This window comes from Gymnogyps californianus, chromosome 12, assembly GCF_018139145.2.
Source record: "Gymnogyps californianus isolate 813 chromosome 12, ASM1813914v2, whole genome shotgun sequence".
Lineage (NCBI taxonomy): Eukaryota > Metazoa > Chordata > Aves > Accipitriformes > Cathartidae > Gymnogyps > Gymnogyps californianus.
Window position 1 is genome coordinate 17,587,475 of NC_059482.1, and position 136,821 is coordinate 17,724,295.

The 136,821-nt window shown below is 38.8% G+C and overlaps 1 protein-coding gene and 1 long non-coding RNA gene across 2 annotated transcripts in view; both read right to left on the reverse strand.

Annotated features, from left to right (window-relative positions):
• Nucleotides 1-42,144: 42,144 nt before the first annotated feature.
• Nucleotides 42,145-121,037, reverse strand: TOX3 (TOX high mobility group box family member 3). The gene is given in 8 exon segments (XM_050904189.1): nt 42,145-43,990; nt 46,174-46,254; nt 47,615-47,842; nt 49,192-49,461; nt 64,439-64,521; nt 64,524-64,689; nt 68,630-68,695; nt 120,682-121,037. Coding segments are annotated over 8 exon segments (1,737 nt in total). The 5' UTR covers nt 120,784-121,037; the 3' UTR covers nt 42,145-43,249.
• A 15,093-nt stretch (nt 121,038-136,130) lies between these two features.
• LOC127021218 (uncharacterized) overlaps nt 136,131-136,821 on the reverse strand; it is an 8,357-nt gene continuing 7,666 nt past the window's right edge. The window contains exon 4 of the long non-coding RNA XR_007767179.1: nt 136,131-136,194. This is a non-coding gene — a long non-coding RNA (uncharacterized LOC127021218). The remainder of the gene's footprint in view (nt 136,195-136,821) is intronic.

Sequence of the window (136,821 nt, forward strand, 5' to 3'; positions counted from 1 at the left end):
AATTTGAAAACATTTTATGGACTGCAGTATGCTCACAGAAATCATTTCAAACAAACAAGCAAACCCATGCTGTCTGCTCATGGGCAAACACAGGATATATGAAGAAGGTAACTATCAAAATCTTAATTGTTAAGCCAGAGATAGCCTAAACTTTTTTTTTTTAAACTAAGATAATAATTAACTACTGAAATAATTTATCTGAGGTTCAGTGAATCATTCATAGCCTTTAAAACTAAAGATTAAGCCATCTAGGACAGTTTCAATAATATTCCCACTGTGTGTTTTGGGCTCTCTGTATCTCTCTCCTTTTTCCCAAGCCCCTAATATCAGCTGAGGTTTAGTACTTTGGCAAAGATGAGCGAGCACGGCCTCTGTTGTCCTGCAGACACTGTCACACTTGCTTCTGCAGAGTTTGCTTCATGCTTTTGCAGTTCATATTCAGCAGCCAGAGCCGCCGTACGGCTGTCCACGGTGGCTCCTCTGCTCGCCGCGGAGTCAGACAGAGCCGAAGTGACCAGCTCCACATCTCTGGCAGGCAGTCTGCATTAATCTGCCAGCTGTTTTCTAGAGAGCTGCTCTGGCACAGTCCACTTCAAAGGAAGCTGCAGAAGCAGCTGGAGGTTTTTGGACACAGCCACGGACTAAATGAATAAGACGATTAAAATGAAACAGATTTTTAAAAGACACAGCCTTGTATTTATAGACGGGGGTGACTGCTGTTGAAAAAGAGTCCATCACTGTTAGCAATGAGGGTTTTGTGCACAGCAAACACAGCGATGGTCAGCGGTGCCCAATATGTTCCACCAAAAGCAAGAGGAGGAGCCAATGGATCTATCGGTGAAGATGGAGAAGGCTGTTTTCTCCCTGGGGAAGGGACTTCATTCCAAATATAAAGTTTCTATTAGCTGCCAGTGAGAGTCTTGCTTCAGCCACTCATTAGCTACGTAGCATCTGCTGCGGTGACATGCCGAGGCCCTTACCAAGAAGGGGAGTGCAGATTGCTGAAGCATCAAAAAGAAAGCAGAGCATGATGGCAGCCGTGTGAGGGGAATCTGGTGGCAGCAAGAGGGAGAGGAGACTCGGAGTCTTCTGAAGGAAATACTTGGTGAACCTGTTGCATATAAATGTACTCCCTTAGGTCAGAATTATTTCAGGCTTCATGCACCTACCGCAGGCTGGATTTATGGCAGGGATGCTCCTGCTTCATGAGAGGCTTCCCACAGCAGAGGTGAACATATGAAAACGCTCACACAGAGGAGAAGGGAAGGTCCTCATCCAGGCCCCACTGCTTGAGGACTGTCTGGATGAGACCCAGCCCAACTGTTTTAACAGGGGGGCAATATGTGGAATAACTGAATATAAAGCACTACCAGGGACCCAATGCATAAAAGAAGGGTCTTATTGAACCACTGAATACTATGGCGCCAAGACCGTATTGATCTGAAAATTTACAATAATGGTACAGCAATTTTGCTTTAAATATACAGCACATACAGAACAGGAAGTCTTCCTTTTCAATACTGGTCCTTGATAATCTGTTTTTCTTGGTAGTTGCCATGTGGGTCATGTTGAAAGCCTAATGAGACTATCAAAAGGTATGTTGGACAGTTTAATAGAGAAGTCTAATAAACAGATGTTAGTAATGAACAGCCACCAAATATATTAACATATCTTCTTTCTAATGAAACATAACGTAAAGTAGATGGATTGTGATACTCAACAACCTCAGTAGTGGAGTTAAAATTGAATTATATGGAAGAAAAACCAGCTCTGTTCTGATTTCAAAATTATGATGATCTACTATTATGATCCATCACTAGCAGAGCAGTAGGTGAAAATAATAAATCACTGTTATTTATAATGCAGCAAATCATAAGAAGTATCAAGAGGAGTTATAATTCATTTTCACTTCAGGTCATAATTAGACATCTACTGCATTGTATTTTCGCATAGGTATATCAGTAGCATGGTAATTCATAATCCATCACACAGCATCAAAACAAATGCAAAGTGAGTAAAAAACTGTTTCTCTCCCCAGTGTATTTAATATATGCATTAAGTAACTGGAATAAGTACAGATATGCAGTACACACAAGTGATAGGCAGTATATTTTTTCTATTATGCTAATATATTTCAATAATTTGTGCAAAATTCCCTAACGGCTTTTGAATTTGAGGTCTTATTAAAAAACACTGCATGCTTCCAAACATACATTTACCAGGTTTTTGCCATACTTTTTGGATAATACGAGTGGTGATTTACCAGCCAGATAGCGGTTGCTGGTTTCCTTCTTAGTTTCTGAGTACACAGACGTTCAAGGGAGCTTAGTAGCAAACTGGTATGGATTTGCATTTGAGGGAGGAATTCAGTCATTTTACCTTCTCCCTTTCCTTGTTTTTCTCCCAGTGTGAGAAATTTTGCTCCGTAGATCATGCAGGAAGCGCTGTGCTGCTGAAAAGCAGCAACTGTGATGTACACCTGTTCAGATCAGTGGAGTTTATTATAACAGGGATTAGAAAGTCTTAGCTGTATTTACAAAGAATTTCTCTCCAAAGCAGAGCGAAGCCTATGCAGCTTATTCTTCATAAATAAATACTTTTTTTTTTTTTTTAAAGCAGCACAAGATTAGTTTGGACATAGAGACATTGAATTTTTCTTTGCGATACTGTAAAAGAAGCCTTGCTGGAGGGAAGGTGCTATGTTTCCTAGATGCCAGATCCAAGCATCTAAGGTCCAGGACCAGCATACTTGTTTTTTTATATATATCCAGGTTTGTACATGCAGGGGTTTCTGATGCACAGGAACTGTTCATTAAAGATGAAAATAAGACACTGCACTGTACATCTCTTAATGGCACAGCTCAGGGGGACAGGCAGCCTAGGTGGCTCCAAGGCAAATGGATACCCTGCAAAAACCCAGCCAACACAAGACAAAATCAGAGATATCTGGAGAAAGTTAGAGCAAACTGCTTAAACTTCCTATAGGTTGTGGTATTAGTAATACCCTGTGTTACTCAACTTGTCACCTCTCCATCCTCTCCTGCTACAACCTTTCACTCAAGCTCTGCCCCTTCACTCAAGCTCCTGACACCCTGACCTATTCCCGGCAGTAACAAACAGCACATTTCAGTTACAATTTACAGCTGGCCAAGGTCAGACTTTAACACCTCTAAGCATTATTCTACAATGCTGTTGATTATAGAATTATTTTAAGAACATCTGTCTTCCACTTAAAATGTATCCTCACGTTATTTTTTCACTCCTAAGGCCACAGCTGGAGAAAGAAGCCACTCAATATCAAAACAAAGCAACTTTTGAAGAACATTGTAGGAAACCTGAAGGTGAGCGATACATCAGAATAGTTACTCGTGCTTCACAAGACTTTATGCAAGAAAAAGTTACTAGCGTTATATCTCCTGTGGTGGAAAGGGCATTCTTCGGCAGAGCCCATTCACCCCACACAGCTTTCGGAGCCAGCAGGGTTAAACGCATCCCCTCCCCGGCAGGTTGTCGCAAATAAAGCACCATTACCCTGTAGCAGGAGGGATCTGGCCCTCCATATCTATGTACTCCAGGTTCGGTAGAGACATCTGTCTGATAAATAGCTCATTTTGCAATCACTATCATATAATTTAGTATTTTGACAGGTGCATAAACTTAACATGAGCTTTATATAAATATTAAACAGTCTTTCTAAAAATGAAAGCTCTGAAATGAACACAGTTCCCTAGGCCTGCCTTAATAATTATTCTGAGGGAAGGTTTTTCTGAAGAAGAAAGGGGAAAAGATTTCTCTAGTGGAAGAGTATTGGAGTAATTTGCTTATATTGTATCTGGGTTTTGTGACAATCAGTTTCAGATGCTATCAGACAGTACCAGTGATGATAGCTTTGCACCAAGCTTTCCTTTCCTCCCTTCGTTGGTTTGGGTTTTTTTTTTTGGGGGGGTGTTGGGTTGTTTTTTTTTTTTTCTGTTACAGTTCAAGCTTATCTCTTTTTCACTGTCCTGAAGGGAGGTGTTTACTATAAATCTGCAAGGATATCACAGAATGGGATCAAGGTTGAGCGAACGCACAAGAAAGTCTAGGAAAGTAAATACATGATAAAATTAATGAAGATGTTCCCTCCTGATGCTCTTCCTGTTGCGTCACCCCTTTCACCCTGCGATAACCTTTCTATTGTCCAACTCCTTCCTCCTGGTCTCTGCTCCTGCCCTTGCTGGGCATGGCTTTGTTCCCAGAGAGGCACTTAAAGGATAAATCCGAAGTCTTTGTGCTGCTTTTTTTTTCCTTTCTTCCCCCCCCATCCCCTCACAGACATTTATTTCACACAGAATGCACTCTACTCTCAGCACTTATTGCAATCAACATGAAAATAGTGTGGTACCACTTCTGAGAGTACCTTTCTTGTTTTGTATCCTGTTATAAAAGATCATTTAAAGAGAATGATACAGCTGAAACCTGCTGTTTAACTTCTTGTAAAAATGTTCCCTTCTTTTTTGTCCTTAAATACAGTATTTAAAGTAACCTTTTAGGAGGCCTTCCTTTTATCATAATGAAACATCTAAAAAATAGTAGTCTAAATATTCTCTTGCTCTGTCTTAATAATGACAATTAAAAGTTACATGAAATGCATGCCTTATTTTAAAGATGTTTAATGGTCATCAGTTAAATAATACCATCCAATCTCTTTAAAGATAATTAAATAACCTATTACCAACTTCACACTTACAACAAGGCAAATGCCTCTGAGCCATTATAAGTTGTCCAACACAACTGAAGGAGCCAGTCTTGGGACTGAAAATTAAGAGCCAGGAGCTCCTGGCTCCTAATTCAGCTCTGTGGTTAAATCTAATGGCTCTTCTTGGCCGAACATTGTGTGCGTGCCTCGAAACCCTGACAAGGACACACTGTCCAAGACACCAAAATCTCAGTGAGAGCCCCAATGTAAATCACACAATCCCTGACACTTCTGCCTTTGTTACTTTCCTGTACGCCATTTTTTAAAACACCATCACATTTACCTGTTTATAACCTATTTGCTTACTCATTACAGCTTTGCGAAATTCTATATATTCCACGCTTCACTAGATTTTTTGCTCATTTGTTATTTTTGTACTATAAGGAAACACTTTTAGAGTGAATTTAGCTTTGTGATGAGGATTTTCTTCCCCCCCCCCCCCCCCCCATCAGCTGTATTTCAGTCTTTTATGTCTCTGTTGAAATCCCTTGCTAATATGCAGATACAAAGAGAAAAGAAATATTCATGCATCATTTCTATTAAGGACTAAGTTCTGCTGGGTATGGCACTGAAGGTAAAGTTTTCAAAAGATAAACTTTCCCACAGGAGTGAATAACATAATTCTAAAAAGGCTTTCTTAAAATGGCAATTTATTAGTAATGGCCTTATGCATACAGTTACTGTGGAGCTTATTTTTGTGACACATCAGAAGTAAAGCAAGCCCATAAAATCCAGAATGTTCTTTTAATTTATTCTTTAGTATTCAGGCACTGAATATGTTTTATTGTCTTTTTTTTATTTTAGACCAGTGAGTTGATCAGATAAGCTCTGATTCATGATATTGGGCTATAGCAGTCATCTTCCTTTAACATGCAGAGCCCTGCTTTGTGTATCAACTGGATACCTGATTCTGCAGCTCGGTGTCATCGTGATGCTAACAAAGTAGATGAGGAAAGCCGGGCTGAACTGTGCTTTCGAAGTCTAGTCAAATAAATCTGATATTTAATCAATTTAGTTTATTATTTAAAGGAAGGTGCTAGTAACTGCTCACCTCAGGTTTGGGTCTTGTGTGTGCTATTTTTATGCACATGAGTGATCTTATCTATGAGAAAGGGTGAATTAACTGTAAATACATTTCACTGAAATAAGTTAATATGCATAACTGCTCCTAGCATCACATGTAATATTCTAACACCAGAAAATACAGCCATGGGCACGAGTTGAAAATCTAGACCAACTATAAATATCAGATACTTTGGATTCAAAATGAAGTTGATTAAATGCAAATTCCAAGAACATTTACCAGAAGTTTTCAGGAAAACTATATCCAATTCTTGTGACTACTATATCAAATCAATTCTAATTCCTACAAACCTCTATTTGAATATTTCTATACCATGTTAGCTTGCCTTCTTCCTTACATGAATAAATCCCCTCAAGTCCCTCATTATTATTTTACCAGAATGACTCCAACTAAATAGAGTATTTGCATGTGTTGAAGAACTGACTTTTAAGGACAGATTTTTCCAGTTAAATAATATGGACCTCAATAAAGTAAGAGAGCTCCCAAAATATTTAGCAGTGGTTATTTTTAAGATCAGTCTGAATTTTCTGAACAGGTTTTATCATGTGTGATTTCCATTCCATTTTCTTCATCTCTGTTATAGCATAAAATTTCATCAAGTGTAAATGTCAGATCTTTTCTTTATTATTTGCTAATGTCATAAAAAGCTGAATTGTTTGCTTTGTTAAAGGGCTTACTGAGCATTGACTTTTCTTTATTTGTATTTTACTACCAAAAATGTTTTAAAAAATAAAATAATAAAAGAAAATCCCATCTGAAATGGGATTTAAATAACAGAGCAAGGTTTGCTATTATCATAAATGTATAAAGTGCTTTGTGAGTAATAAAATGGATCATGGATTCTGGATAATTCAAACTGAAATGTTATGTTCAGTATCAAGATTAGATTACATTAATGTAGTTCATTTTAAATGGTTTAAAGGCCATCAGATGCATGTGAAAAGAATCTGTATCATAACTTAGAATAAATAGACTGAGACATTTGTTTATAATGTCAGTGCTAAACAAATCTATTACTACATTTCTGCATGTAACATTATGTTACCACTGTTATTAAACAAGCAGAGCATGAAGATAAATTATAGCTTTAATTATAAACATTACCTTTGCATATTTATTAATTTAAAATGAAACAATGTTCACTAACCTTGGATTATTTATATTTGCTAACATTTTAATTAACTTTAGTTTATTTATGTAACTTCTTTGCTGCTGGTGGTCATACATAGCCACTTAACTTGTGTAATCTAATTTATCATACTACATATTATCCAGGAAAGCATACAATGCTGTTATGGGTAGTTTTGCTATAAGATACATATAAAAAACCAAGAGTTAATGACTGATGGGAACCCCCTTTAAGCTCACTCTTAGATATAAACTCCAGCCTTGCTTTTTTTTCAAATTACACCCATCTATCCAAGATGCCAGCCATAATTCAAAAAAACCTCTACTTACCCTGAAATGGTTCCATTTGACAATATGCCCTTGATTCAATATTGCTAGCATTCATTCTTGAAGTGATTTGGGGAGAAAAAAGTCCTTGAAGGACTCCATGTTTATTATAGCTCAATAATGAGCAGATAATGGGTTATATGGAGGAATTAAGGTCATAATACAGCCTGAAAATTTTCTTTGCCTGGTTGAAGTATATCAGAGGAAGAGAAACTGCTGAAGTTTCAAATCCCTGGATGAGTTTCAAATCCTTCCAACTTCCAGCTAGAAAATGGGAAAACAAGCTTAACAGTGAAATTCTTACTGCTGCTTTGCAATAACCTTTTTATAACATCCCATCAGCCAAACTTAGCTGAAGTCAAAATAAGACTCAGCTGACTTCAATAGCAACTCTATTGGGCCCACCTGCAAAAATCCGAGGGGCAGCCTCCCACAGCAGCTCTCACAGCGTGGGCTTTGTCTATCTCTAATCCTGATGACCCGATAAAAGGCAGTTATACCAGCGTTTGTCTTAGGATAGAGTTTTATGTATGGCTGGTGAAGTAGATAAGAGGCAAAGGCATTCCCACACAAATGCTTTTAAAATTCATGTTAAATTCTGCTATTAAATATTGGCTTATACTTATATGGATTCTCTTTGTCCCACATGTCTGGGAGAAAATTTGTTTAATGTTGTCTCTAGTTTAAATATAAAAAAAAAGTATTCAGACTTTATCATATTTTGTATAATTAAAGTTTTATAAAATAAATTTTATAATGAAAATGCGTTAAGTATCTTTAATATTACAAAAATCTTTGAATAAGAAATTCCTTTAATGCCTTTAAGTTTAAGTAAATAACAAATATTTTTATTGTATTCCTCCCTCCAATGCCAGAGTTCCCTTAGTAACCATGAGTCAGAGACACTAAAGGGAACCAGCTAAACAGGCCTTAGAGTGGAATGAAATACTAATACATTTTTAATATTAAGTGAGAAGGCTTAAATTAAGTTTTATAAAGGATTTACACTCTGTGGTCCTTTATTATGCTACAGCATCATATATTCTGAGTAACTGGGAAGCTCAATATACCCCGTTTTCTACGTGTTACCACATTCGGACCCAATTCTGCCAATTTTTACCTGCAAAAGTGCTGAAGATGACTTGCAGTCAGCATGACCTGTGTTGGGATTTAGCCAACATTCAAAGAGAAGCTACTGGTGTCCTCCCCATCACAACCAGGTGCACGTTATCAGCAAAACAGTGGCTTTTAGGACTCTGGTCAAGATCTATCACATCTGAAATGAAATAAATAGAAGGAAGTCCAGATCACTCCATCCCTTTTAATATTAGAGTATCGGAATAAAATATGGATTATTTTTTGAAGTCTTTCTAAGTGGCACAAAAGAGTTGGCCTTTGTGGACAGTTCCCCAAAATTTCAGTTCCCCAGCCATAACGTAGCTAACTGACCATATGGCCAAGATTTTCCTGTTCTTTTAGGAAATTAACTTTTTTTCTTTTACTATGACCCCAAAAAAAGGATTATGCTGTTTTAATAGGTGTCTTAATTACAAATAAATGAGCCCAAATGTTGTCATTTTCCTACTTTCTGTATCCAAAGCCAAAACTCTACCTCAGTCTTTATCTAGGACCATCTAAACTTCTGTGTCCTTAAATAATATATACCATACTGAGTTGCAGTCCTAGCAATGACAAAAAATACCCTTATTAATTATAAGCTGCCCCTTTTCAAAACCTTATCAGTAATCCCATCTAAGAGCAGTTGAAACTCTTTAGTGAGATCACATGTTAATTTCTGATAATCATCACTAAAACTGTCTAATTATTCCAACTCATTATTCATTATGATGACTGAAACCTCCTTTATCAGCTCTTTTGACCTCTATAGTTTTATTATTCTTTAAATCATTTACAGCATGTCTCTTGCCATAGCTGAAATTGTAATTAACCTTAGCGATATCATCAAATATTTTATCAAGTTCTTCATCCAAAACTTTGGAAAAGGTTGAGAGTAGTAGGCAGAACTAAAAATAAAATGTCCTCAGTGGTGGACCTTGTTCATCCAAAATTTGTTGTGAAATAATGATGTAAAATTAAGGTTATATACAAATGATGATAATGTAAGAATCATCATTCTTCCTTTAGAAGAATATTGTCTTGGTTCCTGCATAAGAAGACAGTATTTTTAATGATATCCAATTAAACTCAATAAACCAATTACATCTCTGGGCTTGACAAAGATCATACTTCAACCAACATGCTAGCAGACCTCAGAGACTAAATAAACGTGTGGTTTACCTCGCAAGGTCATCTTCCTGATGTTATTATCCCCGACAAAGAAGTCAGCACTGCAAGAGCAGAGCAAGATGGTAAATGTGCACACTTGTCTGATCGTGCTTGTGCCCAATTTTGTTGATAGGCAAGAAACATCTCCTGGCAAAGCTTAGCAAAACTCTGCACCATTCCAGCCCTTCTTAACAAAAATGGAGGAGAAAAGCAATCTAGCCATGCAGAAATTAAAATAGGAAGTGCCAAGATAATGCAGTTTTACTTTGTATATGCTGGAAAGGCTGGCAGAGCAGAAACAAAAGCCATCCATGCGTGGTGTACCTGGGGAGATACTGCAACTGTGAGACTCTTGTATCTGCTTTAGAAATGGTGAGTTATGCAATTCTTGGGCTGTATATCCTAGCAATTCTATTCCTGTGGAAATATCTTACAGAAGAGCAAAAGACCAAATCAAAATCTTTTGCGTTCATTCAAAAACCAATTCTGCAAAGTTTGTAATACTGTCCTGGCATTATAACAGGTCTTATAACAGGTCTTAAAACATCTCAGAAAATGCTTGAAGATTGAACTGTTGAGTTCACTGAGTCTAGTTACAATTTCAAACACAAGCATTTTCTTTAGATTTTATTTAGTTTAGATTTTGCACAATCAGTCTCCTACTAATTCAAATATGCAAAATTTTATTAGGAAAAGACAAGGAAAAAGAACGATCTTATTTTGATCCATTTTTGGGGGTGGATGGAAACCCCACAAGAATGATTTACTACACAGCGTTATAACTCTTCCTGCTGATGCTAACAGATGTCTCAAAATGCAAAACTGAAAAAGGTGGTAAACATTTATTATTACAATGTATACAATAAATTTATTTCTGATTTGGTTCTAAATTGATCCCCAATTTAGTTACATTTTCTTAACTAGTTCACTTTTTCCTAATACCTTCACTTGTTCACATCAAGAAACCTTAGGAAAAGAATTTGAGAAGAGACAATACTCATTCTGCTGTGACACATTTAATATTGTGCCAGATTTGACAGTTGGAAAAAAATGTATTTCCAGCATGAATCTTTCCATTGAATCTTAACTACAGGATTTGATTAAAGATTTTAAAAGTTACACTTGAACTTCAATAGCGAGCACTTCCTATTTGGGAAAATAGAGAAGAGATGAAGAGGTGCTGATGCTTGTGAACCCCTGAACGTCCAGGGCTAAATCCTGCTCTGAAATGCGGCAAGCACCGATTTCAAAGGCTTTTCCCCTGACTCCAGTGAGAGCCTCCCGAGGGGCACAACCTTTTGATGAGGAAAGAGGGATAACTGCACCTAGGCACCCTCCACAGGGTATCCTGCTGTTTCCTTCAGTGGCAGCTGATACAAATAAATACGAGAAGATGCAGATCGCCTTTGTAGGTAGGTGGGATGGCTTGCAGGACTCGCTCAGATCAGACAGTCCGAAGGTTCAGGGTTTGCATCCAACACATGGGAGCCACGTCTGAGTGGCTGGGACTCCAGCAAACTTCTTTTTCAATTTCACAGCACATACCTGAGATGTTGTTCCACAGATGTTGTGTATATAATCTTAATAACATACCAATTTAATCAGGTCTGCCACAGTACCATAGCTATCATTTAATTGACTGTGGTTTATATCTTGCATATTTAATAGTTATGTGATTTATCCACTTAACCAAAAAAAGACAAATATTAACAAATGTTATACTGTGAACTCAAATTAAATATGATGGGTTTATTTCTCCGGATTTTTTATTGTACTAAATAAAGCTCACAAGCTGAATCTGTAGAGGAAAAAAAAAATGTTCCTAATTATACCTTTCCAGTCTCTTACAAGGAAATCGAAGCATCATTGCTGATACAGCTAAAAAAGATCTCATTATGTCCCACTCATCCTTAGCACCAGGTCTTTTTCTAGTAGCAGGTGATCTTTTGATCTCCCCCTTTTTCCTCCAGGTTAACTGCATTCAGCATTTGTCCGAAAGGCTGCAGCACGTCTCATGACATTTCATAAGCTTTATAAATTCCATTTTTCCCTGTACTTGTTTCCTCTGGTAGTTTTAAATCAGTTTATCTCTCCCACAGAGCAGAGGTCCTGACCTGACATGGACCTTTGACCGTCACAGTGCTAACACAAGAGCTCACTTATCAGATCCGAGTGCCTTGGAAACCCAAAGACAGCTGGCACTTACTGAGAATGGGAGGTTAGTAAAATTAATGATGTTGTACTGAAATGCACAAGGTAAATATTTTGATATGTTAGAAGCGCATATATACCCATAAACCTCATCCATATGGACACCACACATGAGTGGGGGCTGAGCCGGAAAGGGGGAAGCCATACTGACTGCCAAAAAGTGGTTGCTTCCTCTCCAAAAAAAGTCTGATTTTTTCCTCCCACATTTTTATTTTCTATAATTGAGTTTTAAAATAAAAGGGAGGTCACGCTACTTGTCCTTGGGCTTCCTGGAAAATTATTGAAAGTCAGACATATGTGGAAGATATCATGACCTCTGCTGCACACCCTATGAAGGGGCAGCCAGGTGAAATTCTTAACTCAATTTGTCATCTAACTTATGACAAACACTTGACTAAATAAAATATTTTGGGAATAATATCTCTAAAATGAAATTTTGATATCAAATGCTAAGCAGAGGTAGGTGCTATTTTAGCTAACATATCAATTTGCTCATTTTCAAGAAAATCAGTTAGGAAACAGCTGCATTTTTTGCATAGAAAATAAAAGCAACCTTCAGGAATTTAGAGTTTATTTAAGGTCTTATAAAAGCAAGGAATACATAGCATGAATGATGTTGTCCTCAGAAATTCACTCAATTTTCACCACTGGAGAAAAAAGAACTGGAATACCCACGGAACAATCCCTATTTTAATTATAGCTCTATATGGGTTCAACTTTGCTGTTGCTGCCACAATGTTCATGTTTGCTGAAATGTTTTCTGGGTATCTGAAGGAAATTCCTGGATAATTATGTAATCTTGCGAAATTTAAGAGGGAGTATTCACTGCCTTCAAAATTAGATTGCTCTCAGGAAATCTATCTGGAATGACAAAAGATAATTCATTTGTAGTTTGGTGGAGTAAATTTCAAGGTATAAGTTAGGTAATCAGTCTTACTGCATTAGCTTGATTTGAAATTTCATGTTCCTGCCTTCCTCCACCATCTCGAGGTCTGTGCTCGGGGCAAGACAGGGAAACACCCTTTCAGGTTGGGATTTAGAGCTGGGGAAGTGCAGCTGTGGTCAGACTCTGCACAGCCCCATCCCAGCAAGGATGCACTGGAAACTGGAATATCCATTATTCGGCAGGGAAAATGGACCTTGGATGTAAGGGTCATGTTTCTTTTCATGTTCCTGGGGCTTCCTCACATACACATATATGAAGAGTGATGCAGTTACCTCAATAGCAAGTAAACTGCATCCTAAAAGTTGTGAAATATCTGTAGCTAATGTTTCCAAACAAGTTTTGTAATTGTGAGCAGAGCAGAAGCCACCGAATCTCAAGCAATAATCCATCCAAGTAGTTTGCATATGTACCAGCATATACGCTGTGATTTAAGGATGTTAAAGAATGGACAGATTACTGTATTCCTTGTTAATCATTTCTGCTGTTTAATTACCCTTATAATATCCTGCTGAGAAGTGGCACCTGAGCTGGGTTTGAATTCCACTCCCTTCAAGAAGAAAAATTAAGTTAAACTTGCACTGTTTAGCAGAAAGGGGGGGAGAGAACACTGAGGGGAGATCAGCAGGAGTCTTCAAAAGTTTGTAGAAGATGTTGGCACAGAGGAAAGGAATCATGTGTGATGGTTATGGTGGGGAGCATTGGACAGCCCCTTGAGGAGGGGAAGATGCAACAGCTCTCCCTGCTGAGGTTTTTGAGGACAGATTCAAAACATCTGTCAAAAAACCCCCACCTTGTCATAGTGGGTCTGCCCTCAGGAACTGGAGTAGGTGACCACTTGAGGACTCTTCCCAACATAAACTTACGCCATTCTTTATTTTGAATCTTGATGTTCATTTTCCACCTATTGCATTATGACTTGGGTTTGTTCGCTGGATTCAGGAGCACCATAGTGTCAGGTCTCTGTTTCTAATACATACCCATACCCACATTTTATTTTAAGGTTTTTACGCATCATATAGATGCAGCATGTCTTACCTTAGGCTAGTCTTACCAAAAATGCAATCTTCACTTTCACGAACACTCCTAGTAATGTCAATGGGAAAATGTATATGAGTAGGAATATGCAAACAGGTTCTTTGTTCTTAAATCTTGATTATTCTAGTGAAAACTAGCTTGGCACATAATAAAAGTGGTGCTATTAACATGTTAACGGGAATATTAATATTACTGGTGCAGTTGTTAAGATCCCAAAGGTTTCAATAGTTTTTTAACAATGGATTTTTTTTTTCGACAAAAAGGATATAATTCAACACAATCGCTTGCCATTTACAAACAAGTTGTGCATGTACTTTAGTGAGAATTTTCTTTTTCTCTAAGCACAGAAAAAAATCAGGCCCTGATGTTAATAGCCAGGTTACCCCGGCTTTATTAAATATAATGGCAGTTTTGCCATGGGCTTCAGTAAAAATAAATAATCAGGATTTCAGTTCAGTCCTTACATGTCCATTCTACTTTTCCTTCTTGCTTTTGTAATTAAGCATGCTCTAGCTTGCTCAATGCAGTTCGTATTATTTTACAAATAAATCTTTCATTGGCACTGTTCTACAGAAATGGACTAATCGCAATTTAGAACATAAATTATGGGAGCATAAATAAGAGAGCGTCTCTTTGCCCCCCACTCATTCCATCTTCAGGTTTGACTTTGATTGGAGTGGGATTGCCAGTAGTGTTGGACAGTTTACAAGCTGTCCCCAAATCCTGAATGATGTGTATCTTGCTGAGTCTATGCCCCACAGGATCCGCCAAGCAGGCATCACGCTAATCCAGTATTGAACTATTCAAGCATGTGGGAGTTCGAGCTGTCAAGAACTGTAAGAATCATATGCGAGAAACTCAGCTTTTCTCTCTTTTTCTTGCCTGTTTCATATATGTAACTACATTTATCAATATGTTATATGTTCATCTCACCACTAGTCTATTTTGATTTCTTGCTTTGAAGAAGCCGCTATAATCAATCTAAACCAATCTAAACAATTCAAGGAGTCTCATATGTTCATTTCAGAAAGAGCTTCTGTGAAGAAAAGGCTTTTACAATTCACGCAAAATATGAATGCAGGGGTAGGTAGCTGAAACGGGACAAATCTCTAAGTAGTCACAGACTTCCACTGAACCCTGAACAACTATCTGAGCCTCTTTTTCCCCTTATCTGCAACCATTCTCAATATGGCCTCAGAAATCAGCGGATAGTTTGACAATCAAGAATTTATGCAGACCATTAACAACCCCAATTCCCGCCCCCCAAGTTTAAAGACAGAGGGGAAGAAATGGGTCATCCAGTGGAGTGGGCTTGCTTGGCTGCATGGTGCTCCTGCTCAGGCTCCCTCTGTTGCTCAATGGTTTGCAAATGAAACAGCACGATTTGGTTTAAATACAGGGTTTGGCTTAGCTTTAAGGATACTATATAAAATTCTGAGCCACTCTTCAGAAATGCCTTCACACAGATTTACTCCTAGGTTACACAGTGTAATTGACCCTGCATTTCTGAGAAAGGTCTTCAAGAAGGAAGAAAAAAGCCCTAAATTTTTGGTCATGCTCAGTGTGGAGATCCACTGTTGTGTACGACCCAACAAAGGTAAAGAAAAGCAGATCAAGAAGGCAGACATTCCTCAGAGTTGTTATGTGACCCCGTGAATGGAAAAGATCCCAGCTTGAGCTCTCTGTAGCAAAGTGGGCAATATCCATTTCAAGAAAATGTTTTTATCATTTATTATGTCATAAGCAAAAGAGTAAAATAAACTGTTTATTATCATGTATAAAATGCTTTTGACCAGCCAACTGAAAAACTAATTTCATTTTCTCATTACACTGCCTCGGGCATCCTTTAACGTCAATTTTTATTACAAAGAAGGGAAATTAAAATGATCAGTTACAGTGGAAGAAAAAACATTTGTTTCAGAATTTTAAAAAGTAAGACTAATAAGCACTGAACCTGCTAATCATTCTTGGTAATTACCATTAATTTTGCAAGAAATGGAAGAGAGGTCCTAGGGATCTGTATTTTAATGCCCCAGAAGGAACTCTCCTGTGTGGAAATATTAAGGTTTCCAACAAAACTTGAAACAGTAAAACCAGGAGTCTCTGCAGAGACTGCTAGGTCTCATTGCACTGAAATAGGAAAGTTAGTTATATAGATGCTCCCTAAAGGAGAATTAGAGGCATTTTTCTTGCTTCTAGGTGGAATTTATTGTTCTCCTTTGGGTGCAATTAAACCAGCTTCACCAGCACAGTCATATGCCTTAACATCTTTTATACTTCTGATTGCAACAGTTCTATGGACTTACCAAACAAGACAAGAAAATGCCCACAAGGGAGGTCGCTCAGAGTCCCCCCTGCCCCCCAATGGGTCATCTCAGCCCTTTTCCTCCACAAAGGAGCCACACTAGAGCAATCCCAGACTGAAAGTAGGCCCCATGGTGATCCCTGAAAGAGACGTAGGAAAAAATAAAAAAATAAATCTGCGCTTACCAGTGGCCCAGTAACTCATTTTGTACTGTGGCTTTTCACCAGGTGTGAAGGCCTTTTGGAGATACGTGGCCAGGAAATCGATAAGCAGCAAGACTGAAGCAGTTGACATAAGATAAGTATTTACCATTTCGTGATTTTTTTATTATTATTATTATTTTCGTTTCCTTGAAAGATTCAAAGAGTGCTGTTGAGCTCATCGTCATGCAGTGCCTGGCAGAGCCTATAGCAAAACACTTAAACATCCGGTTCTTGCAAGACCTTCCACGTGCTTCAGCTGCTGGGGGTCTGGCAGCAGAGAGGACCTTCACGGATGTAACATCAACTGTGCAATGATACCAAAAGTGATGTGCTTCCTACAAGGAGCTTCTGCTATAAACTCTACCAAAGCACCATGTTCCAACAAGACAATAACACAGTAAGACATTTCATAAGAAAAGAGAATGTCACATCTTTTTGTGTAACAATTTCATAGGCATTTCCAATCCAATTCCCAAGCTACTCACAGATGTAGGAATTCAGGCTATTCATTTTCTAGGCACAGGTTTAGGAGCCATCCTGTTTTCTTTCCTTCCTTTTCCTTTTTTTCCTTTCCTTTTCCATCATTTTCTTCCTTTTCACAAAACAGCTTGGACTTGAATGGGAATGATGAGTTCCAAATGACAGAATACTACCTTAAATGACTATCACTGTCTTCCATGGAAAAGACTCCACGGAAGTAAATGTATAAATATATGAAGTTTTAATTCACCTGCATATTGAACAATCATGTTAAGATAATGGAGTTGGTGATGGATGGGGGAACAAAGGCAGAACTGTGCACTATGAATGCAGTCAGCTTGGTCATTTTCTGGAGTCAAACTATAGAGAATCGATCCTTACCCATCTGCAAAAATCAAATTAGAAACCTCTTAAACTCTGCTAAAATGCTGATTCTTAGGGGGCATTTACTTTCAAAGCATCCTCCAGAACAGTCCTTCCTCGGACCCAGGTGAGATGGATTGCTATAGCCGGTTCAGGCCTGATCCTCAGCTGTTGTGTTTTGGTGGAGTTACTCTACTTTGTTCAGTAATTAGGCCAGTTGATATCAGCTCAGAATATAGTTTGTACATGCCTGTTTGCAATGATATATGCAGTGTCAAACATGAGACAAAAATGTCCTCATTTAGATCTAAGCCCTAGACAGGTGTTTTTCTCTTTTGTTTCCTGAAAATTGTTTAAATATTTCAGGCAGGTGCTTGAATTAAAAGCTAACTTACCATCTATCTCCTTTCTAAATGACATGTTGATTTAGGACTGCATGGCACATTGGTTATAACATGACTAAGCCCGTCTTAATTATTCTTTTATTTAAGTCTACATATTATCTTTAGGTGTTTCTCTGCCAGGCTAACACCGAGATTGTGGCAAGTACCCTTTACTTTAAAGTTCTTCTGGCTTGTATCAGGCAAAATTAATGTTATTATTAAGCTGTTGAATCCTGATGTAACTCATCTTAAAGACAGGCAGCAGCAAACAGTTAATGCATAAGGATGATGAGCAAAGCTTGTTCTTAATATGCTTGCAGGAACCTGCCACTAGCTAACGGCATGCAATACAGTTTGCTTGGATCTGTAAAACAATCTAGTCTTTCAGGACATAAAAGTAATATAACATTGGATTAAGGGTACAAGAGGTGCTAGAATAATATTTCCAGAAAGCAGGAAAGACAGTTAAAACAGAATGCACTCACTATACAGAAGTAAATACAGTATTTTGAGAATACCTTCTATTATTCTTGTGAATATTCTCAGGAGGATAAGGAGGCTTTATATCACAGATAATTAAATGCAGGCTCTTTACTATTATATCTGTTGTATTCCAGAGAGCAGTAGGTTATAGGGCAATAGACTGAAATTAGATTTTAGCAGAACATGTGTCCTGACCTTTCTTTAAAGCAGATCTATTTACTTTATAATGCAGTTCATCTTGTAGGAACTGATGTACTCATAGCCAGTGTAAAGGTTAAGACATATGTGACTCTTAAACCTTCTTGCTTCTAACTCTGCCATAATTGTCTTTGTTTATATTGTACAAAGAGATATTTTAAATAGCCAGCGTTGAAAATCATCTTTTTTGTGGTGATGTTAATTTCAGCTATCCTAACGTTTATACATGCAGTGGAGCAAACGCATTTCTAAATTGCAAATCTAATGGGCCTGATGATCTCAGCGTAAATCAGGAGTAGCTCCACTGAATCAAATACTGAAGCCAACGAACATTTCACTGATTTATATCTAGGTACCTAACTTGGAGCTTAAATGGATTAAAGCCAGATTTACATGATTGTAAGTGATAAGATCTTGGCCTCATGTATTTTGATACATTATGGGCCAGATTGTGAAACCCTTATGTCAGTGGCACAACTTGCATGAGTAAGTGCTCACTGATGTGACTGTGGGCTGCACAATCTGGCTCTGTGTTACACAGATGTAAACAAGTAACCAAGAGAAAGTTATTAAGTGGCTTTGATGATCTCATAAATAAACACGTCATGACACTTAAGTAGCTTTAATAGTATCAGAACCACAAGAAATATGTACAGTCCTATATTACAGATGCCCTGTGTTGTGGTCTTTAAACATAATGGATGAGAGCTGATTCAACTATATCATGCCATGATTCTGGATACCATTTGATTTGCAGAGAAAAAATAGCATAAAATAGGACAATGTTGCACTATGCAATGCAAACAGGAAGTTTTGCACATTCCTCACTACTCTTACTGTTGTCTATTGATCACCCAAAGTCTTTTTCCTTTGGCTTGTGATCTTGGTTCTTTCCTCTTGTTCTTATTTTCTCCTCCTTCATGTAATTTATTTTCCTAGCAAGACTTTCACATTTTGAGCACTACCTTTTTTTGCAGTAGGTAAATTTATCTATTAATATTGCTAGTAATTGAACACTAATACATATAATAGACATTATACGTGTGTGTGCTTGTGTGCGCATATTTCACAGACATTAATACACATATACATATATTAACAAATTTTGATTCTGTGTACATCACGTCGGCTAATTCACAAGAAACACAGTCATAAACTTAAGTGGTGACAGCATCCAAAGTCTTGAGGCAGTTACTACATAGCGGATCTCTCAAAATGCATGCCCACTCCTGGAGCTGCTGCTGTGTCCTAGCAGAACAACGCTTCGTGACGTTCTGCAGCCATTTAGGACCTGTACAAACACGTTCCCATAACACATCACTTACTCAGCAGAAGGTGAGAGATTATTGAATTAGCTCATTGACCATGTCCGTAGCTCTTACCCACTAAACTCTACGTAAATTATCACAGCCAAATGCATGGGTCTTTCTCTACTAACAGTACCATGAACAATAAGTACCAAAGAAATGGAAGAAAATAACATTTTACTTTCAGACAAATGGTGGTTGATTGTAGGGAAGTTTCCTTTAAACCTAGTCTATTTGACCATTTGGATAATGATCAAAATTTGCAACATGCAGGGATAATACTTGAACCTTTAATTGGGTTGGGAGGGGGAAGTGAAGAACAGCATCTCAGCAACTTCTCAAACATTGCAGGAAGCAGAACAACAGAAGACTTTTACAAAAGAAGCATCTAGAAACAAAAGAGCAATGAAGAGATTAGCTAACAGAGCCTCCTGGAGATGCTGTGGGCTTCAAACTCATGCCACCCCAAAGCTGCTTGCTTTTTCCAATGTGTTTTTTGTCATGGACCAGGAATCACTCACTTACCAAGGGGCAGTACTCAGCTCATAGCACATTCACCAACAGTGGCACCTCGTGGGGCTGGAAATACAGTTCCCAAGGAGCATTCTGTCTATCTCAACATTTATTCTGAAAAATGTGTTTCCATTTGGGCCAAAGGACATTCCCAATAAAGTTAAAGTAATCTGAACAAACAAAATAGAAAGGTAGAAGTGTAAAATATGTTGTGCACCTACGCAGCAACACAGAATTCTACCTTAATCTTCTTGAGAAATATAAAAAAATTATATGCCTTAGAGAAAAAATTAATTTCTTTTTTTTTTTAAATAATTTTCCACGTGTTAGCTTTTATAGTCCTTACTATTGCCATTCCTCTCATTCATTGTATGGAATTCATATGAATTACAAATTCCAGTTTTATAAACCGTAGTAAAAAGAGCAATAAGTAGTAAAACTAGGAGGTTTCAAGGGGACAGTCTGGACCAATAGCTCTGTTCTGACATGATATGATAAATATTGATTCACCTGGCTGTTAGGCCTTTCTACTGGATTATCCCAAGTCTGTTTTTATTACTGTGCGCAGAGACATGTAGAGCTATACCGTAGGTTTTAGCACAATTAGCAAATAGTAGCAATGTGGAGTCCCAGGCCTGCAAGAGGTGCACCAGCAGCAACGGACCCGGGAGCCTTCTGCGCAACCTGGCTCCTCCCAGCAAAGCTCACCTTGCAGTTTTGCTACTAAAGGCTTAAGACACGACCAGAAGATTCTTCTTTTAGAAAATACATAGGAGCTGGGATCATCTAATTTGCTGATATCAAGTCATACGTGTAGGGTATACAGAGAAAAGAAGGGCCAGGGAAGAGTGTTTGGCAGCAATATTTGCTCACTGGACTTTTTCTCTAAGGGCCAGAGGGAGTAAAAGATGATTTTAAAGGATGACCCAGGGTAGGAGTTGCATTACTGCCTGCTCAGCTCTATGGGCAACTGGGCTCTCAGCAGGCGCCCCAGTTCCTCTGATACTCCTCTCCTTCATCACACCTTCCTCTGTTTTATGGCTACCCAAGTGAAGAAGTGCGTCTTGCTAATGGCATTCAGGGAAGAGGAAAAAAAATTCCAGGTTTCTATGTGAGAACCAGACTTCAGGGAAGCCCTTATATATTTTGATGGAGCAGCACTTTCTACCAGCAACAGTACCAGGAAAAAAAAAGGTTATGATGGCTAATAAATACAGCTGCAGCCTAACCACTATCGCATCTGCTGTAGAAATGGAATTTGGAGGGTTGCAACCACTAATGTTGCTGTTGGTACCAGGAAGAGCTGAAGAGAGGGGCCCTCACAGTGACGCAGCAGCACAGGGGGTTTCCCTGCAGCATCCTCTGTTGGTACCCAGAGACTCCAAGGTCTCTGGTAAGACCATAAACTCTGCCCCTGCCACAAGCAATGGGAGGCAAGACGGCAGAGAAGCTCCCTCTCTTTCCCCTCAAAGCGAAGCTTTCCTGCGAGAGGGATGATCTGTCCTGGAGTGAAAAAAACAGCTTTGAAAGGAGACGGCCTGTATGATGGTTGCTATATGCAGTCCACTTAGAGGAGTGAGAAGTAGCTGAGAGGCTGTAACAGAACATATGGCACACCGTGGTCTGTGCTTCCCAGCGCTGCCACGGCACTGCTTCAGAGGCAGCCATGAGATTTTCCCCGTGAGCACTAACGTATGCACAAACTGGCTGCGGGGAAGTTCTTGCAGCCCCTGGCACGGCTGCCTCTCCCCTCCTTTCCCTGCTCTCCCCCTTTCTCTCGTTTTGTGACATTTCCCTTAAGTTTCTAAACTCTCACTCATTCTCCTTTCTTAGACAAATGCATATAAGGGCTGCATTATGCACAGGGAGATAAGGGAAATGGTGAATCGTGAAAAACAGTAATTAATGCTGAAATGCCATGTGTGGTGTGTTTTTGAATACATTACATGAGATTAGTGTTTCAGATGGATATTTTTTTCTGATAAAAGACTACGCTTCCTCTTACAACTAAAATAAAAAACAAACTATGAAACAGCACCAAAACCACAAGCTTGGTAACCATCCTCAGTAATGTAATTTCAAGTCCCACAAAAATTTTACTTATTCTGGCAATCTCAAAATCTGTGGAGCAATTACCACTGGCATAATAAGGGATATCAGCACTGATTTTAATGTGAGCAAAATGGTTTCTGCAGTGTTCTTAGAGGAAGAGTAGATACATTATGGAAAAGGCCTTACATAATAACCTTTTTGTAAAGCTTGGATGGCAAGATGATTCTGTAAGACACTGAAGTCACATGTCATTAATCAGAAATGACAGTCTTTATTCATGTATATTTGACTGAAACTGCATAATTTTAGCCTCCAATAGCCCTGGATAAATGACCCTAAGTATAGCACTTTTTCAAATTGACAGTGATTGATGACAGACCAAAAAATTATGAACACAGAAGAAGTAAACATGAAAAGTAGACAAGCCCTTTAGTATCACACAGATTTCCTGTTTTCACTTTTCCAACTCTTTCCCTCTCATTTTTTATCTCTATAACCTTGCTTATCATGTTTTAATAATTTTTAAGCTACTGCATTTGTTACATTTTGCCTGCAGTGCCCCCACACTAAACCCTGAGCTTGCTGAAAGATTCATTCAGATAAATGGAATTGATTTCATATTTTTCCATTCATGAAAAGAGTCTTTAAAGTTAGAAACTCTTTATACAGTATGAAACTAAAGAAACTGATTACTTCTAGGAAGCATTTATCTACATCACTTGACAAAACTGCAGAGCACTTACTCACATGAGCAGCATCCCTTACACAATGAGTGGTTAACCAGCCTCACTGGGGCTGCAGCAGCAGCAGCCCTATAACTTCCAAGTCCCTTTTATAAACACAAAACACCTGACTGACCGTGGGATAAATAATGTAAATAATGTTCTCTAAGTAATTAAAACCCCACCCTATTGATCTTTTTACAAACCACTATGTGCTCTCACTAATTGATGAAATAGTAAAGAGAAACCAGCACCTAATTAAATTCATTGTGCATAAACTAGTCCTCATCTGTAACAGTAACCGGTGCTGGAATTAATTACTGACCCCTCCTCGGACCCAGCACAGCTCTGCACCGTGCCTCGACACCAGCTGATGCTCCCTACGTGGAGAGGACACAGGTCTGAGCCTGGAATTAAATACAGTTGATTTTATACCTTCCTCAGAGTGTCTGCTTGTATATGAGCTTGAGTTTATGGCAAGACATCTGTACTGGGGATAGCATGAAGCAGCACCCTGTGGCAGAGGGGGTTCACCTATTTGCTGACAGGGCTGGTCTGTCTCGCTGTGACCCACCAAGACGGGACCAGCTGGGAGATGGGAGAAGGGCAAGCGCTGCCCTGCACCTATTCCCTCCGCCCCCTGCAATCAGTCATATGGCGAGACATCGTTTCTGACTTCAGATGGGCTTTAGATGGTGTAGTCTACAAAACAGATTTCATACCATGAGCAACATGGCTGAGCAAGAGAAAAGCCAGGGGCTTGCAAAATGTATAAACATTTGGATGTATTTTGTAATTCATCTCCTTACAAAAAGCTTTAAGATCTCAAGATGAAATTAGAGATAGATGGTGGCCCTATTTTTTTCTCTTCAGATCAAGTATACACATAGTCCAGAAATCACCATAGCCCTGCTATTTTGCTGCCGAGGCCGATGGTTGAGCTGATCCATCACACACTGTTTGATTTCCCCATTGCAGTCAGCAGGGCTGAGTGTGTGGCAGTGATTAGTTGTCCTAGCAACTGAAACGCAGTTCTAGATGCTGCTTTTATCTGGAGCTGTACAACACCACAAATCTCTTCTGCCTGTCAGGCTTAAATGAAAAGTTTTTGGGGTTTTGTTTAGTTTTGTGGGTTTTTTAAAACCAAACGATTCTTGATTTGAGCAAGTACTGGCAGTTGTTATGAAGGTAAAAGTGAACCTTTAAAACCGTTTCCATTGGTATTAATTCACTGTAGTCCAAAGCTCTGAACTGATTGTGGGAGATTAAAATTCTGCATTGTTTCATTAGAACACACTGGTGCATGTGCTGTTAGCCTGTACAAAATGAAAGGCTTTTATTGGCACTTTTCTCTATCATGAGAGTGACTTTCATATTGGATTAATAAGGCTAATACTGCCACTGCATTACCACTTTATGAAAATTTGCTAATGAGATTTGAAATTGCTTAATGAAAATATCCCGGTTCTTCTAAACACCTACCCTGCCGATCACCTGCTGAAAGCTGGACTGCACGGCCGCTGCGGAAACGGGGAGCGAGCACTCGATGCCAGGAGAGACAAACTTTGATTTTCTCACACACTGCATCGTGTAATGTCATTCCACATCAAGGTCCCCTGAGTTACACCATGTCAGCCCAGCTTAGGGCTTCATGCAGTATAACAGAAGGCGACATGGTGTAATCCAAAGCAACAAGCTCTAAGGAGCCTGTTGCCTCATTAAAGCACTTGTGCAACAGGGCTGGGTGCTGCCGCGATCGATACTCCCGGTCTGCTGAGCCCTGCACCTTGCTTCAAGCAGGGTCAGCACAGGACCCCACACAGTCTCCAAACTGGGGTGGCCAGGCCATGCTGCAACCATCTGCCCCCAGCAGTCGTGGGCAGAGGGAGCGGCTGGAGTATGTGGGGATATACCCTAGCACAGACCTGCTGACAGTTCCCATAGTTCAGAATAAAAATTAAAAAAACAACCCAAAACCAACAGCAACAAAAGTTATTCCCTGCTGTTTACTTTGAACAGCTTCCACTTTGGGGTTGAAAATTAATGGTGCTTTTTTTGTAGTTTTAAGCTTAGCTTGTCCCACTTTGCTATTCCTTGCACTGAGGAGGCAGAGCGATGGTCTGGACACTTGCAGGAAGTAGCTGCAGTTGTGGATTTGCAAGTGGGAAGATCTTGGAGGCATTTACCATCCAGAGACCCCTGGGAGCACTTTGGAACTAGGAGAACAATTGCGATAGATATGCAGACCAAGTCCACAGATTTGCGACAGATCCATTAAGAGAACCAGTTCTTACTTCTTACAATAATTGCTGAAGACCATCTGACTAGTCTGGAAAGCAATAAAGCTCCATTTTTTCCTCACTTCCAGCTGTCACAATTTTCTAGTGGGCCAAGAAGACAATGAGAAGGAAAGCTGGAAAAGTCTTGGTCATAATTCTGCATTCCCTGGCACATTTCTCAGCCGTGGAATTATGCAACAGAGGAATCTGTCCTCGGGTGTCTGCTTTGCTCCTGCCATAAGTCATGGCTTGTAATGCTGCATTCAATACCCAATGAAACAAAAAGAGCCCCTCTCTGTAGGAGGCATTTGGGTCGACATTAGCTGTGCGAAGGGCTCCATGCAGGGAGCAGTGTGCTGTGCTCCAGGAAGCGCTGAATGCCAGTTGTTTATCCAGCAGGAATCTGGTTTTTTTTTCTTCTTTACTATCTTTTCATCCAAGTGAAAAGCTTACAGAGAAGAGCTGCTATGCAGTTTAAAAACAGATTAGTGAGCAGATGTTCATCTAATCCAAGAACCCACCATGAATTTTTGTTTATTATTAGATCATGTTTAGACCACAAGAAAGATGAGGCTGCTACTAGAGTGTGCACGCATGTGTTGCTCATCAGGGCCATCCTACTGCAGGTTTTAACGCAGAAAACCCCATCTTGGAGGCACAGCCACAATAACATTAATAAGTAGTCCTTAGGTCAAGTAGTTCTACTTTCACACTGAGCTCCTGGTGCCACCCAGATTTGCACCAGCTGAGATTCGCCAACACTACAGAGACATCTGATGTCCAGCTCTGGGCCATTAGGAGTCATTTCCAAGCTTATAGCCCAGACCATTTTAGATTTACCGTTTGGTTTCTTTTCACTTCTCCACAGGTTTGTATTATTTCACATCACATCTGGGAAATGTGTACACCTTGGTTTGAGCACTATGCCAAAGGCAGGTGGATCTATTGGTTATGTCACTAATTAGTCAATCCCCAGCACAAAAGGTGTAAGCAAAGTTACATGAATCAATGTTAATAAAATATTAAAACAAGGACTCCCAAACAGTCTACATGTATTGATCAGACAAGGAAAACCACAGAAATGAGCAAAACCCCAGCCCCTGAGCCAACTTCCAACATGGCAATTGAGGGACTCGGAGCTCCTCATCCTCATTCACACAAAGGTTACTGAGGCATCACTCTGGCAACATAAAGATACCTCAAAGGGGATATAAATATTCAAACCTTAAGGTCCATTTATATTGCTAGAGGAGGCTAAAATGGCCTTAGGGTAAATGAGAATTAAGATAATAGATTTTAAGGCCAGAAGGGATCACTGTGATTACCTAGTCTGACCATAGAGTTTTACTCAATAATTCATTTATCGAGCTGATGTCTTCTGGTAGCAAGAGTGCATCTGAGTACCACAGGTATTTACTGCACAGTGAGCCATAAGGATATTTTGCAATGAATATGCTGAGGCTACACAGTGCAGTGAAGCGCTCTCGTGGTATCCTGACATCCCAGTTGTAAGACCGAGGTCCCTTGCGTTTGGGCTAGATCCCACCAGGCTGGGAGTGCTCAGGCTAATAGTACTGCTTGAGCGTTTTGGCTGGGGTACAGCAACAGAAAGAGCGGTCAGGACAGCCATTCAGGGAAAGTACTTAAGAGGAACTCTTTCTTCGATGGTTAAGGCAACTGACTTTACACGTGTGCAGAAGTCACAGCCTGAAACCAGAGACTGCATTTATATTAATCCCATCGTTCTGCTGCTGGTGGTCACAGTCATTGGTGGAAAGAAACATGGTGCTGAGAAACATGGCTCTGGCAAAAAGTGAGGAGGTGGGAAGACTTCAGCTCCGAGGTGGATGCAATAGTTCCAGTGTGAAACATGAAAGGATGCAGTCCCTGACCTTGGGGCTCATCTCCCATCCTTCTGGGTACAGAAGTTCATATGCATGGTGCTGGATCAAGCTCTTTGTGCTCTAGATGACCTACTTGTAAAAAACTTGGGTTCAAAAGTAGGCCCTTGCAGAAAAACAGATGCTGCAAGTGAGCTGAACAATCTTGGGTAATTAAATTGTAATAAAAAAATTGCTTCATTCATTAACTATGGTAATTGACCAAAAAGCAATAGGACACCTGCTATTTTCATTATAACTGCCCCGATATAATTCAGGGTGCAACCTCCATGTGGAACAGGTCATTTAGATTTAACATGGCTTCAGATTATTGTATTAAACAGCTCATAAATATCCTCACTTTTTATTTCCAATCACTGCTTTCAACAGAGTTTGACCAAAGATGAATCCGTAGCCCAGGATTTATAACAAACAGCATTTCACCAGATTTCTAAGAGTATTCTCATCTTCTTTTGCCCATTCCTTTAGGCCCTATCTAGCATGAAATGTAGTCTTTATAGATCTCTCAAAGTTCAGTGGGTGTTGCCTCCTATTTTCTTTATTTGTTATTTAAATGTGATAATGTACTGTCTTATTGTTATTTTTATTTATTATTTACAATGTGCCAATACATGGAAGTGTCTCCCCTGCAGAGGACAGTCTGACAGACAAATGTACTGGAGATGCAAAAGAGGACTTTTATTTTTCAGTAGAGGGCTTTTTTTTTTTTTTTACATCCTGCACAAGAAGGATTTATTGTCTAACTGTATGGATGTCAATGCTGAGCCAATGCCGTGTCCCAGTCGGACAGGGTTCTTGCTGCAATAATGTAGTTACCCAAACAACAATCATTGTGGCAATTGGTTGCAAGGATCCCACCAAACACATTTCTCCCAGTTTTAATTTAAGTAGTAATGGCGTAGTAATAAGTAACAAGAAAAAGAAATAAGATTAATTCAGATAAAGTAACAATTGCAGTGGGTTTTGTACTGTCAAAACTACCCCAAAGCTCCTAAGTGTGTCTTGAGAATTTTAGCTAAGCTTCTTCTTGGCTGTGTTTTGTAAGGGCTCTGCTTATTTTCAGTTTCAGCTGTACAACTTGTACAGCACATTGAATGATTTAACCAAGCAGATTTAGAGTTCAGTAGACAGTGTTCTTTGTTAGATTTTAGTCACATACCAAATTCAATAGACTCTCTGCTGCAGGCGTACGACAAAATGCCAGGAAGGCATGAGACATTGTTGAATATGTTGGAGTTTATTGTTTAGAAAAAATTAAACTTGGTCTCTCATTCAATCTTTAATTAAATAGTCATACGCTAAAGCTCAAGGGACAAAGGAAAAGAGAGAATAAAGACAGTTGTTCTGTAAAACACAACAGATATTTCTTTATATCTGTATTGAACAAGTCAGTATATGTCATCTTCTCTGAAAATAAATACAAGTATTTTGGGTAAATGTGTTCCAAGCAATGAATTACCATCACTATTGCTAGCTATTACCTACATAAGATCATTAACAAACAGACAGCTTTTCTGCATAAATAGAGCTGTGTTTGTTTCCTAATAAGAACTGCCATCATATTCTCTGCTGGTGAGTTTTGGAAAACAAGTCTTAGATCTCTCTGTAAAGACCTCACACAAAAACTGAACAGCCATATGTGATAGCTAGCTAAAAAACAAGTGATTTCTCTGCTCCCTGTCTGCAAATTTGTCCTTAAATATGAACACTGAGCAGACTGTATGTTAGATCCTAGGTGTCAGGCATCAGCATTAAATTACTTAAGCCCGGAGAACAGCCAGGAGTCTGCCAAGCCTCCCATTTCAAGGAATCCTTTCAAAGGCCACTATTAGTGGTCTAACCACAAACCCGCCCAACTGGATTCAGAGTGGGAACACTTGAAAAGTGCCCAAAGTGTGGGCAACCACACCACGGAAAACCAGCAGCCCTTAACTATGTCACCCCTGCGATGCTGGAAGGATTTGCATTCTCCAAGGGTCACCGTGGGAAGCATGCTGCTCTCCAGCAGATTTCTTGCTTCATTTTGTTAAACCATGGAAGTAAGATTTTAATTTCATGCCATCCATGGGACATGGTCCTTACCGCTCTATGCCATGTTTGCCCAGACAGTAAAGCATGTCATCAACCTACATTAAAAATAACAATACTTTTGGCTGCTTTCTGGCATTGACTGTGTGATCGTCAAAATAACAACAGAAAAGCTGAATCTCTTTTACACTAGTAATTGCTAAATTGTGTGACAGAAGTGCTTTATTCCTGCAAACGTAATGAGAATGGGAAATGGTACAAATTCTAACCCATTGAATTACAATCTTTAAATTGTAATCCTGTTTTCCTCCTTGCAGACCTTCTTCACAGTAACTTGCAGCAAATCAATCAGTAGCTCTTAAAACTGAGCTTCTTAATATTCATATTCTTAATTATCTATTTAATGTGGGTAGTGAAAGTTCATTATTCCTCTTCACTCCAAATATTTTTAAATGCAAACTGAAGTTTTACAAGGTTATGACCAAAATATGCACTATTTTCTTATACCGAATTGTGAAGGTCAGTAAAGTCATCCGATTAGTGGTGATCAAACAGCAGCCACAGTCTTACAGGCAGGAGCCTCCATCTGTTCCCATTGGAACTGAGAGCTGCTCGGCCAGTTCAGCAGAGCAGGGTTAGGTCAAAGCTGTGTGTACTCAACTTAGTAGTATTTGAAAAATAAAATAAGGAAATACTCCTAATGTACTTACAGTTTGATAAAGAAAGAAAATTAGTAGTTACTTTTCAGTGCTCGACAATTAGGCTTAAGGCTTGGAAGAGACTAACTTGACTCAATATAGTAAATTTTCCCACTTACTTAGCCTCCCATTTTCACAGATTTTTGCCTACAGAGTTTGTTCATGAAACTCAGCTTCGTCTCCCCCATTCCGAAACTTCCCAAAGCCAGAGTAACCTTTCCAGTGGTTTTAAAATTAGTCCTTTAAACATAAGACCTAAAAATAGGCATAGCAAAGGTTTAGCCAGCCCATTCTCCAGTGTCCAAAACCAGCTGCTCTGGGATGAGGGTAAGCACAAGACACGCACAACATGGTATTGTCCCAGATTGCCTTCCAGTCCCCAACAAATTTTATTTAGGGGGCTTCCCGAATCAGAAAAGGTTTCTTTGTGTTGAATAAACCTGAATGGATTTTCCTTGGTGAGTTTGACCAGTCCATCCTTTGAACCCACATAAACTTTTAGCATCCTGTCAGGAGGAGTCCAACAGTTTGATTATCTGTTCTGCAGGAGCAATGGGATGGCCGGTACAGGTGCTTTACAGACAAGGAGTGCAGGATTTAACCTTTTGCATGAATATGTCAGAGCAGGTCTTTAGCTGAGAGTGCAGTAGCTGTGTGGGAGTTTTGTTCTTTTTTTTTTTTTTTTGAAGCGGAAGTTTTTTATTTAGTTGAACACGCTTGAAGTAAATTCTACCAACTTTCATTTTCAAACTACAATAGCCAATAATCACTTACAATCCAGGTGCCAGGAGGTGTGCAAGAACCTTTTAAAATGTAAAATAACATGATTCTGTGACAAATAGAAAGGAAATCATTTTCAATCTAAAAGCAGTTGGAAAATTCATGATGTGTACTCATTAAAAGTGCCTTCAAGATATCAAAACAGGCTTTCTCTATAAACACCAGATGAATAAGAATGGTAAGTAGCAGCTATGATGTACAAAACACTTCAGTGAACACAGTTGGTTTTGGTTTATGCTGCTGGGTTTTTTTTTTTTAAGCAAACCTGTAGTGCTTTAAAGAGCTGTATATGGTCCAAAGTAGGCAGAGGCATAGGGAAGAGAATCTAATCCCACCGCTATGTGAAGACAAAAAAACCAGCAGTATTGACTTTGCTTTGTGACCAAATATCAGGACGGTGGAGGCAGCATCTTTTTTTGTAATGACTAGCTGCTTAATTGCCTAGGTGTGGAAAGCAAGACGCTGCACTCACAAATATGTGAATCAAATCGTACTTCAAGGGGAAATAACATCAACTCTTTCAACACCAATTACATCCCGAAATTTTTCACAAGCTCAGTATTGCTCACAATCGTTCATGCAGGGCTGCACAGCTAAACAGGACTGCATTGGGCTCTGAGTCAAAACAGCCTTCACCTCGCTTACAGCAGGCATCTAAGCACAGCTCTGAGTTACAATAATTCTTTTACTTAATAAAAGTATTGAAGCTGCTCTGTCTGGATTTGGTCCAGTATCACCAAAACCATTGCGCGCTTTACAATTGATTTCAAGAGGTGATGGCTAAAACGCCACTGGCACTAAACTAAAACCATAGGATGGAAATGCTATATATGATACTGTAATGGGTTAATGAATCTTTACTCAAGTGCTGTTTAATTCACAGAGGAATCATCTATCTACTCTGCTCCAAGGACTCAGTTTATTTCAGTACCTGACCAGCAAATCTCAGTCGCAGCAATATTTACCTTGAGCTGCAGACAATCAGCCACTCACCCTGGGCTTTCCACATAGGAAACCAAGGAGGATGTTTTAAAGAAACAGGTGCCATTATCAGCACTTAAACATCCCAGACTTCAATTAATCACCAAGAATAATAGCGACCTCGTTCAGCTTTTCATGAAGTCACCTATTTAATCTGCTGCTTCAGTTTTAACAAAAACCTCAGTAACAAACTTTTCTTCTCACTTCACTTTTATGGAGTGAAATCCTTAACAGAACCAAAACCCAAAATAAAACTAAAACATAAATCCTTTGGGAATTCTCATTATTTCTATTTCTAAGGTCTGCAGAAAGATGAGATGGATTATGAGCAGTTACAGGCTTTTCTACTGTTCTTACATCTTAATTGTGTTTCCTACTCAGGAACATACTTCATAAGGAGCTTAACTTTAAGCATGTGCTTAAGAGTCATTGAATCCAAGAGGAACAAGGTAGAGTCAGGACGTTGGCAACTAGAAATGGTCTCTTGGCAGGCCACAGATATCATTAGCTTATCTCCAGGTTCAAAGGGCAACAGAGGCCATTGGTGCCTGTGGGAGACTTAGACTGGTTGGATTTGATCTGGGCTTTTATTAGTGTTTATAATTTTCCTATAATTAAAATCTATGAAATTTAAGCAGATTTTTACATCTAAACACATGCCGAATCAGCATCACCTGAATATCAGTAGGCTTGAACAGATACTTTTGCACTGCACAATAAGGGCTGAAATACAATTAGGCCAGCCTAGCAGGGGTTAGTGCCCCATACTCAATCCCAATCCCAACATCCGTCACAAAATCAGCCAGCTGAATGTCCATTTAGTAACGCTCTTCTTCTCACTCACCAAACTACGCCAAGAGGGAGGATGGCAGTGAACCCCCTGGAACTGCTTGCTTTTTGTAGGCGTTCCCAACCAATTACACCGAGTCCCACCTTTCTCCTCACTGCCTTGTTACCAATTATTTTTCAGTAGCGTACACAGGCCACTGGACAGATCAGTGCCACATTACGGTATTTACCATCCCAAGAGCAAACTATCCTTGACCCCAAGACATTGCAATTTACACAGCTAAAGCTTTGCAACAGAAACTGAAAAACATCAAACAGTCAAAAGTGCAGGATTACAGGCTGGAAATCATCTCTCTCCTGTCCCTCCTTCTCTTCTCCAGGCTTTTAATCTTACAGGGGACACATAACATTTTCTGCGTGTGCATTAAACTAGTCCTTTCCAATAAAGTCGCATTGACTGTAGCTCTGGATACTCTAGTAAAGGTGTTTGAAGGCAAAAAAAAAATCACTATCACTTGTTTCTTTCTGCTGCACAGTTCACAGCTTGCATGCTTCCTGGTGTTTTGCAAACAGCCTCCGTTGGGGCTGCCGGCAGTGCCTGTGGCCGAGCCGGTGCTGCAGCGCAGCTGCACGCAGAGCCCAGCTCCCAGCCAGCGTGGCGGTGACGGCTGAGCCCCTCCTCGCCAGCAGCTCCCTGGAGGCCAGCAGCACCTTCGAGCACCAGCGCGGCAGACGCAGCTTTCAATTCAGACAAGTTTTTCTTCCCTGTAATGCCCTGCTCAGGCAGCACCTACGGGAGCGCCTTCAATCAGCAGGACAGAGCGCTGGAAATGACCTCCCAGGTAAATGCTGAGAGGAGACCTGCAAAGTGGGTGCATCTCTAAGCACCTTCCTATTTCCCCACGCCTGATGCAGCCAGCAGTCAAAATGCCCTTAACCCACAGCAGGGCAAGCACGAGTCCGTGCACCCCGTTTCGCAGGGAAGTTTTCCTCGTGTCTTGGGGACTTCCTATGATGATCCTGAAAGTCACTTTACCATCGACGTTGCCTGGCTGGGACCGGCTGGCTGTTGAGAACAGGCATCAGAGACTAATGATACGGCCTCAAGTCTGCATAAAAATGAGAGTGCTCAACCAGTGGTAACAAACGGAAAGTAGCATTTGCCCTCAAGAACGTAGCTTGGATAGTGCCTACATGTGCGCTGCGCCCTGCAGGGACTCTGCATCCTGTCATGTCATTCCCAGTTGAATATTATGAGCAACAAATACAATTCTGGAGGAATTTTTGCTGCACGTAAAAGCTCATGCAGTCCATAATTTTGAGAGGGGTTTTTTTTTTTTTTCATTTTTTGGTACTCTCAAATAATCTGAAAGCTATTTTATTTCTTCTTTCTATGGTTTCTTGACTTATTCAACCTTTATTTGCCTGTGTTCTCTGCGGGGACAGTACCATGTGAAATGCTTCTGGTTAGCTGAACGAGATGATGCTGATACAGAGTGCTCATGTACCCTTGCATTTCCTTGGCTCCCAGATGTTGGCTGGAGATCTGTGTAATTAAAACCATGCTTCCCCATGCGAATGCCTATCTGGACTCTCTGCTCTGAGTAGGGCAGCAACTGCTCCTTGTTAGGGTTTCTTAAGGGTGCAAATTATCCCAGAATACACAGTATATGTAGTCTGTCCCAAGATATGTAGATGAGAAAATATCTAGTAATTTCCTTTTTCTAAGATTACTTCCATTTCATGCCTTTACCAGCAGAGGGGACGGCTTGTGCAGTCCCCACCCTCCCATCCGGCAGCACCCAAAATTACCCCACGTGAGAGCCATCGCCCTGCCACCGACAGGCTCCCACAAGAATTGTGTAACTCTCCAAAGAGGTGACCTTCCTCCACTGCTCGGGTTCGTGTTATCTCAGTCCATCTGTTTGTTTGGTCCTCTTGTGCTCCTGGCTCCCTTGGAATGGCCCTGGAGAACTCTGAGTTACAACCCGAGATAAAAAAGATAAGGCCAACAGTCTTGCCAACTGGGACGGAAAGGACTTGAAATCCACCTTTACTACATTTGTATGTTCGCCAAAACTCATGTTCAGTTAGGAATACTACAAGTATTTCGCATTTTTTACAAATAAGGCACCTCATACTGTTAGCAGCTATTACCAAGTATAATTGCACTGTAGCTGTATAAAATAAAATGTAATATAATACTTAGACTTTCCAATTACACAATAGTAATTGTGAATAATTATACAAAATCTCAGGCTTTTTTACGGCTATTTCTAATACTGAGTTTGTGTACACTATATAAACACCATCTGTAGAGAATGTAAGTCACAACTTCTGTTTGAGCACAGAAGTATAAAACTGTATCATCAGCTTTTCAGCGAGCATCCAGTTAAACAGCTATTGTCTGTGTCTTCCTCTAAACTACATTAATTCAGCAACTTACCCTTTTGGAGTCACACTCCCACCTCATTGCATCCAAGCGTACATACCTCCTGTACCTTCTGTTTATTGCAAGAACATTTATGAATATGCCCCGAATCCCCGACTCCACCTCCATCCAGTCCCCCCTGGGCTCCCTCCGGCGTGTGTACCACCACATCCTGCCCCAGCCCCTCCGCACGCGGCAACAATTACGCACCAGCGGCTGACACACAGCAGTGGTTTCCAAATTCTTGCCGTGAAAAGCTCTTGAGGTGTTTCAGTAGAAGGCTGCTAGTTGTGAATACCAAAGCAGGGGCTTTCCCCTCTGCAGAGGCCCCTTCTTAAGTATAAAGTACAAACAATGAAAATGAAAAGCAATAAAAAAAAAAGAGAGATCTGGGCTTTGAATCCTTCTTAGGGTCAAGCACTAAACCCTCTTTTGACAGCTACACAACTCACACTTGTTCTCCTCAAGAGAATTTGACCTCAAGTAAGGAATTGAACAAAGTGCATATTTTGTCTACAGTGGACAACTATGTTGTTCTAAAGCAACAAACAAACTTCAGATAAAATATACAGATAACGATAGGGGAAAAAAACCAACACACTCCCAGAAATGAAACCCCACTACAATTTATGCAAATTTTAAAAAAGAACAAAGTATTTTTGATTTCATTGACTTTGTGTTGTATGGCAGAAGGTTAATCAAACTAAAGTGTTAGATTTCTCCTCTGTTATTGATTAACCAAAGTCAAATAACATTATCATTTTGCTTAATGCATTTAAATCACGAATATTCTCCCAGATGCTCTGCACAGTTACTTTGCAGATTTCAGTGGAAATTGTTTACATGCTGAAGCACTGAGCCTGGATAGAAACACTTTGCTGTGATAGCAACACATACCCAACAGTTTTCATTTTCTCAGTTCAGGAGGAAAACTGCTGTTCCTCCCTCTCCTTCGAATTCTCTCTCTTCTGCAAGAATTATTCCTACATAATTTGAAAAAATTACAAGCATGCTCATAATGGCTGCATTTTTCTGCCCATCTTCAGCTACGCCTTGGCCCAAAGTCCCCTGAAATCACTGGGATTATTTCTACTGGCTTCACGACCTCTTATTTAGCCCCGAGTACACTGCCAAGTTGGTTTTAATTTTTAATAGGTCCGGTGCTCAGTGGAGTTGCTTATGCGGAGAATTTGGCCTAATGGCATAGAAGTGATCTCCTGCCCTGCTAAAGTGACTGCAGTTACACAACCGATCGCGACAGGGCCAAGAAGATGCAGTGGTCCACGACTGGCTGGTCTTGCTCCCTTTGAAATTATCAGTTATATCTTGCATTGACTTCTAACACTAAAATGACGTGAAATGAGATGAGAATGGAGCCCGCGCTGATGGCCTCACACCCACTGCCTGCCGTGTCCATCAGCTGTGCTGCGGGCACCGGGCCTGGCACAGATTCCCAGTGGGGATCTGCCTGTTGTGCAGCTGAACTGGCAGAGATGCAGAATCATGTATCAATTAATTTTTGCTGATCAACAGCTTTGAAAATGGAAAGAAATAATCAGAACTAACTCAGCCTTGGGTTTAAAGCCAAGTACAGCTTCAGCAGACTTCAACAGAAGTCAATGTGAGCATATTACATTTTTATTACTATTCTTGTTCAAAGATGTTTAATTTGTCCAAGCCTGCTAGCAAGCAAGCTCTGGCCGTTTTCTGAAGTGAGGGATAAGGATTTCATTTGCATTGGGATAAAAAAAAAAGGAAGAAAAAAAGAAAGGTTGCTCATTCCTTATAGAAACACAAGTATCTCTAAATTGACACTTGGAATTACGTGTATTCCACCAGGAGCTCAAGATCTGCCATAATACGCTATCTGCTGTAAATGACCAAAACACTTACAGATTTATCTGCCACAATATTATAAGGGAGAAAGTCTGTTTATACAAGGATGATGATTATCACTAGCTTCATCTATATTCTGCCAGTGCCACAGCATGCTAAGCAGTAACCAAATCCTTCAGCAGCCCATGCTGCAAAGCACCTAGAATATTACCCAAAAAATCCCCAAATGCATGCCTCATATTTACATATATGTTAGACATCTTCCACATAAAATTAAGTGCACACATCTGGACATCTCTTTTATTTAAACACATAGCTATCATGTATTTATTCACTTCCTTGTGATCATGAGGAATAGGAGGAACAAGAAGGGGGCCTGGAAGAGGAGAAGCTCTTCAGGAGGAGCTTTCCATAGGTGGTGAGCAGGTAGGAGCAGGGTGCAAGAGCTGGCGTGGCGCAAGTAAGCCCTGGCTGCTACTGTGATTAGCAAAGCGGAGAGAAATGTGGAAAGGGACAATAGGAAAAGTGAGAAGAAGCTGGGAGGAACAGGGAATATGATTTGGTTGATGCCACGGTGCAGCTCCACAGCTGTTTGGTCCCGTACCACTGAAGTCAACAGCAAAACACTCACTGCCCCGTGCTAAGGGCACACAGGGAAGGGCGCTTTCATATGAGGCTGGAACACATACATGGATTGCTCAGTACTATCAGGTTATACATATATATACACACATACATCGGTGCAGCAGTGAGAATCCTCTGATCAACAGCTGATACGGCAGAATTTTCAAAAGTGAGCTCTGATTCTCAGACACTGAATATTCAGCACTTCCAAAATTAGAAACAGGAAAGAAATTAGGCAATGGTACAGCTACTTCTTATTTTTTAAATATCCATTCTCATGGATATGGTCAATTCTCATGATTTGTGGAACACCAAAACCAATTCCAAAATTAAGCACCTACAACCACCAGTGAGAAAAGTATAACACATGGGATTTATTATTTATGTACTTTATGCTAATGCAATGTATACGCTTGTTATCAGTACACTATGGGATACAGCATTAAAAATAAACCAGCCTGCAGTAACTATACCCTTTAGGTTTCACAAATATTGCCAGTAGGTATAAAGGTGCTTTGTTTGCCCGCATTTACCTCTCCGTTTTGTAAATACAAATATTTGGTCACGGCATCTGCTCAGTCAAGAGCTCTGACTGCTGATCCAGGTACAGGTTTTCAGACCTGTGCACAGTAGAAACCCATCTAAATGACAGTATACAAATCACCAGTCAGGTGGTTAATTCTTTACACATTTATGACGATACACAGTCACTGAACCAGCACAAAGGTTAGATACCTGTACTTGAAAATCAAACCTGTGTCTTGTTTAGAATAGAACTGAAGAGAAGAAAATGCAGAAAATGTAAGTTAGGTTATGTTACTTTTAGGTTCTGATTATTCTTATTATTGCTACTCAGAATTGTCTGAAAAACAAATACTTTTTGCAATTAGACCCCTGATCTACGAAAGCACTTGAGCAACTGTATAACAGAGCATATGAGTAGTCACTTTAATGAAATTACTACTTATATACATGAATTATCCACTCATTTTAAGTGATTTGCTGGATCAAAGCCTTTCTCTTTCAATTAGAGCAGCAGAGTTAAAGTAATGTAACAACTCCAGTTTGGAGAAAATAACAGACCAAAGGTGGCTGTATCAGTAAAGACATTCCCAGAGGGGAAAGAGAATAAGTATACCTGTGGAAGTGCCCATATAACTACACCACATCAAGTATAATTATCCGTTCAACTGTTTTTACCTAGAAGATTAAAATAAATTTCATTTCAAACTTTGCAAGAAAACTCTGCACTACTTTGGTTTGTATAGGGGCTGAAGATGTTAATGCTTCAAGAACTTGACAAAAACCACTATTTAAAATACTTCTACTTTTTAACTGAGGTAAACAGAGTACATTATAAATCTCCAGCGTAGCCTACTGAATTGTCAGAACAGCTCATTCAAAGCAACACATTCTCTTCTGAAAGATTTTAGTATTATAATCGAAAATTCTCTCCCTCAGATGCACCTGAGAAGCATTAACTTCTTGGTGACTTTAAGAACCAAATCCTTTAATACAAACCTAGCTTTTCCCACAGGCACTTGAAAATATTTAGCATTTTTTCAGTTGAATGCAATTTTCATAATAAAGTAGCTCTCTCGGCTACCTGACACCACAGACAAAGACACCGAGTGAGCAGCTCCTGCCAACTTCGGCAGAGCATGATCGCAACCCCCAGTTACATATGTAAGCAGGCTTTTAAACATCCAATTGCTGTAACAATTCAAGTAATTTATGTATTATATGTTATTGTTATATATTTTATTCATTATTTGTGACATAGGTATTTTATTCCATAACGTCCAGACACAACTCTTGCATGCCCGATGTCTTTCAGTCAGCCTTAACGGAGGATACAACAGATCTTAAATTCTACCTCTGTGACCAGTTTTAGGGTACCAAAGCAGCCCTTTGCTACTCTAAACCCAATTTGGATGCCTAATTTTGTGTTTTAGGGGCTGGTCATCAGAATTTGCTTAATATAATATCCCTTCTGCTATGAAGTAGATTCCTCCACATAAACAGACGCCCCTTTCTGAAGGGCACCGGCTCATCACTACTGATGCCGCTCCCTACTTTTAGTCAACTGTTCATTTCAATTTCACTGGTAAACCTCTCAGAAAAGTACGGGAATGAGGTATATTTTGTTCTGTGCCAAAATACTCAGTCCAGTCTATCAAACCCGAAATGTTCATATTTAACTGCATCTCTGGCAGTTTCAAGGGTATCATTTTAAAACTACAGTGCATTTTGTTAAATCAAGCCCTACAACGATCCTGTTTTACTTCCATCCACTTAGCCTATTAATGCAGGCTAATACTGCATGTTCTTGTGGCAGCAAAACCTAAGTGTACCCGGAGACTCCAGTGATAGATTACACGTACATGCTGTGTCATATCCAATTAACTCAAATTGACTGTGTACTGCATTATGCTGTTAGTGCATGGAAGATCAATAAATATGGAGAAAATCCAACGAGGCTCTCTCCATTCCCATCCAATTCTAGGAGGTCTGAGACAGATCATGCTCCTATGATGTGTATGCTGCTGCTGAAGAGGGCAGGTGGTGCATAGACACCATTCAAACTTGGCCTATTCAATCTAAACTCCTCTAACTCGCCATTCATGCATAGCAAAACACCATCTGGTCCTATTTTGCCTCCAGCAATCACAGCTGACCAAAAACGATAATAACAGCTGTTGCAAAACAAAAGCCAAACAAAGGGGGGAGGGAAAGGTTAGAATGAAGTCCAGTGCTGCAAAATACTCCATGAAGTGAGAAATGGAAAAGGAGCCATTCAAATAGCCAATCCCCATTGAAAAGAGTCAGTGCAAGACTTCTGGTTAAACTTGAGATATTTAATCCATCTGTCCTGCAAACCACAATGGTCAGGTGATAACATAAGATTGAGATTATGTTGCATAGAGGTATTTAAAGGCTTTGTTCTCCAAGTTAGAAACTAATGACCCTGTGTCAGCTAAAAATTAAACCTCCTTATGTTCTTTCATCATGTGTCAACCTGGGTTAATGTGAAAGTAGAATGTGGTTAACCGAGGTGATAAAGCATCTGAAACCTTGGGAAAAGAAGGGAGCAGTTACGTGCTTGTAAATGATATGAAGGAAAACATTCTTTAAACCGTGCATGACACTGAAATCACACGGATACTGCATTTTTCCTGTAAAAAATGCATATGAAACGACTTAAATTAACAGTTTTATTTATGACCTATGATAGCAAAGTTATTCACTTAGACTTGGGGAATATGAACACCAACTTGCACAGTTTGAAACACAAGATGTTCTGCAATATGCTATTGTGGGTAATGTAACATATAATTTTGTAGCAAGCAGGGGGATGCTCCAGTTTTTCAAGATTCAAATTTTGATATTTAAAATGTACAGTCCTGCTTGATGATTAATTTTTTTTAGCTGCGGTAATTAAAACTATTTTTCCTGGAATTGACCATCAGTAGTTCAGCAGCTCTTAATCAAATGTGATAAACCCCAGGATTTATGAAACCATTTAATGAGTGTAATAACACCTGCTTCTCGCTGCAAATAGTTGAAAACAGACTTCAGTTGTAATTAACTCTTATCACTAGTGACATTTTTCCAACGATACTTCATAGGTCTTCAAAATGACAATTATAGAACTAATACACAATTACTGTCACATGCAGTTTAGCAATTATTGCTGAAGACATTTGTCTAAAGGTTTCAAAATGACTACAAAATGGTTCCCTTTGTTATGTAACATTGGTTAAAACTGACACACAGAAAAATCTCTCCCAACCAGCCTCTGCCGTGCCATTTCCAATGCAGGCAGGCTTCCTCGTGCTTGGAATAAACATCCTCCGTCCCAGACATTATTAGATATCATACCAAGGCTATTAGGAGCATGGGTAACTGTCAACTAACACCTATTATGAAAAGCTTCAATTTTTCCATGATTTTTTCTGCTCCAAGAAATCTATAAATTTGTAATTAGAATGTCTTGCTGTTCAATATTTGTACATAATAAACAGAGTACCTGAGGCTGATGAAATATTGAAAGCTGAATTCATTATTAATAAACTCACACAGTATAGTACCTCTTCCCTCAAGTCTGGCTGCAACTTTTGGGGGATCTATATTCCATTATTTTTTGGTTGTGGTCTGAGCGTGGTAGCCATGGACACCGCCTCAAACAGGATTAGGATTCAGCTCAGGTTTGACACTTGCTGTTTTTAATTTTCATTTTATCATAAGCAGTTTAAGATTGTTGCCAGTGGTAATTTGCAATTTTTATCAAGACCTCTTCATTATAGCTTCTGACAGGACAGATGCTGTAATTAATCATGCAAGACAACTGGGGATAGTGGTCAGACTGCACTTGCAGCACAGATATTGCAAGCAAAGAAGGGAAAGAAGAAAATAAAGGATTTCTCCTCTCTGTCCAGAGTAAAAATATATGAACAGCACTAATAACCTGACAACACATTGCATGTGAACGTTGCCAAATCCTTCGTATGAAATACCTGCCCTCTCCATCCCCCCTCTATCATGTCCTACTTTTATGATAAAATAACAATCAGACAACTCAGGATCAGCCCGAGTCAGAGTTGGGGGCTTATAGACGGGAAGCCCATGGCAGTAACTGCGTTTACATCTGAAACTCAAAGACACAAAGAAAACCACAATTTGTGCTTATTTGCATCTCTGAACACTACTGCTGAGAGACAGGTTCGCTATCCTGTTCCTGCAGATAAATGTAACACGGGGTACCACGAATGCTTTGTAACTCTACCACCTGCTTTCTCTCTCTGAAGTCGTAGAAACCTCAGAGAAGTCGTACGCGACTCTTCAGCAGTGCATCTTGATGGATACAAGAGCTGATCACACTCTCGGTTCCGATCAGTACCTGTTTACCCAGTATGTTTGACAAAAATCCAAAAAGTTTAATAAATTTTCCAAGAAAGTGTCTGCATAAGGAAACATTTCTGGTTTTTCTATCAAAGACTTATGGCTCATCAGTTTTACTGAAATGTGTTTATTCTATAGCAAGATAAAAGCATTTATTTTAGATAAGCAAAATACAAACAACTTAATTGCTGCTATCATAACTCATAAAAAAGTATAAAACAGCATAAAAACACAATAAGCAATGTAGCAATTAATAATTCATGTTACCAGTGTTTACATTAAAGCCTCATTTATGAAAACTTTACAACACATGATATGAAAACTTACAACTTTTAAAGAAAATATTTACATTGATTATTCGGTTGTGGAGTTTCATTTAAATATTCTACTGGTTTTACAGCGTATTAAAAACTCTTGCATTTTTCATCTTAGCTTTCTGTAATAAGTTTTAAGTGCATTTCCCTTTTAAAAATACAGTGTATTAAATCTGAAACTCATCACTTCGACACAGAATATAATATTCACCTTTGTTCTGTAATTGGAATTAACGTAAGAGGGTAAATGTCAATATATATTTTCTTACAAACTATGGTAGGTTTAGTTGGAGAAACGAAGTGAAAGGTTGGGTCAAACATTTAAGTTCAGTAACTTGCTTTTGTTTTTCTGAAGACGTTTAGGAGAGAAAAAATTAAGAGCTTTGGCAAAAATCTGTGATTTACTCTATTTTTTCATGACAAAAAATGCCATCAACTAACTCATGTCATACAAGTATGATTGTATGAAATCCAATCATCATTTTACAGGTAGTTAAAACTGTGCTTTAAGGGCTTCATGAGTTCATACTGCCTTGAAGTGCATTATTCACTTTTAGAGAAAGAAGGGTTATATCTTATAACTCTGAAAGGCCATTTTGCAGTCATAAGGTCCAGGTATTTATTAGGCCATTTGATTCACATATTGTAGGTAAAGCTTAAATAAATTAAAAAGGCATCACATGAAAAAGAGCACAGCTTTTTTTTTTTTTTTTTTAAAACAAAATGATTTATAGTCAGCTAAAAGATGATACACAGCTACATTGTAGTTCTTTATTGCCTATCTAATAGACACTTTAGAGGATCATTTGATCTGTTATGCATCCCTGCATAACTACCATCAACAATTTACAGTTTTCAGCCAAATATAGTTTACCCCTACCCCCTCCATCAACACAAAGCCATGCTGCAAGATGATTTATCTTCAGAAAATACTGACCTGCGATAATACTTGAGTCTGTGTCTGAGACTGTATTTGTGACTGGTGCTGCTGAGGTGCTGGCTGAGGGCTCCCAATGGCAGGGATGGGAGAGGTGATCTGAGAGGCTACCGGAGAATGCTGCTGAGGAGAAGGCTGTGACTGGTGTTGCATATGCTGCATTTGCTGCTGCTGCATTTGCTGAAGCTGTATGTGCTGCAGTTGCTGTTGCATTTGCTGTTGATTAATTTGCTGCTGAAGATGCTGCTGCTGCTGCTGCAAATGTTGTTGCATGTGGTGCTGAAAATGCTGCTGTTGCATTTGTTGTTGTATTTGCTGATGCATTTGATGCTGATGTAGTTGCTGCTGTTGCATCTGCTGCATCTGTTGCTGCTGGAGCTGCTGTATCTGGTGCTGCTGGCTTTGCATTGAGGGACTTACTTGAGATGAAGATGGCGTCGCCACCATATTTGTTCCCATAGCGCTTATCAATGGAGCTGCAATGTTTGTTGGCATGTTTGATGCAATGGTAACAGAAGCTACAATCTGATTCATCGGCAGTCTCATGGTTAAAGGTTTTGGAGCAATTGCTCTGGGAAGGGACTGTTGAAGAGTCTGAGGAGATGCCGATACTGTTGCGTGTTGAGAAAGAGAAGTATTCAGAATAAGGGAGGAAGACAAATTTGTGGATGCCAATGTTTGCTGAACAGAACGAATTGTCTGGGCCTCAGCAGATTCTGCAGCAGCCTGTGTTTGGAAAAGAAATTCATTGTATTTTTAACAGAAAAAACATTGTTACTGTTTACATGGAAATAAAAGTCACAGCTACTCAGGGAGACTTTCATCTTTTGTTTTCTATCAGAAAAGATCAATCAGCAGTCTGAAAAAGATCACTGATCCACCGATCCATTACATCACCTCTTCATCTGTCTCTGTATACAGTCCCTCCAGTTCTTTCTTGGACAAAAAACTAACTTGTGCCCTTGTTCAACACCAGAAAGTCACAGATGTCACGTACATTTTGTGGCTGAAAGAGCTAAAAAGGTCCCAACACTTTCTATATGTTTTCAAAATAACCCTGTTCTTTGGGAGACAAATCTGAGCAGAGGCGTATACCCCCGCACCAGTTATCATGGCACAAGAGTAGTGTACAAACAACAAGACTTCTCACACAGCTTTCTTAATTTGCTTGTTGTAGTTCTTCGCATCTAAGGCATCAAGACCTAGGTATCTACAACAGAGAAAAGTCTAACTGTCAAGGCATGCAACGGAATACACTGGAAGGGGTACAGCTGCATCAGCGGGGTGCCCTGCTTAGGGAATCCTGCCTGCTTCCAGTGTCCTGGAGGTTTCTGATGAGACACATCTGCGGCAAAACTACAGTCCAAAGAGGCCTACTGCAATAAATGAGGTGTTCTGGTACCTTTGAAGGCACAGTTTCACTAGGTATATTTAAAAATATTGTGTAAGCTTACATTAGATATATTTAAGCACCAAAGGTAGGATTCATCTTTCATAGTTTTACACATCTGCATTGTACACGACATGTAAAATAGTTGCCTAGAATCCCTATATAAAGACAATGGAGAGAAAAAGTCTCTTCCAGCATAATTAACTGATGTTTTAGACATTTACCTCAGAATGTGTCAAATTGTGCTGCAGAAGTGTCTATTCCATCCCTACTCTCAGCAACCATCTTGGATGAAAAAGCTACAGCAAGGATGTCTTAAGTTAGAGGAGATGAGATGAATACTGGACTTAGAGAGCAATTTCCACTCGCAGTCTTCCCACAAGTTACTTGCAGCCCAGGTCCCACGGATTTTGGGAGAAAATATGATTTCTGATGTTTTTGAAAAGGGAGCTTAGGACTGACAAAATAAATTCCCTCAAAGGTTTTTAGAATTCCAGCTGCCATTGAACTTAGCATTGTGATACTAAAGGCCTTGAGAATATTATCTAAGTCCTAGAGACAACAGAAAAATGCAGCTTCTCAACACAAGGAGAAGAAATCTTCCAGCTTTCCAGAATGCATGTGTATAATTTCTGCTGTTGTATTTTTAACCATTAATTAAAATACCCAGCAACTTTCTGTGTGATTTACTAATGTTCTGTAGTTGTATAATCAAATGAATATTCTCAGGAGTTAGATATCATCACTTTCTTCTGTTGCTTTCTTGTGATTGAAGATATTTTTGTGATTGATCTTTATGAAATGTTATTAGAAAAATAACCACCTTGATTAATTTTTACCCATATTTTAGATGGCCATAAGCATATTTCCATTTATGGTATTCAGATGCAACAGATCTACCACCAGTATAGCGCTGCCAGTTAGAAAGGTAAATTCTCAAATAAGACAGCAGAGCTTTGTTTTCTTCACGAGTTTTATTTTAACTCAGGATCTGCTAAAATACTCCATGTGGCTCACTGCCAGCTAGTCCATTTGTAAGTACTCTCCAAATTCAGAGCCACCACACATTTTTTTCCCCTCACCTGCAAGAAATACTTAAGCTTTGTCATACAATAACTGCTCTCCAGCTCCACGCAAAGCAAGTCTGTCTTTCGAGAAGTAGCACTTGAGGAAAAACAAAACTCTGCAAATAGCTTGCAAATATTAATGTCAAAAGGTCAGTACATTTTTCATGACTGAATTTTACTTTTGTAGTGAAGTGCGTTATTTTGCCTCCATAGATAAAGGAAGATGTACATTTACAAAGTTATTGTTTGGTAATCATTACTGTGCCATTAGAGGGATGAAATTTTTTTTGCAGAGACTAAGCAGGGTTCAAGCAGCAGCACATCATCTTCTAGAGCTGTATTACAGAAATCCTAGGATCCTACTTTTATTTTGCTTAACACCCCACCCCCAATATTTAAACACCATTGCCAAAAGCTAACTTGCATTACACTGAAGGCATTATTAGGCTTACCTTAGAAACAAGGCTCGCTCTATAGGCAGCAAGTGCCTTTAGGTATTCCTTTTTGGCAGCTTCCGTTTTTCTTTTATATACCTATTAAAAGAGACCACAATTTCACCAGCTTCAATTATTAAGACGTTTTTGCCAGAATCTTCTCAAAATCACTTGCAAAGAAACAAAAAACACAGACCAAAAAACCTGAAAACACTCTACTGTTAGATGTGCTTTTTCTTCCCTGAAAGATCTAAATCTTCTTGCAGGTGGTTACAGATTTTCAGGTCTACTCACTGGACTTGCACCACAATTTATATTGATTTATCATGAATAAAAAAAGCTGCCAGAGCAGCCAACTGTTTGACAAGACTACCTATGCACAGTTTACCTCCCCAGGAAATGATATTTTAATGACTCTAAGTAACAGGGATGTTAGAACACTGAGTATTTCAGATGCTAAAAAGCATCTGCAGTAGTATAAAATAGTAAAAAATGCCTATGCAATACTTTTTTTAAACAAATATTCAAACTATGTATTAAAAAAAAAATCTTTATAACTTTAGAAAAGGTGGCTCACTAAGCTTGGACAATTCACTTTCCCCAAAGCCAGTATGAGAGAATCCCATTGAGTTAAACAAGAACAGTTAGGCAAAAATGAATTAATCGGTATTTTTAATCATCAGTAAATTTAAAGTTCACCTTTAAATCATGTTCACCATCATCTGTTAGATCAGACTAAAAGTTTCCAAATGTATTTCACAAACAAGTATCATTCATATCTTGCCAGGAGGTGTCCTATACAGCAATCTACTGTTCCATCGCAGCTTCCATTAACTGTTACTGGGAGCTGCACACAGTATCAACAGGCAAACAGCCTCAAAGGATTTTTTTTTTTTCTCCTTCAACCCATGCGTAGGAGTTACATGTGTATAGAAAGAAGAATAACCCTCAAGGAAGAACAAAACTCATCATTCTGTACCAAGTTTGAGTTGGAGATAACATTTCACACATGACATTGTAATGAGGCACAGAGGATTGGCTTCAAAGGTTGGAAATCAACACGCTTTGTAACAAATTCATAAGGCAGATCAAAGGAAAAATGTGCTGTACCTTCCCTTTTTCTCTTCTACCTTCTGATTAACAGGAAACAAGAGCTTTGAAATAGGAATCATCAAAAGATGGTCTTAACAGGACTCTAGGACAATATCACCTGAGCTTTTTTACAAACTGCCCTTTAAAATTTAAAGACAAATACAGCTATTTAATACTGCATACTGGTTCTTATAACAAAATGCTTTTAGATGCCAGCTCTTTAGCAAGTTCAAAAATCAGCGTAGCTCTACAGAGTAAGAGGTTTGCTTCAGCAAGTAGTGTGGTCCACTCAGAGCAGAGGTAGCAGGATTTTTTTACAAGGATTACTATTTTACTTCTTGTGAGACAACCTGCATCAATTTTTTACCTGTTTTTGTTCTTCTCCTAAACTGTCCCACATAGATGCCACTATTTTTGAAACCTCTCCAAATGTAGCATTCGGGTTCTGCCCTTTAATTGCAGCTTGTGTATCCCTGAAGAAAAGGGCATATGCTGACACTGGCTTTTGTGGCTCATTGGGATCTTTCTTTTTCTTCTTCTTTGGAGTCTTGGGCTTCTTGCCAGAATCCGGGGCAGCTCTTTTTTCTCCAGTAGCCTAAGAAACAGTAATAACAAGAACAGCCAATATATGCATGAAATAAGTCAGATTAATTCCTAAAAACTATTGACAGTCTAGCTTAATAATATATGGATAAAGCTACTACGTAAGCAACATTTGGAGAGTTCGGTTGTGCAAGCCTTTCTCCCACCAAATAGTACTTAGTCCCAGCTTAATCTCATCAGATCTACTGGAACTAAACGCATGAATAGTTACTACTCATTGTAAGCATGGCTCAGAGAGTCAAATCCTACGAGCTTGACCTGAAAAAGTACACCCCAATGCTAATTTGCATTAAAAAAATTAAGATTTAATCTATGTATATTTTGAATAGGCGATCTATGTTTTTCCATGAAGATGTAATTTCAGCACTAGAGACTCAAAAGACACGAGCTTGGCGGCACCTCCTGAGTCCCAGAGTTAGCCTGTCAACGCAGGCACGGGTCAGGGGTTAAAAAGCCCACCCTTCAGGCAAAAAGCAGTAGCAACTCTGCAGTTTCTATCCACCTGCAGCGAACGCCCACTGCGTCCACCACCCACCTCCACCGCTCCTCGTGCAGGGTCAGGTGCCTGAGCAGCAGCGCTGGAGGCTCTGGGTGGCTGCCAGGCACCGGCCCCGCACCGACGTCTGCCTCTTGCCTCTGGGCTGGGGAACCCCCCGAGCAGCACGCCCAGGAGTGCAGGTAACCCCGGGCGCGCCCCCACCCTCTCTTGTTGAACTACGCACAGGTTATTGCAGCAAGGGCATAAAGCGGCTCTAAATATACCTCTATGATAGTCATTTTACTCTGATATTGTGAGGATCCCGTACAATGATCTTTCCATGTCTACAAGTTCCATTAATTTAATGAGAAAACTTTTCATGGAACAGTTTAAATTAGGCCCTTCAAATATACTGCTATAATAACATTTGTGCTTTATTTTGTTAAAATTTCCTTTTGTAACAGACTTATTTAAAGCAAAATGTGAATTAACTAAACTTTCAGTTAGAAGAAAGCCTATTTTATTTCTATCTAAATGCATCTGTTTTACATGACACCAGAGAATACCGAAATGACAAAACTGTCCAAAGCTGACGAGTACAGAGATTCACCAGATCTATAGAATCCGAAACAAATTATGAACATATTAGACTACATATATATGTATATTCTTATGTTATTATGGAGGTGTTAAGGAAACTTCTTAAGTAAAGAAGCTAAACAGCAAATGAATCATATACCACTATACTGGAACATTTCTATTTTATATGACCACATTGCAGCTGAGACGATACCACCACATTCATGAAAATATAGCATATAGACATGTAAAGCTTACTCACTACAGTGCATGGAATAACTTACTCGATTTGATTCATCTGCATCTTCTTCATTTATAGAGCTGGATGGGGAAGGAGTGGCTGATTTACTTGCAGGAGGGGAGGGAGAAGTGTGTGGCAAATTAGTGCCTCCTAAATTTAGCCCCAGCTGCGCACTTAGCTGAGACTGGTTAATGGTGGTTAGCTGAGAAGGAGGCATAATTCCCGAATGAGCAGCATCAGTCATATGGACAATAGATCTCATAATCAGAGAGTGATCCTGGCGATACTGGGAAACCTGTGTGTGACACTGATCCTAAAAGAGATTGAAACATTATTTAGTCATTAGCAGTTACCATATAGCATTATCAGGTAAAGTTATTTTCACAGGCTTACAGAACTGACACTGTCAACTTGCAGTCTGTTTCGTTTCTTTTTAATGAATCAAACGCATTTCTAATAAATTAAAGGCGGCAACAGTTACCACACTTGCCCCAGACTTCACTTCTCCTCCACTTGTGGGTGGGGTTTTTTTGTGGAATAAGAATTGCATTTCCCCATTTTTAAACATTTCTTCTCTTGATGCAGTGTGAAATACCCACATAAACAACAGGCAAACAGGCTGACTGATGATACAGGGAAAACATTGCAACTGAGAAGACACAAACTGCTGTCGAATGCAGAAAGTACACAAAACCAGGGCGGAGGGGGCACATAGAGAGAGAGAGAAAAGCATCTTAAAGCATCTTCCTTTACTGACATTCAATTATTCTTAGCTGTTACTAGTAGTACATAAACAATCCTGTCTGAGTGGGACTTTAAAGTTGTTTTAAACAAAGAACACTGCCCTGCCAGGTCTCCAGTGCAGACACTGCAGCACGCTGGAGAACCGTTCAAGTAATCCTAATCACTCCTAAAAATCCTTGTTCGCAAGTACCACACAAAACTACACATTTTTATCTTTAATCCAACAATCAAACACATGTGGAAGTAGCAAGCTATGTACCAATCACCGACATTATTTTTCTTGTACTTCATGTCTCGGAAACTCAAGTGCTTGCATGGTTTTGTTTCCACTGTTTCTTGAGGGCACAAACTATGTCTCCTTCTACATCTGCACAACACTTACCACATTTGTAAATAAAAAGAAGCAAGACCCTTAAGGTAAAGTCAACTGGAATCTGCCTATGAACAACTCAATTTTCTTATTTTTAACCACTCACGGATCAATACACAACGAAGGAACATTTAAACAGAAAAGAAGATTTTTTAAAACAGTTAATAAGTGAAGAGAATAAACAGCTCACAAATTGATTCAGCAACCTGATTAATCTATAGCCATTGTTTGAACAGACAGAAACATGAGAAATAAATTAGATTTTGAAAACTCTTTCATTATTAATAACCTACATCACAATTAGTAGCAGGTGCAATGATCCTTAATGAAATGAGACAGAACAAACCAGCAATGCTGGGAGCCCAGCGTACAGTCCACGGGACTTCCACAACGGAGTCTGACTTTCCCAGTGCTCTCTTATTAAGTGTGGATAAGCCCAAACCAGTTTTCAAAAATCTGTGTCAGCATGGAGGTAAGCTTAGGCCAAGTGACTTTCCTCTTGCTTTTTACAACTCTTCCCTCATCAGAAGCAGTGGTTCTGTGCTCCTGAAAGCCTTTTCTTGGATGGGACAAGTGCAGCCGTACAGAGAAGCAATACATGTGTTAGAGAAGATGCACACCCTGCCTCATCTATCTTATGTGCAAGTGCTGCAGCACACTGCTTCCCTAGAGCAAAAAATCATATTAATTCTGAATTTGCCATTCATGTGTCTTTCTGCTAAACCTATACGAAAAAAAGAAATCCTTCTTAGCATAAAAGTACATGTAGCGTTGCACCTGGATCCGGTATAGATGAAGTTAACCCCACAAGCTCATGATCCACATCCTACACGCTAGGTCTCACCCTCATTTTCCCCATGCTTGGTTCATCATCCATACCGCACCACGCTGCTTTTCCTACTTCTTAAATTCTTTTAATATTTTCAGTAAAGGAGTGTAGCTCCTTAGAGATGAATGCATGTGCCACAAGTGGAGCACTTGATACAGAAAGATCAAAACGTTAGACTTACTGGCTGAAATGCCCATTTGCTTTAGGGCACCTTTCTGTGAAAATTTACTACCGTTAACTATAGGGTCATTTTGATTGTGACTTTTATTGGCAGTGGCATCTGGAAGTCATTCAAAGTCTTTTGTAAAAGGATATCACTTTCTGCATATTACTCCATTCATTTTAGTTTACAGACATTACTTTATTGCATGCATGAAGAAAAACTCTGCTGGCAAAGCAAAGGTGGAGATCACCAGAATGATCTTCTCTCATAGAAATTAACTTTCTTCACTATTTTGCAGGCAGTACTTTCTTGGAGGTGTTCTACACCTAAAAGGCTAGCTTTTGTTCTCTCTTTATTGTTACACAATACAGGCCTTTCTGGCCTTTACACTGAGGCAACAAAATGTGATGACATGGGTTACAAACCATTTACTCCAAGTCTTGTCATTTCGGTTGCATCTATGATTTTATTGAGACTAAATTCTCTTGACTTGCACTGACCCAGAATCTAATTTTATACACAAGCCCATGAATTCTTAACTGTCCCTTTTTCTGACAGTTTGATGCTTGTGTGGTTTTTTTACATCCACTTATTTAATTCCAGTCTTTCTTCTTTGTATCTTCTCCTAATTTTTTTAAGCTTTTTTTTTTTTTTAAATCTTAAAAACTTCAGTAAAAGCTAGAAGTGGAAACAACAATATTTTGTAACTGGCTATCTAGCACCAAACAGATAAGACATGTTATATAAAAGAAAATATTTTGTATCATTTCCAATCTCTTCTCATTTACATCATATCTGCATATGATAACGACAAACAATATATTTTCTGCACTTCGAATTTAAGTTATATGGCTAATTGATATTAAAAAAATCACAAAGAAAGGAATGGGAATTTAATTTTTTACTTTGTGGTACAGTGTTGTGGGCATCAACAACCTATGGTTTCTATAGAATAGCTTTCAGACAGGGAACCATAAACCATTTTTTATGTTTGTACAGTGGTTTGGCAAGTAGCAAGAAGGTAGGGGAGCTAGTCAATAGCAACGTTAAAGTCCACAGCATTTGTATATAGCTCCTGAGCAAACAAAATCTTCTAAGGAGGAATCTATAATCAAGAAAACAAAATTTCATCTTAGCTCTTATTTTTTCCTTTATACTACAAAGCCCAATACTGAACCAAAAAGATCAGTAGCATTTCATTATGCATGAAATGTTTATCAAAGAAACGTTTAACAATGAAAATCATCTTATATCAGGAGCACGCATGGAAATACAAGTGCACTAAAACATCCACATGACATCCTAATTACATTACTACATGAAAACTGAGAAGCTCATGTATTCAAAATAATCCACTGAGAATACTGTGAAAATTTTAGAGACTATCACAAGCTCTTTTACATCAACTTAACTAGAAGTAAAAGTGATACACAAATATTATAAGCATTCAGGATTTTTGTAACATTATGCAAAAATGACAGATTAGTTCTGACAAAAATTCATTTAACTTCTCAAGCGGACAGAATCAAGTTTTTATTGAGCCTGATCTGCTTTACAGTCTTGGATTGAAGCTAGGCAAAATTTGGTGATTTTAACACAAGTCAGGCAAAACTCAACCACTGGTTTACTCAGCATGACAATCAAACAAGGACATAACGTGTGAAACGGAAAACCAAGGAAATAACTTGCGTGACTCCTCTGCAGACTGAAATGACTTTGTCTCAGATCTCTCTATTGCTATCCTACATGAGTGCTACAAAAAACCTAAGGTATAGAGACATTTACTGAGGGTAATGCCAGCCACCTCTCTGGTCTCTTCAATTACACACAAGGATAAAAAAAGCAAAATATAGTCCAAAATGTTTCCCCCTTCTCAAAACAACTGTATGGTGACTCTATCTGGGCATATTGGCTTTCTGTCACCACTCTCTTGCACAGCTCCTATAGCACACATTATAAAGACATCCAGCATTTGATGCATAGAAGGCCTCATCAAAGGAACCATAGGGGTATCCGTCCATCAAACCACCCTACTCTCGACTGTTCTAATCTATTTAGACAGTCATGCCAAAGAAGTCATATTTAGTCATATTGCCAAAGGACACACGTCTCACAGCATATGCCAAATATATAGCTTATTTTACTTTGATTTGTAATAGCGTAAGTTCTCAAAAACTGATAAAACACCAATTCCTCAACAGCCACTGGAAAGCAAACAACAGAGTAATGAGACTTAAACAAAAGGAATGTGTGAACTCCCACGCTTTAATTTATACAATATTATCAGAGGTGTTTTTCAACAATTACTGTACCTGAGCCAGCAAAAGCAAAACATACCATTGAGTACTAAGGGAAAAATTAAGGTAATAAAAAATAGTTCATTCTTCTGTTATCAACTCATTAAGCATCCAGTAGTTAGTACAGCTAGTAATACAGCTAGTATTTGACAGATAAATGCATCCAGCCAACTACATCGAGAGATGCCCTGATTTCCACTTACCCTGCATTTTAAGAATCATTTACATACAGTAGTTTTATCCTGGATTTCTACGCTGATATAATTTTAATCTCTAGGAACATTCAACATGATATTTAAATATATAACTAGGAAATTACTTTTTAGAACATTTTGAGTAATATTGAAGTCTCTATTAGAATCCAGTTCTACAGCCTTCAATCAGTTAAATAGGCAACATCTCCAGTAAGACTCTCTCTAGCCATGTGTCATGGTTTGACCCCAGCCAGCAACCAAGCACCACGCAGCCGCTTCCCCCTCCCCCTTCCCGGTGGGGTGAGGAAGAGGAAAGGAAAAAAAAAGTAAAACTTGTGGGTTGAGATAAGAGCAGTTTAATAACTGAAGTAAAAATAAAAATACACTACTAACTAATAATAATAATAATTATAATGAAAAAGAATACAACAACAACAACAACAACAAAAAAGAAGTAAGAGAAGACCAGTGATGCACAATGCAATTGCTCACCACCCGCTGACCGATGCCCCAGCAGCGATCCGCCCCTCCTGGCCAACTCCCCCCAGTTTATATACTGGGCATGACGTTCCATGGTATGGAATACCCTTTGGCTAGTTCGGGTCAGCTGCCCTGGCTCTGCTCCCCCCAGCTCCTTGCACACCTGCTTGCTGGCAGAGCATGGGAAACTGAAAAGTCCTTAACTTCGGATAAGCGCTACTTAGCAACAACTAAAACATCAGCGTGTTATCAACATCATTCTCACACTAAATCCAAACCCCAGCACTGTACCAGCTACTAAGAAGAGAGTTAACTCTGTCCCAGCTGAAACCAGGACACCACGTCAGGACTGAGCCCATGGAAGTGCCTACAGGAAGATGTAGGGCTGGGATCTGACCCTTATACTGCATGAGCTAGTTTTTTTACGGAAAGTGAGAAATCTGCCAACAAAAATAACTATGCAAAACCCAACATTTATGGTTATGCTCACTGTGCCCTGGTTTCAGAAGTTGACTTAAAACATTACATATTCTATTGCCTTGGGAATTTGTCACTGTCAATGTAACATAAGCTGATGTAATATTGTAAAAGATATATTTAAGTTGAAGCAAATGTACTGCGATGTAAAGAGTGAAATCCTCAGTTGTCCCTGTCTATAAATTACTCCCTTTACTTTTGGGCAAGTCAGCATATCTCTAGAAGAAATCCTCAGTACTCTTTTTCTCCACAAGTAAAGTATAGATAAAAGAACCCATTAATCTAAATTTTTACAAGATTGGAATTCACTGCCAATCAAAACAAATCAAACTAACAGGATGCTTTTCTCTGTCAGAGATTAAATCCTTACTTAATAGGATACAAAACAGTTGCACTTGGTACTGCCACCACTGAAGAAGTGTCCTTCCTCTCCCCTCCTCAGATACTGCCATCAGTAATAGATCTGTCAAACTGCAGTTATCAGAAGATCCACAACAAGCAGCAGCTTTTTTTCTCTGACAATGAGAAAACTCCCATGTTTTGCTTCATGTCTCTGTAGAAAAGTAAACCTTACCTAATTTAATTCCCAAATAAAGGCTACAACAAACAGTACATGTCGGTTCGGAAAAAAATTATGTCTGCAGCTGGATCTAAAAGATCAGCTGGTGACAGGAGGCTTATGCACATTCTGCTGCCTGAAGAACATGAAGAATACGCAATTTCTTGGTCTGTGTGCTCCCCCAGTCCCACTACATCAGAAATTACTCTTTTCTGTTCACACAGTGCACGTAAGCCACAGAAAGGACATGAAGAGAAAAAAAAAAAAAAATCCAAAAACAACAAACATGATGGCCCACTGATTTATTCCTCAAAACTGAGCAACTATCTCCTTTTGTTCTGGCAATCTTGGATGCCTCTAGAAATTAATCTCTTGCTATATGATAGAATTTCCCTATACGGCTGCAACCTCCAAGTTAGTTTAACATGTTTTATTGGAATCTTTCTGATTTACTGTCCCTTGCTTTTCTTTGGGGTCTGATCTGCAACCACATTTGCAGTAGCCCCTTGCATGGCTGGTGTTCCTCATACTCCCTCCCTGTGCAGCGCAGAGCTTCCTTCAGAGCAGACAGCTTGACCTGTTGCAGAGGGTGGTAAGAGTGCTGCGAGACCCCCAAATCACAAGTTAAAACCATTTCTTCTATGGTTTTAACAATGGGAACCACATTCGGGGATTAGGCAGTAGGAGCATACCAACACCAGGCAGCGCAGCACCACCTCAGAGATGCGATTCCAAGCAAGAAGGTGCCAAGGGACAGGGCCAACCAGCCTGGGCACCTGCCAGACCAACGCTGCTCCCGGTCCCAGGACTAGGCGCCTCTGCAACACTGCTCTGTGGCCTCGACTCCTACCAGCTCATTCACAGCATGCTCAGCTATCTCTAACAAAATGCTGCATTACATGGTGAAGAAATACTAAAAGCTCACAGCTAGGCCAAAATCACACAAATACCAAACTAAAAGACAAAGATTTTTCTCTGAAACACTTATATTTCTTACCCAAGATGCCCCACCACCCTGGCATGGCGCGTTTGCTGTTTGGGAACTTTGTTCTTACCCATTTACTTTCCTGTGACCCTGTAGGTTCCTCATGCAGTCCCCAAAGTGGGCTGAAGGTGTAATGCTTCTTGGTTGCCTTGGTGGCTATTGGGTCCTTCTGCTCTGGAAAAGCTTCTGGCTCTTGCAGACGGACGGCACCATAGGCTTGCTATAGCCCTCCACCCATCCACAGCGGCTGCTACTGATGCTTTAGCATCACCTAATTCACAACTTCTTTAGAATTTAATTTTTACACCATTTTGTAGAGGCATTTGAAAACAGATTCTCCGCTCTCTTCTCCCCAAACATCTACCATACTTTAAGGCATACTCAATCACACTCCTTTTGGACAAGGTACCCAACAGCACGATCACAATACATGTGTGACTCAGATCACAGATCTGGGCTCTGATCCGATGAGTCTGTTGGCATGAGGAGCTTCTCCCCGAATTAGCAGTACAAGCTTAGGTCTGCTGTATGCAAACAGCGAAGGCACACTGCAAACAAACCCTGGATAGTTAAAATTAAGTCCCAGAATGTCAGATAAATGCTGTTAGCAGTTTTGTTACAACCTCTGCAACTTCAGGTACTTCAGCTACCAAATCAAAGGTAGACTTCAAAGGTCCTTATTATGCAGCAAGCAACACGGGGAGAGACTGCAAGGAAGCATGACAACTAACAAACATTATCAAAGGTAACAAAAATTGCGCAAGGAATTGGGAGGGACAGACTTGGGGGTTACATGGCATTTGTTTGTTTAAAACTTGCTACAAGTGTTGGTAACTATGTTCTGGGGGGGCAGTATTTTTTCCTTGGGTTTTGGGAGGGGGGGGCGTGGGGTTTTTTGCTTGGGTTTTCTTTGTTTGTTGTTGGTTTTTAAAGCACATCAGAAAAGTAGGTCTCATTATCTTTGTATTACCAGAGCCAGGTTTGGGTTTTTTCCCCAGCCACCTGACAACATAGAATAATTTTAAAATGTACAGAGACTTAGCATTTCTTTATAGCTTGAGAACTTGAAGTGGAAGCTGAGTATTGGGTAAGCTGTCCAAGGGGAAACACAGGTGGTAACAGCAGAGAATAGCAGAAATTTCAAAGGAAGTTTTCAAATGACCCAAGAATGAGGGTGGCTGGACCCAACAAAGCTTTGGCCAGGTACAACAGATCCAGACCAGCTGCAGCATCTGCCTCATTTGGCTGGCTTAAGAAAGCAGCACCTGATTTTAGAGTTTAAACTCAGGAGGCAGAATAGTTTAAAGCCATGGCCCAGGCTTAATGGATAGCTAGTGTCCACGGTCATATATGTCCGTGTTCCTTCTGAGCTCAGTTCTTAGGAATATCAGAGATTCAGCTTCTGCTCCAATTCCTGACAGCTTTCCCAGTGGGGTGTATCATTTTCCACATATTCATATGGCACCTCACAATATTTTCTGGAGCTGATGGATCTTGATTTAGGCATTATTAATATAAAACAGTCACAGTCTTTTTTTCCCAGACTGTTCTGCCAATGTTACTGTGTTTCTCTTCTTTCGTGCAGAAGTCCCTCATGTATCTCAATAGGTAATAACATGCTTGCATAATTTTTTAATTTTTTTTTTTTTTTTTTAGCAATACCTGCTAATCAGATAGGTGACTTTGGCAACTGCTGCCACTTTCTTGTGGTTACTATGAGTTGCTATTTCTGAAAAGAACACCAGAATACGTTTCCTTCTCCAGCCATAACAGCTCATTAACAGATGGCCCATTGTGTCTGTATCGATGAGAAAGGAGGGAAGAGCATGTCTCTCAGAAAAGTGACTATATTATCCACACCGAGTATTATAATGTCACTGAGGACATGAAAATCTACACACTATTAAAACCCTATTATTTAGTACATGACCAGGCTAGCACCGTCTTCGTATCATGTTAAAGCCGTACCACGTAGCTTCCGTGCAGAAGCCACTGCTGACTGTTGCCTCCAGGGTTTTCAGCCCATTGTCCACCTTCCCCCGAGGCCCCACACACTGTGCACACACGCTCTCTGAAAGGTAACTAAAGATGCACGACGACATCGTTACACGTAAAATAAAATATTTAACCATACACCAATCAAAAAAAATGACTCTGTAAAGACTTGAAAGTTCATCAGCAAAGCACACAGCTCAGATCTGTGGGCAGAAACCAGACTGTCACCGCGCTGAGCTGATAGCGGGCACCAGAGCTGCAAAATCCAACTCATTCCTAAAGGTCTGATTTTACAAAGCGTCTGCCACCATTTGAAAGGTTCTGTATATGGCCAAATCTCACTGATCTGAGCCACCAGAGCATCATTTAATTTGCTATTACTTAATTTTGAGATTAATTTTTCTTGGTACCACAAATTATTAAAAACAATGGTGATAACAGCTACCATTTCTGCTGGGAAAGTCCAACACAAACCAGACTAACTGTTGATTTAAAACTTGAGTTTAGTAATCCACCATAGCAATCAAAGAAAAAATAGAAGTAAGAAAACTCTGAAGATAATCTCTTTCTAGTAAGAATAGTTGCTACTCCTATAAATGAGTAATTATAACCTTCCGGAATTAGTTGTATGTTTTGTATTAAAGATGACAATAAACATGTTCATAACAATAACAAGAGCTTGTTTTAATAGACCGTTCCAGGCGTTAAACACATTAATGACCCATGAAATAACTGTTTAATCTGCAACACATCAAACAATGTTGTTATAACATTGTATTAATTGAAAACCTACTCCATTCTCTCTAGATAGGAGATTACAGACTGGGTATTAAAAGAGAGATTTACAAATAAGTTTCTTTGTAAAGGAAAATTAAACATAAATTAGAGGCACGCAGTCAGGTGAATAGTGAAATAACTGTCTTTTGCCAATTTTAAAGCAACTTTTTTAGCTTTTATTCTTGCAATCTTCTGTTAATCTATTCATTTAAAGTTAATTAGTAATTTGGGAATTTAAATTACTAAAAAAGATTTACACCTTTAAGTAAAAGGCACCACTGTTCTGAAATGTTAATAATAATTCTGTTGTATGCAGCCTTTAATAAGCTCAAATTTGCAACTCAGCTCTTCAAAGCCACATCATTGAGCTGTTTATTTAAAAAGTGTCTTCTTGAAATAAAGCAACAGTCACCATCATGTCTTTGATTTGAGCACAGTGCCACTCCTAAGTAGTAATGTAATTAAAGATGAGCGTATTCCACCATGAATCAGCCTTATCTGAGCAGAATCCTGAATGCACTGACAGCACTGCAACAATTATAAAATATAAACAGGCTCAAATCTTCATCAAGTAGGAAACACATTTTCTCTAGCAGCATAACTAATATAGGGAGCAATATATGTAAAATTATCAGTTTGTTTTTGTAACATCTGTACTTTTTTGAATAAAAGAAAAAATCAGACTGAAAAAAGACAATTATTTTACTGTCTGTTTCTTAGATATCATAAAGAGAATTTTGAAATTCATCAAAGCTAACCTTCTGTTATGTACAACAGGCTAAGCTGAAAAGAATGTTAACAAGTTCAATTTTCATTCAATCAGCACTACTGCTCTCTGAAATGTTTCATTGCAGGAAAGAAATAAAAATAATCTATATGGTAATTATGAGGATGAATCCCCCAGTAACTTTCAGCTACATGAAAGGTCAGTTCTATTCAAGATATTTTATCAGTCCCCTGCACATACTCCTGTCCTGTCATTTTAAATCTGAACAGCATTTTATTTTCCCATTTACAGCTACCTGCAGAATTAAGTACTTAAGCCAAATAAGAAAAAAAAAAAAAAAAAAAAGAAATGTTGAATGCTGGCAAAGGCTATAATAGCATGGAGATAAATCGTTCAGCTGCTCTCTCTCAAGCCTCTGGGGCTGCAGATTTTTCTTCTCCTGGTGCACTGTGGGTATTCAAAACTTGTTCAACATGATTTCATTTCATTTCAGGCACTGCCTGAGAAAACTAAATTACAGAATCAATCATACAGAAGGTCAGAGTGAGACTTCATTACAAGTATTGCATGCTTGCATGAATATCTTTCATTTATGACTGACCCAATATGTCACAATAGCTGTCTAGTAAAAATAATCCACTTTCTGAAATTGATGTACTACTGATGTCAATGCTACTCAGCAGGCTGGGCAGATTATAGAGAGGTGTTAAAAAAAGGAACCCTCAGGAGCACAAGTTGTAGTTTTATAGAATTGCCACAGTTTGCAGATTAAAATAATTTTTCTATGGGCAGCTCAACAGAAAACAGAGCATTAATATAAAATATTGGGGGTTGATTTTTAATGAGGATATCACTGTTGACTTCTACTTATTTATATTCAAGTATTTATAGGGATAATATTTGCATCATGTAAATCCATGTGTTCTTTGAAGTCAAATGTACATCAACACTCCATTTTTCAGTGACTCATTTTTGAACATTGGGATTTTATTTGCATATTATTAAAATATTAAAATTAATCAAACTGCTTCCATTTTATCTCCTCTTTTTGTTGCTGTTGTCTGTTTTTAAATGTAGAAAAGTGCTGTTAAGTAAGATAAATGTGTTGTGTTTGTTGCCAATAATAATGAAGTTAATCAGCATTGTGACAAATTGTCACTCTTTCCATGGTATGTATATCTTAATAGTATGAACAATTGTTAACTCATCAACATGATCTTTTAATAACTGCTAGGCCACATTTATTCTGAGAATAAATATCTTTCTTGCACCGTGAATGTTTTTTTCAATATAATAATACACAAAGAATATGTTAAAAAGAGGGTTTTTTGGTTGTTTTTTTTTTTTTTGGTTGTTTTTTTTTTGGGGGGTCTTCCTGTGGGAAATATGTGAGATACTTGCAGAAGTATTACGAGGTAGCTAGCCAACTCCATACCCTAGGGGAGACACAGGAAAACCTTGACATAACCTATTTTTAACCGTGCCTCTGGCGATTCTGCATTCAAGTTTATAGGTGAACATGTCAGGTAGTACATAGAAAAAAGCCAAAGACACACAGTATTAATCATAATTCTGTCCAAGTCCATTTTATTTTTTCAACATTTGTGATTTAAAATCTCATGACATTTCTTCAAGGTGAAATTCTTCTACCGGACTTTTCAACAGGGTAGGACTACATTTATCTAAATTAAATATTGCTTACAGTAAAGCTCTCTAATGCTTCACAAGATAACCAATAAACTCAATGCAGTTCATATTAAAAGAATTTAAGTTTGTATTCAGCTAAAGAAGCTTTAGTGATTAGCAATACACTATTAATACAGCCTTTAAATAAGACTATCCTAGTATCGCTGGATAAGAACATTGTTCTGTAAGTGTATACGAACATCATAATTATTTTACAACCCCATCTTTAGTTCTTTCAGATATAGTAAATTCAATTGACCATGAAATGAAATTTCATAGTCAAAATGCCTCCTTTACATTTTTTTTATTGCCGCAATAAAGTTTTTATAGCTCCAAGGCATGGTAATTCATGAAATGTCTAATTTAAAGATGAATTCTAATATCATTAATAAATATTTACCAGTTTAATAAAGTGCACATTTTTCACATAAAATATGATATAATGTTTTCATTTTCTATTTTGAAATACAGATGAACTGCTGGAAAATTTCAGTACTGAAGAGACCTATGTGAGTTCAGGGGAAACCTATGCAAGGACCCTCTGTTAATGTTTTTAAACGTCCTGAAGCTACCCAGCATTTATGAGTAGAAGAGAAAAAGACTACTGACTAAAATACAATGGCAGGGACCACACCATCTCACAGGATAAAACAAATCAAGTGGTTGTGGGGAAGTGTCTGACACACGAACCTCCCTACGTGGCTCCTCCATATCAAATCACGCATCAATTCCTCATCAATTCCCTGCAGCAAAACTACACGCAAGCTCCCAACCCACAGCTCTGAACTGGCAACCGCCCTAGAAAATACCACTAGCCTACTGGGATAAGAAGGCATGAGCTTCTCTAGATCTTCTCTTTGACCTATACGGGAACAAATTCTTACCACTGAAGTCAATGTAAACTACGCCACTAATTTCTACATGGCACAGTCTAGAAAAAAAGGAAAAGATGTAAAGCCTCTCATCCAGTGCAAGAAGAGGTGAGAGAAGAGAGGCCTCTTCTGGTTGAAACTGTTAAGGTGACAGCATTTACTCATGGAAGAATCACATTCAGTGAAAGGATGCAAAATCAAAAGGCAAAACTGGGTCAGGTTACAAATGACTTCATAATATTGAGGGGATACCCATACACGTAAGACAACACTGATCCAGCCCATGATATTTAGTACGCGCTTCTGAGCAAGTTACATTGTATTCAGTGTACACATGCTCCACTACTTCAGTTTGCAGGCATAACATTCCCGACTCTCAGGTTTTATTAATCTGATCTCTCTTTAGTAGTCACCCAACATGTCCAGTGCATACAAAATCCCATGCAAAATAGGATCCGAAATGAAGTATCATATCCTTCAAGGCCTGTTTTAGGCAGTCCCTGCTTTGTATCCATGGAATCACTGAATTCTGTACCTCCTAAGTAGTGAGCAGTTTGTGCTTAATTCTGTATTAGTGCTAGCTACTCTTCATGACCTCCAAGGAAATATTAAAATTTGCAATGAAGCCAGCAGTCTGCATAATTCCAGAGAAATATTTACCGCATGTTGATTTGTAAATGAATTAATTTTTGCTTGCCAGAATAATAAAAAAGAAAAAAAGATTTACATGAAATCATAACATGACACCACGATGACCTTTATTACAGTCCAGCAGTAAATCTGTATTTTCACTAATCAAGTTTAGCAAAAGGTCCTATATAAAACAGCTAATCAGAAAAAATATAGTTGATGTAAAATATCTGTTCAAGCTAAACATTCACCCCGTCTTCAATACGCAATACAGAAACTCATTCTAATTGCAACCACTGAGTTTAAAATGCTAAGTATGATAAACTGACTCACAGCTGTGTCTCAGCACTGTGAGTACGACTGTTACTGCACAAAGCTCAGAGAAACGCAAGCAGGGAGATCCCCCAAAGCTGAAAGGGAAATGCAACAACAAAGTGGAAACTGCCCCCAATACCCTCCCGCTGAAATCACAGCCATACAGCGTGCGTAGATTCTGGAGAAGACTCCATACAGCTTTGGGTTTGATTGTTCTAATTAACAGGAATGATCACTGGAATTAGCCTAACAGTGCCCGTCACTCAGCCCTTCCCCACCCCCGGATTGTCCCTCCCCATTCCGGAGGGCTCGGAAACGGTCCAGGAACAGGAGAACAGGCCCAACCTGCCCCAGCCGCTATGGTCAACAAAAGCACTGGACAGAACAAAGTCTTTTTATGGCCCTGTATTTCTGAGTATGGTCAAGGTAATACATTCCTATCACTTCTATTACGAGTTAAAAAAAAAAAATAAATCAATTTCCATTTATAAAGATTTAACCCATGGAATATACAGAATATAGGGAAATACATGTTTTTTTACTGCTGGCATACTGTGTCTGGCTCCCTTTCTGAGCTACTCTCAATACTGCACTTTCAAAATATCCTGATGGCTGTCAGATGTGGGTCCTATACTTGAAATACAGACAAGCAATTCCTTCTAAATGCTGTAGTTCACCCTGGCCAACACAATGGTCTTTCAACTCTTGATGCCAGTGTCAACTGTATAACACATTTGTGAACTTTAGCAGCACTTGGGATGCACATGGTGCCAATGGATATGGCCTTCCAAGTCCGTTCCAAAATTAAAATTCTGCGTTTAGAAAGCCTGACTGCTTCTTCACAAGAGATCTGTTCACACACAGTATAGCATCACACTGTACATTAACAACCATGTTTATCTTCCTGAATCCACCAATATTAAACCCTTAACCATTTGCCAACTGCCTTAGGGAACTGAATAATAGTATATCATTGTTTGCTGTGTAACACTGACAACACGTCATCATTCATACAGAATACGCCTGCACATGATACAGAACATTGGCAAATGCTTGCTCAGGCTACAATACCAAGAAATCATACAGATCTTCTAAGAGGTCAATTAGAACTGATAGATGACACAAATCTACATCACTATGCTTTGACAGACAATATTAGGCAACAGAAACACACAAAGAACCGGACCTACCATATGCAATCCATTGCTGTGGATGACGCTGTCTTGCTCCACGAGATTCCGGGATATTGTAATAGAGGGAAGATCCAAGCTCTGGGGGGAAACTGAGGTGTAAATTCATTTCCTTGTGCAGGCAGCTGGTCATCAAGGCCCTGAAAGGGCAGCAGTATATCTGCCATCCCCAGTGCAGGGTCTGACTCGGGCGGGGGGGTAATGGGTGGGATTTCGAACTCCTCGTCCCCAAGGCTCGGCGTATGGAACGTCTGCTAGAAAAGGACAGGACAAGGCAAACCACGTTAGGGCACGCCGCTCCCTCAGCAACCGCCTCCGGACCTGCCGTCCAAATCTTGTTTTGTTCTCAAACGCAAACTCCACACGCAACAAAATTTTTAAGTTTCGTATACTGAAAGGGTTTGTGGATCATTCTGATTAAAGATTTAAGTCTCATTATCATATGGTTTTAATGGAGTATCAGTATTAACAGTTTTTTAATGTGTACTTAATTAGCAACATCTGTCTTTGTTGTTCATCTGCATATCAGCTACATTGGATTTGGCTGTATAACAAATTGCCACTTTATTGATATGTTAGTAAAATAGCACAAACAGCTTACATTACTCTCATGCTTCATAAAATACTGACAATTTTGTAGCACACACACAACATTAATTCAGTACTGACCATTTCACATCTTTTGTCTCCTTTTCATCCACTAATAAACATGAAATATTATAATTCTGGTCTTTATTTCTTTTCTTCTCCATCCCAAAAGTACAATGCACCCTTTTAAACAAGGGTTGTAATTTGGAGGAGAGACACATATAAAAGAGTAAGGGTGATTACAGCAGCTTCCAGTGCTTTCTGAAGCAAGCCAGCTTTGTTTGAACAGTAGGTTTGTTATGAACTAAACACCTGTTAAGATGCCTTGAGCAAAACATTTACTGCCAGTTATCTTCAGGGTTTGTGCGTGTTTGTACGTGTGCATGTGTCTGTCAAAGATAATCTTTATTCAAGTAGAGTCTGTATCTGGCTTCAGCATTGCTGACTTTTATTTGGGAAACAAATGAGCTATGCTTATTCAAATTTCTTGCAAGTTAAATGAACTTTCATATATTATTTCAGGTCCACTGCTACTTAATAATAGAAATTCAGTGCTTGAAATTAGGCCATTTTAAATGTACCCAAATCAGGACTGTCTTGATCAAATTGGGCAGTTGGCAATCCTAAAATAGGCACTCTTGTCTTGTTCTGGACATGCAAGGCTGCTCTGGGATTTGTTTGTTTGCATTAGTTCAGGATTCGAGTTGGGGGGGGAAATTGTTTTATGTATTATTTACATTGTTTGAAAAAGTGACTTAATGCCAGTTAATTTAAAAATGGTAAGTTCAGTGAAAGATCTCATTAACTGCTGCAAATTGTCATCCTTCAAACTGTTAATGATGATATAAATTAATAACCGCTTGAGAGAAGACGGAAACTGAAACACAAGAAAAACCTTTGCTTGCATATAGAACCTGTCAGCTGTCATTATTGGTCTCACACCAGAAATGATGAGGTCCCAGATTGCTGCAGTCTGCAGTACCGTCAGAGTCTGCTGAGACTCTACCCATCTCGCTCGAATTGCAAGACTGTAACTTAATTCTGGATGTGAAAGCTGGGCCTGGATTAGGGAGACGTTTGACTTCCCCGCTGCTGTATTACAAAAGGTGTGAATTTTTCTTCCTGTGGCCCCCGTAGTTCGCAAACACAAAGGATGGATTGGCCAGGAGAAGTGGTTGGCTAATGAACATAACCCTATGGCTGCATTTGCAGTTATTTTGGCACTAATGTGGTCTAGTAACAGATGCAACTGTAATTTGTGACTCATTTGCTACCCCATTACTGCTTAATGAAATCTAACATATCACATTAACAATACGGATAAACACTCATTCTTGATATGTGGCATTTGGCTGTTTTCATTACCACTGTAATTAACACTTGAAATATTATTTCAATAAATATTTAAGGTGCTTTAAAATGGGTCGTAGTAATCATGACATAGAGACAGAAAACATAAAGCAAATGCGTGGCTTCTAAGCCCGAATGTGCTCTAGGATTACACTCTTAAGGCATTATTTACAGGAATAAAATGGGCTTCTAGCTCAGCAGTGCTCAGGCCCAAAAATCACAGTGAGAAAGCTACATTCATGTTAATGTAAAAACACTATAATTAAATACATTGTAATGCAGTAATTGCAAAGTTAGGTTCACGCTTTAATGCGAACACTAACACTTAATCATATTTTTATTCCTTGTTCAAGCAAAAGGGTTCAGTGAAATCAGTATTATTATAGTATGTTTGAACCTCTCTTGACATATTTATGAGATACTAGTAATTATAAGAACTGGATCTTTTTTCCCCATCTAACAGAATAACTCTACGACAGCTGTATAAATACATAACACAGCGAGATAATACTACAATATTTCACTTAGAAAAGTAGCATTCATCTTAATACTTACAGCTTACTACAAAGAGTGAGAGAGTAAATTGATGAATACCTTAACGCTTTTTAAATGTGAATTTAATTCTCACAATATAACTTGCCCAAATATGTATATATCTTTTTTTAAAAACATATAACGGACCTAAGATTGAGGATAAAATGGATGTAATCGAAGAAGAAAGCAAGCTCCTTCGTGAAGTAGTCTTAAATCCAAATCACTGGGCTATTCAGTCTGTAAGAAGAGCCTGAATAGTATGCAATTTGGGACTGCAGAAAGGTGTTGTTATGACCAAAAGATGGTATAACATTTGTGGGATTTATCCTACCAATCACATTTTTTAAAGTTATTAACTTTTCAAATATTTATATCTTACACATTTAAAAAAAAAAAAAAAACTGTGTGCATGGTTAAATGCCATCTGTAGTGAAATGTTCAAAACATTTGTTCCTTTTGATAAAAATGCAAATCTGGAGAACTGTTGTATCAACATATAACAGCCAATGTCTGACACGGTGAATTATCACAGCTGGAATTAAATTGTCTCTGAACAGCTGCTGGCAGCAGAGCTTTCATCAATGTTTGATTCAAATGTAGGAAAGAAATTCTACAGAAAAAAAATCATGTTGTCATTACAGATGGGGTTTGTGTTCATTATCACAAATAACACTGGAGCTAGTGCCAAACAATATTCCCTTATCTAAGCAGTCTTGCTGGGTAAAAAGAGATGGTGACCATTGTATAAATGATTCATAAAATACGACTCTTAATTCTAACCTTCATATTTATCGTTACACCTTTCTGTTTATTTTCTCCAAGATCGCTTTTTTAAAAGTGCACAAGAATACCTGCGATTGAATCACCACTTACAGCATGTAAAATCAAGGCTGCCCAGTTTTCTAGCCTTTCCTCATGTTGGGAAGATCATTTATGGCATGCGCCCTATATAAATACTTAGTTCTTGTTCTCCATATTGCTGTTCACATTACTAGACAGTGCATCTTGCACTTTCCATCCTTCCCTTCGGAACAAGAGCTGTTGGTTTTTAGTGATGAGCAAAAGGTGTTTCTGTCTGGAGCTGGGGTCAGTTTTAGCATGTTGAGAATCTATTAACTGGCTGTAAGGCAGCACCACTGTAACAAATACATGGAGACTGTCGTTGCATACCTTCCTCCTGTTCCCCTTCTCAAAGGCAGTGATCAAATACACCACCTCCACAACCCAGCCAGCCTTCCCCAGCCCGGCCCCTGGGTCTGTTCTTGATCCTGGTCAGAAGTTTTCTTCACGCAGCACGTACACTTCAGGCAATACGGTTGCCTTTGGTTTTCTAACTTATATGAGTATTAAGAACCCAAATTAAAATGTTTGTATCTATAAGAGAAATTAGCACATTAGCTAGTAATGACTATTACTAAGCTTGCTTTCAAAGTGTACACCTACTGTGCTTTTTATTTGTTTCCTTCTGTTTATAATTTTTTTCATATATAAAGCAGATTTGTTTCTATTGACATGCTATGTAAGTAACAGCCTTATGGACAGCTAAATTGACTAGTAATGGAGAGCTGTCAGGTTATTTTCTTTCTCATTAAAGTCTTTATTTTGTGCTCCATAAAACACACAGAAATTCGGCACTTCACTCTTCATCCATTCAAAGTCTGTTAAATTATCACAGCAAACAGCAGAATATGAGCATAGATAAAAAAGAAAAACATCTACCTCATTTGCAGCAAGAAATGCATTATTTGCCTCTGCCATGTTCATGTAGTTGTTATTGTTTCCAAACTGAAAGAAAAATAAATATTTGGATTTTAATGCATGCCACGATAAACTTTTCTTTACCCCATCACTGGCATACAAAAAATTGAAAAAAAAACCGAACACAAAACAACAAACAGATAAGATGTAATTTTGCAGATGTTCTTTGAAGTCAGAACTAGGTTAGATTCAACATTATTATTATTACATACTCTGCATCCCCAGGTCTGTACATGGAAGATATCCAAGTGTATCTCTTCAACTTTCTTTGTCCATGTAGCAAAGCCACCCCACAGACCTAGAGGTGACTGTGGAAATTAAGTGTCCATTAGAAAGGGACTGTTCTCCAGAAATGACATTTCGACTCTACTACTTCTTTCCTGACACGCATTATAGTATTTCTGCAGACGATCCTGATCCGGAGGATTGCTGCAGCTAGAAGTAGCTGGTGTATTACTATTCCAGGTAGACCTGGTTTTAAAGAGATGAAGGTCAACAAGCGGAAAAATGAGAATCTGCAGTGTTGTTCCTAAAATCCCATTCTTTCCACAAAATTAAAAAGCCAAACAATCCCCCTTTGTCTATCCTTCATTCCAGTTGAGCTCCCACGCCCCCAGTGAACTAACACCAGAAGATCTTGCAAATCAGAGAAACTGTATCACACTGAGACCTTGAGATCTACCCGGGGTGGAGTGGGCCGAGTGCCCACTTGCTCCCACTGAGGTGCAATTCCTCTCACACGAGTGATCTGAAAGGATCCTCTCGGATGCCATAGAGTCATTTCCTCCAAATTCTCAAGTATGAACATTTGTTGAAGAAGATAAGTACTTTTTCTTTTACAGACCGAGCATAGAAAGAAAGAGATTATCAGCATTTGGTTAATTGGCACTTAGTGTGCCTTATTCCCTTAAATGGCACTTCCAAAAAGCAGGTAGTCCGGTAAATATTTCTGCATGTGTTCCCGGAGCAGGCAGACGTCTAGAGTCTTTGCGGCAAGGAACAGATACCACGCATGTCATCCAGCTACCACTAAAACACTAAATCACAAGCTTTCACATTTTCACATTTCTATTATCACGCACAGCGCACACTGCAACAAAGTAAGAGTATCAAATGAGAGAAAAGTCCCTGTGCTGTCCCTACAATGCCCTGCCATGTCACTGCTGCTAAAGCCACAGTAAGCATTCTTCCCTTAACTCCCATTTTTGAGTTCTATAAAGCAATTTTTTTCAGAAAGGCTTTGTTTTATCTTGCCAGATCTTGGTGGACCTGTCCCCCCCCCGCCCCCAACCACAACAGCAACCACCACCACCACCAGCATAAGCTCTGCAACAAGTGCATGAGGATAGGTAACCATGCACTAGCACAGATTGTTCTTTCCAAGCAAGAAACTCTGTTGTGCTTTCACAGCAGCTGAACCTGTCCTGAAAGGAAAACCACTTTGCTCCAGCTCAGTTCATTACTGCAGTACTTGGTGCCTGACTGTTTTTAGCAGGGAAGTGTTTCAGACCCTGACTCTCTTCAGTTCCTCCAGCATCCTAGAGCAGTGGAGGGGCCAGAGTGAGCCTTTCAAGAAAGACTCTTTCCCTGAAAACTCCAAAATCCATTTCTGAAAATATGACCAAAAGTTAAAAGGAGGGGGGGGAAAAAAAAAAAAAAGAAAGAAGGAGGAAACTATAGCGATAGAGGATGAAAAAAGGAAGATGGACACAAAGAACTGGAGCCTCATGTACCTGATGAATTGTCTGACTGACAAAACAGGAGATCAACAAAATCAGAACACAATCATGGGGAGGAAGGAATATGAGATGAGATTCCTCATTCTGAAGTAGAAATTCCATTTGTGTACTTAACATGCTGAATCTTTCAACCTATAACACATGTTAAGCAACAGAGGCCTTAACACAATATGTAGGCTGCCTCATTAAAACTCTGTTATCCCCAGCTATGCAGATACTCAAGTAATGTCATCCATTTTTTAAAAGCCCAGATGTCACCCATTTTTGGAGATTAAAAAATTCAAATAAAAATGCACATTCAAATTACTGTTTTGGCACATAAGGATGCGTGTGTGTGGATTTGTTGCACAAAGACATAGTACTTCAGCTCAACAGTGAGATCGACAGGATAGATTTTTTTTCATGTCAGTTAGTGGCAAACTAAGAAGGATTTACACGAAAAACTCAAATGGCTCCAACAGAGCTGTTCTTTCTACAGTAACAAAAAAAATGAAATCAAGTTTTCAAATTAAACCTAAATGCAAAGGTACAATAGGCAAGTATAGCTCTAACATTGGATAAATAAGTGGGAACAAACCCTATCCTTTTTTAATGAGCTTAGCATCCTAGGGGCTCCAGTGCCTCAAAATGGGAATGTAGCTGATTTTTACCTTGAAGAGTAAAATTCTACATTGTTTTGATCTACATGTATTCCTCACACCCCAGCTACTGCTGTTCTGATTCCCAAGTGGCTTTCTTCCTTTTTGTTTTATTAAAGTAAAACAAAGGGGAAAGTGACAACATAATTTTCCATTTTATTAAGACTGTGGAAGCAAATGACGTAACGAGGAATGTCAAAGCTAAGAGTTACAAGTACATATCCTTAGATTCATTGTGTTCTTGGGCTACAATATTTAAAACCCTATTGTGTATGACTCAGGCACTGATGTCAGAACCTGGCATATTTAGGCTTTTGTTAGTATGGATCATAAGTGATATTATTCAGATTTATTTTTTGTCTCTGAATTAGAAATGCATTGAAGGCACACAACAATTATCAGTGAGTATTTCTAAGATTAAACTTCCTTATTATCTAATGGTACCTATAACAACAAAAGAAAATAAAATGGTTATTATCTTAAGGACCTAAACAATTCAAAAAACAAATTAAGCTTAGAGTGAAATAAGAACTGGGTTAGAAATCCTCTTCTGAACAGTTAGTCTGCGAATGTAATTACTGAAGAAACTACAGCTAATCAGCTGTGAATTGTATCCATTAATTAGTATTTGCCCTGGAGAAATGAGAAAAATCAGTAACAATGTTAACACTGCAATGCACTGATGAGTACTGAAACACAGGGCCCTCAGCATTTAGTCAAGCAGGTGGCTCCAATGGTCCAAGTAATTTAAAAAGCTCTCACCTGAAGTGCAGAGCTGGAATTACAAAGCACTTCTTGCATATCTTTGTATCTATATAAGGCTATAATTAATGGCTTTTAATTTAGAAACACTTTGTGATCAGCTGGGAACAGTTATAAATCATTCTAAATAGAACAAGGGGTTCTTGTCTATTTTAGTAAAATAATTTGGGAAAGATGTTTTTTGTGAAGTGACTCTTGTTGCAGTCAACATTTTTCTCCATTTATTTTCTAAAGGATCCCTTGCTCAGACTCCTCATAAACATCTCGGAGCATTGCTATAGTTGACAGCAGGCATTCAAATTATAGGCAAGATCCAGCAATTTGGTCTGCCCATGTATACTCCTGGGGGGTCCCACCTGTTGGGTTTCCCCGGGACAGAGAGAGAGTAAGATGCAGCACCTAGTCCAGCTATCTTTTTGTTTCATGCTGGCACTGGGATGCTTTGCAAATTACTTAGCTATAGCAATTAGCAAGGTTTTGCATAAACTTTTGCATCTAAAGATCTCAGAGCACCCTCGCTCTGTAACTACAGAAGAATAACATCTTTCCAGCTTCCTTTGGCAACACATACCGTTGCATTACAAACTACTATTTGTTGCCTTTGATTTCAGGAGTTCAAACTCCATCTTAAGTTTTGATAAATATATTAAGCAGGAGTTCCACAACTTACTGCCACAGCAAACCAGTGGAAACCACACGCATATGTTGACTTCAGGAAATGGACTGCAAACAAGCAAAACCTCTTCTGAACTTGTTGTGAATCACAGCCTTCATTCTTCATGCAAATCACTGCATTAAAACTATGACAGTTCAGTCCTCTACTCTTTTTATGTTGCAAGGGCACTTGAATCTTGGCCCTACTGAAATCCGTAAGAACCAACGTGAAGACTGTAATGAGAGAGACTGGATGTTTGCTTACTAATACCTTGTATAAAGAATGTCAAGAAAATTATTTCTAAAATAGCCTGTTGAAGCTCTTCTCTTAGCTTTGACTACCAAACCCAAAGCCCAACATCTAGCCTTGTTCATCTTTTCTAGGAAGGGTGTATATTTGCAACGCTAAGGGAAAATTCATGCCCTCTATTCCTTCTCCAATGCATGCCCTAATGAAGACCAAATCAACTCTTGCCCAGGATTGGGGATATAAAAACTGTATCACTGCCCCATTTCTACAAACTGCACGTTTTCATAGACCATACCTCCTAGGCCAGATGTTATGATACCTGTTTGCAAATCAAGGGATTAGCCACTTTGAATCAGCACAGCACAATGCTACTTGGGGTTTCAAGCTACCCTTTGTACTCACCAGAGCTAAAAAATTCGTTGGTTATGAAAGCTGAGAGTAATGAACGGTTGTTTTAAGAAAGAAGTCTGATATGATGAATGTTACAGAAAACCTTGGCAGTTTGGGATAAAAATCAGTGATTAAAAGTCCACAGAGTCTGAATTCCTACTGAAAAAAATTTTCAGAAAATCTAAGAAGGTTAAATAGTGGCTACTGTCTGGGCTCTTCTTTTGCAACTGTGATGAGTCACAAGCCACAGCAAGAAATAAAACAAGCAAAAGAGAAGTTTACACCACAAACGCATAATATTAAAAAAAAAGCATAAAAAGGAAAGCCAATAACTAATGTTGAAGGTGTTATGGACACACAGAATAACATTTTGAACCTATAAAAGTTAATGAGAATTTTGCTACTGATTTTAATGGAGAAATTATTTTACTTACAACATTCAGTCATTAGTATTTATTACAGCTTTCTACATTTCTGTCTTTAAATCAACTCAATTGTGGTGCAACTCCAATCTGAAAAACATTAGAACTCACACCCACTATTCATTTCCTAAAAAGTGCAAATACAGAAATACGTAAGTAACTTAAAACCAGACATAGAGGAGCCCAGACTTTTATCTGAGCATCTCAATGGAACAAAAATGAATTTTAAAAATACTAGTATTTTTATGCTCAACAGTAAAATTAGATTCATCAAGCAAATACATTAGATTTTCTAAATAATTCTTTTTATAATATTGCTGCTTAATTTCATAGTGCAACCACAAGGAAGAAGAAACCATTGGAAGGGTTATTGTTCCAGCACAGAATACCACCAAAACCATGGAATGTGAATAAATGTCCCAAATGAAAAATTCAAACAAAATATATCCAGAACAGGAATGAAACACATTTTATCATCTTCTCATAACTAATTCGGAGACTTACATTTTGCTTAAAAGGAATGATCGCACTTCTGTACTCAAAGACTACATACCATATCTCTGAGAACAATAAAAAAAATTAATAGTTATTACAGAATCCACTCCTCCCCCCCCCCTTTTTTTTATTAAAGAAAGCCCTATCCCAACCCTTACTGCAAAACAGAATTCAGACTCAGTTATCATGACACTAACAGTCCTTCCATAATTATTAATTAATGTTTAGTCAAAATACACATTTAAAGTTTCTTGGGATAGCATCTCCAGACAAAATTCTCACTGGCTTGATGCTGAACTACTGCCTGCAGAACTAGCTCTAAACGAGTTCTGTCACAGCACTACATATCTGCTTGCATATGTATTTTAGATAGTTACACATCCAAATTCTATCATTTCTGATGCCAATTTATTGCTTATGGAAAATGGCAGCCTCAACTGATCACACTTCCAATATTTCTGCAATAAAATTAGAAGCCATATTTTTTAAAATATGGCCATTAATAAAATCATTCTTTTACAGTGTGAGCATGCTCATATTTCTTATCTAGAATAATATCTACTTGCACAAATACATATTATGGCAAGGATCTCAGTTCTATCTTCATATTTGGCAAATTAATTCCTCTGAGGTTACACTATCCTTATGAGTAAAAAGAAAGATAACGATCCCAAAAGATGTAATTACAGACCAAAACTAAATTACTTTGCAGGTCTAAGTACTGTATCTTAATAATTTCACCGGAGAACATCTTCACTGCATTTGGGCAGATTTGATTTTGCTGCCTGACCAATAATTACAGCTCTGGCAAATACAATGTCTGATAAGGACATCAATTAAGAATGAGCATTGTGTTATTTAAAAAAAAAAAAATTCATCATGTTCACAGCCTGTCTGATTGAATGAAATGCCAAATTAAATTAATGGAGATTGCTAAGTCTAGCTGGCTGGTGGGGAACCATGCAGAAAGTGGGACAGCATAGACAATAAACTGTCTGTAATTAAAAGATGAGAAGCTGGACTAATGCTACTTCAGCCTGATTACTCCAAACAAAACAATATACACTAAAATTATTCTGGCAACAGAAGTAGATGGAGTGGGAGGAGGGTTGGGAGAGGGGCTTTTTCTTTTTTTTTTTTTTTTTTTAAATAGTATCAACTATCAGCATCTATGAACAGCAGTGTCCTCACAGATATATTAAATTAAATATTGGTTTTTTCTCATCAGGAAACACAATTTATTTTCTCAATGAACGTAAAAATAACAGACAAGAATTCTCCAATTGTTTCTGTTCTAGATGGATATCCAGCTAATCTCTGTAGCGTCTTTACTTTTAAGTATGATGTGTTCATAGCAGGCGCAGAGTGTTCTTTTCTGGAAGAGCAAGTCCTTCATGACAGTTTCAATACTTCAGAAGCAGTAGGTGGTATTCATATTATTTTATAAAATACAAGTATTCTACTTTATTTTTGCTACTAGAAACAATGAGGCAGATTTTAGTAGCTGGTTGACGGATGCAATACCACTAAAGTTGTTAGGGATTTATATTGTTATAAGTGAATGAAGCATCTTTTAAAATCTGAATTTTAAAACCCTGTAAATAAAGAAGTAATTTTATCTCAGAATGAATGCAAAATGGTATCCTTGATTTTGACACTACATAGCTACCCACAGAAATTTCTGTACTCCTCTGGCAGGATGCTAACATTTTGGAAGAAACGGCACGCACTGCCAGACGCAAGAAGTATTATTTACCATAGACAACAGGTAGCTATTGGAGGTTAAGGACTGAGTCACTGAGTATAAAGGAGATGGAGAGTTGGACCAGATGCAGTCAAAAGGTTGTCCATTTGGGTCAGCCTTTGACCGAATGTCAGTAAGCAGATAATGTACCCTGCTTACATCAAAGATCAAACCGCTATATGCATGTGTGCACAAGGGTATGGATACATGCATAGAGCCAATGCTTTTGTCAGCAAAAGATACAATTTTTTAAGAACTTCATGAAGTACTGGACCCCGCGGTAACATGTATTATATATGCCAAGTTTATACTTGAGCCTTTCCATTCATATTCTTACAGCAACTTTACGATTAGTGATTATTATAGGATAGTACAATAGAAATTGGCTTTCTGAGACAGATTACAGTATTATTCTTATTTTCAGTAGATAGTATCTTCTGGAAGCGGGTTCATTTCCTGCTAGGTTCTGCCTACAAATTTTCTCGGAAAGATCTTCATGTACGTGTGAAAAACTACCCGGGAAGTGTTAGCCTTGGTGACTTTGGCCACCAGAACTTACTACACGACAGTTATTTCTCTCAGTTTCTTCCACATCAAGATTCTCTAACACACCATATCAGGATCCTGCAATAATCAGGAGGAAATGCAGGCCCCGTTGAAAACAAAAGGAGTTCCTATAGGGGATTTCACACCAGAAAGCTTAATTTGCTTAAGAACACATCGCTGATGAGAAACTAGCCAACAACAGACAGGAGCACAAAATATTAAAATAAATGTATCAAATAAATGTAACTGAGTACCCAGTTTTGCAGTCACATCCCCAATGCTGAATTTTAGGCAAATGAATAATCTCATTAGTGGTTCATTAATAATTGAATCTGTACATAAGTATCTGTACAATCATACATTTGACAGTCTTTTGATATTTAAAATCTTAAAAGCCTTTGATTCAGGGGACCATTTAGATTGCAATTTTTGAGTCTTAAACATCTGCCACACTAATTGTTATATACATGTTTATATACATGTGTCTATGCATGTATATATGTATACATACACATTCTCTCCTCTTTGCTTAGAGCCAAAAAAAATATCAGTGGGATAAAATACTTGAGCAAGATCCTAAAGAAAAATAGACATTTATATTTTATTCATATATCCTCAAATCTCCATTAGACACACTGTTTGCAGATAGTACAGATTTAAAAGTTTTAGGAAAGCAATTAGAATGAAAACATTTGAAGTTACTTTAGAAGCTTTCAGCCAGCAAATAAAACCTTCAACAATAACAATAAAAAGCACTGTCTTAATCTCTCTGATTCCAGCCAAACTCTTTAATATGAACTCCTTCAGTGAATTCCATGGCCAAAAGCAGTAACGGAATGATATTTTGCAAAGCGTGATACTGTGCGAATCTTAGGAACAGTAATGAAAGGAATATTTAATGGTTTCATGTTAAACATTTTCAGATCTCTTAAGAAGGATACAGTCTATAAAAGTTTTTATATGCAAGAAGTAACTTTGTATGAATATGCACAGTATTATTATTCTGTTGACTGACAGTCAAGGCAATTCAATATATGCCAGATTTTTAATGCTACTTATTCCATATTTAAATGCATAAATATTAAAAGGTGGTCCAAAGTACAGTCCTGATCCTAATATTTATACAAGACTAAGGTGTTATAAAATTAGTCTGAATCTTGAAAGTTCTCTCCAAGACAAACATACCAAATATTTTGCTGTCACATGTTCAAAGAGTTTGAATTTACCATTTTGGCTCTTTGTAGACAAGAATGGATTTTCCATTCTGCCCACATTGCCTTCAAAGGCGTAAAAGGGAGACTCAAACATGGATTCTGGGTATATCTCTGCATTCACCTATATATACTAAGACTACTTTTCCTCTGTACAAGGCTAATACAAATATCAAACTTAGACCAACCCACTAAGTTTCACATAAAAAAGACTCCACGAGATCTACAGATGTTACTTCAAAGAGTTCTGAAGTACATACACTAGCATCACATCCCGTTGTTGCCTGAAGCTTAAAATATGGGAAGAGACCAAATGTTAAGATAAACCATTCAGTAACAAAGCCAAGGAGAGGCCACTGTAGTTTAAAAATATATGAATATTTAAAGAACATGTTTTCTTTCTTTCCTTTCTAACCTAGAGATGTTTGCAGTGATGAACTACAAAATTATTTTTGTGATCACTCTCATGAGCACTTACTTGTTGCTGGAATAAACCAGATTAGACATAAATGTCATGAAAGGAATATATTGCTAAAATGCAAAAAGAACTCAATTATATGGCTAGGTCTCTTGTTTATATATATTTTTCTACAACTTTGTAGCAATTTGGATTCCACATGAGAAAGGTCTCAAATATGCAGTTTCACAGCATCTATTCAACGTATATATTTTACAAGTTATATTTCTCTAAACAGCTCAAATTATACATAAGATCTTACTTCTGATGACATCAGAGGACAGATGGCGGTTAAATTATGCTTTTTTTCCACAACTGCTCTAAAGAACTGAAGCAAGGGTAAAGCACAATTGCTCCCTTTCCACAGCCCTGTGAGAGGGTGGAAACGTCTCTGTTCTCCGTGACATTTACCAAATGGAAGAAGATCAACAGCCGCTCAGAACGGCCCCAACATGTACACGTGGTACTGCAAAATAACTTGCAAGAAAGACCCAAACCAAATCTGTGGACCCGATTCTGGGGCTGCCCCTCCAATCTACCTTCCCACGCCCCTCCGGCTGCAATAGGAGCACTGATGCCAGCACCTGGTGCCATGACCGCAGGCCGCTAGCTCATGCCCCGCTCGGGGACAGGAGTCCTCCACAGCACACATGGGACCTGAAAGCCAGCCAGGTCCTGAGGGAGAGCAACACCATGCCCCTTCTGCCCTAACACACCAAGGTCAGTACCAAGGGCCCTTCTTTAACTCCCCCTCAGCAGGGGTATAAGACAACTCTACACCTCTATTTGAGTATCCTTTTACCCCCAACAGTTGATTTTTAACTGCTGTAAAAGATATTTTTGTAGGTTTTCTGGGGGGAAAAATGCATAAATACAGAACTGTTTTCGCCATATGAACACTTCTGTTTCACCTTCCTCTTCGAGGCATTAAGTTCATACAACCAAGGTGTTAATCACGTCTACCCCCCCATTTATTTTATATAAACTGTCTAAGCATTGAGTCTAAGCATTTCTTAACATAATGACAGCATTTTATTCTTAGAATCCCAAGAAATAGTTTTATATCACTACATTCAAGATTACTGTAACATTTTCTCGCACGAATTTAAAGTGATGTGATTATACTGCAATTGGGCTGTAAGTAGCTTTTCTTAGAATCTTATATCAAATTTCACTCACTCCAGTGAAAATTGTAAATTCCATTCTAGACTGTGATTCAGCTCTACTACACCAGCAAATTATATCAAGTTTTAAATATAAAATTGATAGAGAAAGGGTGAAGCAGATGTAGACATTTTATAATAATCATAATGGAGGATCAGTCAAGACACTTTCAGGCTAAAATGAGTACATGCATAAAATCTTAACTATCTCAACTCTCAGTCATGTTGATACCATGGGTTCCTGTGTTTTTTTCTGAAATTAAATACTTTCCATTGCAGAAATACTAATCATAATCAAATAGAAAAATAGCAATTTTTAAAGTCTATATTAACTCTACTTCATTATATGCACGGCTGTATAAAGCAAGCCGTCTATTGCAAAGACAGCCTATAGGATGTAACTCTGCTCTTATTACACACAGATCTGAATGAGAAACACAGGAAAGCCACCCAAAAATACACCAACTCCAGCACTAGAGTCAGTGATGGTTACCCTCAACGAAAGCTCCAAGCTGCAGCATGCAATAAGCAATGTCCTTCTATGTGGGAAGAACAGGAAAGAACCGATGAGGCTCAAGGATTTCATATACTAACCTTGTAAGGACAAGGGTTGTACAAGAAAATGACTGACACGCACAAGATTTGGGAATTTTCCTCAGATGAAGATGTTTTCCAATTTGGAAAAATTATGTGTGTCAATATAATATAGATTATAGATGCATTTTGGAAACAGACACATAACACTTCACTTCCTCCTGTTTCTTTATCTTACATCAACCTTAAACCTGGAGGATTTCTCCACTATTTTTAGTTGGGCTTGGATTACAAATCCCACAGCAGGGAGGCCTCCAGAGAGTCTTCAGCAACAACTAACTTTATTTAAACATGGAAGATCGAATGGGATGCAATGCTCTGCAATAACAGTAGAGGAGAATTAAATTTGAGTGGAATAATCCCTCATGCTAGCTTGCATTCCTAATTTATGCCACTGAGACTCATCAGGCTTAATTTATCTATCTTTAGCTTCCCACTGTTTCATTCCAACCTAAAGGCAACATTTTGGGCAGCAGAAACTTTATTTTGTAGGTGAGTAACCTACTTTAATTGCATTTTCATCCACTACTACAGTCTAGCATTTTCTTCACTTAATTGGGTCACTGTATTTCTTCTTGTAAGTGGCCACAGAAATTACTTCTGATATTGATTGCAGCCCCTGAGGTTCTGCCGAGAGTTGAGGACACGTAAAGGTACACAGCAAATTCCATTTATGATGAGTGAAATGAATAAAGTTTCACTCAAAACCTTCACTCCCAGTAATAAAAAAATCCCATGAAAATCCTAATGTTAAAATATTGAAATCTTATATTAAGAAAATTAACGCCAGTTAAGAAAAACCAGGCTGATCTGTTTATAATCTTATTTCAAATGCAACCTGACCAAATGCAACCCTCACACATGCAGGGCTGGAAATGTCTAGCACCACATGAAAGCCAGGCCTCTCAAATCTTCAGGTGATCTTCAGCACTGCTATTTCAAAATACTAACAACTAATTAGTGTTAGAATTAAGTGCATATTAAAAAGCACACCAGGCATCTCAGTAATGTAATTTCTTCTCATAATTTTCAGATGCCGTAGAAAAACCGATGTTTTTTAATGTAAGACTAAAAATGGTAATAAAAGCTCTCCTGAACAGTCAAGTACTACCCTTCATGTCTTGATGTAACCAAGCTTGAGCTTTGATACACGCAAATTCTTGAGTTTCTTTTCCTGAAGTACAAGACACACCAGATCCTAGTGGCATTTCTGCTGCCAAGCTGTTCCAGAGCTCACAACTCAAGCTCTGAAAATATTCTCCTCATTTAGTGGACTGAGACAATTCAGTGTCTTATGCTATTCACACCGAAGACGTGCAAGAAGTTGAATACATCTTAGCTGAATTTAAAATAATCAGATTTAGCTTTAGTATGAATTCAAACTAGATGTATGAATTAGCTGTAATCTCTTCATGAACTTTCTTTGTCTGAATGTTCAGAAACTATGCAAGACATTCCCAGGAATACCTGTTAATTACAAGCTTATATTCATGTAGCACTCTTAAGTTTTCCTTATCAGCTGATGGCATGATGGTGGTCTGAGCTCTAGAGAAACATTTCTTCAGGTGTCTCTGAGACAGTATTTTTGATACAGAAACCATTCTGATGGAACCAAGTAATACTTTGTACCATAACCATGTGCTTCTGGCAGGCAGATGTCTGCTACAACTAGCTGCAAACTACTGGGAGTTCTCTCATTTTTATTTTGTATCTTGAACCTTATAATTCCATCCCACTTTTAGAATAGAAAATTTCCCAGAGATCAGAAATCTTTGCTAGTAGAAGTGAGACCTGGACTCAGCGCACTCAGAAAATCCTATACGTTCAGGGTTTTTTTCCCAAATACCCAGGGCTAAAGCTGTCTCATTACTATATCATATTTTGGATCACATAATAACTTTAGCCAAGTTTTACAACACAGACAGATTATGTTTCTGTGGTATCAAAGTTCCTAGGAGTTGAGAACTACTAATCCCACATCCAGTTCCTGTGAGCAAGTGAAATGATGCAAAACCATGCAAGGGAGCATGAAACATGAAAATTGCTTTATATGTTCACAGTAAGAACAAATCACAGGAAATCCACAATGTTGGTTGCTTCATTGTCTACAAAACTAGGGAGATTTTGCTCTACCATAAAATTTCTCAGTCATTTTTTCTACCTGAATTGGGAGACACTGCACACTGTTAATGTGAACACAACGAAGGTGGCAGGAACAGAGGAATAGCAGGTGATGTTCTCACAGCTCTCTTGCCACCAAAAGAGGAAAATACCAACCAAGGGTGGGGAAATAACTAACTGGTCACAGTAAAAACTAAATGGTATTATAAATCACGACTTTCTCTTCATTTGTATAAGCATCTAGGATAGTTTCTGATAATATTTTATTGTCCAGTGATTTTTAGACTTAAAAAACCCCAAACCCAAACCAAACCATCCTCAAGATAATGGTTTCGCCTGTAATTGCTTGCCTGATCTGCCCTGGAATTATTACAACAGTTCTCCAGTGAAAGAGATTTCCTCTGCTAATCAAAACAAGGTTGCTCAATGGTATTTTCAAAACTTGTTAAGGCCACAAAATATATATGTATTTTAATGGGAGAACTGAGTTATCAAATATGATCTATATAGTCTGATTTTGAGACGAATAAAATGATACACAAGTGCTATAAAATGATGTACAAGTGCTGGGTACTAGGATGCAGAGAAAGGGTGGAGTAAAGGCCTATAGAAAGGTAAGACAACCATCATCAGAGCAGGATAATAAAAATTAGCTTATCAGATAGATAAGGAAAAGATAAACTGAAAACTGGTAAGAGAAAAGGGTTGAAAATAACCTTTGAGGAAAGATTAATACATAGCAAGGGACAGGTATTCAAAATTAAAAGAAAAAAGATTCAGAGGTTTGTGATATCTTGTAAAACATGATTTTGAGAGCATCTAGAAGCAATTCAAAGCATATGTATTTACACACACTTTCATATGTCATTTTTTCATATTTTTAAAAAATGGACAGCTTGTAACAGTGAATATGAAATTTAAGTTAACCTCATCATTCCAGACCACTAATAGTTCTAGAGAAAAAGGTCTTTTTCCTTTGTCTCCCATACAATCTTATGTTTTTGCCTTCCTAACAGCATGGAACAGATGTCCATGTCCAAGCTCACATACATCCATGGGAAACTCTGGGTAACATGCCATGATGATCCTTCACACATCTCTGTGCGGGACCTTCCTTACCACCACTGAAACCACCGATGATAGATTACAAGTGACACAGGAATCTCTTCCAGAGCTGTGATCTCACCTTCATCCAACTGTATATACAAGCCACTGGTTACAAGAAACACCTCTGCTTCTCTATATATACACCAAAACCCACAACCGCCACATCTCTCAAAATCAAAATGCAAACAATACTTTGTGTAAGGGTTGGGTAGGAAAACGAGAAGTCTGCAGTGGTACTTACTAGGGAGAGAAACAGTGAAGGGTTATTTGCCAACATAAATCAGGCTGTACTGTTTGATTCAGATGGTGGTGGTGGTTGCATGCTATATTCCAGTAAGTGGAATATTGTCTGTAGCTAAACCAGCTACTATAAAAAAAAAAATAAAAGGGCTATCAATTTTCATGTCAACTTATAAATATATCATCTTTTGAGATAAGAAAAAAGTTTCTGCCATGTTGCAATACTTAACCATGCATGTGTGAAGAGGGGATAAGGAGTGAGTGAGGGTGCACGTAGTGATTACATTCATTAGAGATGTATATGCTAAATGCTTCATAAACGGAACACTAAATTGAAAGAATACCCAATCTCTGTAAATATGGCAAACGTCTATAAACCCTTCACCATTCTCAAATGCAAATTCTCTTTCTACTGTGTTCACTCCTCCTACGTTTTGCTCTGTAAACATAAATTTGGGGAAAGTCAGGCCCCTTTCCAGTCTCTTCATCCCCTCAGAAGCACAACCATGCTGGTGGCTCAGTAACCTTTGTCTCCTTCAGAGATATAGAATGGTGTTCAGCTTGTGAATATCACAGTGCTTCGACCTCATTAATAGATTTTTTTTTTTTTTATTATTATTATTATCAGAATCTGGAAGTGGCAATTTCACACACTCCCCTCACACCAGAAGTTCCTGGGCCATCTAAACAGAGTTGTCAACATTTAGAATGATCATCAACAACAATGATGGAGATTTACAGCATCTCCAGCTTCCATAAAATGGTTATACGCAGGATGCAATTTCAGCTATCAGCAGCAGTGGGAACCAAACTAAAGGACATTCCAGTGACTCAACGTCACGATGTCAGCACTGCCACCTGCAGCCATGGTGTTAAGTGACCTCAAGTTCTAGAGAAGACCTCATCGTGCATCATGCTTCAAACCTCCACCCACTTGTTTATTTAGTTATTTGCTCTGTAATTCAGTATCCCTTTACTGATGCAGTTGCCGATACAACTGTTTTTGAGGTCCCGCTGCAAAAATGGAACACTGAACTCGTTAGGATTTGGGGAGGTAAATGCAATTAAAGTTTCTTTTTCCTCTGGGGCAGGAACGAAGAGTGGAGGAAGGAACTCCTTAAGCTAGCTATAATGACAAACCTGGCATATTATGAAACTACACATTTATTTACCAATAGAAATGGTCAAATTTTCAGTAATCATCTTGCTGGCTACAGGGGACTTTTTTGAAAAAGTCAGCTGTTACACAGAAGCTGAATGATTAGAAAACTGGCCTGGAAGGGACATGCTGGACATTTCCAAATCTTATTTATTCATTGAAGTACGTCAGATATTCTGTACACAATTCACTCCTGACTAAGGAATAAAGTGCACATGACCTAATGGAAGCACTGATGATTAAGATTTATATAACCAGGAGATAAATTACGCTTTGCTGTCATGCACTACCAAGAAGCTTATGGGACAGAAGCAGGATTAGTTCAGGACAAGGGAAATTATACATGTAAGAGTTAAAGCTTAAGAAAAGAGATCTGGCTTATATCAAGTTGACGCTTCAGATAAGAGACTGCATTATAACAGGTTATAGTTGCAAAAATAATTTTGATTGGCATATCATTTATACTAACTACTGCTTGGAACCCACCCAGAATATGCAGTGTACTATAAACTGTTAGGAAATATATCTGTGTATTGTTCAATATTTACAATGTGCTTTATTTTGTAAATATAAGACCTGGCAGAAAAATGTAGAGTATTAAAAATAGTTCTGCTTAAAAAGAATCCCCTTTTGCCTATAAAAAGAAGTATTTCACTAACAGTAGTTTATAATTTTGTTCAAAAATGTTCACAGTGAAGCTAAATAAACTTTCAATGGGAAAAATTTGATTGCTTTGTTCAGCTGCTCAAACAGATTTCTATCTCTACTTATTTGCATATTTCTGAATATTCTCTTTCAGGCCCACACCATTTTTGTTAGCAAAATCAATTTTCTGTTGGACAAAAAGTGAGATTTGGTCTAATGATTTTAAGCTTTTAAATAAACATGAACCGAATGGTGTAAAGAGCTCTCCTTTTAAGAAAAGATCCTTGCTGTTTGGAAAGAAAAGAATTCTTTGCATTCACAGATATCAATTGACAGCAACAGATTTTAACATGAAGAGAGAAAAAAATATACAAGAGCAAAACAAAAAGAGCTGCAACCTAATTATGTAGCTACAACACAGACTGATGCTAAGTTTAATTTTTAAGGAACATTGTGTACACACGTCCATATACAAAACGTAAGAAACATTAAACTATGATATAAAAGCTTTATTATTGACTTTCCAAAGCTCAAACAATACTCTTGTTTATGAAATTGTTTCCTCTATACCTGAAGAGAAGGGTTGTTCTAAAATCCAACAGTTCTGCAGAAGCCTTAGCAAACACCAACCAAACGCAATTTTTCCTAGGTCTGTTCAGCTCTGCTAATAGTTACTGTTTGCACAACTGTAACTAAGTATATTACCAACTAGTTGTTCAATCTATAAAAATTTAAGAAACACACATTGCCAAGGAGTGACTCATATATCAGTCTATTATATGCTACAGAGCTGACTGTATTAAACAAATCACTTTCCCTACAGCTGAAGAATAGAAGCTATATACAGAGCAGAGGTTATTGTCTAATTTAAATCTTGGCTCCCTTCCCAGAGCTGTACAAGATTCCAATTTGTGGAAATGTTACTCTCTGCTACTGCCAGAAAGGCTACAGAAAATGGTATTGGGTGCCTTCCAGAAATATGTCTGCAAAATGCCAATCAACAAGTCACTAAAGATTAACAGTATGACTGTACCAAATTAATTTAAATTATAGAAACATATGGCTAGGATGTTTGCACTGCACTTAACACAACACCTGCTTCACAAATATCTAAGTTTCCTTCCACGGTATAAAATAATATATGTCAAACACCTTGAACCTGATTCCTATAAATGGGAAAAAATCAGTTAATAAACAGTAACCAGAGGTTACCACTATTAGCTACAAGCCACCATTTTGTAATGGTTAGATCCCTTATTTATTTAAAATTTTACATCAACCCAGATAAAGTGGTCTTTTCCCATCACAGGAAAAGTAATTAGCGATGACAGAAACGAAGAAAAAAAGATGACAGAATCAAACATCTTTATATTCCATTTTAGAAATCCAAAATTGTAAGTTGACTTTGCTAAAATACTTCCAGTCCTATAACAGTCCTTCAAATACAGTGTTATTGTGTCTTCCCTCTATATACAGTTGATATTCTTAAGCAAAAGCCACTCCTGAAAGGCACTATAAGCTCATGAAAAGTTAAAAGATTAACAATCACACACCAAAAGTCAAATATTTTATACTTCCTTGATGTGTTTTTCCATTATTTTTATAGAAGTCCTTAATATATATGATCATGTCATCAAATAAAAAAAAATTAACAAAAATCAGTGACAGTCTTAGAAATATTTACACATTAGTGTATGCCATATTTCAGCTGAAGAGGAAGGGAGCTGTTTTATGTTTCTCTCCACTGCTTTTCTATTATTGCTTAGCTAATGGAAATACATCAAACAAATGTTCTACAAGAGCAATAAATATTAAAGTTGACCTATCCATCTGGAAGAAATGAGAACAATACTGCTCACTTTTAGCCCAAATATGACACTGATAAATGAAGCCATGAGATTCCATCACACTTTCAGCAACCTGGGCTAAGCGCCCACCACGTGATTCTTGTACCAGCAATTTTCTCCATTCATCTTCATTAGGCAGTCACTTGACCTGCCTCCTAACATCCCTGTCAAATTTGAACCTTCAGGGGCCTTGTTGTACTTTCTAACAATGTACTCTAAAAGCTCTATTCCCTTTTGGAAAAAAGCTCAGATGTACATAAAAGAATATATGAGCCATTTCTTCTGGAGAAAGAACCATCAGATGCTAGTCAGGACTGAAAAAGGAGATCGCAGCGCTGTATGTGTGACAGTAGGAACACTAGCCTTCTTACAGTCCAGAACCAACAACACAGCCTGGCAGAAAGCACAAGTGGGCAAAGCAATCACCCTTTTGGCCATCAAAAGACAATTACAGATTTAAATGAGAATGTACGTAACCTCTTGCCACAAACGAAACGCCCCCCATTTCCTCCCTCAATCACTGCTTGAAGCAAGCTGGAACAAGCAGCCATAGCATTCTTAACCTAACATAATACAAGCGCTTCATCACATTAGCAGGTTTACATTACATCCCCATTATTTTCTTTTTCAACAGTATAACAACAGCAGCACTGATTTGATTATTCTGTAATAGTGAAAATGAATACCAATTCAATATGAATTTGCCAGTATAATAAAAAGCTCCTAACAGGATTCTTAGAGACCTCCTAGAAAGACTGTTTATAACTTTATGATCACTTAGGGAAATCAGGAAGGCTAAAAGCACCAAAAGGCGTTAAGCTTTTGACATTAAAACGATCTCAGACATTCATGTAATTGCAATACCTTCGTTAGGGTAGATCTACAATGTTTATCTGACAAACATCTGATGTATTGACTCTGTTTTTCTATTGCACACAAGCTGCTTATCTTTCTTTTTTCAAAGAAGTCTTTAGAATTATAAATATTGTAGACTGTCATGGTAATGTAGCAATTAAAATACACCCACACAGATTTCTTTTAGGCAGTAAGTTCTTCAACCCTTTTTCATGTTGATCAGGTCTTACATGAGTGGTTCCATACAGCTGCTAAGCACACCAGGGACTTACTCATCCAGGAAAACATTGCCGAATACAAGTAAAGACTGCAGAATCAAACAGAAAATACGTACGTATGATACAGAGGTAAGATGGATTTCACTGTGATTACCAGAAAATGACCAGAGACTTCTTTTATACAAACCAAATAGAGTCCTTTCATGAACAGATACTTCAGTCATGCTAAGTTGGATTTATACCACTAAAATTTTTACTTTTCTTTTTAAAAGCATTCAAACTGTATCTGACTTCAAAGGAAAACATAGAACATCTTATTTTCTGTCATTATTTTACAGGGTTCTACAAGTATCAGAAACTATACTGAAATACTGAAAACATTTCCAAAAGTGTGGACAAGAAAAATTATTAACAGATGTGCAATTTAAAATCAAGACCTGGCATAGGTGTATTTATGGTAGGTACATTAACTTCTTGACTACAGAACGCATTACAGGTAGTAACTAAGTAATCGCTGATAAGGTGGTGCACTTCCTTGCACAACATAAGGAATGCTTGTCTATGAGCTGGAATGCTGATCCGAGCTTCTTTTTAATCATAATTATATGTTCTTACATCAGCATTAGAGCAATCACACAACGATCCCTGGCAACATTTTCATCAGGCTTTTACAAGACAACGGACATTTCCCAAGAAAGCCGTCGGTGGCATTAGGTTTCACCTGAGCCAATCCAGTATTATGCTGTATTAGTATTATCTGCATTAGCATCTGTATATCTGCATTCGTATCTGTGACTGCTAATGCTTATACCAATACACACTGAGCCTCTCTTTGGAAGGAAAAAAATGGGTTCTCTCTTACTTGCTAGTCTGAGATGCTGAAGATTTCAAGCCCTCTGCATTGATTCCAAGTTCAAAGTTTGTCATGTTTCCTTCACTGACGACACAGGCCTTGGCTATTTTCTTTGTATGAACAGATTCTTCTCAAGAATTAACGAACATCTCTGCGATGACAGATTAAAAAACTTCACAAGTGGTTTTCACATGCGGTTCAGTCTACAGCTGCTGCAGACAGTTGATTCTCAACATAAAGCAACATGGAAAGATCAGCTTGTAGGTCTAGTGGTTCTGAAAATCAGCCACGTGTCCATTATCTACCAATTCTCTTTGTCTGAGGCGACTTCTTCCAAAAGATTCATATCAAGTTAATAATGAAACAAACTGCTCTAAACGGAGTCTCTGGTTACAAGATGACAATGACACTTCAATATTTTACTGAATTCAGTTCCTGAATGAAGCCTGATTCCAACAAGATTACAACAATTGTTTTGCCAAGGTTGGGAGCTAGAAAAATCAAAACACTAAACAATGAAAAAGAGAGGCCTGAGGCAGTTTTCAAGCAACTTGTTGGGGGGCGAGCGGGGGGAGATCTCAGCACAGCCCCAAAGATGATCCTATGTATACCAAGAGATATAATGTTACATGAAAGCCTAAGAAGGCGTGTCAGAGAAACTACCCTTAGGTCTCAGAAGACCTGAGTAAGGGAAAAAAAGCAATCATTTCATCTGCTTCCAAGAAGCCACACATATATATATAGGGAGAATCCCTACATGCTAGAGTTAAGAGGGGAAAAAAACCCAAGCAAACAACAGATATTCCAAGAAGTGGAGTCGAACAAGAAGCCAAGCAGATTTTAACCTCAGCTAGCTGATGTTTGCTGTGGAATGTTTCATCAAAAGTGATGATGATGTGTTATGATAATGTCAGCTTTACCATCACCATCATCTGTCATGCCAGAATTATTCTATGGCTCTTCATGATGAAGTGGCTCTTCAATTCTTCAAGAGTGACACTGAAGCAACCTGTAAAAGTATTTGCTAAACACCTTCAGAAAAAAAAAAAGAAGCAAAAGTATTCTATATTGCTTGGGTTAGGTTATGCATACATTAGTGCAATATTCTAGTTGGAATTAGCCTTTCTCTGAGTAGCAACTTCAGCAAGCAGTGGTACCTTGACCGCAGGCAACTCATCTTAAATTTCATTAACTTTTCTTCTACATCTCTTTCTTAACTTTACTCAGAATGCCCTTTCAAATGCAGTTCAGCCATGAACTCTATCATTTATAGTGCAGCATTGTTTGTATCGAGTCTCTGTAGCAGGGTTATCGCTACAGGTTAATGGATTTGTGTTCTGAGAAGCCATGATTAGAATAGGTTTACCAGTAGCGACCTGTGTTCTGCATTATACAGTGAAAAACATATCCAGCAGCATGATTGTTATCAACCGTCAAAAGAGATACTGAGAGCTGTGTGTATAGACAGTACGAAACTCAGATGTTTTTATTAACTCTATATAGGTACCGTGCAGCGGTTAAATTTGACATGTACAAATTGCTGAAGTGAAGATTTGCAAAACAACAGTATCTGTCAATGCTAATAGTTTAGTTTAGAAAATGATGTACAAGATTTCAAGCACAGCATGAACATGTATTTAAAATATTCATGGCACTTTAATGGACACTTTCATTAGCAGAAGTTATAACAATGGCAAAAATCTGACGTTTTATACAAGGTGTGATGTTATTACAATAATCCCACAAAATTCAAAGAGATACATTCTTACTGTTGGAGAAGACATTAAAAATTAAGACCCTTGAACTCCCCTCACGATACAGCTACTCCAGTAGAAAAATCAAGCACAAATAAAGGAATAAGTTTTCATAAAGGCTTTGTAAGCTTTCTTGTCCCTTCTGTAAAATTTTTTAAGCACTGTTCAATACAAAGTAGTAGAAAACTTAAGCTGTCATGGCTTTTCTCTTCCTCTTTTTCATTATGGTACACGAGCTGACATCAAGGAGAAAAACCACAGAAAACTCATATTTTAAGTGGACTATAGAGCTGCTTGCTATACTAGCAGGGCATCAGAAATAGTAATCAGGAGAGCGTTTAATAGTAACTATAACATTAAAAAGAATAAGTAGTACATTCAAGGTAGAAGGCCAACTAATCACCTAGTGAACAAGAAAGCTTGCTGTCAGAACAGACTGCACATACGATGCAGGCTTGGACTTTTAAACCATTATGTATACACAGCTACAAGCCTTCCCTTGTTCAAAATTGGACTTTTACACATTGATTCTTTTAACAAATACAGTGATACTGAGCCCATTCAGTTATGAAATGTGCATCAATAAAAAAAGCTTGCAAGGAAAGACTTCAATGCACAGGTTCAAAATGTAAGCACTTCATAGCATTGTGCCTAGAAAGTCATTGGCTTGCATGAGCGCTTTACCTAGCGTGTTTCCAGTTCCTGCAAAGGAAAGAATTGTTTCCAAGTTAAGTTCAGTATGCTTGGAACAACTTGGGCTATGGGGAAGAGTGATTTCAGATGGTCTGCATCAGTCTCATTCACACGTATGGCTTAGAGAAGCCCAGACTTTGACAACTGTTTGTCCACTATTTCAACTACTGTGTAGGCGGGCATTGCTGCACTCCCCAAGAGTAGCAATGACTATGTATTCCACACACACAGCTTCTGTGGTCTACACAGCTGAGTTCTAACTATAATACTTTAAAATTCAAGTTCCTTTTTTTTTTTTCTCCCCAATAATCAGCCCTGAATCGTCAAACCAGTTAGTTACGCCAACTGGTGTTTATTACACTTAAACAAAATTTTAAAAACCCCACACTGCTTTCCTTTAGAGGCAGTAATATATTCGCATCTGACACATGTTGTCCTCAGGATATAATTTCATTGAGTATCTCCTCCTCATTTAGTGTAGTAGCTTAATCTGCCTTAGTTCTTGTTACAGCTTGTTTAAACTGTTCTCAGATAGATTTTTTTTCTACCTAACACCTATTACGCTGGCTATAATACTTCTGACATAACATGCTGTGCTAGGAGTTGCTGATGATCATTTCCAGGACGGTGCCACTGACATATTGTTTTCAGTAATACTTGTAACAGCACTTCTCTTTAGAGGGAGGTAATCAAAAGGTGCTAGAAAAGGTCCTTTGTCCCTTGAATATTCTGTTAACATGGAATTTGACTGGTGTCTCCACATAGCACACTCACCAGCTTTGAACCAAAACATCTGTTTATGACTTGTCAAGACAGTAACTCCTTGAAGCACCAGCTTCCAGATTTTCTGATGTAAACCTCTGTTAAAATGAAATAATGATCTCTGGGATAATAATAATGACTCCAAAATAATGACCTCCATGAAATACTGAAAGACTGAGCTTTTAGATAACTGTGCTAACTTCTGCTGTTACCATAGTTAGATAAACTGCCCTAAAGGCTGTATTTTCAAAGCTTGAAAGTTGTCACCCCACTGGGCAATGTACTAATCATCACTTGCTCAATGTGACAGGACAATTCAGCCCATTCCACTCAAATAAGCGCTTTCAGGATTCTGTTCCGAAGAACATTAAACTCATTTCTGTAGTGAAGATGGTAAGTACTGTCTACAGAAGAGCACCTTCTTACATGGAACCATGCTATATTAAAAAAAATCATGAGTAATGGAGAATTCTGGCATTTGCTGAACTGAAGCACCAACCACACCAATCTTTTGTTACCCAAACATCTACAGGCTGAAAAGGCCTGAGATGTTACTGACCATGAAACGTGGATTCTTTATGTTCAAAAATCCAGATTCTACAAATAAGCTGCCTTGGAAAAAAGCAGTATTTTGAGTGCCAAGAAAAGAATTTAATGCAATGTGATGCTGAACGCACAGTTCAGTATTTTTCAGGAAAACATTCATAAACGTTACCTTTTTTATAGGGCTTAGTGTATTTTGAAGTCTACATAAGAAAAAAACATAAGCAGAAGATTTGATTTTCAAAGCATAATGTCTTTGTCTTTTACTGCTTAAGCAAATAGCTGGTAGTTCAGGTACCTTTTTATTTTGGAGAAAATTAATTTGTACCTTATTGGATGGTAAGGTCTGTTCTTGAAAGCAGAAGAGAAAAAGAAAATCAAGAGTACCTAAACAATGTCCAGTCCAAGTAAAAGCACTTTACTAAAAGTATAAATACCCTATGAAATACTCTACGTAACTTTGCCAACTTAAATCTGTATGTCTATGTATGCTCACTTTGAGCTTTTTTTAAACAATGGCATGTGTCATTTAAGTTAAAATCAAATCTGAAAGTGTCTCTATCCCTGAGCAATAACCAACAGGAACATATTCCTGTGAATTTTTTATTTTTCTGGCACAAGAAGTTATTCTCACATCTGTTAGGGCTGATTTGGAATCACTACTCTTGGAAGACAGATTCTTTTATTTATTTCTTGAACATGATCCCCTGAAGAGTAAGAGAGGCCTCAGACATACAAATGGGGTAACCCAGAAAAACCCAACCTGTGCCAAGGGGCAGGGGGAAATAGTTTTAATGCTACAGCACAATCTCCTGAGCCCAAGGAACTGTAATCAGCCTGGGAACTTTTACAGTCCAATGCAGCTTTTTCATTTCTTCCCTGGAAGCCACTGATACACATGTAACAGTCTCAAGGGAGTTACCTATAGGTTTCTGCATCTTACTAGGAAACACTCACTAGGAAAGGAAGGATGGAATTACAGCTAAGAAAAGATACGTACAATTCCTAATTTTGCCACCTGAGTCTGCATGACTTTGATCAAGTTACTCAACACCTCCGTAACTCTTGGCCCTGAGTGTCTAACAAAAATAATAAAACTTCTAATATCACAGGGTATAGATTTTAGGTAACACTAAAATGTAAGTAGGAAAACTTAAAGGACTGTTGTTCCAAACGCAAAGAGAATAAGCCAAAAACACTAAAATATATAAGGATAAAGGATAAATCAGCCTCCCAATTTAATCATGAGGTCATATGTTAATATCCAGTTGGGTATCAAATTAAGGAGGCAAAAAAAGCGGTAATATTCATACAGCCTCTATTTACAGAAAATTGCTGATTAGAAACTAATTCTTTATATTTGCTTCTACTTCTGTTATGTAATGATTGTTAGACAACCAAAAACAACAACAGAAAGCCACAAGCTCACACGTTGAGTTAAGATGTAGTAGTCTTTCTTTGGAGATACCCTGGTATTTGTTTGCTCCTTAAGTGTAACAGTGCCACATTTAAAACACAAAGTCCCCTTCCATTGGCTTAGGGCTAGACCTGCAAAACACTCTCCTTTGATTCTTGCCTGCACATAACTTGTACGCATCCAAGTTCCATAACAGAGGCTACAGCCCCAAACGAAAGCAGGATTCAGAATCGCAAAGTTTCTTTTTGATCTAGGTCTTATTAAGCTGTGGTCTTCTCTTTACCAGGCTTTCTGCAAAATGGTGGCATTGTTGGCTACCTGTAGAAATACAGGAACTTTTTCTAGGTATAAACACTTCTGAAAAAAATCGCAGGTTCCTATGGGCTTTAGGGAAAAGAACACTGAAGCAGAGATTTTTAAAGCTCATACTTTTGGATTTAGACACTTTCTGTCTAGATCTCAGCCCTACACACTAGGGTATAAACTTCTAAACCATTTAGATTTTTAAATGACAGAAATATTATTTGGTGAATTAGTTCTTGGCACTACAGAATCACAGAATGAAACAACCACCCGTAAGAAGTCACTGATCAATTTTATTCTGGTAACTCACCTGGCTGACTCAAATAATTAAAGACTTCTTTTTTTTGCCTTAGTGCAAGTATGACTGTACAATGCAGAATATTAGTGATATGAAGCTATTTCAGCTATACATGTAGTATTCATGTGCAACTCAATACCTCCCCCTACACATGCATATAACTGCACAGAGCAGCAACTGCTGCTGCTGCCTACAGTAGCACTGCAGAAAGCCAAGACCGAAGATTTATGTTCTTTAAATATTTGCTTAATTCTCTTGCACAGAGACTTTTTTCCATTATTCACCTTGATGATTTAAAATGTAAGTGATACTGCCTCTGCCCTTCGAGTTAGTGAATTTTATAAATGGTTTATAGAGCTTAAGAATGGCTACTCCCTCCGAGCCAACAAATAATGAATGTTCACACTGGTGTGAGATCACAGTCAATGTCCAGAGCCATTCCTTCATGCAGGTAAGAATTCAGAACCCGCTTCACTACCATTTAATCTAGTTTTATTCTGGTGTGAAGTTGTTGGTTTCCTTTTAATCTAGGAAGTACATAAAGGTGTATTTCCACTGCATAGCCCTGCATGGAGAATGCATAAAACGTCATGAACGTTCAATATGAGATAATCTTTGTATCTTAAACTATGACACTTGCATTATATATGCTATTTATTTATATTACTCATGGCACAAGTGGCAGACCGATCTCATTGAGCCTGAAGCCAGCGCTGACATGCAGCCTTCCTGTAGATGAAAGCCAGTGCTTTCCAGAGCTAGAAGCTTTTGCTTCACTCCTGTGAGCTAGATAAGGTGACACTGCAACTTCCAAAAGGTTGCCGAGGACAGAGGAAGGAATGGTAGAAACTGCTGTGCTGGAAAATTGCACTGCAATAGAATAAATCATAGGAGAGCCACTGGCGTTGCATTTTTCTCCTTTCCATTTTTGCTAAGAAAACGAGATGGAGGTTGGCCCAGGAGACAGACTCTGGATCGCCACATAAACTGCAGGCACTAATATTTAAGACTTTTATCAATTACCTTGCTTACACTGTGCATCATTCCTCTATCTAAAAATGAAGCATCTAACAGGTAAAAACAAATTCCTTGTTTTAAAGATGTGAGAGGTTTGCATTTTGTTTCTCTTCTAAACTGCGATTTTAAAATACATTTGTTTTGACACAATCTTTGCAACTGCATTTGGAACTAATACTCAACGCAGAACTATTTATACTGCTCTAAATCATTGGCTTACAATGACTGTTTTCTTATCGAACTACCGTCACTGCAAAAGGAATGTTGCACAAAAAAATTCTTCCCCAGAAAATCAGAAAGCACAAAAGATACTACCTTTGCAAAAAATACAGCATTCAGATACTAGATTATAATTAGGTTTCTATTCCAAGTATTTCAATGCACACTGTTAACCTTAGACAACTGTGATGAACCTTTTAATTAGCATGTTATCTTTGGTGCAATTAATATCTTGTACCTCATATGTTATCTTCAAATTAAAACTTTTACTATCTGAGCATTATTAATTAATGCGATTCTAAGAGGAAACAGACATCATTCAAGAGAAAGTCAGTGTTTTTAGAATGTCACAGCCACTGACATTTGAGAACAATTATTTGGCTGTCTTCAAATACTACAAGGCTATTACCTTTAGCTTATGCTGTCTTTGTAGAACATGCACAAACAAATTTTATTGTTGCATTATACAAAACATCCAACTATTGCAGTCAAGAGAAAATTTTAGTAAAAAAGAAAAAAATTTTTTTTTTTAAATCCTTAATAATCCCCTCAATACAGTCAGGAATCTTCTTCTCTATTAGGGTCTGTAGTAAAGCATATAGACAGTAGCACCAATGCAAAGTAAGAAGCGATGTGATTGTTTGACCCTGAAGATACTAATATAGATGATGATCTTTTATAAGCCACTATGCCAACTTGATTTACTGTGATGAATGAATAAATTCATAGCCTAATAGCTTGTCGCAATACGTTTGATTTGAGACATTAAAAGAGGAAATCATTTCAAAAGATGATTGTCCTTATAAAATACTTAAAAACCCTGGAAGATTTACAATTTTTCTATCACATATCAGATTTAGTAAAAGTAAAGACAAACCTGCATAATGTGGCTAGTCTCCATCAACAAATAAAGCTATCTTTTTTAACAATAAATTTCTTGTTTATAAGCAAAGGACTCCTTAATCTATATTGCACCAAAGGAAATCAGTATATTCCCAAGAAAACACAACAGGAAGCAGTTGCAAAACACTGTGTTTTCTTTAATTGGCTTAGAAAATGAAAAGCCTGACCTAGAAATATTTAACAGATGAGATGAAGATTTTCTTAGAACTGCAGCACATCAGACTCTCAGTTTTATTCCACAATTACTTGATTCCATACAGGCTTAAATATGAAAATTTAGGATAACTGGGCAGCTACCTACCATACAGCATTGCTATCTGCATAATGATGTAAGCAGACTGCTGTTCTAGTGATTTGACTTCGCAATTCCTCTTTTTAGCATAATTATTCAGTTTTTAAGCCCATATAAATTACAATCCATGTGTACATTGTTACAGCATACCTACTTTAAAAAGAAAATAATCCTGACAGCCACAGAAATAGACATTCTGAGTCAAAACACCTGTGGATTTAAAAAAAAGAATTTGCTCCTCCTTCTCACATCTTTATTCTACTATAATCATAAATGGAAACAAAAATGTCAGTAGTGGCACAAGATGACTCATTAACTATAATTATACAGGATGGTAGTCAAACATGCTGATACACATTATATATACATATATACTTCATATATAACAACATATATTACACAGTCATAATATGCATGAATGTATAGAAATGTCTGCAGTAGTGCCTAGGCAGGTCTCCCAGAGCCCTCCACGGATAGCAATGAATTAAGCTTCAGAGCACTACCACGAGGTCCCTATATATTATCATCTCTATTTTCATAGAGAAAGTCAGTGAGGGACAGGCACAATAAACAGCTTGCCCAAGGTCATGAAGCAATGCAATAACTGAAATGGGATTGGAACCCAAATGCCCTGACTTTTATTTTAACAAATACACAGTGTTTCTTCTCTTACAATAAAGGACAGAAACGGAACATATGGTATTTTAAGAGAATACACTTGGTAGCTTGAAGTAATCAGGTTTCATTAGTTTATTTAGAAAAATCTTGAACTATGTTTGGAACCACAGAATGAAAGAAGAATAATAGGACAAAAGACTAATAAAAGAACCACCACCAATATGATAAGGAACAAACTAGATTTGTATCACATCCACATGAATGTGAATCAGTGACTTTTTTAAAAAGGACACAATTGTTTAAGCATAAAGATTTTTACCAAAGTTAGTATCTTTTACATTTCTTACCAAGAAACGAGACAGCTTTCACCAGATGTTCACAATAAAATACAAAGGTATTCTGATGGTACCAGTTTTAAATCAAATACAATCTCTATCTAAAAGCATTTTCTTTAAAAAGTCACTTTCTTAATACAATAAGCCCTGAGAAATACATTTCCTGCTGAAATTACTCCATTCCTTTCATGCCACAGGGAGAAACGCAAGTAGAATAGTCCGAATGAAGCCCTACTCACTTAAACCATCTCTAGCAAAGCTCAGAGTCCAAAGGTCACATTAGTGCTGAATCACACTCACGTACATACATAACAGATAGTCTATTTGGATATTGCTAACTTGCAAACATCCCTAACCCATAAAAATCATGATAATGGCTTATTACAAATTACTACAGCACAAAATTTGCAGATTTTTAACTACTGCTTCAAAACCAAATCTATTTTAGATTGAAATAATCAGTAGAGAAGACTGATGGAAAACAAGGTAGCAAACTCCACATGTAACGGAAGGAACCAGAGTGGCGACTGAAGAGACCTCTTTTTTGGCCTTCCAAAGAAAATTTGTTTGGAAGATCCAAACCACGAAAGACCCAGAACCACCCAACTGTCTCTGCTATGTTCCCTGAGAGCACAGGACAACCGCCCCAAGGTCCACAAACTTGAATGCATTCCTCCAAATCCTCCTGTCTTAACATGTAACCATGAATCTTTTTGCCAGGAGCAGTGAAGACAGGGATAGGATATATGTTGTTGCCCTCCCACCTACCCACTGATGGTTTGTCTTTTTTTTCCATGTTTAGTGACAAAATTACCATTTTTACATGTCTCAAGCTTTGAAATTCCAAAGAATTGTACCACAAAATACAGAAGCTTCATCCACAGCACAACTATGCCAGAAGTTATTGCTTTTACTGACCCACCTATCAATTCTTTAATTCTTACGCTAGTGAAATTACCACATACAATAATTTAAAAGGTTAAATTATCTAATCTTAAAACAGACCATTGCTGAACTTTGGATGAATGACAGATGTTATATAATATATTTTTACCTTTAAAAAAATTCTTTGGTTAATCTACAACCATTATTTTGGATTTTCCTTTCCAAGGACACAATGATTCTGATTAGAGAAAAGAAATGTACAAAACTTTGCAACAAACATAGTTTTCAATTACATTTAAGAAATCTTTGGTATAAATGTGAATAGCTGCTTATGCTGATGAAGAGCACTAAACAATTAATTTAACGCTACTGAGCAAACGTCATTAACATCTTTTGAAGATTGGATGAATATTAGCTTTGTTGGTAAATGACATTTTGAATATTTAGGGTTTTTAAGGGTGGTTCATTTCTTTATACAGCAACAAATCTTCAGACAGTACTTCTGTCTGGTTGTAGAAAACTACAATTGATATCTTTTCCATATATACTTAACCTCCTACAGATTTATTTGATTCTCAATAATTACTATTCTCTGGTAAGAGGCATATGTTATTACAGCACACTGCACTCCCACAAGCTGTCCACTCAGTGTATTTTAATAAATCTCTGCCAAAGCTGTATAAATTTGATCCTGTTTAAATTTAATAAGGATCAGAATATATCAAAGCACAGATTCCCATGGGAGAAATAGATATTTTGCATAGTTATTGAGTGCCCTATTCATAAATACAATGTGTAAGACCTAGACCATCAACCTTGAATTAAAAAGAAAAAGAGATTAATGTGTGCAAAGCCAGCTACTTCTTAAATAACTAGTGAAATTAGTGTTTAATAAAACATTTTTCCCTATACTACTGTTAAAGACAGCAGCACTGCTACAGTTTTAATATTAGCATTCTAATATGTAACTATTGAATATATGCAGGACAGAAATACCTTTTCGGGTACCTTTTGCAATTCTTTCTTTAAAGATTTACCTGCATAAGGACACAGATGGCTAAACATGTCACCAAGTGTTTCTCTTTGGGTTATGCCTTATCCTTTTCTATTCAGTGGGACCACTGCCTTAAGCAGAACGCAGATCAGCAACCAAGAGCCATGACTATTGCAGAACCTGAACTAGTTTAGGACAGTGAACAGCATGAACATATATTTAACATCCATTTTCTTCCTTTTTCTGGAAGGATGTCTAGAAGAGGAAGAAATTCTTCAATGCTCTATTAATTCTAGATAAACTTTGGTGGTTTTACATAATACCCTACAAATTTTTATGTTCTATTAAGTAGATCATTTCAATGTTTGCTGTGGCAAAATACTAGGAGACATAACTATGCAAATAGATGCTGATCTAGCATCTTATGAAGAATTTTGAGGATCAGTATCATAAACACAAATACTGCATGTCTTCCAAATACGAATACATTTATATAATTAGTTCTTCAGACTCCAATGTTTTCTTTTTTGTTGTTGTTTTAAAGAAAAACTGTTTGCATATAAGGGGAAAAAACCCAAACATCTAAACTACATTTCCACCAACACACGTAGAGACCACACCTCATAGCTGCTAGTTACAGAAATGATTCGTTAGCCTTCTGTAGGAAAGCTGCATTCCTTATCATTGGTTTCTATTAGTAATTGCGTATATAACTGTGTATACAACCTACCACGTTCAAAATAGCTCCACTTTCTTCCATCATCTTTGATGTTTACATGATAATAGGTATGGGAAAGAAATCAGACTATATTTATCCTGAATTAAAATTCATATTTTCAGAGTAAGAGCATGAAAGTCAAAAGACAAATCATTTTACATGGCATAGAGATCTTTCCCAAGGGGGAAAAAAAAAATGTACTAAATCAATTTGCCATTGTTTTATAAGTCAACCACTGAGAATAAAATCACAGACGGCTGAAATTAATGGGAGTTTTGCCATTGACTTCAACGGGCCAAAGATGTCATCCTCAGTATTTTACTATACACAGAAGCCTGATGTCAGAATTAGTACAGCTTTATGAAGTGCAGTACAACATAATTCAATCCATCAAAGTGAAGCTGATCATATCACCACTCAATCATTGTTCCCACTCACCTCTATGGTAAGATTCATTCTTGTTTTCTTTTCCCTTTACCATCATATAGGTGTTGGAGCTGGGAAAAACCTCAGCCATGTTTGTCAGCAATATTCCTTTATCCACTGTCAATATTATGTTGGTATGGTGAAAGTGCAGATATAAAGATGAAGGTGAAAATTCAAATTATATCAATGGAAATGTGTGGAAGCCACAACACAGGCAACATAGCTTTGCCAGAATATTGCCATCAAAATCATAGCACTTAAAACACAATTACTTTGAATTAAGATCAAACAATATCATGATATAACTATTCATCCTGGGTAAACACATGGCTAGGTCTTTTATGTGCCACCTGTAGCACAAGGTTACAATCTGTCTTCGTTTTCAAGAATTTTAGAAAATATTGCACATCGAATGGTGATAATGTTGGATCCAGTCGTTTCAGAGATTCAGTGCTTAAGCACAAAGAGGCTGAGTTAAGAGTACAGTGACTTAATTTCCTTGCTTTTATGGGTTTGTGTCTTTCAACTTTAATGTTATTTCAACAAAGTGCTTTGTGTTTATTATGGAGATATTCTGCTGTATTTCCCTTTTCTCAGTTCATGAAATTTTCAATATAACAAGAAAAAAAACCAGCTCAAATTCCTATTTTGAAAACCATCTTGCCATTTTTATTCAGCTTGTATTTTAATATAGCATCAATATTTAACTACTTCATTAAATGAAGTGTGACTTTTATAGGAAAATGTCAGTCTTTGCAGTTCATTAAATTCATTTAAAGTGTAGCTGCTTGATTTTTTTTTTTCCTGAAGGAATAAAGGACTATTAACTGAAGGCATAAACTTAGCATTAGCATGTACTTTTTCCTTCAAATTAACATTCAAGATTTGTAACAGTCTTTACAAATTTAAGGGATTGTTTGTATCCTTTTGCATTATCCTTATTTTTATAATAGATGTCACTTTTATAGCATATACAACTGTTTATCACAGTTGGATATGACCAGTAGGATGTCACAGAGGATATTAACATGTCACGTGCTATTATGAATCTGTAGAATTCTACAAGTAGTATTAAAAATGCATTATTTTGAACTGTGGCATCTGGAAAAACAAACTGTATGTGATGTAAAATGTAATAAGTCTTGGAATCCAACAGGGTTTATGGGTACTGTTTTTCTGTTTCATAAAACATTCTTTGATGAGTATCCTTTTTCAAGGAGGGTTTCTATTAACCAATACAAAAGAACACAGGGAAAGCTCCGTACCCAGAAAGGTAGCACCATGTTTTTGCCAGATGTAAGAAATCCTGGTCCATATTCTCTACGACTTCTGTGACTAATGGCTCTAAAGCTGGAAAAGCTAATTATTTCTGATTAATAAATTGATGTGATTATAAAATACTTTAATAAGAATTAAAAAAGCTGCTTTGAAATGTACTAAGATATAAAAGTGGTGATACTTTCTTTTCAACCTACTACTCCTTTCAATGTTTGGAGTAGATCTCAATGACAGTGAAATCTTTGGTTTTGGAAGACAATCACGAGTTCTTTTCAATTTTAGTGTTTGGGTCATCCCCGTGTCGTCCCCTCCAACAAAGCAATTTGATTAGGCTACTCTGAATCACTACCATGATGATTCTCACACTTCCTGTTCTCAGACTGCACTAAACAGTGAATGCTTAATTTATTACAATACATATGGTGATTAGGGGGAGGGGTTTGGACATGGACATGTGACATTTTAAAGGGCTTCATTTTCATAACTATAATATCCATCCTCTGCAAATCAGATACTTTTCTAGTGTCTTAAACGTAGAATCCAAAATACCCTACCGCACGCAAACATTTTGGGTACCATTACATACCATGAAGATTTAGGTTAGAACTAGGACTTTAAGAAGTATCAAATTATTCAATCTATGATTTTAAAGTTCACCATATTCCCCATTCCTCTCACACATGGGCATTTAGCCTCCACGCAACCAGCAACTGGCATCAAACTAGAGAGAAAGAAGAAATAAAGCATGCAGTAATTAATGCCTACTTAAGTTAAAAGCTTCCTTCAAGAAACGTTCTTCCATGAAAGTTGTGCACAACGAAGTTTTATTTTCTAGAAAAACTACTTTACATCTCCAAATTTCTGCTAAACTACTGTGATTTGTTTTTCTGTGTGTCAAAAGTAACAGAGTTTATAGGAAATTCTGGTGCTTGAACCACCTTCCTCTGGATGAATTTTTCTGAAGAGTACTATAGAGAATAAAAATTGAATTATCATGCGACTATAATTCTGAAGAAAGAAAGAAGAAACTCTAAATCTTAATTACAGAAGCAACAGCCCAGTCAAATATATAACAGGTATCAGTGACACATATTCCAGATTGGAGTTTGAAAGAAACAGTCTTTATGCACTGTTATTTTCTACACTGTTACAACTGCTAAACCAAACTGATGGGCTCTAACTAGCAATCCCTTACAGCAAGATTACATGGAGCTAAACAAAAAACATTTCTTTTCAGATGTCATGAGTTAACATGCAACTACAAAGGGAGAGGTATCCAGCCGGCTGTATTAAATCCATATGCTCTGGACAGGTCACAATTATCAGCTCGCTCACACCAGTATGCACATGCACACCGTGCAGGACTGAGATTCTCATCCTAGTTCCTCAACTTGAAAGCAAACTCTTCACCAACAGAGTTAAGATAGCTATCCTGGATATGAAACCAAGTGCTTGGTTCTCCCACTGCATGCAACTTCCAGGCAAAGGGTGAAACAATGCCACTCTTCCAGATCCATGTTTTTCTAAAACAGTACGGGGTGGATCAAATTAATCTTTGCTACCTATTCACCTTGTGCAATCATAGGATCGTTCAGGTCGGAAGGGACATCAGGAGATCTCTAATCCAACCTCTGCTCAAAGCACTGAATTCAGGAACTGCTTGCTTGGGGCTTTTCTTCAGTCAGGTCTTAAAAACCATCAACGATAGACATAACCCTTTTGGGCAACCTCTTCCAATACCCTGTTATCCTCAAAGTGATTTTGTTCCCCCTTACATGCAGTCTGAACCTCTCATTTCAACTTGTGCCTGTTGCCTCTCATCCTCCTGCCGTGTACCCCTGTGAAGAGCCTGGCTCCATCTCCTCGCAGGCACTGGGGCTGCTGTCAAGTCCCCCGAAGTCTTCCCTTCTCCCAGCTGGACAAGTCCCGCTCCCTGAGGCTCTGCTCACACGGCAAGTGTGCCAGGGACTGACCATCTTGCTGGCCCTCCATGAATTCGCTCCAGGTTGTTGATTTATGGTACTGTCCACCAGGACCCGCTGGTCCGTTTCAACAGATCTCCTTCCCAGCCAGTCAGACCCCAGCCCATACCTCTCAAATCAGTACACCATAAAAAGGCCAAGGATAAATGCACCGACATTGAGCTTCAGGGTTCTGTGATGCTAGAAGAGCCTCACAGACCTCCCAGCCCCTTTTTTAAAGTCCACTTTACAAGAAGAAAAATTAATTTTTAATTTTTTCATCCAGATAAAATACTTAATTACCAATTTGATGCACAGGCATAAACAAACAAAATCCTATTGTTAGTATTAAGCAGCTGAAGTAGGAAGAATCATTACTTTGGATAAGTGAGGCTTTGAAGAAAACTTTTACATCAGCTACAGCCACCTGCTTCAAACAACAAATGAATCCACACTTCAAAAAAAGACAAAGCTAGAACCCTCTTTAAAAAACTGTATACTGGTTTTTAATCACACTTTAATTGCACAAAATTATGTACCTGGCCCAGGACATATTAAGAAATAGCAGCAATGAAACTTGACAATAAGATTTTCGCACTCAAACTGCCTTATAACCAAGCAGCAAATCTTCACAGTACATTTCAGAGTTCAGTAATTCCCAGGAAATCATGCTGCAAATGCAAATAATCAGACCTCTAAAAATGAGGCTACTGGTATCCAGAAAGAGCCATCCAATTCTTAAAACATCAGAACTAGCAGATACTTGCTACTTTTTAAATTTTTCTGGACTTCTGAAATTAGTCTACAGATTTCTTGAGTCCGAGACTCAAAACCAGTTCAACTGAATGATCGCTTCCAAAAACATCACCCTACCATGTTCAGTGCTACAGATGAGAGGCTTTCAAAAAGATCTATGATTCCCCAGGTCTTTGACTATTGTACCACACATTTGGGCCATCTCTTTTGTAAACATTAACTAAACTGATTCCACCCCAGTTGAAGAAGTCTCAAGATACTGTTTGTTGACATACAACTTCTGCTCAGTTTTACCCTTATTTAATGCAACTTTTCAAAGAAAATTAATTGGAGGAAGTTTCAATTTTATATACTCCAACCAGAGGACTGTCTCAGGAAGTCACTAGATAGTCTTTGTTTAAAATGAACAAACATGCCACCTACATTTTTCTATCATATAATAGGCCAGGAAAAGGAAATATACCAAAAAAAATCGTAAGAGCAATTAGAAAAAGATAATAATAATAATCATAGAGGACAGTAGAAATTTCCCTGTATGAGTAGGTGAGAAATTATGTTATTTTTATACACTGGACTAAAAACAGATACAAATGAACATCACAGGATAAAGCATATTTCCTGGGAATGCTGCATTCTCAAAAACTTGTCATTTGCTTACAGAAAATTGATACAAGAGCTGTTTTAGAACTGAATTAGTTTTAAATTAATTTACTGATCTAGTAAAGTTAAGCTAAGATAGAAGTATCCTTGCAACTCTAGCCAAAAATATGTATTTCATCACTATGTCTGCAAGCATAAATACTCTATGAAATGATATAAGGAGTTGTATAAAATGCACCAATTTGCTACCTAAATAGGATTATAAACTGGACTTTTCAAGGAAAGATTGAAAGAATGGAATTATGCTGTACTTATGTACCTTTGATATTACCTAGTAATCCATAATTTAACTCTAATCCTTCATTTACTCTACTGTAATTCCACTTTTAGCATAAATATAAAACCAACTGGTACTATCAACAGTTTTGCTTGAATTTAAAATGAAGAGGCTATGTTCTACAACGGCAGAAAATACCAACTGTATGAGGGAATCGGAGTTTTCCCTTTGCCACACAAACGAATCAGATCAGGCTATGAGTAATTAAGTGTCAAACTTGGGGTGTAGGAGTATATCTTCAAAGAACCGCATAGTTGTAGTAGCTGCTCCTTCCTAGGCTGGAATATTTACAGCAGTGCTGGCAGATGGAACTTTTTACACAAACAAGACTACATACTGTGTCTTCATGGATTAAAGGCAAAACAAAGATATCCACTATCATCATTTTCAATTTTTATGACCTCTAGAGAAGAGAAACAGACTTGCATTGCTCAAGAACACAAATGGATACTAAGATGGGCTGCAAATTTTTGCAAGTGTTTCATATACCTCTCTGAAAGGCTGCTGAGTTCCACTGTCCATACACTTTTTGAAAACGAAGTTCTCATTCAGATCTGTGAGACCAGAATATTTTAAAAACTTGGAACTGAGGCAGTTACCAGTTAGCAGAGCATGGAGGTAAGGAAGCAGATAATTATCTGATGTGCACTCTCAAAACACCCACATCAAGACAAACCATGTAATAATTTGATACCACACTTCTACAGACTGTCAAACTTCTAGATGTGGAATTTTCCATCACCTCTTTCAGACACTTAAAGGCCTTTCCCTCCCCACCACCAGCAAGGAAAAGCACGCCATTTCTGAAGGAAGAACTGAGCAATCTCTCCATGTTCACAGATACTAGGTAACTCCCCAGCATCTATAAATCTCATTTATAACAGTTTTCCACTATAAAATTAGACTTCAGACAAGAATTTTCTTTACTAGCTGTTATGCATAACTCTAAAATTGTTGTTGACTCTGTAAGTAACTATCACATCTGTGGTTGCCTTGTCCAAATCAGAGACTCACTTGGGATCACTGACTGCACAACACAACTTCAACATCCTATGTTTAGGAATGTAAACATGAAGCCTAAAAGAACCACGTTAAACAAGATTAAAGGTACAGTCAACCCCATGGTCCCTGTTTCAGCCAACCCCACTGTATGATATTTAGCATAAACTCAGAGCCTTAGAAGTGACTACTGCTCCTCTGTCCCCACTATTATGGGAAGGTTGCCTCAGCACCTTACTCCTCTGGAAGACAAAGGCTTTCTTCTCATTCCCAGTCTAAGCTCATAGCCAGTGTTTATACAGCCACGTTTGTAACAACACTGTATTCTCTCTCACCCTGCTGTTTCCAGTATTATTGTTAAACCATAGATACTTCAAGTCTCTTATGTCTTCTTTTCTTAAGAAGAATAAATTCTCCAACTGTAAGGTACTTATTTAAAAAGAAAAGAAAAAAACAAATCTTTGCTGCCAGACCTGCAATTTTATGTGTCAGTTCTTTCACACTTCAGAGATGAAGATTATCTAGACCTTCCCAACTTGAAGCAGCTGAATGTAGCATTTTGCTTCATTTTCATTTGGTATCTAAGCTGGAGAAAACATAATAATGATTGATTTATTTAGTAAAAGTGCAGACAAAACCAATTGGAGACCATTTTTATGTTTTCCAGTGAGGCAGGCGTGTTGCTTCTGGTAAGGATGAGAGGCCAGATAGAACTGGTGCTTTTCAGCAGCCCGAGTAACGCTTACCAACATTACAGCCTGTCCCCACGTAACGTATTATCAGTACTGATTCCTTTGTTTTGTCAGCAGGTACAAAGAAGTGGCCTTATCCTTTTAGGAAATGAGTGGTTCAGTGCCCAAGAAACTACTACTTCAAAATGCGTCGTCTGAGCTGAATTTTTTCCAGCAAGTTTATGAAGCTCAATTCAAAAGCAGAAACACCTCTCTTCTTCAAAGAGGGTCTATTCCTATGTGCAAGAACAGGATTGCACCCATTTCTTTTGAATCCATGGAAGATTTTAGAAAGTAAGGATGAGAAAGAAAAAGTTGAATATGTTTTAAATCAGTTCTTACATGAAGTTCAGTTTGTCTCATTGATTGTTTTGGTTTGGGTTTTTTTTGGTTTGGGTGGGGAGATTTTTGGGTTGTTGGGGTTTTTTTTTTTGGTTGTTTTTTTTTTTTTTTTAAGATAAACATAAATCATCTTCACCAGGAAAACTTCAGTAGTTGGGATCAATAAAGCAACTGGCCTTGCTCTAGCATACATACTAAGATTCATCATCTAAAACCTTGGTGTTTCTTATTTCTACATTCAAAGATCCCTGGCAACTAGAGTTTCAGAAAAAGGCTGCAGATAGGAGCTCCTCTGCTTGGGTGCCATAAGCCAACCAAATGGAGAAGCAAAGATGAACCTGTCTCTCTTTTGATCAAATGAGAACCAAAGATCAGTTCTCCAAAATGTACAGGAAATCTTTAAATGTGAATAACATGTATTTTCACCCTCTTCTCCTCCCCCCCGCCCCCCAAAAAACCCCACAACAAAAAACAAACACCACCCAGAACTGCAGGAACTTTAGGAACTCAGGCAGACTGAAAATACTTGATCCTCAAATTGTAAATATTTAGCAGTGTTCCCTAGCCACCATTCCCTCTTTCTCATTAAGGTGTTTCACAGCCATTTCTCTCTTCTTTTTCTAAATCAACAAATGGCCGTTTCCTTCGGCAACAGAGAACGCAAGGACTGCTTCCTACCACAGCAGTGTGGAAGATGAAGTAAAACAGTAAGACTCAACAAAAGAAGAAGAAATGGAAAAACTGTAGTTAAAAAGAAGTAGGAGATCAAAGATTTCTCACTGTCAAAATTCTGTACCAGATTTGTGGTGCATTGCTTGTACTCACTGTAGCTGCAAAGTATCAATCTGAGTTCATTATTCTGAAGGACCAGAATTGATTTTCCTCCACGGAAACTGTTCCTTCTTTTTTACTTTCACATTTATTTTAAAAGAAAAAGGCTACATCTGGGGGGCAGAAACCAAGGTGTATGCTTGATATCAGTTCTCACTCATGCAGAGAATAAATGAAACTCAGAAGATCTACAAATACTTTATATAGTCTAAAATTATATGTATAGCTATTATATTCTTACGATTTCTAGACTTTATCCTTTCACATGCATTTTAAATACTCACTCTATTGATGCCATGGTATTTTAATGGAGTTTATTATCACTTTTGAGTCACAGAAACACTGAGAATGAGACATAACATAATGTTCACCTGCAGTTAGTCATAACATGAATCAAGCTCTTTATCATCACTGTCTCTCACTTATGCCTCACGATGGAATAACCTTAAAAACTTTTATTTAGAAGTAATTCTGCATAAATACACAAATAACATGGACTATGATGCAGTGAGAGCTATAGTGGAATTCAGTTAATTAGCAATCCAAAAGTTACAAGCAATGATAAGGAGCCTCATGATCTCCAAAGAAGGTGTACGTGTCATGATGTATGTATCCTGTAGAGCAGCAAACAGCCTCTCCCCACATTTTCCAAGCAGTGGAAGTTTGTTACAACTGATGCAGACCAATACACATTGTCTGCACTTTAAAAATGCGTGACTGTACAAGAGTCATGTTTTTGATTCAACATTTATTAGTTACATGTATTACAAGTAACAGCTGACAATTTTCTTTACAAAAACCAACACAAAGCTCGAAAAAAACCCTTTAATATGCTATCAAGTGAAGAATCAGGATTCTTTTCTGGTATGTAAACTCTCCGCCAGACTATTAACAAAAGGGCAAATTCTGAGACCTTCCTTGAAAAACTGCTATTTACTATAGACAAGAATACAGGAAGATAGGCAGCATACTTGTACGATATGTTATCGCCAGCAATATATTTGTGCTGATAGAAGTCAAAGCCAATCTTCGCCATCCTTACTCAAACGCTTTCTAACAGAGAAGACAGAAAAAGGCTGCTATCCTATCACAAGTTGTTTGCCAACTAAATTTAGAAAAATAGTTTGCTACTTAAACTGGGCAAGCTATAGTTGCAGATTGAGGCAAAACATAAAGCTCACAATACAATTTTATAGCTGTTTTTTAAGAAGAATTACAGGTAGAAAAGCAAGATTGATCTCCAAGCTGTACACTGGACATACCACAAACCTGTGTATGCTATTGGTTTACCTACTTGAGCAGATATTTAATGAACAGAACTACTATGTTTTCCTTTCATATGATCTTGGATTAATCTCTCTCAGTTTCATTTAGCCCTAGATTACAACGCCTGCCTTTCGCCTTGTTCAGTCTGAGCTGCATGTCAACTGAAATTCTGTCCCAGTTGTGGGGGGCTCCAAGAATTTCAGGTTTTTGCTGTGTGCTATCAGCCAGCAAGTCCAAGCCAAAGCAGGCAGCAGAGCCAAGGGGACATGAGAAAGCCACCCAAGGAATGTGCTGACGCAGAGCATGCTCCGAGGGTCCTCCCACAGAAAAGGCACCCACAAAGCTGATTCCACAAAGGCAAAATCTCAGAAGCAAGTCATCATCCCCGTAAGGCATGATGACTGGGAGAGCATGGGATACTGAAACACTTCACTGAAGCCACTGATGCACACACCTGATTCAAACATTACTTTAGAAAGACCAAGGTAAGACAACCATCAGAACTGACAATGCACATATGTATGGCTTGTCAAATCCTTGAAACAACAATTACATATTTTCAACAAGCCATACAATACCCTATGCATCTTACAAACATCCAAGATCCTAGCACAAAGCTATTACGTTGAAAAGGCTTAGACGAAGGTACCAGAACAAAACAAAGGTGGCTTTCCTTACCAGCACTTCTGCTATGTCATAAACAAAGGTAGATCTCTATCATAGAAGCAATGATGCAAGCCACCGTTTAGGAAGCCAGGCTGCCTTGTATGACATAACATCTGATTTAGCACTCCACATGCGCTCCTTGGGTCTCAGCTGTACCACCACAGGAGCATAAAGATAACTTTAAGTAGGTTTTAAAAATGTCAGAAGGAAATGACAGCAGAAGCATCTGTTAAATCCCTTTATTTAATAATATCTTGCACTTGTAAATTATTTGGCAGGACAAAATAAATTGACACAAATTACTTCATTTTATCATTCAAAATACAGCTACTGGACACTCTCAGAAAATCACAAAGTCACATAGGTATAAACATATTATTTACTTTAATGATTACTTTGTAGTGCAAATCTAAATTAAGCTCTCGTGTTTGCACCTCACAATGTATTTACATTTGTCATATGTCCAGTGTATGGTCTGGAGATCAGTCTTGTTTTTACTTACAGTTCTGCTGTGAAAAGGAGCAGAAAATACATTGTAAAATTCTGTTTATTTTGCCACCTGTATAGAGTAGGCTTTTTTTTTTTTTAAACATAAGATTAATGTATTTCAAACCATATCAAGCAAAACAATAGGAGAAAAGAGAACCATGCTGGGTTGTGGTAGGAAACCACAACTATCAAGTTTTTCACTAGAACAAATCAATACCATGATATCCCCATATTTACATGACCGCCTATTATTATCATCATTTCATCCACACGCTTACCAAGAACCCACAAAAGCAACAGCATTAACCTACTAAAGCAAACAGAATGACTATTTTCCCCGTGCCTAATCAAATTCTTATTAAGCAAGCAAATTGCTTAAAAAGTAGAGGACTGCTAATCCTCTATCAGTAAAACAGTTTAAGTACAGTTTAACAAAAGCACTTTTATTAATAACAAAGTAATACTGAAATACAGTATCCTAAACCATTCAAAATTCAACTATTTGTATAAGCCATATGACTATAGAGTAGCATAAAAAGAACAGCAGATAAATATGATCTGCTCTGAAAATAAGCTACTCCACTATTCAGCAATTGATTTTTGAATGGTTTTAACACAATTTTTCATATCAAAATTACACAGTTAATCAATATTGAGGTGTTTAAATATGTCCTGAACCTCCAAAGCTTTATATAATTCAGTGACTTTAAATATAGGAGTTGTCCCATTGGGATAGAAAGGATGATTCATACAGCTCAGGTTGTTTCCATGCATGGGTTCCTTGCAAAAAAAAAAAAAAAAAAAAAAAAACAAAAAAAAAAACCACCAAAACCAAAAAAACACCAAAAAAAACCCCAAAACCAACCAACAAACCAACCAACACAAAACAAAAAACCACCCCCAAATAAAAAAAAAACCTAATACTTTGTTAATTTGCATATCTAAAACTATTTTGTTTTTAGATTCCTAATTTCTCTCATATTAACTGTTTACAGAACTACAATGTAAACTATATCCACTCTGAGTGCTAAACACAGAAGAGTTTCTCTCAAAAAATTTTCTTAAGAAAACCAAATGGAGAGATGAAGACAACTCGCTTCAAGTGACCAAAACCATCTGCATATAGACTTCATTTTCCACAAATCCTACCATACTGGTAATTTTACATATTTGCAACCTTTTGTTAGGTTGCCCAATTGATCAGAACTCTTCAGAATATTAAATATAAAGAAAATCCAACTGTAAATGTGTCTGTTCAAGAAATATTCTGCTTTAACATAATGATTTTACATAATCATCAATTACATACTTTGTAAAGCAGATGAGGAAAGTGAGGACATACCCGTGCTATTGCCTCTGCAGCTTTCACCTCAATCAGTAGCAGATAAGGTCATGCCAACAACAACCAAAAAAAAAAAAATTAAAAAAAAGCAGAAGACAAACAGATCCCTTACTTCAGAGGTTGCCAGTCCTGGCATTTCATCCCAACACACCCTTCATTTTTAACTTCACTATGTCACAACCCACTCTTTTCCATAAGATTTAGTCTTAGCTCTCACAAGGCTTTGGCCAGGAATGATAACATATGGTCATAGTGACCCAGTCAGTAAGAGGCTATAACTTTACAACAGCAAAAATAACACATTGAATTGATAACAATTTCTCCCATGAAATGCCAAGGGCAGGCCTGCTCTAATGCCCATATAAGTGAGTGAGAGATGCCCATATTGAATCAGTCTCCAATGAACATTAACAAAGCTGAGATACAAGTGGCAGGGGAAAAAAAACAGTACATTTTGATCCATGATTTTTTATAATTTTTTTTTAATCAAGCTTAAAGCGATATTAAGGGATACTTTCAACTTCCACTTTTTGAGAATGGACTGCTTTTCTTTTCCCTCTTGATACTTATACAGGACTTTTCAACAAAACATGGGCTGCTGGGCAAACTGGCCATGCAGGAGTACACAGAGAACACTGATGCCAATAGCTGGCACATGAACTATACAAACAAACTGAAAAGTAGATGAACTGTTTGTTTAAAACATTTTTCATTTTCAATAATAAACTAATATTGTCTAGTTTTAGTAGCACACCTTTTCCAACAGAATTGAGCCTGCAGCACTGGTCAATCATATCTCCAGCACTCTGCTCATAAAACTCAGTTATTTTTAATGTGATGAAAACAGTATTTTCAGCCTGTCTGCCCATTACCATGAAGTGTCTGAAAAAGTTCATGAAAACATCTGTTTGGATATCCGAGGTACCTGTGGCAGAAGCAGTTGTATAATGACAGTGTCCCCTCTTGGTTTTGCTAGTTCAGCAGCCCTGTAATGCCTGCATTTTTCAATATATTGTTTCAGGTACAGAAAGAATACATTCAAAACAGAATCTGGACTGGTTTGACACGTGCTAACATGCAGTGGAAAAGATATGAAATAAAAATCTTGTTACAAAAATAAATAATGAATAACGCGGCAGCAAGCATGATCTCATCAAAGTCTTTATCTGAACAGAGCATAGTGGCAAAGACCAGAAGGCTCTTGTGTGACATTGTTATCTAAAGTCTTGATTAGATTTTCACCTCAGAGTTCTCAATTTTGGTAGCAATCATCGCGAAGATACTATGGTGACTGGCACTCTAATCACACAGACAGGTAACAGTATAGAAGACGCCTATCAGATAAGAGTTTGAAGCATTTGAAAATTCAGCCCTGCCATTAGGTCTGTATAACAGTACTCAATTTTACGGCAGGAGAAATGTGATTACAGATAAAAAGGTAGGATTAGTGCTGTACAAATTCTTCTCCTCTTAAATTAGATTATCATCGTTCAGTAGCATTAGTTAGGTTTTTAGGGAGTGTCAGAATTCAACGAATATATAGGCATGTATTAACTGTAAATCTAATAAAAGCCTGCAGCACAACCCAAAGGTCACAGTTTGATTGGCCTCGCTTTGCCAGACACTGCACAAAACTGCAACAAACAAGTCACACAACTTACAGTCGACGCAAGCTACTCTCATTTCAGGTATCTGCCACAGAATATAAGCTGTTATTTCCTGTGTTTCTATTTCAGATTTTATTAGAAATTTGTAATAATTCATTATAGGGTTAGGCTGGACTCAGTACCTCTGCATGAAGTACAATGTTTGATGCAGGTGATGCTATGGGAATGAGGCTCTTATCATCCCAGTGGATTTAGTCAGTATTTCCTCACTCTAGAGCCAGACATGTGAGTCGGCGTCCATGTCCATGGCATGCACACAGAGTTGAGATTGCTACAAATTATTATTTTAGAACACACGCACTAGTCATTTCCACACATATTGTAAGTACTCCAGATTACCTCTAAGCATTGAACTCAAACTCTTCATATACTACTGTACATTACTACAAGTATCTTACTAATACAATTGTAACCCATTGTAATGAAAACATCTGAAAAATATTTTTAAAATCGACTTCTATTAAGTATACTTTGTATACAACCAACTCCTTATGTCTTGATAACAAATAACAAGTGTAGGAGCTGCATTATTTGAGCAACAGAAAAATTGTGCACTGCACAATCCGATTAGTATCACCATTAGACATGCTCATTCTGAGCAACATAGCTTCTTGCACAGTTGCTGCCTTTGGCACATAGAGGCTTCCTTTCACAGCTAGCTCTTCAAGTATGTCACGAAACCTGTGGGATGATTGCTCCTGAAAAACAGCGTAATGCAAGCCGTGGTGATGATACAAATTGTAATTTGTATTCTTGTGGACATACTCATCTGATCATTGCACTTCCTCTTCCAAGCACTAGGAATCATATATCCAACATTTTTAGTGCTGGATTGGACAGTCAAGTATTTTGGGAACTTTTTTGCTCCCCAGCAGTAGTTGCCTGCATAATCCTGAGGTTTTGAGATATCAGAGGCAGGGGAGGGCTGTTCTGGGAAAGCAGCAGTTCAGCACACTTGCTACATGTGCCAGAAGATCAGTGGGAAATACTGAAGATAAAACGGCATTTACTGAGTTGATACTGCAACAGAAATTTCCCAAACCCTTATGTCGTGGTTTAACCCCAACCAGCAACTAAGCACAATGCAGCTGCTTGCTCACTCCTCCCCACTCCCAGTGGGATGGGGAGGAGAATCAAAAAAGAAAAAAAAAGGTAAAACTCGTGGGTTGAGATAAGAACAGTTTAATAACTAAAGTAAAATAAAATATAATGCTAACTAATAATAATAATAAAATATAATAATAATAGTAATGAAAAGGAATATAACAAAAAAAAAAAAAGAGAGAGAAATAACACCCAAGAAAAGACAAGTGGTGCTCAATGCAATTGCTCACCACCCGCTGACCGATGCCCCAGCAGCGATCTGCCCCTCCTGGCCAACTCCCCCTGTTTATATACTGGGCATGACATTCCATGGTATGGAATACCCCTTTGGCTAGTTGAGGTCAGCTGCCCTGGCTCTGCTCCCTCCCAGCTCCTTGCACACCTGCTTGCTGGCAGAGCATGGGAAACTGAAAAGTCCTTAACTTCGGATAAGCGCTACTTAGCAACAACTAAAACATCAGTGTGTTATCGACATTATTCTCACACTAAATCCAAAACACAGCACTGTACCAGCTACTCAGAAGAAAATTAACTCTATCCCAGCTGAAACCAGGACACCTTACTTAAACTGTCTCCAGCAAGAGCCATATTTGTGTCTCTGCTTATGCATCTCTAGCCTCTACTTTGTGGGAGCTCCTTGGTGCTTTCTGGCACTCTCCCACCTCCTGGGGCCACCTTTGCCATGGTCAGACTGTAGGTACTCGCATGACCACAGCACGCATCAGCTTCCAGTCACCAGAGACTACCCCGTCTGCATCAGAGCAGAGCCCAGATGTAAACTAGCATATATGCAAGGCAGATGATGAGTGAGCATAGAGCTTTCTATCTTAACAGCATACATGCACCCATTGTCTCTCACCATCTGCTATATGAAAGAAAAACCTATGCATATATAGCCATGCTAAATTTGCAAGAAGAGTAATTTTCAATCGTTTGCATAACTGTAATCCATTTTTTCCTAACAACACACACTAACAGGAATGACTTATAGCCCCAGTTTAGCATGCTACTAAACTACTGCTGTCTTTGCTTTACCTCTGGAAGAACAAGATAACCTTCCTGAGCTTCCTTTGTAAAATGCAAAATATTTCAGCCAAAAACATCAAGCTCTGACATTCACATACGTATGCTAGTGCCTAAATTAAGGTATGTATGTTTGAAATGTGTATCCTTCAAGGACAATCTGTGTAGAAGAGATAAACATTATAAAATGTAGACAGCTCAATAATGAAATAAGGATTCTGGAATTTAATATAATGATAACTCAAGCACTGAGCTGTACGTGTTTAGGTTTTGGAGTTTTCTTTTCCCTTTTTCAAATTGCATTATAAGAAGTATGGTTCCTTTAATTAAAAAAAATGTATTTGCTATGATGAATAGTAGTTCCCCAAATATTTTTAGCACAAGACATGTAATTCACTCAATAAGTGAAAAAGTTTGTTTAGAAAAAACCACTCAACTATAGCAAATGTCCAAAATCATTCTCCATCTGCAGAACCATAAAAGGGCTCAAAACAGAAGCAGAATGTTTTACAACAGCTGGTCTCTTTCAACTTTCCGTAATTTTTATAGCTACTTTTTGGTGAATTTTTTTTTAGCACACCACAGCAGGACTCTTCTAGAAACAGGCAGACCGTGATTTCACTCGTGCAATTCCATGAAGCAGAGGTGGATCACTGTTATCCCGAACCACCACCAGCCAGACACATGCAAGGTCAAGTTATGTACTCTCACACCAGCACTGAAAACTTATCAAATATGGCCCTGATCCAGCAAAGCACTTAAGCACATGCTTTACTTTAAACATGTAAGTAATCCTATTAGAGTAAATGAGATTCAGCATAAACCACTGGACTGAATCTCAGAATACTTTGGTTGCGGCCCTGATTATGTCAGTGACCGACTGCATAACCTTGGACAAATCACCGTATTTCTGTGTCTTTATTTCCTCTTTTGCCCTTTACATGTGTTTACCATGTTGCATACCATCTCAACAAAAATAATCCCAATCTGGAATCTTCTAGAAACTGCTGTACTACGAATAATGGCAGGGATACTTATGTATGTTAGTCCATTTCCAAACGCCTGTCATATACTCAAAACTAATGCTCCCCCAAAAAAACCCCCGAGGTGACATCCCTTATCCTTAGGTCTGCTTATCCAGTATTGACAACCAGTTTCAAAAGCACAACATTGCTCTTAAAAAGCAGTCGTGGGAAGGAGTCCAACTGAAGGGTACCTGCAGGTATGGGCCAGGACAGCTCCCAAGCACGCGTGGTTACAAGCCCAGGACTCACGCTGCAATTCCGCTCCCACTGCTAGTCCCTTGCTCACAGGGCAACGTGAAATCCCACGTCCTGCCTGGGGATTCATGGGTCAGTCTGCCACATTTCTGCCAGTGCTGTACCCACAAAAGGAAAAAACTGCACAGCCCTGGGAAAATGTGTTTAAAGCATGCAGGTGGAAGACAGCATTGTCTCACAGGGTGCAATGTATTAACACTAAAAGGCTCTATGTGCAATATTTTTAGATATTGCGATACAAGATAGTTTTCCACAGGCAGGCCATATGCCATCAACTCTATGTCTTAATGATCCTGAGAATATTTTCACATAAATAATTCTGCTTTTGCATGTATACACAACCACGCAGCGTGTTTACTCTTGCCGTCACACTTCCTGCTTCCCGGCAGTTGTCACAGGCAATGTCACTGTCACAAGGAGACTATGGATTCAGCTCCTAACAATGAAGCAGGCACGGATGAGTGGGCAGGATACTCAAATGAGTTCCAGAAAGACTTGAGGTGAAATACTGTCCCTAGTGAAATCAATAATAGTTCTCCCATTTACTTCAGCAGAGTAAATATTTCAACTCTTTTTTTCTATGCCTTCTGGTCATCTCAGTGCCTAACAGAGTAATCATTTGTTTTCGTTAGGAACACAGGGAAAAGGACAGAACAGATGGAAAGCAAGGGAGGGAGGGAAGATTTCAAAATAAATGTACTCTTTTTTCAGAATAATTAAAAAATGATTCCTATAGTTACAGATTATAAACAATGCAGAAAATTAGATTAGATTAACACAGTTAAGATCCTCCTTTCTAGGAACTCATTCACAAATTCCTCTTCCGTCCTTGAAACACCTGTACACCACGTTGCTGCTTTCCCAGCTGAGCCAAACAAGAGCTCACAGCAACAGCAACACAGTTTTGCGTGTGTCAGTCTGCTCTGGATCAGGCCTTTTGCATACAAAGATATCTATTATAAGACACATGCATCATAAGCTGTACTCTGTTAATTAAAATATTTTCTGCTGCAGATTGGAAGCCTGGCCTACAAGATATTTGCCAAAATTATGTTCAGGAGCACAGCGACTGAAATGCATTTTTGAACGCATTCAGTTAAAAGTTAGTTACTTTTGACTTTTTCTGAATGCGTGCTCTGTTCTCATTGTATGATGAAGGGAAACACAGTCAAAAGGTTATATGTAACTGTGCATTTGCAGCAAGTTAATGGATACAATAAGCTACTAATTTTCAGAAGACATTCAAGATTTTGGACATAAAAAAATAAAAAAGAACCCATACAGTAACCTGTAACAGAGCTTGAAAAAACGCATACCATGCGTAACGCAATAAAGTCACTGAATAAGTGGAATTTACAGTAAGCATGCTGTTTGTCAGCAAGTGTTGCAAGTTTCCAAAATTAGTTGGCATATCAGACAACAGTGAACATTCAGTATGCATTTTAGAGCTCTTTAAGTCCTTAGCAGCATTCAAAGTTAAGGCTGACATTTCATCTTTAATTCATGCTCCTGTGTCTTTCTATATTAACTACTAACAAAGCAGCATGCTAATAGCCTCAGCACAGAGAGCATGCGCAAAGGCAGGAGCTGTGCACGCTCCACGGAACACTGGTCTGCATCTCCAGTGAAAGTAGATCTGTGCCTTTCGACAAGGGAGGCAGCCACTAAATCGGCACTGACAAACTTGAACATCGCAGCAGCTGAGATGGAGATTATCGTAAAGAGCAACAGAAAAGTATACCCATGACGTCTATTTAGAAGTAATTTCTCTAGGAGAAAGTTTTCTTCAGCTACTGAATCTCTTTATTTGAACCCACATTATTTCTCTCTGAAAGTGATCTTTGTATTTTGTCAAACTTTATCTACTTATTTGGAAAGGATTCTAAAAAAAAAAAAAAAAAAAAAGAAAACCACCAGGTTTTAACATAAGTTTAGACTCTGTGCAGCACCCGTCTTTTCCCCAGCATCTCATACAGTGCCTCACAAAAGGCCCCAGAGGTTGGACAAACATAGCACCAGGAAAAACACAGTGTGAAAGGGATCTTTATGTGCATGTGTGAGGGCCCAGTGCTAATAGCTCAATGTGCTATTGACACATCACAGTGCAAACAGCTAAGTCTTTTTCAAAATAGCATGAGTCACAGTGTCATTCTTAACTTTGCCTTTCCCAGATTTGGGTATTTTGTGAAGCAAATCATCCCCGTATTATTAAAACATTTTTGTAAATGAAGGTAGGCACTGGGAAACGACTACTGCTTCTGACGGTAATGTTTACTCCATAAACTACACACGCCACAGAGAAGGTGTGAATAGATAGAAGTGGTACTGCAACTTCTCTGACAACCCTCCTCAAATCAAAACGTCTGTTATCTTCCCGTGCTAGCAGCTGATGTACTTTTAGATAACCCTCCTGTCTGGTATAATCCTTTAGTTAGAGACTTGCCATAACAGAACCGGAATCATCCGAAAGAGCAGAGCAGAGCAGAGGCAGGCGTCCCTTCCCCTCCCTCGCAGGGACGCCCGAGCTCCATCAGAGCTCTGCCCGACCCGCCGGGGGAGCCGCAGCCGCTCCAGCCCGGGGAAAAGTTCAGCAAGTCCCGGCCCGAGCCACGAACGGCTGCGCGCTCGGCAAAGCCGCCTTTTGTTCCCTGGCCGCGGGGAGAGGGACTCGCACCCCGAAGTTACTCCCGGGGCTCTCTGGCTTCCGAACTCAACCGGAACGCCCAAGCGCCGGGCCGAGGCGACGGCCGGCTGCGGCCTGGCGGGCGGCTCCCCCCCGGGCGAGCCCCGCCGCGGCCGCGGCAGGCGGAGGGAGGCGGCGCGGGGCGCCCTGCCCGGCTGCCCCGGCCCCGCCGGCACTCGCCGCCTCCAACTTGCCGGGGACGGGCGTCCCACGGCCCCGCAGAGAGCCGCGGGCGTACCCCGCCGCCTGGGGCTTTCGGGCATCCCGCAGCCCCGAGCCTCCCCGCCCCGACAGAGCCCAGACTCCGGCTCCCGGGGAGCCGGCCCCGGCAGCAGCACGAGGAATTAATACACGCGGGAATTAATAATCACCTTGTTGTAGTTGTAGTAACCCAAACACTGGGCAAAGTCCAGGTTGGAGGGGTCTCCGGGAAGCGAGCTGCCCGCCGCAGCCGGGTAAAATCTTACATCCATGCCGGTGCTTTGGTCCAAGAAGTGCACTTGGAGAGACCGCCGGGAGGTTTAATAGATCCACCTTCAGGTGCCTTCCCCGGGGCTGGGGCGCGGGCAAACCGCCGAGGGACCGGAGCTGCGGGGCGCCGAGCCTTCCCGAGGAGCGGTGACGAACGAGGGCAGGGAAGCGGCGGGGGACAGCGAGGGAAAGAGGCGGCCGAAAAGTGCAGGTAAACGAGGAGAGGAGAGGTGGGCGGCGGAGCCCAGGTGGGTGCCCGTCCGCCTCGCCGGGAGGAGGGGAGGGAAGGAAGGGAGGGCAGGAGAGAGAGGGAGGGCTGTTGTTGTTTTTTAAAAGCTCAGTGCCAAGCCAGGGGCTTTGCCTCCGCATTCAGAAGCAGCTGCTGTACACAAAGGAGCCACGCGCCCGGCGCGGACGGACGGACCGACCGCCGCTGCCCGCCGCAGCCTGCCCGCGCCGCCGACAAAGGCGGGGGGGGGGGGGGGGGAGAGCCCGTCGCCGCCGCCGCCTGCCCGCGGGGCCGGGGGACCGGGCACTGCGATGTCACAGCCGCCCCGCGGCTGCCGGGGAGGGGGCAGCTGCCCCGGAGTTGGTGCAACAGGGCTGCGCCGGCCGGGGCGGGCTGCGGAGCGCGGGGCGAAGTGCCGAAAGAGCCGGCGCCGCGCTGGCACCGCTCCCCGGGAGGAGCGACCGGGGCCCGCGCCCCTCCCCGCCCCGCCGCCGCCGCCCCTCCCGCCGCCCGCCCGCTGCCGCCCCCGGCGGCCGGTGCGGGGGCCGCGCCGGTGCTCGCCCGCCCGGGCCGGGATCGGGGCCGGGAGCGGCGAGCGGCAGCGGGCGGGCGGGCGGCAGCCGGCCCTTCCCATGGCTGTCCTCGTTCGTGGAAGGTTCCAGGTGAGTAACTTTCACCGCTTCCACCAGTTTTCTTCTTTTTTTTTTTGGTAATGCACGTTACTGATTGACACCGCTGCCTTGCAGCGTCAGGTTGGTGGCAGAAGAAAGGAGATTTTTTTCTAATGTACTGTCAAGAGCAAGACTTTAAAACACAGTAGCCTGCCTCACATAACCCTTCTTGAACTGTCAAAGCAATCCACTAATAATCCAAATTTGGTTAGTCAGTCATAGGCGCTGCACAGCTGTATCTGCTACCCTGCGTGGAGCTTTCCTGACCCAAAATCTTGCTCCAGAACTTTTGGAGGAAACACTAAAGCAGTACAAAGGCCATTTAACCTCATGACTTGTTCCCTGCAGACAGGGTGTGAGGAAGAAGGATGAAAATATGCCCTTGACTCCAGGCTTCTATGACAGGGAGAGAATTGCCTTTTCAGGTCTAGGGCCGATTCCTGTGCAATTATAACAGAACTGGAAATAAACCCCGGCCTGTCTTTAAATTTACTCCATTTGGTTGCAAATAGCGATGACAGCACAACTATACAAGGTTTAACTGTACAACAGCAGCGAGACCTTCCTTCTCTGAATGTCTCTGCATCTCTGCTGTGGCTGCAGAGAACAGATATCCTGGGCCTGTGCTACAGTCCTGCCTCTGACTGAGGCCTGCCGCAGGAGCTTAATGCCCCACACTTCATGTCCAGGCATGATTTTGCACTGTCTAGATAGATTGGGAGCAAACCGTAACACAGTCAATAGCTACAACATGTAGAAAGGGAACATCTTCCCAACTCCATTCCTAGAAATCTTATTTTCAATATTTATGGTGGCGCAAATAGCTCCTGCTAGCACAGAAGACACCAGATCACCCTTATTCAAGTACTGATCTTGAAGTGTCATAGTTTGAAGCAAAGACAGACCTCTGAAGTGATGTTTTGCACTAAGAGCAGAATTAAACATAGCACAGATACACATCGGTGTTTACATGGCGTATTTAGAATTTAACTTTGTAGAAAAATGTATATGAACTGGTAAATGCCTCAGTAGAAAACAGGCATATTCTGTCAAATACTTAATCCAATTTCATGTTCATTGTGTCAACCATTTTTAACCAAAGGGAAAAAACTGCAAAATCTACTCTGTTGCTAGAAGGGAAATGGTTGAGGAACATACAGCGCAGAGTGTTCGCACAGGCACACCCCATACCTGTGGCAAAAATTATTTATGCTCCTGAGAGAAACAAATTGTTCAGAAATAAAAAGACACGGAGCCTGCTTCAGAATGCAACATTGCATTAGAGCATTCCTCCAAAGCAGTGATGGAAAAGTGGTAGTGTATAGGCACAGCAAACTCATTTCAACCAAGGTTAATAAAGTAATACCTGCTTTGTTTTATTCATTGGGTGACAAACATTCCTGTAAACCCAAGTGCACGTGTTAGAAAGCAGATTCTCAGGTATAGGAAGAGATCACTGGCACCAAGTTCTGAGGTGCTCTGCTATATAAATACAGGTATTTCCAGACTGCCTTGCTCTGGTTCTCTACACTTTTAACAAAATCTGAAAGCATATTCCGATTCAATTCAGAGGGAAACTGCTTCAGTGAGGAATGAACAGCAAATGATTCCAAGTTTAGGCCTTGGTCCTGTTGTGATATTGAAAGGAGCCTCTGAAAGGCTGCAGACCTATACATTATGTGGCTTCTGGGCAGTGCGTGGCCTACGAAGCACTTTGGCTGCTGCACAATTCCTGCCTTGGCTGGCGAGGGGCTGCCTGACGGGGCACACCCCAGGCTGCCCAGCCCAATTCATCTCTCCTGTCCCACCGCCTCGGCAGTGGCCTCCCCGCGCCAGAGCCAGAAACACGAGCCGGCGGAGCAAGAGGTGGCAGACGGGAAGCACACAAGGTGCTGTGGCGGCGGGCAACTACCGCCTCTGGGTTAGAAGTCTTAAATTCAGAAGGTAAGCAAATAACGGTGATGTAAATAATGACTATTTTACATATTCTGATGGAAGATACTGTTTCCAACACAGTTTCTTCTGAAAATAAAAGAACAGGCACAATAGGAAAACCCCAGAATATTCCATCTTGACATCACTGGCACAGGAAGTTAATGTAAAATTGAAATGGAGTAAGTCAGAATTAAAAAAAAAAATTAAATTCCAGATAGGCAAAACACAAAACATCCCCAAAATATTATTTGGTGAAAAGTTTTGAAATACTGTCTATTTATACAATTCTGAAACTAAAATATAGAAAATTGGTGATACTTCCAACCAGAAAAATTCCAGTTCCTGACTATAATCAAGCTTTGGCACCTCTACTGGCTGCCCAAATGAAGTCTTTTGCAGAACTAGTAAGACTGTAGTGAAATTAATGAGTGATTTAAAGAAAAAGAGAAGAGAAACTGGGGATGGACATGCTAATTTGTTTTTCTTTTTAAACAAAATATTAGGTTTTATGTGATATTGTGCCAGAAAGAATTTTACAAACTAAAAAATTAGGCAAGTGTGTGTTTTCTTTTCTCAACATCTCTTCAATGTAGTTTATTAAATAAGTAAACTTGAGTAATCTCTGCTACACTTTAAATCCATATACATGACGTCAAAACTGTTTGTTAGTAACAATGTATTTATCTGAGGAGTACATTAAAAATGGAATATGAGCCATATATCTTTCTGTACATATCGCTTGAAAGGAATCCAACAAATTCTTATCTCAAGCTATTCTCTTTAAGGTCCTTCAGTAAAACTATGGCTTTGGAATTCTACTTTTAATTTTTTTTCTTTCAGAGCAGTTGAAAGAATGAAGTATTTGCAATTTTGAGTAAGTATTCCTTTCTGTTCTGCTGGTTTAATAAAAGTAAACATCTATCTACAGTAAGTGGAGTACTCCAGTAATTTCCCTGGTCTTGGGTAGCCTTGATTTCGAAGAAACTTTGTGAAGAGCATTGTTCCATAAAGATTTGAATATATGCCTACCGACACCAACAATTACGATTCAGGCAGTAACACACAAACTGTGACTTTGTTCCATCCTCAGCTATACTTTCTTCTGACTCATCATCACAATTCAATTTTAAAAGCCATTAAGAACACTCAAACTGCTTTTCTGATGTAAGAGCAGATATTGTATTGGAGTGAATCAGTCATATACAAACTTGAAAGTGTGCATGCACAAATTCTCACTGCTGTCCAGAAACCTTTCAGCTTGCACAGGTAAATAGTAATATTCCAGGCCTAGCTGATTCCCACACAAGCCTTATGAGTCCTTTTCTTCGTACCAGGACATAGCAAGGGAACGTGTTTAATGGTTACGGCTTATTTGCTTTATCTTTAACTGGAACCCTTACAGCCTCTGCAAACTACTTTGCAAACCCTGTGTCAGTCTCCCAGTCTAACGTGGACACGGTACCCGAGGCTCAGTAACATTTTCTGTCTTTTTACTATACAGAAGTCAAAGGCACTGGGAGGAGATTTACTCCAACAACTAGCAGAGTCAGGAAGAAACCTCAGAGATAAGAGCAGACACACCAGCTTCCTAACATCCAAATGTTCAGATAGCCAGCCAAGTCTTCCACAAGTACTGCAACTGAACAACCCTCACGTCTCTGGCCTGACGGTCCCCTTGCTGGCAAAGACCGCAAACATGAGAGGGGGCAGGAAAATGAGGGATAAGGGGGGAATGAACCAAGGCTGGACCGAGACTCTTCGCTCCAGTTTCACAATGCAGAATCAACATTAAAAAAGACCTGACATTCATTTTCACAGTGCAGGGCCCACATCTATTGTAAGAACTGGGAGGAACAAGAGGAAATGGAGGAATACAACATCCCCGATGTCACCTCTTAAGGAACAGTGTCTTAGCCCCCTCCCCCAGAGCACATGTGGATGGTGAAAGGGCATAAAACAAAAAGGATGGAATACAGGAGGAGAAAAGATAGACAAAGCACCAACCAGGTCTGGTTTAGAAAATAATCTAAAGCCTCCTAGAATCAATAGGAAGTCCCTTTAATTGATTGCAATGGGCTTTGAATTAGACATATATTCTACTTAACAAGTACAGCTGCTGAGAATCAATAATATTTTGACTTACCCCTCAAAGCAACAACTACACTGGTAACTTTTGGCTAAGAAAAAGTACAATTAACAGCATAGTAATTCATTAGAGTTATCTCACTGAAGTCCCCTTCTCATCAGATTGTAGTCAGCTGGCATTTGTAAGTGATCATGCAGGCATGAATATCCTATATAAATGAGGCAGTAAAGAAAAACACTTCTGTTCTTAACATTAATTCAGATCAAATATTCATTGATATGTACATTTCTCAGCAAGTATCTCAAGCAGAGATCAATAAACACTTATTAGTCACTGACCATGTTTCCTGCAGTAAAGGAGGGTATGTCAGCCAGCAGATGGGAGCAGCCAAATAATCGGGGGAGCTCGAGTCTAGTGCTTGTCTGCCAGATGATCATTTACCTTCTCTTTGTCCCAGTTGCTGCATCTAGAAAACTATAGATCAAAGGATTTTTTTTTAAAAAGTATTTTTAGTAGTTGTTCCTTAAAAATACAAATCATTATTTCAAAATACAAGCATGGAGTGTTGCAGGGGAAAAAAAATTCACAACTGAAAGTTTTTGGTTTGTGAAAATTCTATTTCTTTCAGGCCCAAGTCAGGAAATGCATTACTTTGTGAAACTGGGAAAAACAAAATTATTAAACTTTTCAAGCGTTTACATGTGCCTGCTTTGATGTTTCTGTGGATTGCTGAAGTGACAACTCACATATGACAATTTTAACCATATTCTAGCAGAAAAACAAGTATTTGAGTTGTTTACAGAGCAGAGACAACCACTAATACTGTTGAACTATGTTACAGCAAAAAGGTTTCTGCCGCTTTAAAGAAAGTATTCCACAACCCTCCAAAATAACCTGTGTGTAATGGACAATATAGGATTACTTTTTGGCAGAATGAATATCCTGTTGGTATTGACTGCAGTGTTACAGTATCCCGACATACTAGTATACAGTTATTGTGAGATAAAGACCACGTTGAAAAACAAACTGCAGTACCGAAAACAGAAAAGGAACTGTCCAGTAATATAAAAATTGACTTCTTTAAGAGAACAATGACTGGAACAGTGTCGTTTCTAGATTAGCATTAAAGAATAAAAGCTTTAACTGAAACTAAGAAATTGTTGCAATGTATTCCTTTCTTCCAGGGATGCCATTTTAAAGCAAGACAGGAAAACTTGGTTAGAGATGGCTCTGTGTGTGTGTGTGTATATATATTGCATTTATATCATCTGTTGATATAAAGCTGTGTGGTATGTTTCTGTTTGTGTGTTTTCCAGCCCTGTCCACATTCATACATTTGTTGAATTTAAACTAAAAGAATCATTAAGGGGGGGGGGGGGGGGGGGGGGGGGGAAGCTGCTGGCATCTACTTTTTAAAGGGAATTTACAAGGACAATGTCTACAGAAAGAAAAACATGCTCATCATGAGCAATCCAAATTCTTTAAATTTCTGTATGAGTCTAGAGGAATTTGTCAGGCAGAAACTTTCATTTTACAGTAGAGCCAAATCTAATTACTAAAAGAATTATTTTAATGAAACATATCTGAAAAGTCTTAGTGAGATATGGTGAAGAGTATCTCCAGGTGAGAAAGGTTACGTTTAATCCTTGTATCTGCACCAGATTGACTCATACATGTTTTCTGTTTTAATTTCATCCAATGTTCTATTAGGTAATTATTTGAAATATACAACATATAGCTATATGACCTCTGATACATTTCAGGTGCACACATTTCATTATAAAGCATCTAAACAAGGATGTGGTGATGTTCCTGGAGTGATCAAGAAAATATCTTTCTGTGATTTTGTGGGTTTAATGCAATAATACTGTATTCCCCCAAAGAGAGGGCACACTTACCCTTGGGAGCCTACGTGGTACCCTGGGGAGATGCGAGCAGCAGTGCCGTGGCTGTCCCCGGAAGCCATGGAAGTGGTTGTGTATACTCTCAGCAACCGCAACGTACATCTTTTGTTGGTGGGTGTGGAAGGGATGGGCTTTTGGTCATCCCTTGGAAGCCACGGAAGGACTTCACGAGACACTGCCAAGGTTTAAGGTAAAAAGCCATGTATAGTTTTACAGTCATGCCTTAAAAATAAAAGTCATTATTTAAGAATGCTGCTGTTCTCATGTCCCTTTCGAATGTTACAGGGACTTACCGTGATATTAATGTCACTTTCTACCAGCACAGGTTATAAAAATAATTAGTGACCAATGCTAGAGAATGTGTCAAGATACACAAAAATTTATCCACATTTGATAGGACTGTAGACATACAGCTTTATTTGGATAGATCAGATCCATACAATAACTGGGAGTAGTCTTCCAAAGGACTCATTAGTTATCCTTTAGGTCTCCTAATTAATGATATAGTCTTCTGAGAGCTTATTAATAACTCTGGTATTAATAGCAGCATAATTCTAGCTGAGAATTAAAAAAATAAAACACTATTTTATAAGTACTTGTACAATAGAGTTTGGGACTTCGTAATAGACACATACATAAATTCATCAGATTAAAAATTAACAAACAGATTTCTAGAAGTGTGATCTAGGGACCACAATAACATCTCCAAAACAAACTGCTCTACTTTCGTTCAGGAGACTCACGTTCAGTTTATAGACTTGAGCTCTCTTTTTTGATGCTTCAATGGGCTGGGTTTTCAACACTGAAAAGCTGAAGACAGATTTCATCCAGTTCTCTAGACTATTTCCCCAAGCTCATGAACAGTATGTGCCAAGCTGTTCAAGAATCAGCCCTCATTTCCATGAATGGCTAATATTTAATAAAACATCTGATCACAAAACCAAATCTAAAAAAATCAGTACTAAAATAACACTCTGACTTGCAACTAAATGCAATGTTCTTTGATATAAGTCCATTTCAGCTCTATTTATTCCAGGGTTCTACAGCAGTCAAAATAATCAATGCAGAATTTTCCATGTGATTTACACATTGCTTTTTAAAATGAATTGACTGAAACAAAAAATGCTTATTTCTGCTGCCTGGCTTGTTTTCTAAAACATATTCTCTTTCTTTTAAAGTGAGAGAACGACCTCTGCTTCAGGAACAATTTTCTGAGACAGTGTGTTTATCAAATAGCTTCTCTGCTTTCATGAAAACAATTTATTTTCACTGAACTCTTCAAGATAAGCATTGAAGTCAGGAAGAATGTACAATGACATTTATAATTACATTCAAGAAACAAATATTTTGCTAAAGAAAGGTTTTGGATTTTTATCTTTTTTAGAGATACAAAATATTTTCTTTCCTCCGACATACCATTTAAAGACATTTTCTCCCTGAAATTACAAAGTGTATTTTTATATGCATGGAAAGAGAAGCCCTGGACAGTAATCTTCTCATAGAAAGGCTACAGTATGCATCCTAAACAATGAAAGCTGTAGCATAATCCTTACAACCAAATTGCTTTCCCTGCCCCACTCTTAGGAAATAATCTGCAGACAAATGACAGGGAGAGCAGGGGGATACATGACCTTGCAGAGCCTCCTCCAAACGCCCCCCATATGCCCAATCTTAGAAAATGGACAAAACGATTGTCCCTTGGAATGGCACGTCCATCTCTCCAGCTTTCCTCCCACATTTTCCCCTTGCTCAGAGACAGTTTCTTAAGCCCCAGAGCTTGCGGCCAGAGCCTATGGACATAGGGCATGGTGCCTCCCATTCTTTGGGGACATAGAAGATCTTGCTAAAAAAGCCCAGTTTCCCTTATGGATTCAGCCCTGGACCTGTCTCAACTATCAGCAACAAAAGCTCAGTCATGCCAGACAATTACTGCTTCCTGCTATATTCTGAACTGCCCCTAACATGAAGGTAGTCCATAACGTATCTCATCTTTCAGGACAAAACAGCCACAGATTTAGCCATATAGTGCCTGTATTTTCAAATGCAAATTCAATAACTACCTATGCAAAAGCTGGCCATGAATATATATTTAGGAGTTCCGTTTGGGCTGTCTGGGAACATGGGTCTTACTGGATTAAAAAGACATATTACTATCACTCCAGTGAATGCCCTTTAATTTGTGGGAATTCATTTAGAATTAGAAATTTAAGATCTGGATTTTTCCTTGGCAGTCAAACATCCTAGCTTTTCGTTATTCCTTTTTTTTCAGTACATGGAGGTAGTTCTTATCATAAAGATTCTCTGATAAAGTTCTCCTCCGGAGAAATACTCTTTTTGTAGGCTCAGCTAGTGAAGAAATATCATCCATTTGTATTACTCGAAGAGAAGTGGAAAAAAAAAATCAAAAGCAGCTGAAAAAAGACTGTATTTCACTAATACACACCAAGGCTTTATTTAAAATATACAATGTTAAATTTGATCAAATATCAACCCACCATTCAGAGTGAAATAATCTCTTTTAATTTGCATGTATCTGTGTGTGCCAAAGAGAAGCATGTTTGCTTTCAAGCAGGTGCACATCCTGCTATGACTAAATCTCTAACTCATCAAATTGCTTTACCAGTGTGGGACATGCCCTTTTTTCTGGAACAGCTTCAAGCATTTTCCCCAGCATTTCAGCCACCTGTTTACTGAGTTCATACTCCAAAGGAGATGCATGCAATTAGAAACAAGGAAATGAAAATAAATGACCTTGTTTGTTATAAATAACAAAGAGACTCAGCAAAATTAATGCAGTGAAGCCTGACCTTCTGACCTGAAAGAAAGAATCACCTCATTCCTTTGTAGCAGGCTCACAATGCTCCAGCACCAGGCATTGTTATGCAGCTTTGCCTCTTTTGATGGATCTTAAAGGAGTATATTCTAAATATTAAATGTTTTACAAGTTAGATTAGGAAATTTGCATTAAAAAGCATGTTGAAACAAAGTCAAGAGAGCAATGATAAAAATTACCACTGCTTTATTTAAAAGAGCACAGGTAAGCCGTGTTCACTATATAGTTCACTATTATAGTTCACTATAATACAGTTTTTCAACTGAAAAAAAAAATATGGCATTCCAGGTACTAAAAAGCCATGGAATGTCTGCTTCGGTGTTCGGTGAATTGATCAGGGAGAAAGTTTTTAATTACCCAACTCCAGGAAAAGGAAACATTTTTCTTTTGTAAATTGTTTGTGCTATGATGATCTGACTTTTGAGAAAAAAGCAATGTACTTCCACAACTACTGCCAAAAATATACAATTTTTTTTCATTATCCTTTAATTAGGCAAGTAGAAATGCCTTCTTTTGTACGAAGTCCACTGAATAACGTTTCTATGGGTTACATTTTCACTTTTGAATGATTCACGTCATTCTGGAACAGTGTCCAGCTGTAATGGAGGGCAAGGTGTTAGAAATTTGTTTCACTGCTTGTCTTTGGAGGTAATGAGAACGCACAGTTGTTTTTATGGCAGTCCTCACAAAAAGAGCAGTGTGTAATTACAGTGCTGGTTCCCATCTTGTCACTCTCCAAAACAAGTCTGTTATTAATGAAGCAACTCAGAACCGTTGCAGAAATGAAAGGCTAACGCATTTGTATCTCGCTGAAAGGAGTTCCTACAACAGGTATTGTTTGACAAGGATTTTTCCAAAACTTGTTTTGTGGATTTTATTTTTCACCTTCCCTCACTTTCAATGACATCCATGCAACTGCTGAGGTAACTGCAAGGCCCTTCATAGCAATCAAGGCCTCAGCTCTGCAAGTTTCTCTTCCGCCCATAGTGAATTGAGCGGGGGACAGGGGATGGCGGGGGCAGCTCTACCTGCAGTGCCCGCAGGGTGAAGGGCATGTCTCCAGTGACGCTGAGGGCCACCAATGCCATGGGACAGTGGAGGGAGGGCAGGCAAAACAGTCACAAAGAGGTACCGTGAAATCAGTCTCTTACACAGGAGGCGGCATCTGGGCTGGGCCAGCAACAGGAGCAGATGAATGCAGGCCCCGTACCATACCACGACATGGAGGATCTGTGACCGATGCAGTGCTTTGGGGATTAGGAGCATGAGGGTGCAGCAGCTCTTTTCCTCCCCACCCTCTCACCCATTCTTCCACATTCTGTATGCGATGGAGCAACTCCACCCCCTTAAGGACTCAGCATGACTCACTCCTGCTCCCATACTTTTACAGTAAAAGGGTGACCTGAATGAATAATTTCCAGCAGAAAAAAAGTTGATGAACACAGCCTCCCGTTCTGTTCATGAAGTGTCATGAACAGCTTGTGTTTTTTCCAAAGGTACGTATCATAAAAAATTAAATGGCCCACATGGCTAAAGGTAGGGATCTGCTTAAGTGTTTGATTGAATCAGAGCCCTCAAGAGTATTGTCTTGTCAATAAATCTGCACTTGTTCACACAGACTGAAACCAGACCACTCACATTTCTAAGTACTGATCCGCGAGGCCCTGTATGACAAGCCACATTTGAGGAAGACCTGCACGACAAACAGCGTTCTGAGAGCTGAGCCCAACCAGAAGAAATTCTGCTTTTGTGGAGCATGAAGTCATGATCTCTGTCCTGCTCTGGGGCTCCACACACCATGTGTGGGCCAGCAAACACCCGAGCTGGAGAGGGGCTGCCGTTCTGTGCTCAGCCACCATTGCACGATCTGCAAGGGCTGGAACACGGAGAGCAAAGCTGGGGATCCATTAACGTGTCTCATGCTCCAAGCATGAGACCTTACTGGCCTATAAATTGTGAGTATTTATGTGAATATTTATTGTGAAATGCCTAGACTGGGTTTCTTTTGTTGGCTTTTACTGGTTTCAGCAGTCAGCATGTATAGTTCCTCCTCTTTGTGAGGGATAAGTGGAAATAATTGATCATTTTTGCAAAATCTCATTTTTATCCATTCAGAATGCATTCTAGATGAATATTCTCCAACAAGTAACTTAAAATTCACATGTTTAATATTTGTCCTGAAACTCATTCATTGAAGGATTTGTGGTAATTCAGCTTAAAAAGTGTATCATTCCAGGCAGAGCAAATTCAGGGCTCTCAGGAAAAGTCTGTTAGCTCCCCCACATTTGCTTTATTACAACCTCAATATATGATATCTTAAATGGGGAAAATAGTATTGCAAATATTCTGTTGTTATGTGTTTATTCAAGACAAAGCTCCCAGACACCTGCAAGCTGCCTAAACAATCAGTGAGTGGAAATATTAGAAAAATTGGAATGGAAAATTTTCCTTTTTTTTTAATTTGTATTTAAATAATTACCAGAAAACTGACATTGAAGAAAGGCACTCAGTGCCCCTCATTAATAGTGCACTAAGACCCTGGCAGCTCCAAAGCAGTTACTGTGGGTAGCTAGTGACTTCCATAAACTCTTTCCTGTCCCTTGAGGAATCCTCCTCTCCGGTCTTTCCAGATTTTTTGCATTTTGCCATCATATTCCAGCCATTTCTGCACATGGTGCCATGGCACCTTTGTGTCCTGCCAGCTGCACATTGCCAGTGCCTGCATAGTATATCATGCACGTGACAAAACCAAGTCAGAATCTCAAAGGCTGGGCATCAGCCTCCACTGAGAACTGCACACTAAGAGAAACTGCAGGGCCTTCTGGAATGAAACTCTGCCTCCAGCTACCTCCCATCAGAAACCCAGCATTTGCCTATGTACAGCATGCTGCTACCAGAAAGCCAAAGTGCCCGTACAGGGATACCATGGGGCCAGCCATGGGCAGATACACTGCTCCTGGAGTTCTGCCTCATTTGCCACAGAGCTAAACTCAGGCTGCACTTGCAGCTCAGAGATGAGCCACACTGCCTGCAACATCTGAGGCTGTGCATCTGCTCAGCAAGCTTTGGTAGGCTTTGCTTAACCCACACTGTTGTTCAGGTTCCCAGAGTATTGTAAAAACTATACTGTCTACTGTCACTAAGGAGAGTGATCCGAGTGTCCCTGATGACAACAGCATAGGACAAAAGCCATTTCCATTGTTTTCAGGCCATATAAATCTCAAAGGTTAAAAGCTGTAATTTCAGTGCCACCTTAGTATTATTTACAAACAGAAGAAGAAGAATATTAGTCCAACTCAATAAATTTCCCCCACTAATGGAAAACTCGCATGGGCTACTTAGAGATGGCGGGCATCAGAACAGAGCAAAATCATTTTCTATGTCACATGAGCAGTGTGATCTTCTGGCTCAGCAGTTCTAGCCCCTTTTGGACTGGTCTCTGCTCTAGCATGTGCTTTATAACTAAGTTTCACCTAAGACAACTGAATACATGCATTTTTTCCCTTCTGCAAGCTTTCCAGACTTATGCTGCTTCCTTCAGCTGATCACCTTTATTTCAGAGCAATTACTCCCATCCTACACTTCCAGCCAAGTTTACTGCAAATTGTGCAAGCACCAAAACCATGCTAATGTGCAGTTCAAACATGCAAGCTGATTGTGCAAGCACAACCGTTTGCTCTGCATCACATGCTTGAATGTCCTTGCATTACATTGGTGAGACACACCTCATGGCTGGGAAGAGTGGTCTTGGCTTTTCCGTAACAATAACCTAAACAGAGTATTAAGAAAGGCAAAGGCAGCAGTATTACATCCAAGAATCAGTGCTACAGATATGCAAATAAAAACAGCATTCCAAAAGGCTGGAAATGAGTAGCGTCCAAAATGAGTGATATTATAAACTGGGTTTAAAAAGCAGCAATTTTCAGGAGCATTAGTTTACATAATTAGATGCATAAATGGCTTTCAAATACAGCTGAAGTCAAGTCCCCCTGGAAAGCAAATGGTGTACTTTTACTCCTAGGCTGTTTCAACTATTCAGGAAGGGTAGCTACCCACACTGGAACAGGAGAGCACATATTTGTTTCACAAAAATACAGGAGGCACATGCTGACCAAGAAAATAGTTGTGGAGAACAGAATTCCTACACACAAACTAGGGCTCACCCAATTGCAGCCCTTGCAATTCACTATTAAAGGTGCCACACGGTCAAAGTTATTGTCACTAGCATTGAGGAAATGCTAAGAATTCACAAAAGTTTCCTTCATTCTTCCTCTGGTTCCCATCCAAGGAGAGGGTAAGTAATACCACAAACAGTTCAAGAGGACAAAGACAGTGTCAGGGCCAGTGTCCCCTGTCTCAGCATGACAGCCCTTACTGGCCACGGCCCTGTGAGCTACTGCTGAGCACATAATGATTTTGCATTGAAACGCTAAACCAGCCATGCTCTGGACTGAACAACCACAACTCTTAACTCATTCCTTCATTAAATGCTTTGCCATTCCTTGAGAATGAGAAGTTCTATAGAAAATCACATTGTCCTGTATTCCATTGGCAAACAATATCTTATATATATTAAACTGGTTTATAGTAGTCATCTGTTCTTTTCAAGCTGTGACAGGACTTTGAATTATTTGCTCTATCAGCAACTGCTGTAGTAAATTCCCCAGTTATGCTGTGCATGGCAGGCTTGCGGAAACACCCGTGACAATGAAGTGAGCAGAGAACTCATACATGACGGAATCCACTCAGCAGACTGGTTTTTGGGGACAGTTGGGCCTCAACAAACAATCCTTTCTTCTCGGTCTATAGAGGAGCTGCACTGGGGCCTACTTTGGCCATTAGTCTAAGGAAAGCCTTTGTTGAACATATAGCTGCTTCTCACATTGAAAGAATAAATCACATTCTTATTCTGGGTATGTCTCCACTGCATTCACTGACGTGAATGTTGTTCCATGGCTGAAAAACTGGGTAAACAGCTTGCCCTATGCCGGCTCTGTGCTGCTGTAGCTACGTTACTAGCTGAGCAACGTAATTTAAAGCCAGCTTGGATGTGCCTGTAAGAGTGGCAGCCCCGGCATAGATCTGTACTGCCGACAGTGTACCCCCTCTTTTCAGGAATATTTCATTCTTCAGGCTGGATTACCAGGATTTGAACCAATTTGGGACCCACTTTACCTGAGGAGGAGGAGGAGGGTGAATCCTTTCTTTTCTACGAGCTTAGTGAAGCAAAACCCAATCTAGGCATGTTTCAGGAATGCTTCTGAGTCTATAGGTTTTTTTAGGGTTATGCACATATATTTCAATTTCTCAAGCACACACACTAGAAGCACGTGTCCTGGATAGTGGATGCCCCCTCCTCCCCCCAATATTTAAAATCCACAGTAATCAATGTTCCTAACTGCTTCAACGTACAGCAATTCAATATTCAATCATCTTTACAATCATAAGCCACTCTCCACTCTTCAGTTTGCTTCATCATTTACTATGAACTTACATTTTTGCCCATCTTCATATCCTCAAAGAAAAATGGAAGATCCAGGTTTTGGCAGACCATAGGGACCTCTGCTGACAGTTTCTATACAGACGGTCATCTTTGGATGAATAGAAGTGGTCTTGCATGATACCTGAGCTTCAGTTATTCAAGATTAAGATTTCTGTCTGATAGAGTGAATCTGATGATCCATCATCACTCTGGTGGACAGGCTCCCATCTCCAGGCAGCATGCTAAAGCCTCATCTGAGCTTTTGAGTGACTCCTAAGTATAACAACAAATACAGCACATGTTAGTCTGTGGTACCTACAGACAGAATTCTCTCCATTTTGCCGTTTAAACAGGAGTTAGTTTGTCTCTGGTAAAAAAATTCACGTGTCCCTTTTACTTCACATGTCAGTTAGCACTTTTCCATTAAGGGCTGTGCTACAGAAGAGGACCATGGCTGCAGCATAAGGGGAGCTGCTGGTTAAACAGGGAGGCTCTCGGGAAGCACCCAACCCTGAAGTGCTCTCACAATTTTTCTTCAGAGCAGGCAAATTCCTGAGATGCGTTTTAGTTGGTGTGTGCATTTGTGTACTCCTCTGCACAGATGTAAAATTAAATTAATTTAAAAAAAAAGAAATCACTCCTCTGATGACACAATCCCTTCTGCTATACATGTTTTCAAACACGGTAAATGGTAGACACAAAAATATATTTAGTGAAGTAATTTTTACTCCCTCTTTCCACAGAACACACTTATGCTGCTGGAAAATCACGGCAGAAAAATCTCCAATAACCAGAATTATAACCACCTATAAATTAAAATTTCTATTTCAAAGTTCTTCTGCCTTCTTTTACTATTTATTAATATAGAGCTACCTTGCAAAAAGATTATGCGTAATTATT